Source organism: Grampus griseus, assembly GCF_964374135.1.
Source record: "Grampus griseus genome assembly, chromosome: 4".
NCBI lineage: Eukaryota > Metazoa > Chordata > Mammalia > Artiodactyla > Delphinidae > Grampus > Grampus griseus.
Genome location: NC_138997.1, coordinates 134,940,406 through 135,084,584, shown reverse-complemented (window position 1 = coordinate 135,084,584; position 144,179 = coordinate 134,940,406). Strand labels below are relative to the sequence as shown.

Genomic DNA, 144,179 nt, shown 5'->3' with positions numbered 1-144,179 from the left:
CAAAACATCTCTTTCTAGCCCAGTAGTACTGTAACATGCCCTTGGTTGTTTGCCTAAATGCTATCCATATATTGTATTCATTATTTTATTAAAGTGCTCTCAACTCTACAGTTGCTTGTTCAATTATTATTTTCTGAAGCGCTTAATAATATAATTGATTTTATTATCTTTGCACTGTCTGGTATTTTAGTACATGGAATCACTTATTATCCCTGTGTACGTTGTCCTAAGATGTCATCCATACATGGATAATATGTATCAGACTATTCAGTACATATTTTATACAGTGAATTTTATTTCTTCCCATGTAAATGGCAAAAGAAGTTTGAACTTTTTCATGGCCAAATAAATTTAGTACTGTGCTTATAGTTTCAATCATTTTAGAATTCTGTGCAGATAGAAAATGCTATGTATTTGTAATAACTCACATAACAAATTGCACTTCTATTTTGTCAGTAAAAAAGCTGAAGCCCAAGAAGTTTAGGCAACCCTGAAATCACAGCGCTAAAATGGATATAAATCTATATAATAATTTCCTCCTCATGTATACATTTTCTATTTTCTTTGAAGTCCTTTACAATCTTTGATGTTTTCAGAATCTCCTATAATATTGTTTAATAATCCGAATTTCTTTTCAAAATATTCTTGCAAGTTTGTTTTCATAATTTCTGGAATCATCTGCCATCTACAACTTGAGTGGATGCTTATTTTGCATTGCTGACTAGCCACAACAGAGTGCTTAACTAAGACTTTCCTCTTCATTCCTTTCTCTGTTAAAAGTGTACTTCAGAATTAATGTGATCAAGTCTATGCATACAGTCCTTCATTGAATTGATACTTTCATTTTCCTCTGACTTCCTGTTATTTTATATTCATTTGCTAAAATGATGCTTGTCTTTGATTTCAATATTCAAAGATCTGATCCCATGAAAATGATGCTATCACTTGTTACTGAGGCATCTCTGATATTGACTTTTAAAAACCTTTTAGTACAAACTCAATCAGCTCAAGAAATACTGCTACTCAAGAAATACAAACTTTTTTTTTGATGTTAGAATCTTAAAAGTGTGGTGGAAACAAGTTGTAGAAATGTTTGCTTATTTTAAACCATCAAATTTAGTATATCAGAAATTATAATTATTCAATTTCACACAATTGAAAAAGGAATTCACTTGTAAATTTACTTTCAAAAATGTGTTACATATATAACACAGAGATATATTACGTATATATCTTATTTGTAAAATATATATATATAAAGAGATGAATGGATAAAGAATTTTAAATGAAGTTTCTTCTAATATAATAGACATTCGTGTTTGAAAATATTAGTGTATCATTGATAATAGTACAAAAACTTTTAAATTGGTTATTAAAATCACAAAAATAATAACAAAATAACATTGATTTATTTTAATTTTTAAAAATATTTACCTTTTAGTCCAAGGAGAGGCAGCAGGTTTTGCTCTGCATGGGTTTTGAAGGGGAAAGTCAGTGCAGCCCACATACTCCATGTTAGCAGTATTTTGGGACATTTCTGAGACGAGAACATGTGTAGACAATAAAGGGGAAACTCACAATTTGGTCTCCATGTAGGAAAGGACAGGATTAGTTGGCCTTTTCAGCATTTCAAGGTCCTTCGGCTTGTGGATGTGTTGGGAGCAGGTGAAGGAGCTGTGCCGATGCCTTTGAAGGCATATTCTCAAGATTTAAAAAAAAAAAAAAAAAAAGTACCTTTTGTCTACTATTTACTTTAACACAATTTAATGGTCAGTCAGTTACATTTTCTAAGTCAGCTTATCTTCATCAAAGAAAGTTTTACCTGTGTTCAGTAGTTAACTCCTTATGGCTAGTGTATTAGTACTTCTGATATAACTCTGATCATTGTAATTTGTTGAACAGATTCAGAATGGATGAGACTAAAGAAAGACTAAAGAAAGAAATTTCAGAGATTTTTTGTTTCTGTCTTCAACAAAGTACACATTTGAGATGAATCATCTTATTTCTGACATAAAACATGTCTTAACCTCATAAATGAGTATATTTTATATATTTTGAGATAAAATTATTTGATTGTAGTTTCTACTTTTATTTCTAATGTAAGAATAAAACAAAATTGAAAAGAACTGAAAAATAGTTTCAGATTGTGCTGTTTTAGTTTTTAACCATATTTAATAATGATTTGACTTCCATTATGAAGAAAAGTAAGGCTTTTTATTATTGTTTTAGGTGTTCTCAGTGTGGGTCTGTGTGTGGAATGGGTGATACCACCGTGAGATATGAATACTTAATTTATTAACTTAAATCAGTTAATAATGTCTATACTACCCCCAAATTCTAATAGGGACATGCTTAGATTAATATATTTATACTAACCAAAAAGCTCCACCTTCTTTCATCTCTCTCTGGACACTCTCATTTGCACTGAAATCCTAATTCTGAAGTTTTAGTATAACAAAAAATACTGAAACACTCAAATTCTCATGAGTTTTCACATAGGAAAAATGATTATTTTTTCTAAAGACTTCCTTGTTAAGATTTCTGTTGAGACCTGGGCTCCAGTGGAACTTACTGTCTGGACTGAAAATAAAATGCATTAGATATTCAGAATATTAGTATAATTTCTCTATAATCTCTGTTTTATCTTTCATTTCTTTAGGCAAAAATCTCCACCCACAGAAGCCACTTTTTGCTTACACAAGTGTTATTTTGAGCATCATTTATATCTCATACTGTGCTAGATGCCAGGCTTTCTAAGGAGAAATCATGCCTGGTGATGATAAATTGGATGATCCTTTTCAAAGAACTTAAAAGTGGCTCATCATCGTTAGAAGGCACATCTCAAGAGGATGTGATGGGAGAAGATGCAGAAAAGAAAGGTAGAGGCCAGAAAAATCCCAGGGTCTTGCATGCCAAGCTAAGTAGTGTGTTCTTTTTTTTTTTTTTTTTTTTTTTTTTTTTTTTGCAGTACGCGGGCCTCTCACTGTTGTGGCCTCTCCCATTGCGGAGCACAGGCTCCGGACGCGCAGGCTCAGCGGCCATGGCTCACGGGCCCAGCCGCTCCGCGGCATGTGGGATCTTCCCGGACCGGGGCACGAACCCGTGTCCCCTGCATCGGCAGGTGGACTCTCAACCACTGCGCCACCAGGGAAGCCCCAAAGTAGTATGTTCTTTATCCTGCAGGGAAAGAGGGCTCCTTGAAGGATTTGAAACACAGAAGTAGCATCATCAGGTTACTGTTTTGGAAAGACTATTCAGAAGGCAGCATAAGGAATAAAATTGGTGGAAAGTCATTGTAGATATAGACAACTTAGAAGGTATAACAAAAATTGAGGCTGGCGACGATGAGAGAGAAATGAAGTAGAGTAGAGAACAGACATAAACATTGACCATTTGGACTCAGGATTAAAAATAGTTCAAGATGCTGGCCTGATTTCTTTTCTTGGCAACTGGGTGCATAAAGGTGCTATTCAAGAAGAGAATGAGTATACAGAGGATCTTATTTGGGATCCTGAGAAATGAATCTAATTTTGTGCATATTGAAGTGCCTGTAAGTTGAATGCCAAGTAAATATTACGAGCAGGTTTTCTCAAGGATAATCTACTTTTTAGAGTGAGGCAAAGGATTAGACCATGAAAACTCAAATTTATTACGCCTGACATAAGGAGGTAATTAAATAGTTATTAAAAATCTGTAAAGTAGTCGAGGTTATTCCCAGGGACCACATAGGAGAATAATGCTTAGTGAGAGGCTCTTCTTCACTTGACTTTAACCTCGTTACTTCTGCTAGATAAATTTTTCTAATGCAACCTCTGCTCGTGTTGCACCTTGGCTAAAAGAAACGCTTAATTTTTTTATGCCATATGAAATACAAAGTTTTTGACACTCCAGGCTACATCATGGCTTTCAAACCGTATCTCCCTCTAGTTTTTTCCACATACCATATGCTACAGCACAAATGAAAAACAAGCTATTTCCTGAGTAGCCAGTTAGTCCCTCCCTGATCTTTTGCCTTTGATTTAGAATTTAGTCTCTATAAATCAACCAGTAAAATACTCCTTGAATATGATTTCCTTCTTGGAAATTCCTTAGTTTTTCCCAGTTGCACTTGTTTACTCCATGCTTTAATACTGCTTGGGTGTTGTTCCTCCCTCATTATTTATATGTAATAAGATGTAGGCTATGGTTATTTTTGTGCACTTACTTTATATCTTTACCACTAGATCAAAATCTCTTTTAGAGAAGAATATGTATTTTTATTCATTTGGCTTTCCCTTCTATACTTCGATCATAGTATATACTCAGTAAATATTTGAAGTAGTGAATTAAATATAACATAATTTATATTGAATTGAAAAATTAAATAAATAAACTTTAAATATATTTAATATTATATATTTAAATAGTATCATATCTTGAGCTGGAAATGTTCATTTTATAAAATGTGAGAACTATTATTTACACAATTATTTTGCCAGCCGCTACATCATATCTGTTTAAATAAGGTTTTTTACTCATAAGGGTTATTGGCATACAAAAACTTAGAATAAAATTGTTTTCATAGTGATAAATGAAAACATATATTCTACATTACACATCACATTATGTATATACATAGAATATATGTTTTATGAAGTAGTGAAGTTAAACTGGAATCTATTTATTTTGGAGAATAGATTACAAAGACTTGACGCAATGGAAAAAGTACATACATCATAATCAGACAGAACAGCTTTAAAGTCCTTGAGTTAGGAGAATGAGTGTAAGTTTTTTTACTTTGAGTGACAGCATCCTCATGAATAAAGGCATACATGTCTTGCAAGACTACTATGAGGGCAAAAACACTATACTGTGACAATAAATACGATCATTATTATTACAGGTGTGTTATTATTCCACTGTTATTCCATTATTATTACTAATTCCATTTTTATTAATCACTACCACTGTTGTATTAGTAATACATATATTAACATGTGTGCATATATATTCTAATGTAAGGTAACATGAAAAATGCTTATCTTTGAAAATAAGATTATGCAAAGTGACTGGCATACTGATGGATATATGCCCAATATGTATTTAGAGCATAATCATAGCCTGTTTGTTTTTCGTATTTCAACGTATTTCCTTAACTATATTAATGTATAATATCAGAAATTAGTAAAATTATTGCATAAGAGCACTTGGCTTTTTAAAATTATATATAATATTTTAGGAAAATGAGCTGTTTTTAAAATGAAAAAGATAATATAGCATCACAAATTGAAAGGAAATTAAATAACTGGTAAAAAATGCAATGAAATCATCCTTATAAAGTTTAAATATTATTCATTATAAGACAGTTCCTATTAGCTAGGATGGTCTTTGGTTTGAGATTTATAAGTAGAAAGCCTAAGATAACATACCCTTAGTAGGAAATCCAAATGTACCATCTATGCCTCTGTATATAATACAGTGTCTATCCAACGCCAGGGAAATACTATTCTATCTCAAAAATTCTTCCCATAAGGAATTTTTGAAGCCGTAAAGCAAAGTTACTCTGAGAGATAGTGTCAGTTTAAGTCCAAACATTTTAAGATGATTCTTAAAGAATTAACTTATTTATAGCGCTTTAGTTTTATTCTGGTCTTTAAGAATTTTAGAAAAGATCAAATTGCTCTACTTAAAACATTACCAAGTTTTTCTTTGTCTTGCCATTTTACCATTTTTTTGCTCTTTCTAATCCTTGGAGTAAAACCTGTTCACTGTTGTTAATTCAAGAATATAGGAAAGCACCCCCTCAAAAACCCTCTTATCTTCACCACTAATTATTTTATGTAACTTTGAGAAAGCTCATGGGTGTTATTGTTCTAACTGAAGAAATTATATAGGCAAACATTTTTAAAACACTTTAATAGTATTGAAGTATTAAATATAGAAATATGTTCAGGCAATTTTAGGTATAAAACGATTTGGAGCACTGTCTATGAAGTCCAAAATCCAGGTCACCATAGTATTATTTCTTGGTTATTCTTCAAAATTAAATCAAGAGTGAATATATACTATAAGCAATTATCACCATATGTCCTTATATAAAGTCCAGATAAAACCAAAATTTTAAGGGAAAATTAAATTTTAAAACGTCAGTGGTGTCTCTATGTAGCTTACATTTTCTTCTGAATTTTGTTTTAGTAAAATAAAGAGAATACTTTTTTTATATTGAGTTTGTTTTGATTGAGTTATAATAAAACATATAAGGTATTGTATGCTCAACTACTGTAATACCGAGTTTACATCATAAAGCATGCAAATGTATGATTATGTTTTGTAGGTGCTTATTATTTTAAGATTTGTAACTTGTAAAGATTTGTAACTTGAGGAAAATGCACATTCTCTATGCATTTGTAACATCACATACGAATTTAAAAATTCATAAAAATTTTATTGAGATATAATTGTCATTGTTTAAATTTAAGGTGTAAAATGTGTTGATGTGGTACATTTATATATTGCAATATGAGTGCTACTTTAGCCTTAGCTAAAACCTCTATCATGTCATATAATTACCATTTCTTTTTTGTGGTAAGAACAATTAAGAGCTAGTCTCTTAGCAACTTGAAGTTTATAATAGAGTATTGTTGAGTATAACCTCTATGCTGTGCACTAGTTCTCCAGGACTTACTTATCTGTTAGTCTCAAGCTTGTACCCTTAAATAACATTTCTGCAAATTTTTAATGTAGTGTCAGCAATGTGAATAGGATCTATGGTACCTGTTTTTGAGGGTTGTATCATAGCAATTCAAGTAGGAAAAAGAAACAGTGGTGTAAAAATACCCCTAGGATTACCATTTATTTGTAGCATTCATTTGTCATTTACTATATGTCACTCACTGTGTTAAACTGTTTGCACAAATCTCATCCAATAATCACAACACCCCAAACAGGAGATCTTAATATTAATCTCCTTTTAATGATGAGTAAATTGATCCGAGATGGAGAGGTTCAAGGACAGGCTCCATTTCATAAAGATGTCGGAAATAAAGTCAAAATTTGGACCCATGACTGTCTGACTCCAAGTACAATGTTCCTGTCCCTGTGCATATTGTGTCACCAGTGTTGGACTATTTGAAAGAAGCCTCAGAGAAGAGCCAATCTGTAGCTTGCATTTTGTTGTTTCTAAAACTATATCGTGTATATTTCCACAATCCTCTTTATCCATTGAGGTGTCTTTCTTTTGTCCCTTAAGTGGGGCCTAACTTTCCAAATCCTTATTGAATAACCTTTCACAGATTTTTCAGAGGAGGAATAACACTACTCAGCCACTCAGTCTAGATATAAGGTCCACATGCCTCACCCTCCTCTTAATCTCTCTCTCCATTGGGTCTTCCTTGTCACCTCAATGCCTAAAATGGGTCTTTGTAGCTCATTTGTAAAGTAAACGCAAAGAGTCACAGGTTATTTGTCAGTGATCAAGACTGACACTTTATGATGCAAATTTATCAGACACTTTTTCTATGCTGGATGAAACTGTGCTTGGAAGTAGCTTATAATATTTTGTATTTCTTCTTTAATTTATAATTTGTTCCCATTGGGAAAAAAGGAAGATTACAAAAATCAGTTGGATCTCTTTATTTATAAAATAATGGAGAGTATACATTAATATGGAAACAATGTTTACTTCTTGTTAGTAGGATTACCAGTGATATTACCTTCTGCTGTGTTAATTTTTTGTGTTTTCTAATTTTCTAAACTAATCATATATTATTATGAATTGTATATTATGTTTATCACCAGAAAAAAATAAATTTAATATGGCTACAACTTTCAGTAAAGTTCCCTTCAAAATTGAACTTTTCTTTGTTATCTTTTTCTTCTTCCTTCCCCTCTTCCTTTTCCTTTTTCCTTTTCTTCTGTGTTTTTCCATGGAAAACTTCATTTTGATCTTGGCTAATGAATAGTTGGAGGGAGACATAATAAAATACATGATAGACTCATGTAACCATAAAAATATGAAAAAAAGCACAACCCTAAAGTCAAAGTCATAATTCCCCCTCGCTACAATATTGGTATAGTGTCAATTAAGCCTTTTCTAATATTTGCCATTCTGAAATGATAGCAAGGCACATAAATTACCAAATGAAGTAAATCTTTTTCTAAAAGAATCACCACAGTAGAACTATAACATATGTTTGGCTTATTTAAAATGTCTCCAAGCTCCTAAGTAGACATTTTATTTGGAAATTCTAGGGAGCTAGAATGCATGAAGTAGAATCACCAGATGAAATAATTATGTTGTAAAATATCAAAGGGAAGGAGCTGCTTGTGAGGTGGCATAAAACCAATAAAATTCCAAGCAAGCTAATATTACAAGTGACCAAGTGACAACAGTTTTAAAGTCCTAACAGTGGGTGATGAATAGACTTTCTTTGCTGGGACACTTCTATTCAGATGGGCAAGGAAAAAAGGATTTCAAGAAATCCAACCAAACAATAGGAATGACTAAAATATAACATGAGATAAGAACATATTAAGGTAAAGGACAGTAAAATTGAGAATAAATCTATAAAATGAAGTGAATTGTAAGATTTCAGATTTATGCAGTAAATTAGCCCTCCAGAGTCAGGCCATTTTGCAATATATTTCAAAGGTAGTACACATTTTGCTTGAGTGACCAGGTTTGACAAATTACATAGGATAAATTAACTAGATAATTGTGAGTAGTAAATTTTAATACCTCTATGGGATAAAATGATTGTTAAAAGAAGGTTTTAGGTGCATTTTGTTAGCTTGCTTCTCTTTTAATATTTCTAGTTGTCTATGACTGCCAGAGTAAAAGAAGCAAAAAAGAAAAAGATAATATGCATATTCTGTAGGGTTGGTAAATTGAGTGGCAGAAGGAACCTGAAAAAAATAATTTACAAAGTTTTTCCTTTTTAAATAACTCTGAAGTCAATGAAAGACTTTCTTTAATGATAACAATAAGAATTTTCATATCTAATAAATGGTTCAAATTTGAAAATTCCAAAACCGCATTCTTTCACATTGATAAATGGTGCCACTGTGCATCCTGTTCTTAAAAATAGAAGCCTGAAAGTGATTCCTGAGAACTTTCTCTCCCTTACCTCCTCCACTGATTGATTACATTAGATTCTGCACAAGTTCCCCATGTCTAAATCACAAACTCCACCTCCCCATACAAGGTATTAATAATACTTGGATCACTGTGGTGATAGCCTCTTAATGTGTCTCACTTCATGTATTCCTGTCTTATTCATATCTGTTTTTCTCATGAAAAAACTGAAACCATAGGATGTCCTTACTTAAAAAATAAAAACCTTCAATGTGTTTCCTTTGTATTCAGCATAAAATGTGAACACACTGCAGTGGTGTACATGTCCTTGTCTGACCTGCCCGCTACCTAGGTCTGCACCTCATCTGAAAAGCCCAACTCCTTTTCTCTCTCCGTGGCCAACCATACTGTCCTCTTCCAAGTCTTGAAAACTGGCCAGTCTCTTTCTGGCCTCAGGCCTCTGTGCCACACTGTTTCCTCTGTTTCAGAATTTCTCTTTCTTCCAGCTCCCTTCACACCTGCTCCCCACTCGGTATCTATCTGACTCTTCAAATGACCTTCCCTTTGCCCACTTTCAGTGTTTCTTAAAAATAGCAGCGGTGGATAACAGTGTGAATGGAGTATTATTGTCTTGGAAAGAAATTATTTTCTGATACATGCTACCACATGGGTAAACTTTGGAAACATTGTGCTGAGTAAAATAAGCCAGACAGAAAAGGACAAATATCATATGATTCCACTTACACGAGGTACATAGAAACTGAAAGTAGAAAAGTGGTTACCAAGGTCTGGGGAGGGGATAGGGAGTTATTGTTTCATGGATACAGTCCCAGTTTGGATGTTGAAAAAGTTCTTGGTGATTGTTGCGCAACAGTGAATATATTTAATGACACTGACTTGTACTTGCTAAATATATATTATGTATATTTTACCACAATTCAAAAACTCTTAAAAAATCACAGACATTTGTTTTGTAATTTTCTCTCAGCAACCTTTTCCCCTTATTAAATTTATCATTGTTTGTTAATATATTTAAAATTTATAATTGTATATCTTATTTTTTCACTTAATTAGTAAATTTTTCCCAAATTAGCCTGTAAGTTCCATGAGAACAGGACTTTCTGAGTTGTGTCACTTGTTTTTAATTCCCCACTACCTGGTTTGTGCCAAGCTCAAGGACTAGCATCAGTAGCCACTGAATAAATACCTGCTAAATGAATGCATAAAATCTACATCTGTGATACAACACAGTATGATATATTTTTAGATAAACATGTTACTTTGGGATACTTTTAGATTTACAGAAAATTCCCATATATTCCTCACCTAGTTTTCCCTACTATTAACATTTTATATCACCATGGTATATGTATCAAACTAAGAAAAGCAACTTTGGTATATTACTATTAAACTCAGACTTTATTAGGATTTCACTACCTTTTCCACTAATATTTTTTTCTATTCCAGGATCTAACCCAGAAGGATGGCATTTTTGATGGTAGTGATACAGAGTGATGGCTTTCTGAGTTATCATAGTGGTTTTCCTGAATAATGCTGTAATATCATGAGGGAAAAGAAATATAAACATACACCATATCATGACAAGACTATCTCTTCCTTCACTACTCTGTTGTGACTGGGTTTTTGTTACTTACTCATATTATATTCTTCTTTATTTCCTAATTGGTATTTGTTTTTTGTTTATTTATAGAAAGAAAATACCCTTTTGTTTTAAGCAATTTCCAAAAAAAAAAAATTTCCCCTGTGAAATTCTAATTTAGTATATATAACCCTTATTTTTTTCTTTTCTTTATTTCTTTAAATGTATTTCTTTTGTGCTCACACATTTTAACTATCTCTTAAACTCCAGACATATGTAAAGCAAGGATGTACTTTATTTCAAAGTACTTTTATTTTATCTTCCATTATGTACAATTTAAGCATTTGCATCTAGATATCCAGGCACCACATGAATCTGATTCTCTCAGATTGGCAAACACTCGTTAGAGCAAACAGGTGTGGAAGAATCAAGCAGCAGCATCTGTGAGCGAACGTCACACAAAACCAAGAACATTTTCCAACAGCTGGACACCAGTTTGAAGACATCAGAGGAATCAAGTGAGCTGGATATATGTTAGAGACAAATGTCAATGCCAAATTTCTTCTTAGGAAAAACAATTCTCTCAAACATTTTCATCCTTAAACAAAAAAGTCAATACCAATAAGATGTTTTATATTTATTTGGTCAAAAGTTTTAATACAAAAATGATTTTTAAAAGATTTCAGGAATTTTGCGTAAGGACAAAAATCGACACCAGCAATACAGAACTTATGTTCGAGTTCATATTTACTTATATATTTGTTGATACACTAAGATTTTAACTACTTAAAAGAAGCAACATTTTCCAATTTGCCAAGGAGGAATTTTATTGCAATCTTAACAGGAAGAACTTGCTGCTTTATTGGCTTTTAAGGATTTAAAGCAAAGTAACAGTGCTACATCTAAACTTTATTAAACTTTTAATTGCCATCTTCTCTTTAGTATTCTAGATTCTTGGATTGATATATTTAAAATAACACTTTTTTCTTCTTTGAAGAAATCATCATCAATACATTCTAAATGAAATACAGAATAACTAAAAATAACTCATTTTATTTGTCCAAATTTGTATTGTAGGGCATACTTCAAAAATTCTTTTCTGTTTCATGTGAAAAATAAAAACACTACTCCAGAAAAAACTTATAGCAAAAAGCAGGTATTTGTCGATTTAAAGAGTTTACAAACGAGGGGGTGTGGGTGTGTATGGAGTAAGTGTATTTAAATAAAACAATTCTAATGAATGTTTTAAAATACAACTGTTTAAAACATATACTTAAACCTGAAAAAATTTACTGCAACTTATTCTAAGGCATATTACAATATCAAAGTAAGTAATAAAAAAGAAAATGGAAATAAAAGTAAAAGCACTTACATGAAACTTTTTTTGGGGGGACTGTGTTGGGTCTTCATTGCTGCACACGGACTTTCTCTAGTTGCAGCGAGAAGGGGCTACTCTTCATTGCAGTGCACAGGCTTCTCATTGTGGTGGCTTCTCTTGTTGCGGAGGATGGGCTCTAGGCACGCAGGCTTCAGTAGTTGTGGCACGCAGGCTCAGTAGTTGTGGCGCATGGGTTTAGTTGCTCTTCAGCATGTGGGATCTTCCCAAACCAGGACTTGAACCCGTGTCCCCTGCGTTGGCAGGCGGCTTCTTAACCACTGCGCCACCAGGGAAGCCCCCATGGAACTTTTCAGTATTAACATCTAATATATTTCATTTCTTCACCATGTTATTTCAAATTATTACATTGATTTTTAGGTTTGAAAGGACTGTGTAACACCAGCATAGTGTTTGAGAATCTACATGAAGGACAAAGATAATAGATTCAAATATAACTCTGATAGAGAATACCAACGTGAGTTTTGGCAGCTTTCTTAACTTTCCTGATTCTTCTGGAATATGGATATATTAATATACCCCATATAATTTTCTAAGATCTACAATGAGTTTATACATACAAATATCTTGCATAGTCTCTGGCCATTAGTAAACCTTGAGTGTATTTTAGGTATTAGTGATATTTTCCATATTTGATCTTCACACTAACAAAGCTGTCAAACAAATTGGTTGTTCCTCAACTGTGTGCATCCAAGTAAACTTACGTGTGAATTTCTAAAAGGAATGAATGCATCACTAGGAATTTTAAATAATTTTAATATTTAACTTTATGTCCAAAGTAAGATAATATAAAGAGGTACTCTAAAATAAGATGAACTTCTTGTCTATATGCATGACTCAATCAACTATTATTACCAAAGATTCAACTGCAAAAAATGCAGTAAAACTTGCCCCCAAATGCCTTTAGCGTGATGTTCTAAATGCTAAGTGACTATTTCCTTTTCTTAAAGTACATCATTGATATTGTTAACCATATTCAGCTCAGTTCTTCCTTTTATAATAAGCCAAATACATTAATTTACTTTCTGAAGCTTCATAAAGGAAGGAATAATTATTCTTTACCTCTGTGGTGACAAGTGTCAATTTTTTCCAGCCCTCACAGGGTAAGCTAAGTCTTACTACATCCACAGGAAAAGGTTTTTCTACTCATGGTCTCTTCACCTGACCTCAGGAAGAATCTGGGAAATAATGCTCTAGTTTCTTCTGTGTTCTTTTCTTGGTTAAAATGTCTTTATCTTATATTCTATTAAACTACTATAGTTTTATATTGTATATAACTTGGAGGTATATAAAGAAAATGGACTTACTGTAATTTAAAGTAATGAAGAATAACTAAAGAATCTCCTATTTTCAATATTGACTCTAAGTATTTTTACTCTATGTAATTTTCCATTGTCTTAAAATATAAAATGATCCCCAAATTTCTACATCACATATAAATTTGATCTATTTATTTAAAAATTATAAACTGACACTGAGTCAGAAATTAAACATGGTAACATAAAATACTAAGAGATCCCTTAGTAGAGTTCGTTCATAGACGGACCACTGTTATTCTGGAATTCTGCAAGGTAGTTTTTCACATACATCCTGTTAAATCAGAATCACTAATTTCTTTCTTTCATCTATGCTGTAAGTCACTAACCAAAAATATCAGGTAATGTTCCTGTATATATTTCTGTTCATGCTTTAGTAATGCAGTAATTGAAGTTTTATTTCTTGAAATGTTTTTAACTGCTATATATAATAGCAGAAAGTATTCTAACACTATGTTCTTTGAGTTTGCATATTAGGGGAATATTGAAAAGAAAATGACCTTAGTATTGATTAATATCAATTAATTAACTAATACTTGGCAATTAATCAACAATTAAGCTATTTGAGAGGTCAAATCTTCTATTGAACCAAAGTTCGGATGCCAATGTGTTTCTTTATTAAAATCCTTGGTCTGAGCTTGGGCTAACCCTGGGATATTTGGAATCATTTATAATCCATGTACTTTATGATAGAGGAAGCAAGAAAAAAACACACCAACAGTTCCTGTAAGAGAATATCTTACTTTCTTTCATTAGCAAAAATTAACCAAGTGGTACCTGTATCCTAATCCTATGATATTAGGGGCTAAATTTATGTAACCAGCTCTTGTATTTTTCTATTCTCTCTTTGTAATCCATAATATCCTAGGATGGATGCCTTTTTTTCCCCAGACTTTTATTGCATAAGACATAATGACCTATGTATTTAAAAATTTCTTAATTGTTATGTTAGTGACACAATCAACATCCTTCATAACTGTACGAAATATTACTTCTAAAATCATTTTTTTAATTTCCTCCTAAATGTGTCTTAAAGATGCATTTGTTTTATGGGTATGATAGCATTAATCCTTTGGCAATAGTTCCAAAACTTTAGCTGGACAGTTTTTTACAAAAACTAAAATAAGCTGTATTTTATTGCTAACAGTCAACTGATTTATTGTTTAAATATAATTTTCATTAACCAGCGCTCACAATATTCAGTAGGTTATTCCACAACACAGACATTATTTACTCTATGAATGTGGAAATAATATAAGCCAATATGAAGGATATATTAAAAATTCAAATGTGACTGCTTTATCTTGGAATAATTCTAGATAATACTCAGTATGCTTCAGTGTTTGTATGTAAATAATTAAGAGAAATGGTCTTTATAACAACAATGCAAGTCAGTGACAGATATGAAATTATCAAATAAAAATAAAATTGTTTCAGCATACTTTATGTCCTAACAGTGAAAATATATTTTGTACAAACTTTTAAAAGAAAAGTTTAAATTTAAAAAATGCTTTTTAAAATTCTGACTTAAAGAAAATATCCCTTTATATAAACATATCCCTTAATTCCATTACTTATTTTCTATTGCTTTGATCTCAGAAGTGATAGAATATTTGATTATTTTATTCTGTTGATGATATCTTTTTATGTGAGTGAGTCTAATTTTACTTCAAAATTTTATATTTGCATTTATCAACAAAGTGTTATTTAATACCAGACAGAATAATAGATGTGAGCATCTTATCCTTTTGTGGAAAGACTTATACTGGAGTACAGACCACTACTTGCCATAGTGATTGCATTTTATTCTATTTAGAACATGTGAGCAGAAAATGTATACTTCTTGGTATTTAGAAAATAAAAGCTAAAGGTTATAGGATGGAGACTTCTGTTTGATTTCATGTTTTAAAGGTTTTATTGTAAACCAATTTAGGTTTTAGACCTAGGAGAACATTTGTAGATTGAGCTTTCTAGCTTTCCCATGATACAATACATATGATTTTAAGATATAAGTAAAGTAATCCAAGTGATTTTCCATATTTTTTAATTCCCTCTACAAACCAAAGAATCCATGATCCCAATCCCATTATTCTGTTCTTTTGTTATAAAATGTCTATTTATGGCATAGTTTTTAAGAATTTAGGCTTCTGGGTCTTGAAGTTCTGGATTGAGACACTGCTTTACTTAATATTTTCATCATGTCTAACTACACAGGGCAATAGTCAAGTTAGCTCTCATAATAGCCAGAAGAAATGCCTCTAATCCAATTGGTCACAGGGCAGCTATCACCGAAACCAATTTCTTTATAATTAAAAGGTGCTCCCAGGCACTGTAATACCTTGGAAGTTGCCCATGGATTTGGGGGAAGAAGGAGGATTTTTTTTTCATAGACAGCAACCACATTGAAGCAATTTCTGAAACACACTGATAAGCTTTGCTTTTGAATTTACATTAAAGAGCTCAATAGTTGATACCTGTGAGAACAGCTCACACTTCTAAACTGACTCATGTCCTGTAGAGATTAAGGACAGAGGCCTCTAGAAGATTAGCATGTCACTTGGTTTAAGTGACACACAATCCATTTTATTGACGTGGACTCCATCCTGCAAAACAAGCACTTTTTGACTGAAACATAATGAAAATTTGGTGTGCCTTTATAGACCAGCACACAATACATTTTTACACATTAGTGCTAGCTAATGTAGGCAGCGTCTGTAAATGAAGCCAGCAGTCCTCATTATGGGTGGTGTGTAGGCACTTGCCTCAGAATACTAATTCAGTGGAACATACCCAAGGAGTTTTACATTACTTTTTAATTTTACCCAAGTCTTGCTATGGTCCAAAGTTATTAAGCGGTATTCATTGAATTCGGCAGGCTATTACTTTGCATTGTTACGATTCCTATTGCATCTCGGCATTCAATTGTGAAGCCAAACAAGCTTTGATTTGATTTCTAATTGTTTGTTTTCAGTGACTTGAACCTGTGTTTGTCACTTCTGTGGGGAGCAGAAAGAACCTCAGTGGGTAGGTAAAGAGTCCTCTCTTTTTATACTATTAATGCCATTCTAACACAAAGTGTGGTTTGGATTCCACCTCTATAAGATAGAGCTTCATACAGAGATGTGAAACATTACTGAATTTAAAATCTGCAACATTGGAGGGCTGATATTTTATAATGCTTCTGCCAGCTACCTGGACTCCATTATTATGAGGAAATAAGCCTGTGATAACATCTTGGAAAATAATTCTACCATGTTTTCTCTTTTGTTTTTGATCTACAACATAAAAACACTGCATGTTCTGAGGTTGAAACAGAACAGAAAGCTGGCCTTCCATGGCATTATGGGAAGATTTCACTAGAGAAAACATACTATGCAACATGAAAACCATCTTTTCCACAAACTGCATCGACTATTTTTAAAAATTTGGAAATAATATTTATAGAGACAGAGGGTAAGAAAAAAAATAACATGTTGTACCACACTTTCTGTTAATCACTTTAAGTCACTTTAAAACTTAAATTGCAAAAACATATTAAAACTGGGTCAAACATCTGAATTATGATCAAAAGGTTCTTTTTAAAGTATCTATTATTTTTTACAATATAATAATTTTCTTTGGTTATTCCCCATAATGAAATATATGCTTTGTTTGTTTGGTTTTTGTTTGTTGCCTCCTTCACTTCATTTGCTATGTCAAACATGGAAGTTAATTTTTAAGGCTATTGAGCACCTGAACACTCATAAGCAATTGCCATTACTTGTTGCTTCTGGTTTAGTTTCATCTATTGGAACCAAAGCTGGTCAGCAGAGCAACTAAATCTGGACAGGCGAGAACAAACTAGTGCACTTGAAATAAACCCTTTGCATTTGAAAGCCTTTCAATTTAACCCTTCAGCAATAAACTTTGCAGAGCGTGGAAGGCTATCTTTCTTGAATTTCTTGTGGTTTATCCAGATTTAGCTCTATCTTGGACTGTTGTTTAATGCAGCCCATTTTTCTGTGGAATTTATCCCATGAGATTCATGGTCATTTGTGGATGTTCTAGTTCACTGGTACAGTGTAGTCAGAGGGAATATCACCAGACCACAGAGGAATCTGAGTTTTGCCATAAACCCTGTTATAGGACAAATGCCACTTCACACGTTTGAGACTCAATTTTCCTCTCTGTACAATTAAGAGGCTTATATAACATTTGCTGATAATAAAATCCCATCATTTCCCCTCACTTCCTGTCTCAAATAAAATCAGAGGTATATTGAGTAAATTAATAAGGATCAATTACTTAGCTCTCATGACGAGCGCCCTTGAAAGTTATCTGAGCAGATCACTCCAGTAATCTCATCAACCATGAATTATTCAGTTAGAAGAATGTAAGACCACACAGTGCAAAAACCTCAGGCACTTTTAGGTCTAACTTTTCGAAGATGTTGCCTTGTCTTTTGTAAGAAAATGGTACAATGTAGCAAAAAAAGCGCAAGCAGAGACTTAGGGGAGGTAGCTTAAATTTTTTAAGCCCCAGTTTCCTACCTGCAATAAATTGGATACACATATAGCTACACTAACATAGAGTGTTGTAAGGATGGAATAATACAATGTGTTCAAAGTTTAGGGAACAGCAGAACTCTGTTTAAGGAAAGGTGAGACCTTCAGAGAAATGATCAGGAATTGCAATATTTCTCCTCTCATGGTCAGCAGTTAAGATTCATGCATACCATTTGTTGTGTTTCGGAAAAAAATTTTGATCCTGCAGTATAGTCCCGATACCATCATCCCCTGATTGTCTTCTCCGCCCACTTGCCTCCAAAAAAGAAAATTCCTCCAGGCATTCACAGAATTTTGCCAAATAATGAGACAGTAAAATGGAGAGAGCCTGGACGGGGAATAGTCAGGATGATGGCAAACTTGTCATTTTTCATTAAGTGATGTAATATTCCATACCCGTTAAAACATGATACTATAAATGCTGATACAAATGCATGTCTAAGATACATATTTGAAGCAAAACCTTGCAAAATGCTTCATATGCACTGAAAATTTATGCAACACTCCTACATAATACATTGGTAACAGGAATAAACTCTGGATAGTGATAATGTGGTAGAAAGAAAGAAGCTGAGGAGGGAAGCATTTACTTTTGCCCTTATATCCTTATAGATATATGTTAGAACTTAATAGGATTACTTCTATAATTTCAACAAAGTAGAGAAAAATTTATCAACAGGAAATATTTTTTCTTAACCTTTTTGGTTGTTTCTTTGGGTGGAGGGGCGCTCTTGAATTGGATGGAGGTAGAATGTGGATTTCGCAGCTGATAACTTCTCCTCCACCCAAGATCTGGGCATTAGCAATATAGGGAAGTTGCTGAATGAGGTAAGAGGAGTAACCTTGTTCTTCACTCTTACAATAGAGCATACACTCAAGGAAGAGAAATCACAGAATCTGTGGACACCTAGTAAGATAGAAGAAAGGCATTGGGAATTTCAAGTGATAGAATAGCCCACGGATAAATTGTGAAAGTATGTTTGAAATGCTGCAGTACAAACCCTTCTCTGTTATCTCTAAATTTTTGTTTAAATCTAAGTGGCTCATGGTCTGGGGACTGTCTATCATCTATCTCTCTATATCTCTATCTGTGTATCAGCTGACACCAGTGAAAGGAATGAATTTTTTCTCTGGGATGACATGCCACAAAATAAAAATAACATGTGATTAAGAGACCTGAGGGCACAGTGTACCAAAGGAGCATGATTCTCTATAAATTCAAAGAAATCCAGGGAAGTCCATGAAATTCTCCAGAAGAGGCAGTTTTAGGCAAATCTATATAAGTTTCACAGGGTAGAGAGTACACATCTGTTACATGAGTTGCATTAAAAAAAGAAAACTAATGAAATTTAAGTTTCCTTTTTAAAAAATAGAAGAAATCTTGGATATAATTACCATGCAAATGAAAAACAAACTGAACAATGAAAAATACATAAATCTATTAAGCAGGAAATCATCCACTCTGGGTTCAAAAGGTAGACAAACCTTCCTCTTCGGTAAAGAAAAAAAATAGTGGGACCTAGAGAGCATGGTAAAAAGAATGGAATAAGAGTGCAAAATAGTCATTATGGATTTTGGTAAAGGGTGGAAATGTGGAGCTTCTGTTGACCTTTTGGTTCCACAGCTTTAGTAACTTGATTTTATCTTGAGGAACAAATTATGTTTTGTATTTTGCTTGAGAGGCAGCGTTAGTTTTTGAGAATGAGGGCAAGGAGAGGCTGTGGCTCCACCTATATAAATTCCAATCCAAAATCATGGAAGAGAGGAAAAGAGTGCTGCAAGTTTTCTTAAATGTTTCTTAACTCACAAGGTGCTTTCTCTAGGAAAGAAATGAGTAAGCTCAGTTAGTTAATATCTAAGGATAAAATGTTGATCTTAGAGAACCAGATATATAACACCTTCTTTCATTGCTGAATTAAAATACAATTGAGATAGAAAGACTAAGGAGTTGAGTAGATGGAGATCAGAACAGGACCTTATTGCTGACAAAGTTAGGTCTTTAAAATGTGACTTAATTTGAGGGCCAAATGGACTCAATGTGGAATCCTAGTCTTTACCTTGGGATATCTCACAAATGAACATTTTTAGATTTAAAGAATCTGCATAACTACCCAGGGGCACTGTGTTACCCAGTATGGGTTGTGGAGAAGTCTCTGCAGTAGTTAAGGAATTATGATCGGTTGGTTCTACCAAATTGAGACACCTGGATCAGTGATTGTGACCTAAAGATCAGGTAGCTGACTCCGCCTTGGTGGAGGAAAAATGGGGTGCTTAAGAAGCCAGAAAGTTAGCCTAGAATATTGGTATTAGAAAAGAAAATTAATACACCGTGGATAAATGTGAGAATTTTCAAGTGGTTCCTAGGCACAGGATAGTTTTAAGGAAATATATTTGAATTCTTAATTCTCACCTTAACATACTTACTCTATTTTAAAACTGATCCACTTGAGAATGAATCTTTCAAAAACATGCCTTCTTCATATTACAAAAGAAAAGCAGAACATGCTTGCATCAAAAATTTCACTAAAAGACATTGTTTAGGATCTGAAAATGTCCACGTTGCCACACAAGTGACAAAGACACTGAGAAGGAAATATATTGAAGAACACAACACCTGCAGGCGTTATACCCAAAGCAGAAATGACAAGCCATGGAGTCTGTGTGTCTTCTACTTTACAAGACCAATACATTTTCCAAAGTGCTCGTAGCAACCTATCCTTCAACTAGCAGCGTATAAGAGTTTCTGTTGTTCAGCATCCTTGCCAACCAATGCTGTGAGTGAGCAGTGTTAGCTCATTCTGTTTTCAATTTGTATTTTTTCTGATAACTAATATAATCAGGAATTTTTTCCACCTGAGACACTTGAATTTTTATTTTTGATAAAATGCTTTGCCAGGTCTTTTGTCTACTGGTCTATTGGAATATTTGTCTATTTCTTGCTTGTTTTACATGTTCTTTGTATTTTCTAAATCGGAACTCATGATTGCTAACTGTGTTTCAAATATCTTTTTATATTCAGAGACTTTGATATTCCTTTAATTTTTTATGAGTCTTTTGAAGAAAAGGACTTAATTTATCAGTGTTATCCATTAAGCCATCTGAAATTAATTTTGGTAAAAGTAAGGTAAGGTAATTTTTAAAACCTGCGTAAACAATTAATCCATCAGTATTTAGTACATAGTCCATCTAGTCCACTGATTTGCAGTGACATCTCTGTTAAAGCCATCTTCCATAAGTATGTGCGTCTGTTTCTTAGATCTTTATTCTGTTCCCCTGTTTTATTCTCCTTTCTTTGTACCATTTTCACATAGCCTTAAACATCTATAGCTTTTTAATAAGTTGCTATATTTGGAACTGGAATGGCTTGTTCCTTCTTTCTCTCCTTTTAGGAATTCCTTTGTTGTTCTTCCAAATTAATTTTGGAATAAAGTTGTCAAGTAGGAAAAAATATACTGTTGTGATTATGATTAGAATCATATTAAATCTATACCTCAATTTAGAGATAACCATCTTTATAATATGATATTTTACCTATGAATATAACTTCTTTTTCAAACCATGCTAAGTGTCTTTCTTTTGCTTTTAATATATTAACCTTCAGTGTGGCAACTGGGATATTGACACTGATACAATCCACTGATCTTACTCAGCTCTCCCCAGTTTTACAAGTATTGGTTTGTTTGCATGTACGTGTTTTTAGTTCCATGTAATTTTATTATACCCGCAAGATTTGTATCCACTACAATTAAGGTACAGAACAGTTTCATTACCATGATGATCCCCCCTGTTATTTTTTTATAACTACATTCACTTCCCTCAATTCCTTCCCCCAATCCTTAACCTCTGGCAATCACAAATATGTTCTCCATTTCTATAATTTAACATTCTAAGAAAGTTATGTAAATTAAATCATACAGTATGTGACCTTTTAATATTGATTTTTTCAAACAACATAACTCCCTGGAGGTTCTTCAAAGATTTTACATCATGTTTCAGTGGCTTGTTCCTTTTTATGGCTGGGTAGTATTCCATGGTATGGATGGACCACATTGTGTCTGGGTTAATTCCAGTGGCTGACTAAAATAAAGTTATAATAAACATCTGTACACAGGTTTTGTGTGAACAGAAATTTCCATTTCTCTGGGTGAAATCCTCAAGAGTGCAAGTGCTGTGTCATATGGTAATTGCACATTTAGTTTTATTTAAAAAAAAATAGAAACAGCCAAATTGTTTTTCAGAGTGCCTCTACCATTTTGTATTCCCACCAGCAATATATGAATGACCCAGTTTCTGTCTAGGTAACTTGCAATAGTTGCTCTTAAATGTTAGCTCTGGGGAAAGTCAGCTATCGTAAATGACTACCCTGAAACTGCCATGCTGCAAAAAAGCCCAAGCCTATGGAGACGTTTTGGAAGAGAGACATCATATGTAAAGAGAGGGAAGCATCAAAGTGCCAGGGCTGTGAGTGAAGCCTCAGGTGCCATGCTAATTCTGTGTGGGGCAGAGATAAACACAGTCAAGCCCTTCTTGAATTCCTGACTTACAAAATTATGGACAACATAAAATGCCAATATTAAGGCATTAAGTTTCTGGAATAATTTGATGCAAATGGTAGTTCAGAAAAATTATGTAAAATTAATAAATATTAATTATTATTTATAAGGGTAATCTTTAATATTAATATTCTTGGTTTTACTAAAGTACTTTTAAACCTGAAAAGAAAATCATTTAAATGCCAAATATAAAAGTGGAAAAATGATATGAGCACACGATTAAGTCAAGAAACATAAAAGACTAATAAGCATGAGTATAATGAATTATACAGCTTCACTCTTAATAGAAATTGAAACTTAACAAAATATAAGATGCCATTTTTGGCTTATGATATTGGCAGACTTTTAAATGCGCTCACCATTTGTAAGGATAAAAAAATATGATAGACACATATATATATAATATGTATGCATATTCACAGACAGACACATATATATTGAAATTACTGTGTAATATATTTAATTTTTTGCAGTTGACTGATTATTTCTTTGTTATATGCTTTTTATTTTATTTTTCTCCAAAATCTCAAAATAAGTAAAACATGTTCAGAAAAATACATAATATTTTGTGAATTCTAGATTCCACACTTATAATAATTAAATTATATATTTTAACATCTAAATGCAAATTTTGTTTATTATATTTTCTAAATGTTAATTTTAAGCCATCAGCAATTATCATTACCAGAATAATAAATTAATAAATGTTTGAGATTCTTAGGCTGGTATTATGAATGGGTTGAATATTTTAAGGGAAAAAATAAATGCTATGAAAATTTATTAGAATTGTTGAAACATGTAGAATTTCCTCTCATTTTGGCACCATAAGAGTATAAATTTTCTGGAGAAAAATGTTGTAACCCTTTTTCCTGGCAATTAGATCAGGAATTAATTACCTAGAAAATATAGTTTTCCATTTAATTCTGAAGAGTCTGAAAGAGTTCATCCTCCCCCCGTCTCTCCAGTGAGAATCCTGTATGTTAGTCTTAGATTCTTTCATATAGTACTTCCTGTTCCCTCTTTTGTATGTAGGAACAAATAAAATACAGTACACTTAACATTTACAAAAATATTGTTGTAACCTTTACATATTTTCCATTAAGTTAATTTTTTGAACAAAGAAGAAGTTTTTTGTAGATATCTATAATTTAACACTACCTTTATATATGCCTTCTGTGACCAATATAGCAAGCTGCAACTTAAAAGAATTATCACAGAAGAGAGGAAAAATGTTACCTCTTCAAATTTTGTTTTCCTTCCTCCACCATAAACATTTGTTATTAATTTTTTTCTTTTCTTTTCTTTTTTTATTCATTTCTCCTCTCTCTCCTCTTATCCTCATGGTATTCTGTGTTCACAATATCTAATATGTGAAAAGGGTAAAGGATTGTATTTCTTCACATAGCCCTTATGTATTTATTAAGTATTGCTTATTTTCCCATTATAAAACAAAACCCAGAACAATCCCTCCGCCAGAAACAAAACGAAAAAAACCATTTAGTTCCATTTGGTAACATTGGTTGAATAAGACTTTCCTCCTTTTTTCTGTCTTTTATTCTTTCATGTTGGAAATATTTGAGTACCTACCATGGATAAGGCAATAAACTAAATATTGGTTGTATGATGGTGAAGAATAGAAAAGTAATTTCATACCCAATGTGAGCTGACATTCTCCTAGAGAGAATAGACTTTCAATAAATATTTATTTACATTGAGTCAAAAATAAATCTGATCAGTGAAAAACTGATCTCTGTCAGTTAAAGGATTCTTAGTGTCTGTAAAGTAGCAACAAGCAAGATGCTTAAGAGAAATTATCTGTTTTTCAGACTAAACCCTGAGATAGTTCTGTATTTTTTCCTTTTTTTCTTAATGAGCATATAGAATGATATCCTGTAAAATATCCTAAATAAGTTCACTGCTCTCAGACAGGTTAACTTAATCCAGAAATTTCTTTTTTAATCATCTAAAGGAAAGTATGGGTTCCTTAATAACCAACACAATTCTTACATAAACGGCTTCCCACAATACTGGGTGAAGGTGTTTCAAGTTTTACTCATTAATTATAATGGATGGTATTAATATATTATAATAACCAAATAAGGCATATCCTTTAACAGCCAATAGTGTATAGCATATATGTACATAAATAGTACATAAACAGCATATAGGAAAGTAAATAAAACTACCTATGTGTTTCTGTCTTTTATGCTGTTTGGCTTCATTTAAAGGCAGTATTTTTCTGATAAGAAAAATCCCCAGTAGTACCTCATCACAAAAAAAAAAAAAAAAAAATAAACAACCCAGTGGATTCTCAACATATGAGTTGTGAGTTTTTACTAATGTCATGTGACAATTAAAAGAAAACAACAACAAATCGATACTTCAAAATGAATAGTTTCCCCTGTGAAAGTGTAAATTCCTTTGCTGTATTTGATTCTATTGCTATTGTCATCGCTATAACTCTTTAGAGACACTCATTTTAAATCCCCTTAGCTAACACTTATCTACAATTTAAAATGTCTAGGCAGTGTCCTAAATGCTGCAATATAAATTCATTCAATTTATAAGAGAAGCCTATGATTTAGGTGCTACTATTATCCACACTTTATAGAAGAAGAGACCAAGTCACCGAGAGGATACATACCTTGGTCAAGGTCTTCTAGCTGCTAAGTGGCAGAGTTGGGATTTGCTCCGTGATGTCTAGCTCCAGCCTCCGGATATTTAATTATGAAGCTGTTATGTCTTTTTATACAAACCTAGGGCACATTTTAAATATATTATCATTGGTGACAATTTTTTTGAGGATGCTTTTGCTACTTGCAAAGAGCCAAATGTAATTTAAAATTACATCTGGTGAAAAACATGGATATTCATGCTTGGGAATAACAGCCATTTAAAAAACTCAATTTTGAAGAATGAGATGAATTTTTATATAGCCTGTAAACAGCTCTTGACAACAATTCTAAAAGAAGCAAAGTGCAAAATTGTATTTAAGGATGGCCATTATACATAAAATTATTTTATAGTGTCATAAAGAAACTATTGCTAAAGTTAAAACCCCCACTTAGACATATAAGTTCACTCTTTGTACGCTCCTTTCCGGCACAGTGCCTACAACATTTTTAGTTTTGAATGTTTAATTGTTTAATAAATTACTTGTGTGTATCTTGCTAAGAACATTTTCTTGGCAAATTGCATCGTGAGAAAATATATAACTTAAAAATCTTTACATAATTTCAGCATACAAAAAAGTACTATGAATTAATTTTCCATGTTTAAACATTACCATAATAAAAGCATTTTTACATACCTAACCAGGTTATTCTTTGTAAAAATTATCCCTGCATAATAAGAAGTAAGGAATACTGAGATTGTTTCAATTAAGGTTCCTCCTGGAATAAAAAATTTTTTTAAAAAGGCACACTCAAATAGAGTAATTTAGAATATTTTAATAAAGGGGTTATTTACATAGGTTTCAAAAGGTTAAAAGAAAGCAAGAAAGCTTGAGAATTACAGTGGGAAACCCTCAACCCCAGGCCTCTTATTGTAAGAGAAGGTAGGAATTACCTGAACTAATGAGGGATCTGTAGTCATATTTACAGGAGGAGGCCATTTACCAGAGTTGCAGCCTGGAATGCAGTCTCTGCTAACTTAAGGTCTGGATGGAGATGCTGAGCTGGGAAAATAAATAACTCAATGCCTCTCTCTCCTCCCACCCTTATTTCCTGTTGGTGTTTTCCATTGGCTAAACTCAAGTTCTTGAAGTCAGAGAGTAAGGGAGTCCTGTTGATGCAGTGCATAGAGACTCACATACTAGGACACGGGCCAAGTGGGATAAGGGCAGAAACTTGGAACAACACGTCCCTGAAGTTGGGTTAAACGTAAATTTTTTGTATGATATGAATGGATTGCCTTAGAGTTGCATTCAATCCATGTTTGATTGTGGAATGATAAGTATGAGTCCATACTCATTCCTATGAAACAGGATTATTTCCATGTCACCCTTATAGAACAACATGAAAAAGCAGTTTACATTTTTTCCCTCTAATTCATTTCCTCTTGAATCTACCCTAGTCAGAAGTTGCCCCCTCTACTCCATTGAAATTGGGCCTGTCCATGTTCACAGTATCCTCCACATTGCTCAATTCAGTGTCAAGCTTCCAGCTAATCACTCAGGGCACCAGTCCATGCCACACCCTTTTCACCTAAGTTGTAAAAATTATGGACACAGAGTTGTTCATTTTATTTGCTTATCATCCTTTTAATGTCTATAGAATCTGTAGTAATATTATCTCTTTTATTCTTGATACTGATATTTTGTATCCTGTCTCTTCATTTCATGATCAGTCTAACTAGAATTTTATCTTATTTTTAAAAATTGTTTTCAAAGGAGCAACTTTTGGTTTTATGGATTGATTTTATGTTGTTTTGATATTTTAAATTTCATTGATTTCTGCTCTTACCTTCATTATTTCCTACCTTGCTTTTTGCCTGAAAAAGTCTTTAAGGTAGAAACTTACACCAGAGACAAGCAAAGTATGCCCAAATCTGGACTGTTGCCCGTTTTTCGTGAATAAAACAGTATTGGATCTTACGTGCTCATTTATTTATATATTGTCTGTATCTGCTTTTGTAATTTATAGATTGTATAATTCTTTTTTAAAGAATTATTGTAATTATTTTTGTCCTATTAAACAATTAACTTGGTTAGATTCCATCTCTGAACTTTCTCCCTGCTGTAGTTGGCAACAGACTTAATTCTCCACTCAGTTCTTTCAGCTCCCAGTTGATGGTTTTATTCAAGGCCCACTGGGGTCTTCCCGATGTATGTGCAGTGGGCATGCCAGTACTGGGGATAATTTTTAATTCAGACTTTTGGCCTTAATCCCTTTGAGCCTCCCACTCTTAAAGAATTCTCCCTTTATCTTCCCATCTGATCTTCCAGCTCTGAAATCTGTCTTCCAATACATATGCCAATAAGCCTCTGTTTTTGTGCCACCTGAAATGTGTGCAGGGTGAGGGGTGCCTTCTAGCAGACAGCAGCAAACTCAAAATATTATACTTATACTTTCTGTCTGTGAAGAGTAAAACCCTTCTAGTTCTTCTATCTGGTCATCACTCTCCATGCTTTCAAATACTTTTAAATAATTGTTTGCTCACATTTTATAATTATCTGTGGGAGGGTTAGTTCTGCCACGACCAGAAGGGAGAACTACTTCCCCTACAGTTTTTTCTACTTACTTTTGATATTCTCTATGGAGGATAGTATAAATGATGCACATATTATTCCATCTTCAAAGAAATGTGTGGTACTCAGTCTAAAGCAATATTGTCCAACCATAATCTACTATGGAGCGCCACCTCCAGAGATCCTATTTCAGAAGATTTCAAAAATAGTTCTGCTAGACTGATTAACAGACCTAAAATCCAAGTGATTTGTGCAGAAGTCCAAAAGTGTTGAAATAATCTTAATAAAAATGTGCTCTCTTCCCTCTAAATAGGGGGAAACAAGAATAGTTTTCCTGGGAGAAAGATTCCTGATTCCAAACCCACAATGCTTCTACTTGTTTTAGTAATGGGATGAAATCAAAAGTACAAGAGGATTATGAAATTCCAAAATTGAAGAAATAATTAATATATTCAACTTCTGTAAATAAATCCAAGTTGTATCCTCTTTTCAATTAGATACATGTCATTGCTTCCTTAGAGTTCAGATAAATGTTATGGTTTTTATCTTCTTTTCAACTAGATAAGTATCACCACTTCTTTAGAGTTCAGATAAAGGTCCCCTGTTTTTTTAATACAGAGTGAGGTTAAATCATGCCAAGATACCCAAAGGCACAGACCAGGGAGTCCTGGTACTAGTAATGTTTCTAATCCTTTAAAATATTCTGAATGGTAATTTTTTGTTCAAAGATAATTTTCCTGTTGGGTTCTTTTTTTTAATTTTTATTTTATATTGAAGTATAGTTGATTTACAATGTTGTGTTAGTTTCAGGTGTACAGCAAAGTAATTCAGTTATACATATACATACATACTTTTTCTTTCTGGCTTCATTTAGTATGATAATCTCTTAAGTCCATCCATTTTGCTGCAAGTGGCATTATTTCATTCTTTTTTATGGCTGAGTAATATTCCGTTGTATATATATATATATATATATATATATATACATACCACCTCTTCTTTATCCATTCATCATCAATGGACATTTATGGAGGTTCCTTAAAAAACTAAACATAGAGCTACCATAGGATCCAGCAATCCCACTTCTGGGCGTATATCCAGAGAAAATCATAATTCAAAAAGATACATGCACCCCAATGTTCATTGCAGCACTATTTACAATAGCCAAGACATGAATGATAATTCTTTTAACTTCCATTATATAGATGTTAAAACTGTGGATCAGAGAATTTGAGTAATTAATCCAAAATTACACAGATATTCAGGGACAACACTAGTATTAAATTCATCTTTGTACATCCTAAGTCCTTGTTATTTCCAATCTACCATACTAATTTTTACTACCTTCCTACACCTGATTTTGCTCTCCTATTTTTTATATTTTTCATATATGGAGTCATAAACCTAGGAACAATAATTGAACTCTCTTTTCCTCCCCCCTCTCTTTTTCCAATCAAATTCCAAATCCTACATTATTTCCCCCCAAAACTTGCCCTGAATCCTATTCATCCCTAGACTCACTATCATCTTTCATGTGGAGTATCAAAACAGCCTGTGCTACCTATCTTTGCATCTTACAGTCTTCTTAGCATAATCTCCTTCTTAAAAAAAACAGAAACAACAGAATCATTTTTTCTCTCCTAATTAAATGTTTTGACTAATTCCCTATTTATACCTGATAATGTCCAAAGTCATTGAAATGGCATTAAATTTCCTTCAAAATCTGCTTCCTCTCTTCCTCTATTACATTATCTTCGGTTTCTTCTCCTCATAACCCCTTCTTCCCACTAACCGCTTTAAAATTCTGATGATTCTGAAATAGGTCCTCTCACTGCTGAGTGCATTGGTTCAAATTGTTCTTTAACACTGTAATGTTTTTTCTCTTTTCAAAGCCACTAATCTGATCCTATTTCAGCACTCACCTAAACTCCATTTATTTCTGTGATTCTATGATTTTTTTCCACTGATTGCTTTCAGACATTAATAATGGGAATAATTATACCTTTAGAATTTCTACTCATGTTGCCTCTAATTTCCATGTTAAGTGACCATCCTATGCTTTACATTTCTAGCCTTTCTCTTTTCACTCATTCACTTCTACCAAAAGGAGATGAGTAACTTTACTAAACAGTTAATTTAGTAGGAATAAACTAGGCATACTTGGAGAACATTTCTCCTTTCTTTGTGAGCTACCTGTCTATAAGAAGCAAGCATACTGCTCTGTTCCTTCTGTTACCAAACCTGGATTTGGGTCTGCTCACGTGATGCACAGTAAAGCCAATCTACTGACACTGGGTTGTGGTGAAAGAATGCAGGGGTCCAAGCTCATGATCAAAAGACCTGAACTTCCAATGACTTTCAGGGAAGGGTTTTAAAGGCAGTATGAGGGAGAGGAGCTGCACGGTGCATGGTCAGCTTGTGCTCAATTCTCAGATTGATTGGTATCAAGGTGAAATTTCAAGCATCATCAGTATTCCGGTTCAACCCCTCTGGGGTCTATGTGCTTGTGATTGGCAGTTTCATCTGGTGGGGTCTGCTTCCTATAAAAACAACTTAAGAATGTGTGTCAGACCTTTATCTGTATCTTTCAGGGAACTGAGAGTTTGGTGACTCTGGTATGTGGCTGATTTATAGTCTAAGTTGTTAACCAGTTTCCCAGCCCAACAGTTATTCTTTTCTTTCTCCATCTTCATGTTTCCTAACCATTAACTCTTGAGCCAGTCTTTTGAGACTCAGGGAACGGCTAGGAGATTTTTACTTCGAAGGACAGCGACACAGGTGCTAGCATATGGTTTCACTTCCTGCTGTAAATTTTGTAAGAAAACTCCCCAGGTATGAAGAGCTGCACATATACAGCCCTGCCTATGATATGTGCAAATTAATGAACAGAAACCTCAATTCAATAGAGATGGGAGACCAGAAAGGGAAGCTGTCATGCCCTGCAAGTATTGCAGAACCCAACAGGAAGAAGAAAGACTCCTCTTCTTTCCTCAAAAGGACTCGGCCAGTGAAAAAGTCCATAGGGCTCTATAGCCCTCCCAACTTCCTTTTCCCCTCTATAAAGTGTTCTCCTTGCCTTGCCATGCAGGGACTTGCATGTGGCTAGCCATGGTTGCACACCTCAATTTGCAATTCTCTGTTCATCCAAAATAAACCATCTTTGCTGAGGAAATATACGGCAGTCTGCTTGTTTTAGGTCAGTATGTGGATGTTAAGAGTGTTTCATTCTGGAAATCAGTATTAGGGACCCACTGGCACACAAGAGATGCCATATTCTCCAGCAGCAGCTTTACCACTAACAGGGTTGTCACTTTCTTCTTCATCTCTTCCTTTTGCCTCTTTTAATTGGAGAAGGGGTGTTAAGTCTTGGATTTTTTTCAACCTCTAAAATAGTCCAGTGTCCACTAGTACCTCCAATACTTTGGCTTTGTACATTATTTTATTTAATCTCCAAAACAGTTCCAGATGGTAGGTATTATTATTAATATTCTCATTCTATGGGTCATGGAACTGAGGCTTAGAAATGCTAAGTTGCTCAAAATCTCTCATCAAGTAAGTGGTAGATGGAGGACTGAACTCAGGTCTGTCTCTGAGTACTCTTCACTTCTACCCTATTCTGTTCCTAATTTATTTCTTCCTTTGTGCTTCTAGGAAAAAAAAAAAACTATTCATATTTGCATACTAGTATATATTGTGCTTATTTTAAGGATTGTCTGTTAATAATTTTATTCTCAGTCACAGTATAGTGAGTTTGAGGGAATATATCAAATCCTAAGAAGTATAGAATAGTGTTTCAGTGAATTTAACTCTGGAATCAAACTGCATAGCTTTAAATCTTTATACCACTTTTAGTTGTGTGACCTTGGACAAGTCACTTAACTAAGTCTTAGTTTCCATGTGCAAAAAGGAACAGGCTCCCAAAACAGTGTTTGACATAAAGAAAAAAAGCAATAGATAAAAGTTAATCAGTACTGGTCCAGGTTCTGTTGTGTGTAGGCATGTAATATATGGCTGTTGAATGTATAAATGAATTAATGGGACAACCATAAAAAGTCCACAGTGGTTTGTTCACACTGGGTTTTACTGTATATTCTACTGAAAACCTTAATTCAGTGCAGAGACTTACCAAAAAAATGCATTTATTCCAAAGAACTTATACAAAAATTAAATTAGGATCTCCTCTTTTGCTTTTAGTCTCGACTGATAAGCTAAACAAGAAATTGTCTTGATATTTATATATTTTCACAGTGTTTCATTATCTCAAATTATATTATCTGCTTTTATTCTCTGTCATTATCATTCATACTGTAGACACTGAATTTAGCATTTAACACATTGGTACTATTTACAAAATTCAAACAACACTCAACTGTAACAGATAGCCAAATGCTGAAGCCCGGAAAACATTCCTAAAGTGGTTCCTAAAGTGCTGTGAACACTGACAGTGTTACCATGGACAAGGGAAAAGCTTCCCAGGTCACATACTAAGGTAGAAAATATTTAAGTAGTGTTCAATTCTTAAAAGTTTCTTAAGAAGGCAATAAAAATTTATTTACTTTATGCCTATAGATGAAGAGTTTCACAGAAATCTAAATTCAATCTGAAAACACAAATGGATTTTTATAAAAGCTAATGAGACTTAACTTTACACAGTTTCTGTTCTTTTTAGACAAACTATCCTCTCCTTTTGTTGCTTTACCTTTTGAATTTCATAAAACAAAGGTAATTAATCTCAAATTAATACTAAGTTTCACTTGTGTCTTACTTCTGTCCCACCAGTGCTACAATCTAGTGTACAATAGATACAGGATCTAAGAATGACAAATCTCCTTTTAATCAAATTCCCTCTACATTTACCTTTATTAAATATGAATTTTCAATAACCTTTTCTTGAAATAAGAAAATGAACATTTTTACATTTAAAAAGTACTATGTTTTCCAAACTTTATCCATTAAGCACACACTTCAAAAAAAGAAACAAATGTGAAAGTACATTTAGCATATCATCTTCAATTACCTGAAAGAAACCTAGAGGAATTGATTTTGGAATATCAGCCCTTGTCACCGATTTGTACCTTTCCTGGCACTCTCTTTCAGATCCTCCACAGGTCATTGTAATACACCAACAATAGTGTCTTTACATTCCTGCCCTGTAACCTGTGGCATATCAGCTAGAAGGCTTGCAGTAGATTAGACGGACTGAGAGTAAAAGTTCTATCCAGGGCAACCATTACTGTTTAAATCACAAACTTAGGTCTCCATCTAGTAAATGTGAAGAGCAAGTGTTTCCTCGTGTTCTCCCTTTAATCACTACCATACTCTTAAGTCCTCACTATGTGCCAAGTATTGTGCTAAATGCTAAATTTTTTTATTATTAAATCATTTTGCTTATGGAGAAGAATTAGTGCATATAGTAAGATATAATGAAGAGCTAATTTTCCTGTTCTCATACTCAGTGCATAGTCCAAATCTTAGAGTAAGCATTATTTATTTTAATAATTTTTTATTTTGTTTATTTTCAAACAAATGCAGGAATAGTACAAAAAGCCAGATGCCCTTCATCCAGATTCACTAATTCTCACACTTTACAACATTAATTTTGTTTTTGTCTCTATGAATCTATTTGTTCATACACATATTGTTTTTTTCTGAACTATTTGGGATTAAGTTGGGGGTATTGTACTCCTTTACTTCTCAATATTTCACAATGTATTTTCTTAGAACAAGCATATTCTCATATATAAGATACAGTGCAACTATCAAAATCCCCAAATTTAAAGTTGTTACACTGTTACTATCTAATCTGCAGTGCAGAGTCTCAAAGTATCCCCATACCCACACACATTACTAATTAATTACAGTGGGAAAAGAGTAATTTGACAGTGGAGACACCTGACATGTATCACACTAAGTGATGAAAATTAACATCATTAATATTGCCACAATTTGTGCACAAATCTGACATTCTGTGCTTTCTGAAATGATGACATAATACAAGTCTTGGAAATCCTGCCAAAAATGCAACCTGAATCCAAATATGAGAATATATCAAACAAATTCAAATTGAGGATTCTGCTAAATAATCTGCTGTATCTGTCAAACATGTCAACGTTTAGAAGACAAAGAATAGGTGACAAATTGTTCCAAATTCAACACTTCCTTTTAATGAAGTGGTAATTCTTAGAAGTGCAGATGTGATACTGCAGTTGTTCCCTTTATCAGTGTACTATTGACTGCCTACCTCCTCCTCTTACTTTTTATTCTGGCACACTTTGTTATTCTTGTTTTTTAAATGGTTATCTTTAATTTGTTTAAATACCATTCTTTCAAATCCATGTCCTGACTTATATAAATGTTAGAGTTATAGATCCTCAAATGTAAAGGAGAACATTTGGATAATTAATAGTCCTTCTTTCTCTATGTGTGTCAGTTGTATTATTTTCTTTTTACCTTTTAAATTTAGGTCATAACATTTATATTCTGTTCTCTAGCTATAATTAAGTTTATCAGGGTTTTTCTATATGTTACTTCTAAAAATTAAACATTGATAAATAGCATTTATAGTATTATAATTATATAAGCATTATTCATTATAAAAACTAATTAATGTAATTGGATCAACTACCATCTGCCTTCTTCTGGGAGTTTCTCCAAAATTTTTTGTATTTTCTTATTTTTCTATGCTTCATAGTTTTATTTATTTACTTATTTCTTCTTTATGTATTTTCTGTGACTTCAGTATAACTTTTAAGAGTGTAGTAGTTATATGTAATGAGTCTTCTGGTTTGAAGGAGAATCTCTCATTTTATATATATTATGCTATTCAATTTTCTCAAAAACTCAGTGATTCAACTGTAAGGGAGTAGAAACTTAGGTATTATTTACTTATTGTTTCTTGTTTTTCCTTTATAATTCTAGTATGTTCATCAATTATACCCTGCCTGATAATCAAGAAATAAAATGATAATATAATTAGAAATTTATTCACTTAATATGTTTTTAACCAAAAGAAAAAAAAATATATATATATATATATGTATGTCAGATACCTACAAGATGGCTAAAATGTTAAGGAATTTGTGTCATCGCGTCATGTTAGAAGCATGAAGCTATTATTGGATGGAGGTATAAATATACTCACAAGGCTGGGTATGGACACTGAATAGAGGGGGTGGCCTAGGGCAGTTATTTAGCATTGTCTTTATTTGCTGGGTTATGGTGACTACTGACTTTCTGTTAGATTTCACCAGTATAAGCCTCTCAGAGTGGAAGCATGAAGAGGAAAGAAGAGCCTTTCTTCTTCCCACTGCCTCTCAGTGTGGTCCCTGCAGTAGCAATCAGGATGCAGCCTTGAACTTATTTTTTTACTCCCACAATCAGCCCCATCATGCCCTCTCAGTTTTGAACGGATGTCAAAGAATTACATTTAAGCTAATAAAGATATCCATAAAAAGAAACAAGAATAACAAAGTGTGCCAAAATTTAAAAGTGGGAAGAGGATGCGGTCAATAGTACACTGATAAATAAAGGGAAAACTGAACTATCATATAGGCATTTATAAGAATTACCACTTAACCAATGGTTGGATAGCACCATATCCTCAGAGGTCTGAGCCTCAACTCTATAGAGACTGTTCTCCAAAGAATTGTTACTGCATCTCTGTAAAATTATTCAAAGGGCATATTTAGTGAAGATGTTTTTTTCAAAATTTTCATATTATGGAGATTTTTTTCAAACATTGGTGACACAGTAACAATATTTCCTTGGAAATTCTAAAATTTTTAGAGTAGTTTGACTCCAAATAAGGTATTTAACTTAGTTCAAAGACTTTAATCCAGTTAGTCAAAGGTGGCAGGTTGCATGGAGACAAATACTCCAGTCATGAAAACAAAGGTCAAATATCAAATTGAATTGGTATTAAATTTGTAGAAAGAGTAGTTTAAATGTTGATCTTCTTCATTCTGGGGTATCTTGAAAATTCACATATTATTGAAGTATTTCTATGGAAGATAAATGAAAAAATAAGTTCAGAGAGTTATGTTTCTGAAACTCAGATTTAACATCTTCCAATAAAGGGAATTTTATAACAGACTTCTTATAAAACAAAATTCTCTGGCTTCTTTTATCTACTATAATTCTCTATCAACTATGTTACAACCAGGATTTTTATCTAATGCAAATAAATTATTTTACAAAGAAGCTAGCATGGTTTGGTGATATTCAAATTAATCTATTTTATTCTTTTCCTCTTTATGGGAAAATACTGCTAAATAAAATCTTAAGTGAAAATATCACTGAAAACACTTTAAAAGTTGAAAATAAGTATACTATTACTTGGGTAACTGGCACTATTTGCATACTAAAATAAATATTTTCTATACCGCTCCAAAATTCCATCCATACTGCTGAATATATCAAATGTAGGGACCTATAAAATTATCAATTCTAGAGAAAAATGTTTCAACAATAAGTACTTAAGCAGTTTTGCAAAGTAAAGTTTGTTGAATTTTGAAGTACTAGTTTGATTATTTAAAGGATAAAAAGCTCATCTAAAAGTAAGCTAAACTCTTTAAAACTGGAAACATATTTTATCATTCTCCAAAAGATGTGATGTGGTTTACAAAAATGCATAAAATATTTTCAAAAAGTTACATTAAAATATAAAGGAATTTAAAGGAAGGAAATGTAAAAAGAAAGCCAATAAGCCTAAGGATAAGATGAGCACATAGGAATTCATGGTATTTAGTCCTATATGGTTTGCTAGAGATAGGCCAGTCATTTGATTAAACTTTAGTATTCCTTGAGCTTTTCCCTCTTTTTAGTATAGTCTGAGGATATTACCTCCAGACTCCAATTAACCTGGAAAGCTTGTTACCTGAAACAGCTATACCAGTCCCATACAACTTGATTGCCAACTTCAGCTCTTACAGTCTGACCATTACGTTAGCATAAAAGGAATAAAACCAATAACTTTTTGGTGTTTTAAAAGCATTTCTACATTTTAAGCTAGCCTAGAATAATATTAGACTATGTAAATATTTGAAGTTCAAATTGTAAGGATATCCTATTTTCTGGCTTGCTTTTTTTTCCCTTTGGATACAAAATAAAGCAAAGAAAAAGTAGGTACAGTTCTGAAAATGAAGAGTCCTGCTTCACTGTTACCCAGAATATATTGAATAGTACCTGCCTTTTACCCCCTCCTTCCATCCAACAAATCGAAATGCCATCTTCAGAATACATTTTTAAACTTTTAATAATTAAAAATTACTCTCTCAATGTTATTATATTCCTCATTCAATTAATGAATATAGGTTCTAAAGCTTGTTTTCTAAATATTCAGGATGGAGGAAAATAAATGAAGAGTGAAGATTCAGATATGTACAGTCAGTATTATATGACTATTCCAGCTGGGTGTAGAATTGGTTCCCCTTCTCACCTTAGGCTTCTCACAAACTAAAAATGTATACTAGGCTGGACTGTTGAACAAAACACCCATCCACCAAATCCAATGGAGTCTAAATTATAGAATTCTCTTGCTACAAAAATGGGATCTGAGTTGCAGACATTTACCTGAACAGCCGTACGGAGGATTGCAGCAGCTAATAAATGTAGCAGAGCAGAAAGCAGAGGAGAGGAAAAGAGGCCTGGCTGGGCCTGTCAGAATCATAGCAGGCTTCATAGAGTGAGATGCAGAGAATTTCTGGTAGACCTGGAGGGTAAGAAACAGTTCACTGTTTGTTTCTGCTGTTTAGATAAATTACAAATTCATTTGCAACAAGTGGATGGACCTAGAGAGGATTATGCTTAGTGCAATAAGTCAGAGAAAGACAAATACTCTGTATTATAATGTATATGTGGAACCTAAAAAAACAAACGTATGAATCAGAATAGAAGCAGACTCATAGATATAGAGAACAGTGGTTACCTGTGGGAAGAGGAAAGCAGGGCAGGGGCAGGGGGCGTGGGACAAGATAGGAGTATGGGATTCAGAGACACAAACTATTACAGATAAAATAGATAAGCAGCAAGGTTGTACTGTACAGCACAGGGAAATATAGCCATTATTTTGTAATAACTTTGGATGGAATATAATCTATAAAAATATTAAATCACTATATTGTACACCTGAAACTAATACAACATCGTAAATCAACTATTGTTCAATTAAAAATAAATCACATGGGGAGTGGGAAAGGTAAGCTGGGACGAAGTGAGAGAGTGGCATGGACATATATACACTACCAAATGTAAAATGGATAGCTAGTGGGAAGCAGCCGCATAGCACAGGGAGATCAGCTCCATGCTTTGTGACCACCTAGAGGGGTGGGATAGGGAGGGTGGGAGGGAGACTCAAGAGGGAGGAGATATGGGGATACATGTTTATGTATAGCTGATTCACTCTGTTTTACAGCAGAAACTAATACACCTTTGTAGAGCAATTATACTTCAATAAAGATGTTAAAAAATTAAAACTTTAAAAATTATAAAAAATAAAAATCTTTCCTACCTTTAAAAAAATAAATAAATCACTCTCCATAGGTATACACACTACATGGGGTATGTGTAAGTGCATGTCAGTTTTCACCAATTTCACAATCAAATCAATAATATTTCTTTCCATAAAAAGGAACAAGGGATTGTGGGGAAGAGGAATAGAGAATATCCCGGCTGATACAGACCCTCCTGAGGAATGTAGTTTAAGCCCTCTGCTCTCTAAAATAATGAAACATGAAGGAGGGGATGACAGTTCCCCACCCCTACCCTCACACACAACAGCATGATGTTCTAATCAACTAAGTATATTTTGCATATTGGAATGGAGAAAATTATATTTTAAAATCCCTTAAATGTGTGAATATGTCATATTCCAGGGCATTTGGGGGAAAATACTTTAAAAACACTTTTAACCTTTACTTATTTAAAATCAAACCTAAGAACTTTTAAAATGTCATTCAACTTAAAAATAAAATTTTACTTGGTTACTAAGTAGACGTTCTAAAATATCATATTGCAACATTATTTCTTTTAGTAGGTCTGTTCCAAATCAGAATGTTCATTGTTTTTTAAGTGATGTTGACCAAGCCTTCTACCTTGAACTGTATTTTGTCGTTAACCATGAAATTAGGTAACATACAGGTGGGACTTGACATGCCACAAGAAAACCATGGTATCACGGGTCCTGGGCTCTTGTCCTAGTTCTGCAAAAAACTGCCTCAACTATGTATTGTTAGGCATATAAATACGGCTTCCAGTTTTATTGTTATTATCATTTTGTTTTGTTTTAAATTAAAAAAAATAATTAATTGAAGAGAATCTCTAAGGTCATTTCCAGTTTCAACACTTGGGTAGACATATGTGTCTTGATCATATTTATTATTACAAAATTGTACTTGATAATAGTTACTTGTTCATGTTTCTAATTTTTTCCAAGAATATAAAAAGGTTTAAAATAAGTTTTTTTAAAAATCTGTTTTCTTTCTAGACCTCCATTCTCAGAATTACATTCTTAGATTTATACTAACTCTCCCTCCTACCTAGTATCACAAAGGAGATATGGATCTGCAATGCACTTTTTTTCACTTAACAATAATGTGTATTTTTTCCTTATCTACTGCACGGGTATATCATGATGCATTCAAACATCCTTTTAGTTATTTCCAATTACTTTATATTATAAATTAAGCAGAAATGAACATTCATAATACAGTTTTTTGCTAGATTTTGATAAGTAACTCTTCAGTTAAACTTATAATCCAACCATTAATGTACAGAACTCCTTGATAGCCATACTCTTACCACCACTGGGCAAGATCATATTTTCAAAGCTCTGCAAATATTATGAGAAGAAATGAAATCTCACGGTAGTTTGTTCTCTACATTTTATTGGGAAAAAGTTTATATATAAAAGTAATAAAATAGTACATTGAATATCCCTATACCTACCACTTAAATTAGAGTTATTTTGCCTTATTTTTAAATTTTGAACCATCTGAAAGCTAGTTACAAACATGTAACTTCAGTCATAAATACGTCAATATGTGCCTCTTAATAATCAGAACATTGACTTATCACAAATTATAAAAGCAAATGAACAATAATCCCATATATCATTGATACCAATCTATATTCAAAATCTCAGTTGTCTCCAAAATAATATTTTATAGCTGTTTAATTCTAATGAGGATCAAACCAAGATGCACATAATGTAAGCAGATGCATGTTTCCTTTGTCTCTGTTAATGTAGAAAAATCCCTGTACCTTTCTTTTTTTTTTTTTTTTTTGAAGTGACATTAACTCTTTGAAAATACCAGGCCAGTTTTCTTATAAAAATACCCATCACTGGATTTATCTAAGTGTTTCCTTGTAGTGTCCTCTAAACCTTTATTCTCGTAAACTAAAAGTTAAATCTCAAAACTTAATTGGATCGGGTTAAACATGTTGTGCGTGAATATTTCATGGGTGATGATCTTTGTTCATTTTGTATCACAACAGGAGAATACTATTGGTTGTCCCACTCTTAGTGTTACGATTAATCACACTAGGATCCAGACCTCTCCAATGTAAAGTTTCGGTGTTTCACTTGGAATTTAGTGAGTGATGTGTGAGGTCTTACTTTGATACCGAGCATATATTATTTTTCAAAACTTCACCTAATCACTTTCGTGTTTATTGCTAATCCTTCCCTGAATCTGAATCTGTTCCTTACCTGAATCTGTTATTCAAAGGCATGTATTCTTCTATATTTATTAGCAGGTATTTTTCTATAAAGTTTTCCCATCAAAGAAGATAATTTACGGGTTATCCTAAAAGGCAGAAATGTTCTTGATATTTTAATGACCAAGTTTCAGAAAAAAATTGTTATAATAATCTCTACTGGTTGCAAGTGAATTACATTGGTTTTGTTTGTTTGTTTTTTCACTTATATATTGTGGGAGATTTTATTACTGTTCACTAAAGTTACTGTGTCTCCCTGGTAGACGATTATATATTTCTACCCTGGAACTCATATGGGGCTATATTACCTGCTTTGGCCAATGAAGTATGAGCAGTGGTCCATTTTCCCTCTGTTGAAGTAATTGACAATGTTGTGTCAGCTTGGCCTGAGAATAAAGACAATGTGAGACAGATGATTTGTAATGGATATTTTGGATAATTTATTACTGGAGAATAATCTCACCTGTTCTGGCTGATATAAATACGTATTCATGGATTTTAATTTTTTTAGTTTCACTTTTAATTTCATTTAATATATATTTTTTGCTCATCTGGTCATATTTCTTAAATTACGAACAAACGAGTTGACACCTATTTTCTATTAGAAGTCAGACAAGAAGAAGCCAGCAAAGAGACTGGGTTAGGAGGAATTATAAATAGTATATGAAATGCTACTGAGAGACTGAGGAAAAGTAAAATTGAAAAGTGATCACAGGATTTGTATAATGGAAGTATGAAGCCCTTGAATAAAGCTTTTTTGTAGTGAAAAGTTTTGAGGAGAGAATTGACAGAGTGGAAGTGAAGACAGCTGGTACATATGACTGGTTTTGAACATTTTTTTCTGTGAAGTTGAGGAGAGAAAGGGTAGCTAGAGGAAGACTCATGGATGGAAAAGGTTTTTAGTTTGCAAAGTAAAACAATGTTTCTGACACTATTAGTGAATCCACTTGCCAGATACCTAAAATTTGTCTTCAGGTTTTGATTTGGATTTTTTTTGCCTTGATAGATGAATAAAAGACAGCATGTGTCAAGTTTATTTATGAAGTGCAATTACCATGGTAGAAAAACAAAACTAAAAACCTTGTACAAAGGAACTAACTATAAGAAAATTTAAATTAATTAATAATTTCTTATATTTTATAAAATAGAAACCTTTTGAGTTAATATTAATTAAAAACCCCTGTTTGTGATGGAAAACCGTAAAGAAAGAAACTGATGTGGAACAGACCCCTCTTCTCACATCAGGAGAAAGGACCATTGAGTTAATTGAACCGTAGTGACATAGTGTAGCCATAGTGGATGGCATAATGCATCTTGCTTTTCAAAGATACTTGGAAATTTAACTCCATTTTTTTCTGGCATTAGATTAGGTTCTGGAGATTTAGAGGTGATCAAGCATAGCCAGATTATTCTGGGCATGAATGTTGCGATAGCAACTTTTCCCAGGCAAATCCACCCTGAGGGAGAATGCCTAAACCTTGAGAATACTTTTTCCTGGAAGCAAGAGAAGGGAATGGACTTCATGTTACAATTTGATCTTCTTTCTTTCCCCAAAGTAAGAGGCCTATTTTCTATCTTAATATCCAGGTTTGAGTGACAGATATATTAATGTATTTGTGTTTCTTTGTGTTCGTATTTGGTGGGTTTACTCATAATATTAATTTCTCTATTTAAAACAAGGGCCCTTGATGTAGCTCAAGATAAGAGTTGTTCTCTTTTTACTGGCTGTACCATTCTAATATACAATATTATGCTCTGCAACTTAAGTTTTCCAAGAATCTTCTGGCCACATAGGAGCCTTTTTCAGTGATTATTAGAATAATCAATGCTAGATGAACACAGACGAAACCAGTGTCTGTATTTTCTTACCATTTTCATTAAACATGAGGGAAGAAGAAAGACATTATTTATTCTTTGAGATGGGTATTTGAACTGAAAATCTTTTAAGACTAAAAGGATGAATAATGGTACTCTATTCTTTCCCAACCAAATCAATATTTCTCACTCAGTTTTCCCATCTCCTTGGTCTCTTGACTATGTCCCAATAGTTGTAGCTTCTATGAAATCTCCATAGGTCACCCTGGTCCCTCAAGTTCATCTCAACTTCAAAGTACCATTGTTTTCTTCACTCACTTTTCTCCCTCTCCTTTTCCAATGAAATCCAAGTCCTCACTCACTAATTAGAAGAGTAGCCAAACAGACTTATATTGATGAAATTAGCTCAGTGTTAAATTCAGTTAGCTCAATGTTAATTCAGTGAAAAAATCCCTAGTTTCTCTGTTATTCTTGCATGGCTGTGTTATCCTTCAGGAACCTGTTCTTACCCACAGATTTGCAATATATTAACCAATCAAAACTATATCCTTATTTATTTTTATTTGTTAATACTGTTTCTCAGACATGCTGAATACCAAGATATTGTGTTTATAACTTAGTTGTTCATTTAATCAACAATATTTCTTAGACATTTACTTTATGAAGATCACTCAGTCAAGCACTGGATGTGATTACAATAGGTGAAAACAAATGGAAGTATCTACTACCATTTGGGAATGAGTGATAAGTACTAATAATGAAGAAATACATGTTAATGTTTTACTGTAACTCATTTATTTAGATATTTATATGTCTGTTTCCCTCCTTCCACTAAGCTGTATGCACCTGTAAGTAAGAACTGTATCTAGCATCATTTCTCCCCCAGAATTTAATACAATGCTTGGCAAATACCAAACAAATGTTTGTTGAAAGCATTTCTGAATTGATTACTACCACTTAACATATGTATTAAAAATCACCTGAAATAGCACATCCTCAAATAAAAGAGGATTTGACATTCAGATACACTTGTGCAATTCCTTTTTTTTTCACTCTCTTCAATATAAAAAGTGTAAACACAAAGATATAGCTAAATATAACACATAAACACCCATGCATAAGAATATATGCATTTGTAAAGCGTTTTATTATTCTAAACCCAGAGTCTATACATGAGAGAATTATACTAATTGCCCTTGTAAAAATCAAGAAGAATATTTACTCAAGTAATCTGAAGATATTTAAGTACAAGTTCTGAGAATTATAAATACTGGCATTCCTCTCTGGTATATCTGAAAGTGAAGAAAACAGTGGAAATAAATTTTTGCTGCCATGTTTAAGTTTAATGATAGTTATTAATGCTATTGCTTTTATCAGTCTTTGAAAGAAAATATTCCTGTGAATATGCATCTATATAGTTCATCTTTACTGAAAAGACTATAAACATAGAAAAAAACATATCATGGAATCAACAACAAACAACATGTACTGTTTACCTAACAGTCTTTTAAAAGTACTTTCTACTGTAACTATTAAAAACATCCGGTAGTAATGAAACATTCCTGTAGAGAGTTTAGTTAAATTTTTACATACCTTGAGCATTGATTCTAATTTTTTCATGTTATGCCTCCATAAAATTATAGAATATACCATAAATAATAAAGTAGGAGTAAGTCTAAAATGACGTATTCCAGCCTTCCATAAAGGAATTCCCTTTGTCATACTTCTGCTGTGTGTTTATACAGGTTCTGCTTGAGTACTTAAACTTGTTACCACAAAAAACAACCAATTTTCACTTTTAAGTTCCTCTAATTTTTAGTAATTTTTCAAATTATGCTAAAATGATCCTCATGTAACTGTTACCGGTCCCTCCTGCTAACACAAAGAGATTAAGTTGAAACTCAGTTTCTCAAAATGATTGTAAGATTCTCCATGAATCTCCTATTTTCCAAGCTAAGATTTCTTGTTCCTCCAAATATGTCTTATGATGAGCACTATTTTTAGTCTGTTCTAGTCTCACTGATAAATAAGTCATGAAAATTATTTAATATTTCTAAGAGGAAAAATAAAAAAGCAATTACATCACTATTTAGTGCTAAAGAAAGGGAAAATACCAACTACAATAATTAGACTATTATTTCCAAAACAGTGCTTTTTTGTAGCACTTGTGAGTCTTGTAAGAGCCACATGAATTGTCACTACAGAAAACACTTGATATCACTTAGATAAGACATAAAATATGGTTCACAGACAGAGGAAGGAAAGGTAATGTTGATATTGTTAGCAAAGAGAAATATGCTAAGAACTACTAGAGAATTTCTCTTTGGGAATTAAATTACTGAAAGAGTTTTACATCTTCATCAAAAATGGGACTGCAGCATACAGGATGAGGTAAGTCTATGGTCAAGAAATGCCTTTTTGTGTGTGTATGAAGTGAATGGAAATAAGCACCATTCAAAATAAACACTTTAATGGCCTTAAAAATATTAAAGTATCAATAAAACAAAACGTACCTACTAATAATTCACAAAGGGAGAGAAAATAAATTTTGGTTTACTAGAGAAAAAGTAAGAGGTTGAAATGATTTTAAAGACAAATTATATCAGTGAAAGAATAGAGGGAGAGTTGCTGAAAATATTTTAAAATGCACATGACATAAAAAATTCAATAAAAACTCCAGTTCAATAAAAAGTTGTCACAGGTTAGAATGTCTGTCAACAGAAATTGTGTATCTAAGTCTTCCTGCACTGTACGAGGGGCTGAATATCTGCCCGGCCTAATTTGAATTTTATACGTGGAATGGGGATGAGGATAATGTTGGTAAGATTGAAACTAAGAGAATAGTGAGCAAAGTACGGTGGGTTAGAAGAGAGTGAGGTAGACAGAAGGTGGAGGGTGTAGAGAGGACTACCAGTGTCTTCAGGGCATGGGACAGCCTCACACTCACCAGTGTGTGGAGGAACACCCAAGTCAGGTAAAGGAGGGCAGAGGATTAAAGAGTTATTGAGAGGAGAGGAGGTGGGTAAATTAAGTGGGTGTCTGCATCAAAGCCTGTTGACGAATACTGGCTAAAATGTAAAGGAGAGCTGCCAGACGGAGTGGACACCGTCACCCCACAACCTGTCCAGAAACAGCCTTCAGAAGGGCCTTTTGGCAGCATCTAAAGTGAAAGGTTGACTCACCAGTAAAGCCAAGAATAGAACTGACCATAGAGTCAGGCTGTCAAGATTTGTATCCCTATGACCCTAGGCAAGTAATTAAAACTCTCTGTGCCTCGCCATCTTCATCTTTTGTGTGTGTGTGTGTGCGGTACGCGGGCCTCTCACTGTTGTGGCCTCTCCCATTGCAGAGCACAGGCTCCGGACGCGCAGGCTCAGTGGCCATGGCTCACGGGCCCAGCCGCTTCGCGGCATGTGGGATCTTCCCGGACCGGGGCACGAACCCATGTCCCCTGCATCAGCAGGCGGACTCTCAACCACTGTGCCACAAGGGAAGCCCTACCATCTTCATCTTTAAATGGAGCTAACAATAGCATCTACCACATACTGTTTTATAAAAATTAAATGGGCTAATTCATGTAATATGCTATGGTAGAATATGGCTGATAGTAAGCACTCAGTAATTGTTGGTTTTCATTATTATATCGATAACTTTGCTTTCATACATGTGTAACATTCCCTTTCACAAATGGAAAAAATCAGTCCCAGAAAAATTCATGAAGATTACTAGTATTAGCCTTACATTACCAGAGAAACAACCTATTTTCTCAGGCTGACCTAATAGAATTCCTGGTATGTTTATTTTATTTCTGGAATATAGCCATTTTTTTGTTCAAAATCATTCTTTCCTCTCATCCTTTTTCCTTTTGAATCATCTCTGAAACTTATTCTGAGTAGTGGACTGCTTGTGGTTCCTCTAAAATTAGCCTGTCTCCAAAAATTTCTCATGGCAAGAAAAAAAAAGAATTTGTAACCATGTATGGTAATGGATGGTAACTAGATTTATTTTGGTGCTCACTCCTCAGTGTATACATACAAATGTCTAATCATTATGTTGTACACTTGAAACTAATATGTTATATGTCAATTATATCTCAATAAAAATGAATAGATATAAATAAATAAAACCAGCTTGGACTCCAGGTAAAAATAAAATAAAATAAGCTTATATCTCTTCTGGGAACAGAAGAGTTGAAGAGGATTTCAGCTGTGTCGGTATGAAAATTCCACAGGGTCAAGGAGATCCCTGAGAGCTTTATTAGCTCAGAGTTCCTGTCCATCAAAATGGCACATCTCCCCAGAATCCCCCAACCCCTCACCCGTGGCCTGTTGATGCATTTGTTTCCAATGTCTCCTTGACACATTGTCTATTAGGAACTCACACAATATAGTCTTGCAAATTGTTTAATTAGTTAGCTGAGCAGAAAATGTGGTAGCAAGATATAAGGAGAAGGCAAATTAAGAATACGAGGAATAAAGGAACAGAGAATGAAGACAGGGTGTTCTAAATGGCTACTGGATTGAGTCAACAAGTGGGAATACAAATCAGAGTGATGATGGAAACTGCACATTTCTTGAAGCTTTGTTTTTATTTGCTTTTGAAATCAAAATGCCTCCTAGGGTAGATTAGTTATTGTTAAAAAAATGTAAGAGATGCACAGTGTAGAGATTACACTCAACAACACTGTTTTATAAATTTCAAAGTTGCTGAGAGAATAGATCTTAATTGTTCTCACCACAAAAAGAAAGGATAATCATGTAACGTGATAGAGGTGGTAGCTACACTATGGTGGTGATCATAATACAATATATAAATGTATCAAATCAACATGTTGTAATCATAAATTCACACAATGTTATATGTCAGTTAGATCTTGTTGCCGAACCCAGGTTTGGCTACTTGCTGCACGACAGGCCAATAAGTTGAGTGACAAGGTGTTGAGGCAAGAAAAGCAACTTTATTCAAGAAAGCCACATCAGCTAAGTGAGAAGGTGGTGGACGAGTGTCTTTAAGAATCATCTTAACATCTGGTTGCAGGCAAAGGACTTTTAAAGGCAGTGTGAGGGAGGGGGCTGAAGGGTGTGTGATCAGCTTGTGACAGTTCTCAGATTGGTTAGCATCAAGGTGAAGTCTCCAGAATCAACAGTCTTCTGGTTTCAACTGATCTGGTGTTTACGTGCTTGAGATCAGCAGTTTTCACCTGGAGTGGGTCTTCTTCCTATAAAAACAACTTAGGAATGTGTATCAGACCTTTATCTGTATCTTTCAGGGAACTGGGAGCTTAGTAACTGCTGTGTTACTGGTTTAGAGTCAAAATTGTTACCAACAGCTACTCTGTGTTTCTACATCTTCACGTTTCTAATTATTAACTCTTGCGTCAGCCTTTTAAGACTCAGGGGAGGCCTGGGAGACTAACGCTAAAGCCTTTTACATTAAAAGACCGGGACACAGGCTTGTATAAGGTTTCAATCTCAATTAAAAAAAAAATTAGACACAAGCATGTTTACAGAGACATCAAAAATTATATTTAAAGTTAATGCAGTTTATACAATGGAAAGAACATGAATTTGGAAATTAGAGAGACATAGATTAAAATCCTCACTTTCTTATATTTCAGTTACTTGGACAACTTAAAATTTCTGTATCTGATATCCAGATCTAAAACACTGGGACATTTAGCTCCCCTTTAGGACTGTTGTCAGAAATGAATAGGCAATAATATGTAAAACTGATAATAGTAAAACGATAGTTTCTTAAAAATAGAAACTGTTGGTTGAGCTCTTACTCTGTGCTCATTCCTTTATGTAAATATGTACAGTGTCTAGAATATAGATGACATACAACAGATAGTTGCTTCTATTAGTTAAATACTAAAAATTTTTAAGAGTAATTTTAGGAAAAAGTATCATTCAGATTACATATCAGTTTCACCTCTTGCATATATCAACTCTAAACTATTTAGAATCTTAATTCAGGCCCTCATCAGTAATCACTCAGATGACTAAGTGGCTGGCTCGGGTGTCTGTCCCTTTAGGCCCTTGTTCTTCCCATCCTTCACCTCTGGTAGAGCAGGGTCTTTAAGAATGAAAGCACATTATGTTACTTCAAAAATACTATGACATAAAGAGGCAATCAACATCAGCATGGAAAAATTGTGTGTTGTTTTGTGTGTCCTCTTCTTGGAAGAATATCAGGACCTAGGGTCTATAGGTTTTGCTGGCCTTGACCACAAGAAATGATACAGTATAAACCAGGGATCCTGAGGAAATAGAAAGAATGAGATATGGAATAAGGAAGACATATCAGTGAAAAAAGGACTTATGATTTGTCATCTGAGACTGACTGTGTGTCTGAAGGTGATTATGATTGGCTGTAGACAAGACTGAGTCCTTCCTGGTTAATGTCCTGGACTTGCACACAGTAGTAGACTATGTAAAATACAATGGCCAGCTTGCATTTGTGGGGTCTCTCCCTCGGGATTGTTGAACTCTGGTGTGGTAACTAACTACCTGAATCAAATTACAGTTGTTAGAAACCGTTAGAAGAATGGTGCATAGTATTAGTTGTAAATATAGTCTGAGAAGATATAATCCTATGACCCTCTTTGGAAGAGAGAAATCTGAAGGAGACAGATATCTTAGCACTAAGGCAGCTGTAGGATCATTTAGACAGTGATCTTAGCACTAGGACAGCTGCAGAAGTATAGGTTTTCTATCTAGAAAGCCAGCCAACACTATGCCTTTTTATATAAGTTTATTAGGATGATGATGCATATAGAGCATTTTCTGCATGAAATATTAGGAAAGGAAGCCTATGGTGAATAATGCCAAGACTCCACTAACGATATTTCGGTGTCTCATTCCTGTACAAAGAAAGAAACAGCATGTAGGCCATGGTAGAGTTAATAGAAAGAAGGATTGTGCCCCACCCACCAAGGAACGAGGCTTTCAGTCTTAGAAAGGAAATAGAATAAGCAACCCGGACTCTCCACAGTGTCCTCAGATTGTAGAAATCCAGGACACATGTAGCAGGTGCTTGGCTTCAGAGACCAACATGACATGTTCCAGAGACTGAAAAGAAGATTATGGAGACTTTGGAGGCTTTCTCTCAGATTGTGGTAGACAGGTTAAAGTGCTCTAAAGTAAGTTTTTGATGGAGTAGAAAATGCCCAAAATGTGTTCTCAACCCAAGTTGTTTTCAATATTGTGTCTAAAGCTAATTTTGATAAAGGCATTGGGAACAAAGGGGGATAAGGAAACCCACTGAAACTTGCAAAATAGAGAACCGACAAAAGAAAGAGGGACTAACGGCTGCACACCAGACAGCTTCCCATCTTACTGATTGCATTTAAGGGCATCATCACTTTGCCAGTGGCGATGGAGAGATGGTACTGAGTGCGGTATGAGGATGCAGAGATATACCAGTGATCTTCCTCCAAAGTCATGAGAATTCTGCTTCTGCTCCATACATGACAGAAACTATCCATAACTCATTCAAGTACCTTCTCGGTGTCAAGATTTGTGAAGACTTTGATATTCTACCCTACTTTAACTACTAAGTTAGTATCCCACGGTTTCATGGATGCTGATAGAAGACGTGAAACTCCTGAGTCAGACACAAAGAACTTAATCACTCAGAGCAACAGCAGCAGCCAGAGTATAATCATTTCTCCCGCTGGTCCCTAAGCACAATTCCCAGTGTGTCCTATGAATAGAGTAAGGTGATCCCTAAATATTAAGTAGGTTGCATTAAATGTTGGGCTTAGGCAAAGGAAATCTTCTATAAGCTATACCAAGAATGCTTGGTTTTTCCTTTGGATAGACACCATAGCTAGCTTCCAAGGCTGTTCACTGTATAAACATCCTAGAAACGACAGTCTGGAGATAATGGCAGTCAGTGCTTCTCCTCGCAATTTATGCAGAAACACAAAAGATGCATGGAGAGTTTTTCCCTATCAATATCTACCTCTTAGTTCTATACCATTTTGTATTCTGGCACTTTCTGGTGAATATCCCACTGTTTTGGTCACTCTAACCATCAGAGGCTGGGAGCGAATCCACTCAATTTGCCTCATAAGTATTGTTGGTATTAAGGCTACTATCAACAGGACTCCAAGCAGTAGGATGACGTAAACCTGTAGAATCACTCTTAGCCATGTACACCAGGGCTCTAGACGCAACCAAATGAACAACTCTTATAAACCATCAGGCTCTATCTTAGATGGAGAATGACTTTCTTCTTATTTTTCTTTATTGACCTTCCCACCTTGTCTAAAGTTCTAATCCAGATACAGTAGATGGTTTTGTGATTACACAGAAATTGCCTTGACTTGCAAGGACAAAGTCTGGGTAATTCTGTTTTCAGTATCAAACTTGGACAATCAGTTGAATCTGACCCGAATGTCTTCCAGGGCCAAGATACTGTTATCAGTCACTTCAGATAAATCAGGAACACGTTTTGTACCACCATTTCTAATTGGATGACTCACATTATGGGGATAATTATCCACAGGTTGCTCATAAATAACAAATTAGTTACGTATCTGGGAGGATCATGGTTTGCCTCATTTTGGAGAAGTCTCCACAGTCGTTTGACAGCTACATGATTTACTGGTGTTATTTCCTCCAACACTTGAAAGTCTCTTATGGCCATTCCTAAGGTGCAAACTACCATGTTTTCAGGGCAGAGGCACATTAATGCTTGGCTTCTAAACAGAAGTACAATTCCTTAGATCCACCTGGTTCCCTGGAAAGAATGTTTTCTGAGGGACTGTTTGACAGCAGTCAATCCAACCTATTCTTTTTGTCTGTGCCAACAGCGGGGTGGTATTCATCTATTGCATGAAACGACTGAATAAGAGCTATGGAAAGGGGGGAAGCGACATCTGAGGTGTCGCCAACAACTGCTATTGTTTTGTATGGGAAGTACAGGAGCCAAGGCCATGCATCCCCTGTTGTTTTCAGTAGACTTTACAGTGAGTTTAAGCAGAATGGCATTCGAATCATGGTCGGAGCCATGCAATAGGAGATGGAAGTCAGTTAAATTTAGAGCACTCTCCACTGCTTGTAAGCAGAACCCCAGGGTGGTTTTCTTCATGAGCAAGGATGTAATGATTCTGAAGACAAAGATCATTAATGTTCCTCCCCTCACAGTATCTCCCAGAGTCTGAGATATTCTCTGGGGGCTTAGGTGCTACTCTTCCTTCTTTGCCATAAAATTGCTGTGTCCCATTTCAGGAGCTATAACTTCACCCTTTTCTTAATTATCACCTACTTGTACCCAAACCTTTCATCCATAGGGGTCAGGTTCATAAGAGGCAAGGACATTTTTATTAAACTTACAACATCCATATGTATCCTATTCTGGTCAGCATGGACCACAACAGAGGGACTTGGTGAGTACTGACTACTGAATAGTAATAGTAGTAGTAGTGTCCTACTGACAAATGGCCATTGTCCTTCTGACCTAGGAATATAACAATCTAGGAAGAGTATGCCCGTGGTGAATTAGAATAGAGTTTGAGTCCCTTGAGCCTCATTTGACCAGGCTACTTCTTACAGGGTATATTAACCAGTCTGGCTTGGTGATGACATTTGGGGAAAGAAAAAGCACTATGGTCAAGAATGGACAGGGTAGAATGGAGCTATTCATAATAAGTCTATGTAACCCACCTTCTTGATCCTGATCAGTACCCAGGAAGTGGCCAAATGAGATGATCCCTTGCTGGAGACAGCCACATGCGTTCAGTGATTAAACTCGCTAACTAAAATGTGTGGACCTAGAGTTGTAGAGGAAGAGACAGTCAGAATCATTTTGAGTTGAATTTTGAGGACATTCTAATCCCTTACAATACCTGATGTCTGTGGATAGTGCAGAGTATGGAAAATCAATTGAATACCTTGATTATCAGCCTGTTGTTGAGTGGCTTTCATGATAAAGGTATTCCACTATTGGACTGTAAGTATTCTTGGTTCAAAAAGCCAAAAATACAACAGTTTAACTTCAAAGCACACAGTGGTACAGACCGAACTTGAACAGCAGCACTGTAACCTGAACGTGTGTCAGAGGTGGTGAGGCTGTACTGATTACTCCAATCGGGTGTCCCCAGCAGAGGATTTGCTGGGAGTGGGCAGGACTCAATGTAATGTGGCCTTTCTGCACCTCAGAAACATAGTCATGAAGTGTAGGACATGATGATGGATTCAGGCCACAATGGTGACACTCTGAGTGCTAAACATTCAATTAGCAGCTTCATTACTGTCAACCTTATGAGTGAATGACTCTTAACATGGGCATTTACATGAGGGACCTAGATGTTTTGATAAGGAACAGCTATTTATGTCCATAATACAGTACCCCAAAGAGGGTTGTTTTTAATCTGACAATTTGTAGGAATGTACAAGCACCTAACACATAAATTCCTAGTATAAATTCAGTTGTGAAATCAACCAAAACACCACGTTGCATTATGCCAAAGGACTCACCCACAAGGCCCATTTAGCTTCTCTTCCCTACTGTGAACTATGCCCAAACCCCGTTAGCTGGATTTGGGCACTCCCTCCTTCCAAGAGCCTAGGTAGGATTGTGACTTGAGCATCAGTAGCCAGCAATGCCAGTGAAATTTGACTCTTTCCACTCCCTGAAATACCCCAGCATGCTTGAATCTGGTTTCCCTTTGGGGACAGGGAAACTTTGGCCCAATCACTAATTCTCTTTCTCATTAAGATGCCTGAGTTGGAGGTAGAGGTGGAGAAAAGGATCAGGGGATGTACACAAGGAAAACTACTCCTTACCTTTAAAATTAGGCTCACCTTTATCATCAGGTTTAAGTGGTATGATGGTAGCTTGGGATTCAAATAAATGAATTGCCAATATTTTCAGCCTGCTCAAAGGTCTTTATTAAGTATTGTATTCCTAATGTCTGACACAATCTCATTCAGCCTTGGAGGACATATTCAGTGACCACAGCCAAAGCACTGCTGTTGGGTATGCTTGGTTTGTGTGCTTAGGCAAGCTAGCTTGACTCATAGGGCAGCAAGTTTTAAAGCAGTTCATCTTAATCAGAGGCATTTTCTGCTCCATTGTCATAATCATATCCTTACAGTTGCATCTTGTTTTAATATAGGGGTTAGGGAATTTTTCCAGAGTAGTGGGGGGGTACTTCGAGGATTCCAAAAATTTCTTTGGGTCGGTGATTTATTTTCCAGTGGGTCATGTTCCTCAAATCCAATCAGGACAGTAAAAGCATGAATACTAGTCGATTACTCATCTGTAGATTCCCACAATAGTGCTTCTATCTCGGGAAAGTCTCCCTAAGTGGGCCAAAGCTGTTTTCTAGTAGTCAGTACCCACTGAAAAACAGACAGACTACTGGAGACCCTTTACTCTTGTCTTCCAATGATTCTAAGGCTGGCATGATAGACCACAAGAGCAGCTGAGCCAGGAGATGGCACAGCTGCTGCTGCTTTTTCTTCACAAGCCTTACATACTCTACCCCAGCATCATTTACCATGAGAACTCGCCAAAGTATTATTGATTTGGCTTGTTAATGCCTATAGGGGTCATAAATGCCCTGCTTTTCACATTCAGTGAATGTACAAGTGTCTATAACTGTGGTCAGAAAGTGTTAGAACAGTCTGCCTATCCTGGGTTAGTCTTACTTGTTTCAGTGGGATGGACCAGAGGCTGCCTGTCAGAATGGAGAGAAAATTGCCTTTCCCAGAGGAGAGTCAGCAACAACCAGGGTGCCATTTGGGCAGGTGACCTCATATCTATTCCCCTATCCTTAGCCTGAGACCACCTCCCCACTTCCTCCAAATTTAACAGGGAATAAACTGAAGAGCCATCTTTTTGCCCCATAAATGGTATTATTTGGTCTACATTTTTGCTATGGATAAATCTCATTTATCTGCCTGTGTGGCCATTAGCTTCCTTTCCAGAGAGCTACGTCTATGTTAGGATCCCATTCTCATCACCAAAACTGTCAAGATCTATGAAGGTCTCAGATTTTACCCTACTTGTAATCTAAGAAGTTAGCTTACCACAGTTTTATGGTTGCTTGTGGGTTAGAGACAAAGATTTTATTCCTCACAGTGACAGCAGTAGCCAGCATATTAGCATTTCCTTGTGACAGTTCCCCAAGCCCAAATTCCCACAGTGTGGTGCGTAGACATCCAGGCGACACTTGCACCCAGAGTGGGTTGCATAAGGGGAGAGTAACCCAGGACTCAGAAAATCTGAATCTTTAATAATGGGCAGAAAGCATGCCTGCTTTGTGTTCCATAGAAAGTATCTCTACCTTGTAAGGCTGTGAATAAACCTGCACTTTGCTTCAGAGAGAAACACAATATCTTCCAAGGATGTTTGCTATATAAACATCATTTAAACCATAGTCCAGAACAAAGACACTCAGTGCCTCTACTTAGAAGACATGTAGAAATGTGAGTGACCTATAAAGAATTGTCTGCCAACATTCAAAACTTAAGTGCTGAGAACCCATTGCATTCGAGCTCTTATTAAACGCATTGAGAATATGGTGGTGACTCATTTAGACACAATTTTTGCCTTCATGGAATTTTTACTTTAAAGATAATGGTGGTGGTGGTGGCGGTGTTGTGGCTTGTGTGTGTGTGTTGTGGGGAGTGACATAGTAAAAGAGAACAAGTGAATCCATATTTATATACATGGCAATGCAGATTGATAAGGAGGTTTTCACATAGCAAGTAAACAGAACTGTTACTAAGCCCCTAACTGACTAGTGCTTCCTGCAGTTTGGCATGACGGCAAGCACCAGAAAATGCAGCTACACACTGAGGTAAGATCTCAGGAATTGCTACCTGAAGAAAAGATTTTACTTTAAAGACAGAAGTTAGCAAACTATAGGGAAAAGACTTTATATCTAGAAGACTGTTTCAGGTATCTGGAATTTGCCATTTGTAGCCAGAACCTGGAACCAAGCAGAAAAGTAATGGCTTCATGAAACTTTTCTACCTAATTACAGACACGGGCCTGGCAAGAGAACGGGGGCGGTAATAAGCCACCCTAAACTGGTTTCAGCCTGCTCACATTATTTAATAAAGCTCCCCTTCAGAGAAATGCATGAGGGGGTAAAGGAGCGTGAGAAGGAGAAATCATTAACACCTAAAGGATCAATTCCCAGTGACCCAGTCTTGAACCACTTTCTCTTCTGCATTGACTCCCATGGATCATAATGCAGAAACTTTTGAGGTTAAGACTGTGGAACCTGGGACACTGTTTTCTATGGATAGGAATTTGGCTGACTAATGCTAATGGCTGCAGTGTAGACAAGCAGAGACTAAAATGATGAGCAGGAAAATATTTCTGTCCAAAGTAGACAACAGCTTCCCACTTGGGTGTCAGAAAATCATCCCTGTGTGAATGACCAGTAATGAAATGAGATGAACATCTCCATGAAAGATGCTAGATCTTCCCTGGTTACAAGAGAAAGATGGTAACCCTCAATCCCTCCCTCTTCATCAAGGTTAGAGCCAATAACATTCTCTTTTACAATGGCACATGGGTTCCATCAAGAAAAAGATAGCTGGCCAAGAAGGGGATTCTCAAGCTCCTTCACTCCCTCTGTTCTTCCTTAACTACCCCTGGTAGGGTTGAGGAGATTTCGGCATAATAATACAATGGATTTGTGTTATGAGAGGTGATAATTCCTGGTGATGGAGGAGTCTGATTGCTTGGTAAAAACTAACTGAAGAAACTAAGAATACAGGGTTAGCAGTTTTCCTGGTTTTGGCAACATGGGTGAAACAGTGAGATGAAGTCAGAGCTCTGGAGCAAGGAGAGAGGGTACAAGGGAAGTAGGGAGGGCAAAATGACACAATGAAGGACCTCTGGGCAGCCATCTAAGGGCAGTCAGATTGGAACTTTAAACAAATGTTTTCCACCACGAATCATGTCTTAACCACCATAACTTCAATGCCTAGAACTATTTTACTAATAGTTGACTACAACAGAACAACCATTCCAGCAGACTTAGGAAACACTTTGGTCTCATTGGTATGAGAGACTTATTTTATTTTAGGCTGCACAGCCTGTGGGATCTTAGTTGCCACACCAGGGATTGAACCTGGGCTACATCAGTGAAAGCTCCGAGTCCTAGCCACTGGACCACCAGGGAATTCCCAAGAGATTTTTATTTTAAAATGCTTTTTCATACTCAGGGTGGTTCATGATTATACATCTTTACATTATCCCTGCTTCATGTTTCCAGGATTCCATGTCTTTCACATTATCTTCACTTTACAGTTCTGAAATGTAATATAAATGTAATAAAATATAAATGTATTATTCCAATAGCTTTCCTTTAGAACAAAGTCCATAACATAGCCTAGCATGTAAGGCACTCTGGCCTATTGCCCTTGTCTTGTTCTCATCTCAGTTCCTGCCACTTTCTTCTTCACACTTTGTATTCCAGCAATATTAAATGGATACTGGTTGATACCAATATTACTTATCCCTAAACTTCCCCAGAGTTCACAAAAAGAGGGCTTGGCCTTCTTTAGTACCACCTTCTCTGCAAAAGCTTTTTTGGTCCTCACAGGTAGAACTATTCATATATCTTCTTTGCTAAATTTCTGTCTTATTTATTCTTAGATTATTGATTTTACATTGTTTTAACATTGTTGTTTCAGTTTTTTTCTAATAAGAGCCTTGAGACTTTTGAGGAAAGATGCTGTGTCTTATTCAGTTTTATTTCTATGATGTCTGTATTTTTACTGGTGAATGATATTTTGGATTGATTTTAACTTTTGATCAAGATCTACTAGTAATCAAACATTACTTTTTGCGACATTTCTATGTACTCTGAATGGAGAAGTGTAACTCTGATATGTAAATCATATACCTCATTCTAATGAAATTAACACTATATTTTGGTTAAAAAAAAAATCAGGAGACAATTACAACTGAAAAGAGACCATAATTGTCAAATAAAATTGAAACAACCTAAAAGATGCAATATTACACTTTACAGTAAATAATTGAACATAGCACTTTCAAAATATAATAAAAGCAAGTTTCATTCATGTTATTACTCTCTATTAAGATAATAAAGCCCATTTTGAACAAAAATAAGGAAAATTTTATTAATAGTTGACTACATCAGAGCAATGATTCAAGTAGACATCAGAAACTGCTTTGCTCTAATTAGTACAAGAGATTTCTATTTTAAAATGCATCGTCATACTCAAAATAGCTATTTACTCATTTCTTCATAATATATACTAAGGTAAGCCCTGACCTCCATTAACATCAAAATCAGTGAATAGAAACACTGACAAACATTTTTCCTGCCATTTAAGCAAAACGGCATCTTATTTCCTCTTAATTCTGTGAGACACCCACACAACAAACTTGTACTTTGAATGCTGATTGAGCTAAATAACATAAGATGGGCTAAGTTACAACTTATTTCAAAATGAGGCAAAATATTGGCACTTAATTGAAATGTTTTCAGAATATTTGTGGAATTAAGAAGACACTCAAGTCAGCAATAGGCAAAGCTGCAACAATTGGCTAAGGAAAGCAGAAGACAGTTAATGTAGGCGGTATCAGTTTTAAGTCGAAGTCCATCAAAGCCAATGAACTCATGCCAAAATTAAGTACAAATACACAGTGCATACATTAAATAAATTGTTTCTGAAAAGGAAAAATAATCGGTGTCAGCTGGACTATTGAGAGAAAAAAATACTGGTGAAAACAGGGCTCAAGGATGATAGAATTTGGATAATAATAGGGAAAGGATATTTTTAAAAGAATTAACTGCATGTACATATAAAACAAATGATGAATTAGCTTGACAGAAGATATATGTAGCTAGGATAGAATTGATATTGCAAAGTTATGGTAGTCATTTGTAATTTTTTTACTGAAATCTTATGAAAGAATTGTTAGTAAGATTATTCTAGCAGCAAAATGCACAATGGACTGCCATAAAAAAAGACTGGCATATAGACAAAAGAAGATAAATGAGTAAAACTCATGCAATAATACACAAGGAAATGAGGCAAAAGCAGTGGTAATGGGAACAGAAAGAAAGGGCAAATGTAAAAGACATCCCAAATTAAGAAATTATTGAATCAACACAACTGACAAAACGATGAGATTTAGAGAATTAAAGAGAGGAAAGAATCATAGATGCCTAAAAATACTTACTTTATTAAAACATAGAAATGAAAGCAGTATAATGAGTAGTACAAATAGGAAGAAGTACGACTCTTGGTCATTTAACAAATAGAGGTTTGTACCTGTTGCCTGCAAACTGATTAGAGACAAGAATATAGGACTAAATTCTGAATCTGGAAACTCTTCTTCACTTCTCACAAAATGTTTAGTGATGATCACACTAAAGTAAAATGGAAAGTCCATGAGTTTTTGAAATATTTTGGTATCTCGCTATAGCTGTATTATTGTTGTACAAAGAACTAATGTGATCTTCAGCATTTTTCCTAGAAATAAAAGGTCTCAACAAAATTCTTAGTAAATGCACACTTAGGAACTTTCTTTTATAAAAATCTGGTGGGGCTTCCCTGGTGGCGCAGTGGTTGAGAGTCCGCCTGCCAATGCAGGGGACACGGGTTCGTGCCCCGGTCCAGGAGGATCCCGCGTGCCGCGGAGCGGCTGGGCCCGTGAGCCATGGCCGCTGAGCCTGCAGGCCCGGAGCCTGTGCTCCGCAGCGGGAGAGGCCACAACAGTGAGAGGCCTGCGTACCACAAACAAAAAAAAAAAAAAAAAAAAAAAAAAAAAAAAAAAATCTGGTAATACTGAATATGATGATCACTTTTATTTATATTAAACAATGCCATATAGTGTCTGAATAAAGTATGTGCTGAAATCCACTGACGGTATTCACCAACTACGTCAGCAGCCTTTTTTTCTTTTTTAATTGCAGCCTAGAGGATGTGGTTGAAGAAAGATTATTTATTTGAACAATTGATCCTACAGGAGCAACACATAGCAGAATAAATTTCACAAACAAAAATCATTAATCAGGCTGAAGTTAAGAGTAATCATAAAACCATTATTCAACATCTGATAGGTTAAAAGCAATTTGGATTATTATAGTGAAAATCACCCTCTAGCTTAGTTGTGTGTATGTGTGTGTTTTTAATGTATCACTGAGAATGAATTTTGTTAGATATCATCTTCTGAAAGAGAAATATATTTTTTCTAGTCCTTACATTAGAAAAGATGCCACTCTGGGGACTCACTCGTTCAGCCGAAAAGTCTTGTTACTCGGAGTGTAGTTCAGAGACCAACAGAATCTGCGTCACTCAGGAGCTTTTTGGGAAGTGTAGAGTTTCCAGTTCATTCTGATTCCAAATGACTGAATCAGAATCTGCTTTCAAGCAAGATCCCTTCTGGATTTCTATGTCCATTAAAGTTTGAAAAACACTAAATTAGCCTTATATAAACTGATACATGCAATTCAGTTTTGCAGGTTACATTCCGTAAGATGAATGATGATTCAAATTTAAGGTTTTATAGGAATGATGTTACGGAATTTATTTAATGCTAGAGGAAATGAAACCAATGTTAATCAAAACCTATTCTGTGCCAGATATTAGGTTAGACATTTCCAAATTTACTAATTCATTTAATCTTTACAATACTCTTTGAGGTAAGGGACACTATTTCCATTTCTCTGGGCATGAAAACCAACCTCAGGTTAAATATCTCATCTCCTCCACGCAGTGGATTCTTTCAGTAAATACTGAGCATCTCGTTTCTGCAAGTCCCTGAGTTAAGTCAGCGGGGAAATAAAATGGGCATGGTCCCTACTGTCATGGAATGTAATACAATATATTTTAATTAGACAAATGCTACGAAAATACGAGGCCTCTAAGAGCGAAACCTAAACTTTTTCAGAAGTTGTATAGGGAAAACCTGTATTTGGAAAGAGCATCAAAAGTGATTGCTGAGGAACACAGTTTTGTCAAGTTGGCCCTGAACAAAAGGCGAGCGTGTCATGGAGTTTAGGAAGGGGATTCAAGGGGCAGTTGACGCTGGAACATGGCAGGAATCCGGCAGAACTTTGAAGAACAAGGTGCGGAGGTTGGAGCCTACCCAAGAGTCGAAGAAAGCCACTGGAGGGCTTGAAGCTAGAAAGTGACAAGCCCTGATCCACACTTGGCAAAGCTCCTGCAGTCAGACTTACGCCAGGGCCTGCGGGCGGGTGGGTTTCTTAGGGCCACTCCCCTAGGCTGCCTTTCTCCACCCCGGTCACCGCCTCCCGCTCCTCAGCTGAGCTGTCCGAAGTGGGTGGGAAGTGAGCGAGAGGGGCGGGGGGAAGAAAAACATTCTCCAAAAACATTAAAAAGAAAACATCCCCCTGGGCAGCGAGTGCGCGGGAAGTTGAGCGCGGGAGTTCCGGGCTTTCCGCCCGCCCCCCCGCCGGCCGCAGCCCGGGTGAGCCCCCAGCCCCTGCCCGGCCGCCGCCCACCGGGCCGCGGCCGTCCGTCCGTCGGTCTGTCCTCTTCCCCACCCCCAACCTGCCCAGGGCGCAGCGCGGGGTCTGCAGGGAGGAGAGCGGCCGGGGTTGGTCAGGGCACGCGCAGCCCGCGGAGCCCCCGGCGGCGCCCGGCCAGCGGCGCCTGCACGACCCGGTCCCGGGCGGTTCGGGGCTCCGGGGCCCCGCGCCCGCCGCCCGCGCGCCGCGTCCCGGGCCGCCGCCTCAGACGCCACTTGTGGAATTCTTTCCCCCGGCGGCTGTAACTTTAAACCGGCCTGAGCGAGGCCTATCTTTATTCAGAAACCAGCGACCGGAGAATGGCTGTGGAGAACGCTGAGATGGAGGGCCAGCCCGCCACTTGAAGATTCCTCACCAAGTGGCTGGGAAGGACGGCTTGACCTAGGAATCTTTCTTTGACATTTCAAGGTTCTGTCGCCCCCTCCCAGGGTTGGCCGGACTGGTTGGGGCTTTTGACTGAGGTTGCTGCCCGAGCCTGGGGAGCTGTACGTGAATGAACCGCATCGCCTGGCCTCAGAGCGCTGACTCTGAGGCCACCACGCATGAGCCCGGGCCACCCTTCTGCAGAAGTCACTCCAGGAGCTCCTTAGGGACCGGCTTGTGGCGGTGAGGAGCCAGGAGATGCATGTAGCAGCCAAGTACCGCCAGGCCTCCCTGTACGTGGGTGACCTCCACGCGGACGTCACCGAGGACCTGCTGTTCAAGAAGTTCAGCGCTGTGGGGCCCGTGCTGTCCATCCGCATCTGCAGGGACCTGGTCACCCGCCGCTCTCTGGGCTATGCCTACGTGAACTTTCTGCAGCTGGCGGATGCCCAGAAGGCCCTGGACACCATGAACTTTGACCCGATAAAGGGCAAATCCATCCGTCTCATGTGGTCTCAGCGTGACGCCTACTTGAGGAAATCTGGAATTGGGAACGTGTTCATCAAGAATCTGGACAAATCCATTGATAACAAAACCCTTTATGAACACTTTTCGTCTTTTGGGAAGATCCTGTCCTCCAAGGTGATGAGTGATGATCACGGCTCCAGGGGCTATGCGTTCGTGCACTTTCAGAACCAGATTGCCGCCGACAGGGCCATCCAAGAGATGAATGGGGCACTGCTTAAGGACTGCAGGCTGTTTGTTGGCAGATTCAAGAGCCGCAAAGATCGGGAAGCCGAGCTCCAAAACAAAGCCAGTGAGTTCACCAATGTTTACATCAAAAACTTCGGAGATGACATGGATGATGAGAGACTGAGGGAAGTTTTCAGCAAATATGGAAAAACCCTGAGTGTTAAGGTGATGACAGATTCCAGTGGGAAATCCAAAGGCTTTGGCTTTGTGAGTTTTGATAGCCACGGGGCTGCCAAAAAGGCTGTTGAAGAAATGAATGGAAAGGACATAAATGGACAACTGCTTTTTGTAGGCCGGGCACAAAAGAAAGCAGAGCGACAGGCTGAGTTAAAGCAAATGTTTGAGCAGCTGAAACAGGAAAGATTTCGGCGGTGCCGGGGAGCAAAGCTCTATATTAAGAACCTGGATGAGACCATTGATGATGATAAGCTACGGAGGGAATTTTCTTCATTTGGATCAATTAGCAGAGTTAAGGTAATGCAGGAAGAAGGGCGAAGCAAAGGGTTTGGCTTGATCTGCTTCTCCTCTCCTGAGGAGGCCACTAAAGCAATGACTGAGATGAATGGCCACATCTTGGGCTCCAAGCCGCTCAACATCGCCCTGGCCCAGAGGCCCTAGGAGAGGAAAACTTAATGCACCAGCCAGTGTTTGTAGCAGCTTGGGGGATGTTAGTGATCTCTGCCTGAATCGTCCTCAGTAAATTTCAAATCCCAGCTGATGGCTGCTTAGTTTAGTAAACATTATGATAGAAGGTTTTGTATACAAAGCTATTTATTTTTCTTTGGAGGAAAAATAAGTGAATCTTAGAACCTTGGTTCTTTTTATAGAGGCACACCATCTTATTATAATATGGTATATTTTTCTGATTTTGTTGTAGTGCTCATAGCAGTAAGTATAATTAGATACATTTTTACTGCATTTTGAATGAACTGAAGTGTGGTAATTATTTGCATTTATTGCATACTTTTTCTTATTTTAATAATATTGCTAGCTTTAATTTCTTCCGTGAAAATATGCCCAAAGTAGTTCTTATACCCGAGGATTGCAAAGTAATTTATTTTTACAAACAGAAATTTTCTAATTTCTCATCAATTTTTTTTTAAAGAAACCAAAGTTTAAGAATTGCTACTACAAACTCAATATCTAATTTCATTTTGAATTAATGTTTAAAATACTAGGAAATAGTTGAATTTCCTTTCAATTTATATCCTGAAATGGTGTTTTTCTGATGGCTGAAATTAATGATGGAGTTTTTTAATGTTGCCTACAAATGTGCTTTATAGGAAATTTTACCGTTCTTTCCATTGGTTGACATAATCCAGGTGCTTGCTGGTTATCAAAATTGTGACTTGAATAGTAAAACCTTAACTTCCACATTCCTTAAGTTATAAGCCTGTATCATTTCAGGTCAAAAAGTTGGCCTAGTCTTAATTCTCTTCATACGTATACGGCATAAAATTATGCCTTAAGTTTTGAACCAGGTACCAACATTATAAAAGTCATATATAGAAAACATAGACATTCTGTTTAACAACTGTGTTTTCTAATCTCTGTTATATGTTGTAACATGTAGTGATATTGTCTCAGGGTTCAGAAGAGTGAGTTTATGTTTATGAACTCCACGTCTCCTTTTATTAGACCTTAAGAGCTATGTAACCCATGAAGACTCACTTTTAGCCTTGATTGATCAGAAGTTCACTAATTGATTTTCTGATAAACTGAAGTTACATCACTTAGCCTGCTTTCCAGCATGATTTTTATTTCAGTCCCATTCCCAGATCTTTTCTTCTCTCCTGCTTTTCCTCTATATTACTCAGCTCCTCTATACTTTTTAAAAAGGGTTTTATTATACTGACTTTTACTGTGTGCTGTTTGAAATCCACTTTGGAAATAGATGCAAGAGTTATTTATTTACATTTAAGTAATTACTTTTAATATTCTGATTCTCTCATACCAAAGGTGTCTAGAAAATAGTTTTGTTGTTGTTGTTTTATTTTTTTTTACTCTGCTTCGTTGTTTCCTGTAACCATATATTCAAGTCTTCTGTTTCATATATTACCAGTACAAAAGAAATATTACAATATTTCCGTGGCAATACTTTAGCTATGAAAGAATGAGAAAATCTGTTTCTGTTTATTTTTGTATGAACTATATGTATATTCATTGCACATTTTCTAAATTTAAAATCTCTTTAGACAATGAAAAATTATGGACAATGAAAAAATTACGGCAACACATAATCCTATTATGCAAACAGATCTTCTGTTACAGTTTCTTGCATCTCCTCCCAAATTTTTCTCTATACTTATACACATGATTTAACAAAAATGGAATCATGCTCTAAACCTTGTTTGAAACTGCTTTCTTAATTTGACAGTACGCCATAGTCAACGTCCATGACCACAAATAATTATTTGCACTATAATTTTAATGACTTTTATCTTTCCTTTAATGTTTGTACCATAATATAACAGTTTCCTCTTGATAAACATATAGGTTGCTAGATTGTTTCCTCCCTTTTTTTTTCTCTATCATAAACAACTTGTAGATACACCCTTTACAAACTCTTATATGCTGATGTATATAATTATTTTCTTCAGAAAATGTATGATTCATTGGAATTAATGTTTAATATTTAAATTGCCCAAATGCTGTTCAGAGATTTGTGCCACTTAACATTTCTGAGTATGGAGGATGGCTCATTTCCATATACTCTAAGAACAAAGGATTTTGTTTAAGTTGTTATCTGATTCAACATGACATGTAAAAACAAAATATTTCATGGTTATTTATTTTACTTTTTTATTACCTCAAAAGTTAAACAGCATTTCTTGTATTTACTGGACATTTGTATTTTCATATTTTTGAAAATGATCTTAGTCTATTTTCATGACTTTAGTCTGTTTTCCTGTTGGGGTGGTTTTTATTTATATGGATTTGTTAGTTTTGGTTTTTTTTTTTCCTGATATTCCCATCTTGTTTATAGTTTTGAGGGTCATTCCAAAGTTAAATTTCTAAATTCAAAATTTGCAATCTTATACTTTGGTGGCTTTAATAGTATGTTTCAAAACACTTTGAACACCTCAAATATACAACCCCCCCATACACACACACAATTCATCTGTATTGTCTTCTATTATTTTCAGAGTTTCATATTCTCAATACTTTCTAAACAAAACTTTTGTGTATACAGTATCTTATACACAGCCTATACTAAATATTTTTAAAGTGTCTTGCTTTTCAATTCTATTAACATGCCTTGGTAAATACTGATTTACTGTAAGAGTCTATTTGAAATCCATATGTCAACTATAACTCATTGGCTCTCTGATTTACTATGTTGAGAAGTATTTACCTCCAAATCAGAGAGCTTTTAAGAAAGGGTGCCAGGAAACAGGACTGGGAAGTGTAGTAGGTGTGTCAAGCCTTGACATCTCTTTCTGGATAATCCACTCTATCAAAATGTTCAAATATTTGAACAATATTTCACAATGCTTGTAAATGGATTATCAAGATAATATCAGGGAACTGAGTTCAACATTCTCTTCGCACATGCACGGGGATTTAATAGGACATAATACCAGATGTTTAGATAAATTGTAGCTATAGCTTCATAATGACACAATAATATGCCATTTTAGTAAAAATTACTTATTTTTAATATTTACCTTAAGAAATGACTGTCAGTTTACAAAAAGATATGATCCTGTAGATTTTCTTGATTATTTAAATTTTACTTATTCTAGATTTTGTATGTGTGTGATTCTATCAAGTCATCCTAGTTGGCAGTAGAGGTTCAGGCACTCACGAAACTTTACTCTTTTTATGTTCAAGTGCCTTGATAAATAAAAAGAATCTTCACTTTCTGATAAGCATTCCGGTAAAAGCTAATTTACATAGAGATGCCTTGAGTCACTGCTTCTGCTCTGCCTTCTCTCTCCCCACACACATTGCCTGCTTGCATGTGCAGCCAATTGAATAGAAACGTGCCTTTTAAATTTTTATTTTTAAATTTTTAAATGGAAATTTATACTTGGTAAAAATAAGCTTTTTAAAGTGGTTTTAGTATTGGTATTTTCATGTTCTTAATATTTGTATAAATCCACTGAGAAACGATCAAATAAAGTCGAAATCTTTCAATGGTGTCCAGAATTTTCATGTCCAAAAATGATTTTTATTTATTTACTTTTTAAGTTTTTCTAATTTTCTAGCAGTCGGTTTCTCGTAGGAGTAAATTGAAAACAACTTGTGTTTTTAAATGAAGATCCTTATATTTCATGTTTTAAAAGACCAAGTCCTATATGAACTAGTATTTCTTTTTTAAGTTACTCATAATTATGGGACCATGATTGAAAAGAACCTCTAATACAGACCAAGTTTTCATGAGAAATAATTCACTACATTAAAGATACTTTTGAATTTAATTTTTAAAGAAAAATTTAGCCACTATTTTGAGGTTTTAGAATTAGCTTACTTGTATTATATTTGGAAAATGTGCCTCATAATGTAATTATTTTAAGTAAATAATAAAACAGTAGATAGAAAAGAGAAGTTTTAAATATACATTTTAGAAAGTAGAACAAATTAAATATCCTCAGAATAGCTTTGGCTTCAAGGAATAGAAAATCCACCTTACCTAGAAAAGGAAGCTGTATTTAACAAAATATTCAGAATTAAGGTATCTTCAGGCAAGGTATATCAGAACTTCTACATCAGTTCTGCTGGAGTCTCGTGGCTCTTCACCCTCTGTGTCTTAGCTTCATCATCAGGTTTTCAAGATGGTTACAGGAATTCCTGTCATCGCACTGAGACACAGCAGCATTCAGAAGGTAATACCTTTTAACAACTTTCCCCCTCAGTTCTCATTGTTCATTACTGATATGTATATTCAACAAGATCTGCCACTAGAATTGAGAAAGGAGTCAACTTTTTGTGCAGAATGGGCTTATGGTTGGAAGGAACTTGAGTAGGAATGGGTGTAGGAGTATGCATCCACTAAACCCTGGATATTTTTCATCATTTGTATCTAATTTTTAATTTCAGTACTTAATGGATATTTTCTTTCTTCTTTTAATGTTAGCTTACAAATAGCTCTTAAAATTCCTCCCTACAAATCATTTTCAACACTTGAGTCAAACTGGTGATTTTCCTCTCCCTCAGGTTGTACAAGCATAGGGAATAAATTGTGCAATATATTCTGTATAAAATTGAATTCATTTTTGTTTAGTAATGGGACTTGTGATTTTACATGTCATGCTTTATTAGATATAAATTAGGCATCTCCTGAAAATTCTGCTGAAATGGGCAGATTCAATTTAGTCACCCCAATGGGCTTCCACCAAAAATAATTATCAACAGATTACAAATGATCAAGTATGTTTCAAAATAAATCTACATTTAATAAGGTATTAGTTCCTTGAGTTCTATTTTAAAGTAATCTAAACCAAGTATGTTTTCACGCATGTTAGATAATATTTTAGAATCATACCACTAGAGGGAAGGAATTTACTATGTATATCACCAACTAGTGTGATATTCTGTATAAAGAATTTTTTAAAAATAATTCCTACTGACATTGTAACAGATAAATTATAAGAAAACATCTAAAAATTTAGGTGCCTACAAAATGGCCCCATTATATAAAACTAATGTAACCACAAACATAAATTAATGGGTATTCATTTCCTTTACTAAAGGATTTATATTAGGTCCTTTAGTGCATTAAAATTGTAAGAATTAATAAAATTGGACTTATCTAAACTTTTTTTTCAATTTATTTTTTTCTGTATTACACAAATGTGGTATAACCATCATATATTTTAACCATCCAACATAAACAAAGGAACAAAAAACAGATGTACTAAATTCCGAGTTACAAATATGCTCATATTTGAATCTGTTAGGGTCTGATTATTTTGCAAGTTTGTTCAGAGGAAATATTTATAGCTACTGTTGTTTTTGTCTCATGGTCATGTCTTGTCTTAGAGTTCACAGAATGCTTTGAACTATATTGAGGTTCCCCTGAATGACACAGTTGAACCCATCAAGCTAGAGAAGAAAAATGATCTTCTTCGTAGCATTCTTTGCCATAGTAGAGAAGACACTTAACTTCTGAAAGATATTGGCAGTTTATACAATATCACATCAGAATTTGTTAACCCATCTATATTTACATCACCTTAGATATTAAAAATATCCCCAGTTTGAAGTTCTGCCAAATACTAACAGCACATTTGAGTTCCAAAGGCAATGTCACTGAAATGGTGGATGTTATTATTAAATTTTATTTTTTGCATAGAGTGAATATTGGTTATGATTCATTCTGCTGTGTGTGTGAGTTTTTTTAATCAGTATTTCCAATGGTATTTTCTTATCTTAGGAAACCATATCTGACAGTCTGTAGTGAATCACAATTTTGATTTACATTCCATTTCATCTTTGTACATGTGCCACTGGCATACCAATGCACCACAATTTTGACATATTGCCAATTCTAGTTCCTTGAAGTTAAAGTAAGCCTTTATAATAGTAATGCCAGCAAATCTTTGTTAATCAAAAAAGTGCCTCAATTTGAATGCAAACCAAATCTTAGAATTATTTTGACACATCATTATTTTATTGAATTACCAAGGGAGGTGTTAGAAATGAAAATCTAGTATTATCCACTACTCTATTCACTTATACTTCCTACGTAGTACTTATAATAAGTGACTTTTTTTTTTTTTTTTTTTTTTTTTTTTTGCGGTACGCGGGCCTCTCACTGTTGTGGCCTCTCCCGTTGCGGAGCACAGGCTCCAGATGCTCAGGCTCAGCGGCCATGGCTCACGGGCCCAGCTGCTCCGCGGCATGTGGGATCTTCCCGGACCGGGGCACGAACCCGTGTCCCCTGCATCGGCAGGCGGATTCTCAACCACTGCGCCACTAGGAAAGCCCAATAAGTGACATTTATATTTTATAGATTATAATTGGTAAAGAGCGATTGGCACTGAGATTGTATAGTAAGCTCATTTTTATTTTAATATTTATTTTTATTTTAACCAAAATATATTGCAAATGCAAATTTTATTATGTTATTCTGCTTCAGAACCTCCCATAGCCATCCATTACTTTTAAAGTCAGGTGTAAATCTTTACCGTGGCCTAAGAGATCTGCATTTTTATGATCCTTGTGCATCTTTTAGTCCAATTCTTATGCTACAGTTTCCCTTGGTCAGTGTGCTGGAAATAAACTGTTCTTATTTCAACTCCTTTACCTAATCCCTGCCTCACTGAAAACTTTAACTTTTTATCAGGTTGTATGCTTATTGCAAGGGTTAAAAGAATGTTCCCACTGGTTTATGAAAAAAAAATGATGGGGGGATTTATTGCCAGATAAAAATAAGTAAGAGATCTTTTCAAAATAGAGGTATTGTTTTCTTTTCTTTTTTATTTTTTTTTCTTACAAGTGTTAAGGAAGGCTTTCCAAAGGCTGTTACACTACAGAGGCAGCAGTACCTTTTTGAAATTAGACTACATGGCATAGCGCTGTAGGCAGATAAAAAGCAAGCATTTACAAAAGGTCGAGGAGGCTCATCTTCAAACATTTAGAATGTTATTTTTAAATATTATTATCATCATCATCATCATCATTACTATTTTAAGTAACAACTCATTCTCCTCCCTACCTACGCCTTTTCATGTTTTAAGGCATAGATTGGATATATTTCTTAGTGGGCAATCTGATATTATTCTAGCAGGAGCACATGATGGAAACTGTCCTGCCTTAGTAAGAGAACAAGTAAAGCAAGTAGTAAGTCCTTAAAAAGATAAAGTATTGGGTAGAGAAACAACATTCAGTAGCAAATCATTGCATCTAAATGAAATCTGTTATTAGGGATCAGTTCGGGAAGTGCTCATATAGAAGCAGCATAGAACTAAGAAAGCATGGGCAAAAACGATTAGGGAAAATCTACATATTGATGGATTTTTATTTAGTTAATCATTTTTTTAGTTAAAATTTATATTAAATATACAAATGTAGAAGTTTTGAGCATATAATGTGAAGAATAATACGAAAATAATTATATTTATGTAACTACCACTCAAGTCAAGAAACAGAACATTACCTACACCACTCTTCCTCCCTCCCGATCACTTTTTTGTCACACTTACTCAAATGTAACCTCTATCTTGACTTTAAACTCTACAGATTAATGTTAGGTACCTTGAACTGTTTTCAGATAGATTCATAAAGCATGCATCTTCTTGTGTCACTTTCACTCAAGATATTTTAGTGAGATTCACACATTACTATTCAATGCAGTAGTAATGTGTTCATTGTTATCATATACTATTCTATGGTGTGACTATATTACAAATTATTTATCCTTTTACCATTAATGGACATTTAGGTTGCTTCCATATTGGGGCTATAATGGACAATGCAGCTTAGAAAATCGTCATAGATGCCCTTTTAGATTGAGTTATAAATCACATACCATAAAAGTAAGCATTTTCAAGTGTGCAATTCAATAGTTTGTAGTATATTCAAAAGGTTGTATGACATCACCATTATCCGATTCAGAATATTTTTGTCTCTTCAAAAAGGAAATCCGTACACCCATGAGCAGTTACTCCTGTTTTCTCCTCCTCCCAGTGCCTGGCAACCATACTCAAATTTATGTCCTTAAGGATTTGCCTGTTTTGGACATTTTTTATAAATGCTGTCATACAATATGTTACCTTTTGTGTTTAGGTTCCTTTGCCTAGCTTAATGTTTTAAAGTTTTGTCCATGTTGCAGCATGTATCAGTACTTATTTCCTTTTCATACCTGAATAATATCTATTTGTGGGGATATGCCACATTCTTTTTATCCATTCATCATTTGTTGTACACTTGTGTTGTTTCCACTTCCTGACTTTATGAATAATATTGCTGTGACTTTGGTTTACAAGTTTTTGTGAGAATATATATTTTCAGTACTCTTATGTACTCATAGATAATGGTATATTCTCTTTTTCTTTAGAAATGTTACCTCTTATAAGAGTCAAATTTTGGTTTCATTAATTTTCCCTATTATTTTTCAATTCCTTTCTTTTTACTGTGTTTTGCTTATTTCTGCTTTAATCTTTATTATTTCCTCCTTTTTGCTTGATTTGGGTTTATTGTGCTCTTCTATTTCTAATTTCTTAAGGTGGAAATATAAGTTATTCATTTGAAATCTTTCTTCTTTTTTTAACATAGGCATCTATGGTTAGACATTTTCCCTAGGCATTGTTTTAGGTACAATAAATAGGTTTTGTTATGTTGTGTTTTCATTTTTCATTGATCTCAAATTATTTTCGAATTTCACTTGTGATTTCTTCCTTGATCCATTGATTATTTAGGAGCTGTATTTTTTTTTTAACTTCCATATATTTGTGAACTTCCCAAATACTGTTCTGATACTGATTTCTAGTATCATTTCTTTGTGCTCAGCAAACATACTTTGTGTTATTTCAACACTTTTAAATTTATTGAGATTTGCTTTATGGCTGACATGTGATCTATCCTAGGGAATGTTCCATGTGTACTGTAAAAGAATATGTACCCTGCATTGTTGGGTATAGTACTCTATAGATGTCTTTTAGGTCTAGTTGGTATATAGTGTTATTGAAGTCATCTATTTTCTTGTTGCTCTTCTGTCTAGTAGAAACATATGGAATAAGCAAGGAAAATATCAGTAAGAATATTGTATCCATAACACAAATGGACCTAATTGTCATATGTAGAAACAATAGAAAACAACTTCAGAACTCATTTTAGTTTCAAGTTCAAGTAGAATATTTTCAGGAGTTGATCACATAAGGAACTATAAACCTACTTACAAATGTTTTCAAAGGACTAAAATCACATTGAATATACCTGTTGACCATTGTGCAATTAAAATGCAGATCAACAACGAAATATAATTAGAACATTATTAGAGATCCAGAAATCGTGAAATATGATCTAAAATTACAGTAGAAATTAGAAAAAATTCTGAATTGAATAATAATCAGTATGCAGTATATCAAACCTTGTGAGAACACAAGTATGCTTTGTGATTAATTTATAGTCTTAAAAATGTATATATTAGAAAAGAAAAAAAGCTGAAAAGAATAAGCTAAGTACCCTTCTCTAGAAATTGAAAAATGAACAGAAATTAGAATGACGTAGAAGAAAATATAGAACAGAAATTAAAGAAATAGGGACAAATACATAAAAGGGATCTCAAAAAATTTTAAACTAATGAATTTAATAAACTACCTAATAAAACTGATTTTTTAAAGTGATAAGCACAAATAACTAATATTGGCAATGAAAAAGAAGATTTCACCACATAGTTTGTAGACATTACAACCTTCATAAGTGGATATTATAAACAAATTTATGGCAATAAATTTGAAATTTAGATAAAATTTTAAAACTTTGATTAAAGTAACTCACTGAAACTGATAATAAGAATTTGGAAATATTAATAATCTCACCAATATTAAGATAAATGAATCAATATGATTAGATCTTTCTTAAGGAGAACATCCAAGTGCTAGATGGCTGGTGAATGTTAAAAAATATTTAAAAAACAATTCCAATTTAAAAAAGTCTTTTCAAAAGGACAAAAATGGGTACATCTCATAACTCATTTTATGAAAACAACATAACCTTGACACCCAAACATGACCTGGATAAAAACTACTGGGCACATTAACTCATCAGCATAAGGACAAAAACATTAAATAAAATTTTAGTTAACTTAATCCAGCAATAATTTTAAGAATATATATAAAATATCAAGTTGGTGTTTCTTCCAGAAAGGAAATCTTGTTTAATTAACGTTTAAAATCAGTTTTACTCTTGGAGAGGGTGTGGGGAAAGGGAAGTCTCCTACACTGTTGCAGCCACTATGGAAAATAGTATGGAAGTTCCTTAAAAATCTGAAAATAGAACTAACATATGACCCAGCAATCCCAGTCCTGGGCATTTATCTGAAAAAGACAAAAACTCTAATTCAAAAAGATACATGCACCCCAATGTTCATAGCAGCACTATTTATAATAGCCAAGACATGGAAGCAACCTAAGTGTCCACCAACAGATGAATGGATAAAGAAGATGTGGTACATATATACATTGGTTTATTAGCCTTAAAAAAAAAAATGAAATATTGCCATCTGCAGCAACATGGATGAACCTAGAGAATATCATACTAAGTGAAGTAAGACAAAGAAAGACAAATATTATATGATATCAGTTATGTGTGAAAACCAAAAAATAATACAAATAAATTTATTAACAAAACAGAAACAGACTCACAGACATATAAAGCAAACTTATGGTTACCAAAGAGGAAAGGGGGGGATGAATTAGGAGTATGAGAGTGACAGATACACACTACTATATATAAAATGGATAAACAACAAGGATTTACTATATAGAACAGGAAACTATTTCAATATCTTGTAATAACCTACAATGGAAAAGAATCTGAAATATATATATATATATATACACGCACACACACATCAATAAAATAATCACTTTTACTACATTACAGAAAAAGAAACTTTAATGATTATTTCAATAGATGCAGAAAAAGCAGCTGCAATAATTTAACATTCATTCACATATAAAAGCTTCATAAAAAACTAAGAATAGATGGAGATATTCCAAAATCTGATAAAGCATTTTATTTTTTTAGAATTTCTTAGATGCCTAGGGCAAGGATTCAGGAGTGAGGGATTCACTGGGAAAGTATTCCAAGGAGATATTGTTAGGAGAATGAAGAAGCAGTATGGAGAAGGAAAATTTTAAGGAAAGTTATGTGCAGTCCCAGACTAAGTCTGGGAGTTCTGGACTAAAATTACACAGTCTGGACTTTTGTATTTCTCTGGCCCAAGTCATTGGCTACATGTTTGCTTCATCGCCTAATAGTAATTCTCAACCATGCCCAGGTACCAGAAATTAGCTGCAAAGCACACCGTAAATGAGCAGTGGGTACAAAACTCTATTAAAAACGTCTGAGAGGTTCCAGTTTGGCATATAAATGTATCAGAAGTTTCCAGTCCATTAGAACAACAAGTAAAAAGTTGAGCATACAGAAAAATCAACAACTTTTCTTATATCCATCAGAGGAATAAGGTTACAAAGCAAACCGCTTCCGCTAAAATTGGAGAGACAGAGATACAGAGAAACACAGATACTGAAGCAGAAACCCACAAGCAGAAACTTGTGCAGAAAACCTGAACTGCAGGAAAACCTGAAAGGTAATTGAAAAATTGCTGGAGGCTCAGTTTGGACATGCCTGAGAGATAAAAACCTCAGGGGGACCCAGTCCCTGTGTGGAGGCGGAGGGTACATTTTTGTGTGTTTTACCTTCAGGAGTTTTATCAGATTTTCACAGTGAAAATCAGAGGAAAATCCCATCATGCTTCCATCCCGGGGAGGGGAAAAAATGTAACTTTGAAATAAAGCATTCTGCTCTATATTTAACAAGGCCTGACCTAAAAAGAAACTGTTTTGTAAGAGTCTAACATTTTGAGGTATTAGTAGAGCCTAACTGACATGGGGGAAGGAAAATAGCCAACTCCAGCCCCATCTAGGCATCCTGTACCACCTATGCAAGTGAAAAATTAAAAACAGCCCAGGGGCACAAGCTTACTAAAAGACTGAGGTCTAATCATAGGACTATGGAACACTTCACTTCCCACACTTTCCCACTGCAGTTCTTTTTACAGAGTACATCATGTCCACCTTTCAGCAAATGTTATAAGACATACTAAAAGGTAAATTACACAGTTTGAAAAAGCAAAACAAGCATAAGAACCAGACCCAGATGTGGCAGGAATGTTGGAATTATCAAACTATGATTTTAAAACAACAGTGATTAATCTCATAAGAGTGTTAATGGAAAAAGTAGACAATGTGCAAGAACAGATGAGTAATGCAAGATTAAATAGGTAAGGTAAGCAGAGAGACAGAAATGATAGGAATCAAAAAGAAGTGCAAGAAATCAAAAATACTGTAACAGAAATGATTAATGCCTTTGGGCTCAGTAGTAGAGTAGACATGGTTGAGAAAAAAAAACTCTGACCTTGAGGACATGTCAATAAAAATTTCCAAAAGTCTAAAGTGAAAAATATAACCTGAAAAAAATAGAATATCCAAGAAGTGTAGGACAAGACAAAAGGTGTAATATATGAGTACTGGGAATACCAGAAGGAGAAGAAAGAGAGAAAATAACAGGAAGGAATAATGACTAAGAAATTCATAAAATTCATATCAGATATACTAAAAAGCTTTTTCACAGCAAAGGTAACCATCCACAAGCTGAAAAGGCAACCTACAAAATGGGACAGATTTTGCAAATCATATATCTTATAAAGGGTTAATATCCAAAATATATAAAGAAGTCATACAACTCAGCAGCAAAAAACCAAACAATCTGATTTAAAAATAGGCAGAAGATCTGAATAGATATTTTTTTAAAGAGGACATACAGATGGTCAACAGGTACAGGAAAAGATGCTCAACATCACTTATCATCAGGGAAATGCAAATCAAAACCAATGTGCAATATCACCTCACATCTGTTAGAATGGATATTGTGAAAAAGATAAGACATAGCAAGGGTTGGTGACAATGTGGAGAAAAGGAAACCCTTGTGCCCTACTCGGGGGAAGGCAAATTGGTGTGGCCATTATTGAAAACAGTATGGAATTTCCCCCCAAAATTAAAAATAATACTATCATAGGGACAAGAAAAGGGAAAAAATGTATACAGATTGGGATGGAAGAAATAAAATTATCTTTGTTCATAGATTATATGATCATCTATGTAGAAAACCTGAAGGAACTGACAACAAAATTCTTGGAACTAGTAAACAGTTATAGCAAGATTGTAGGATACAAAGTTAATATAGAAAAGTCAATCAATTTCTTACATGCCAGCAATGAAAAAGAGGAATTTTAAATTAAAACACAATATTATTTACATTGATAACCCCCAAAATGATACACTTAAGTATAAATCTAACAAAATATGTACAAGATCTATATGAGGAAAATTATAAACTCTGATGAAAGAAATCAAAGGTGAACTAAATCAATGGAGAGATATTCCATGTTCATGAATAGAAAGACTCAATATCGTCAAGATGTCAGTTTTTCACAACTTTATCTGTAGATTCAGTGCAATCCCAATCAAAATCCTGGCAGGTTATTTTGTGGATATTGACAAACTGATTCTAAAGTTTACATGGTGAGGCAAAAACCCAGAATTGTCAGCATAACATTGAAGAACAAAGTTGGAGGACAGATGCTGTTCAACTTCAAGACTTACTATTAAGCTGTAGTAATCAAGACTGTGGTATTGCTGAAAGTATAGACAAATAGATCAATAGAATGGGATGGAGATCCCAGAAATAGATCCATATAAATACAGCCAACTGACTTTTTGATAAAGGAGCAAAGGCAATAAAACAGAGAAAAGATAGTCTATTCAAGAAAGGGTGCTGGACCTCCCTGGTGGCGCAGTGGTTAGGAATCCACCTGCCAATGACATGCAGCAGAGCAGCTAAGCCCATGCGCCACAACTACTGAAGCCTGCGCTCCTAGAGCCCGTGCTTCACAACAGGAGAAGCCACCGCAATGAGAAGCCCGTGCACCGCAACAAACAGTGGCCCCCACTTGCCGCAACTGGAGAAAGCCTGTGTACAGCAACGAAGACCCAACGCAGCTAAAAATAAATAAATAATTTTTAAAAAAAGAAAAATAAAGGGTGCTGAAACAACCAAACATCCACATGCACAAAAGTGAACCTAGACACAGATCTTATACCTTTCACAAAAATTAACTCAAAATAGATCATAGACCCAAATGTAAAATGCAAAACTCTAAAGCTCCTAGAAGATGACATAGGAGTAAGTCTATAGATGATCTGATGATCTTGGGTATGGTGATGACTTTTTAAATATAACTCTAACGTCATGATCCATGAAAGAAATAGCTGACACACTGGACTTTATAAAAACTAAATATCTCTGTTCTGTCAAAGACAATTTCAACAGAATGAGAAGACAGTCCACACACTTGGAGAAAATATTTGTGAAAGATACATCTGATACCCAAAATAAAATTCAACAACAACAACAAAAACAATCTGACTAAAAAATGGGCACAATACCTTAATGGACACCTCACCAAAGGAGATTTTCAGAGGGCAAGTAAGCATATGAAAAGATGTACAACCTCATACGTCACGAGAGAATTGCATACTAAAAAAAGGAGATACCAATGCATACCTATTAGAATGGTCAATATCCAAAACACTAACAATACCAAACACTCATGATGATATGGAGTAACAAGAACTTCCATTCATTGCTGGTAGGACTGCAAAATGGGACAGCCAGTTCGGAAGACTGCTTGGCAGTTTCTTACAAAACTAAACATACTTTTTATCATATTTGGCAATTGCACTTTGTTTGGTGTTTACACAAATAAATTGAAAACCTGTGTCCACACAAAAACCTGCACATGGACATTTATTGCATCTTTATTCATAATTGCCAAAACTTGAAAGCAACCAAGATGTCCCTCAGCAGGTGAATGGATAAATAAACTATGGTACATCTAGACAATGGAACATTATTCAGTGTGAAAAAGAAATGAGCTTTCAAACCATAAAAAACATCGCGGCATCTTAAATGCCTATAACTAAGTAAAATAGACCAATATGAAAAAGCTGCACATGGTGTGATTCCAACTCTAAGACCTTGTGGGGAAAAACAAAACTATAGAGACAGTAAACACATCATGGGTTAGACGGGTGAGAGCCCAGATTATGGCTTGTCTTTCTGTTGATATCTAAAAACTTCATCTTTTACATTATATCTACAATCTACCTGGATTTTTCATTATGATATGAATTCGGAAGTGATCTTTTTTTTTCCATGTAGACATCCAGCAGATTCAATACTACTATTTATTGAAAAGTATAGACATTTCCCTGCATTACTCTGAAGTGCTATATTGTCATAAATCAGATGCCCACATTTGTTTTACCAGGTCAGTCTCTGGATTTCTATTCCGTTAGTCTAGTTGTCTATCGTTTACCAGTGTCATATAGCCTTTATTACTTTATAATCTTTATATCAGATAGAACAAATCTTTTCATCTTATTACTAAAGATTATCTTGCTTATTCTTAGCTATCTGACTATTCATACAAATGAAAAAAAGCAACTTTTACAATTTCATGCATATATTTTTGCACATGTGTACACACACATATATACACACAAAATCTTTTGGGGAAATTATTGTGATCATATTGATTCTGAGCTGAAATCCTTACAGTATAGTCTTCTAACCCATGAAAATGGATATCCCTTTATTTATTTGTGCTCCTTAATTTTTAAAATAATATTACGTAGCTTTTGTGTAGAAGTCTTGCATATCTTTCTTAGTCTTATTCCTAGCTGTATGATATTTTTGTTGTTATAAGATGTTTTGTTGTTATTTCTTATTTTTACTATGTTTTAGTAAAATATTTTTGTTATTCTAAAAAAATACATAGAAATATATTTACTTTTAACATAATGACTTGCTATCCAACATCATTGCCATACATAAATGATTATCTATTTATATGAACCATAATATAGATTATAACCATTTACCTATGGTATACTGATTTTTCTCTCTACTCAATTATGTCAACTGAAAAAAATACAAGTTAATGCATTTGTAGTTTCTAATGTGCCAATATTTAACAAGTAACATATTTAAGTATATAAATTTTAAAGTTAGTATTAAAAACATAGTTTAAACAAGCTGCTATTCTTTTTCTAATTTGCCTCTTCAAGTTGTGGCCATGAGATTACCTGAGGATTCTAGGTCGCTATTCATCACATGTTTCTCTCCAAAATACACCAGTAGCAGAAATTTCCCCTTAGCTTAAACAACTTTGCATAGAGCTTTGTATTCTTCAGGAATCTGGACTAATTTGGAAAAAGATTGCAGTTAAGACCATTTTACATTTGCAGTTTTCTATTTGATTCTTTTTCTCTTATTTGATATATGTTCTTAAGGTATTTTCTTTGCATATTACTCTGCAGCCTAGGATTACCATCATCTTCTTCCAAATTGCTCAAGGGAGTCCCATTTTATTAATTCTTAGAAAACTGTACTGTCATTTTGGTGACATCACAACCAAACAAAGGAAAACAATAACAACTTGAGTCTACCAAAGCTGGCATTGCACATATTTACTTAACCTTTTAATTATTGAACCTTGTTTCTTTAGGAATCCCACAAACCCATAAGTACTTGTATTTTATCCTAGAAAGGGCATGGGTATGAAAGGAGCTATGTAAACTATCACTATAACTTTTAGTATGTTCTGAGGATCAGAGAACATCAACATTGTTTAAAATAAGTACTTTTTGCTCCCTCACCTCTCTTCTGAACAAAGCAATAGGCAGTTTCCTGTATGTGGCCAAGTGTTAAACTCATGGACATATTATGTTGGCCACAGCTACTAAACAATGATGGCAAACAGATCCAGAAACAGCGCTCTATAGGCTGACTATTGAAAATCAGCAGTAGGCAAACAGAAGAGATCTATCCAAATATATATCTTTTATTCGGGTGGTGACTGGCTGAACCAATCATATCTCAGTGCATTGAAGTGTGCATACAGAAGGTACAGACGGTAATGAGATGCAAATCCTGAGAGGCACGAAAAAATACATATAGAAGTCAAGGTAGAGAATTTACAAAACAAATTAAACCAAAAGTAAACATATTGGTATTTTCACTGAATAAGAAGTTCACATCACTGAAATACAATGGAGTAATAATCTGATCTTGGGATTCACTGATTCTAATATATGTTCCATAATCAATTATGCTTTAGTCTTGTAGTACCTGCTAGGGGTGCACAATCATGCTAAGGTACAAGAGGGAATAAAAACAAAAAAGGGCAATGTGTAGGGAAGTGGATCAATTATGTTGCTAATGCACTAAATTGAATGAATAGGAAGTTAGAATTATATAGAAGATAGAAATTAGGGAAGAAAATATATTTTCAAGGTACTGATAAGTATAGCCCCTTCCGTGATAATCTTACAAATGTGTGAGAGGGATCCACTATTGTATTTTTATTCTTCACTGGGTTTGGGAACATTAATTAAAATAACCAAACAGGCACACTTCAGTCTGACAGCAAGATGACTGTTGCAGCATAGTTTTTCAGTCTCCTTTAATATCCAACAAAAATGTAGTAATTATTATTCTTTAGCAACTAGGCACCTCTGTTATCAGCATCTATGTAGAAAAATTTAAAAGACAATAAAGAACATTCTGATAGCCTTGAAGTAGGGCAAGTGAAAATATTTATGTCTGTACTTCACATGACATTTTTTCAAACCCAAAAGAAAGGCAACTGAGTCTTTTGGGTAGAGGGGTGTGGGTGGTAACACAGGTTTTGATTGACAGCTGAGTGGAGAGGACTACTGAAAAGCAGCAGTTCTGAGGCAGTCTAGACCCTATGACTCTTGAAAGTCAACAGTAAAATCTTCCTTTCTGACCAAAGTCATGCACTGAGGAGAAACTTTTGTGAGTAGAATCTAAATGGAGTAAGATAGGGACACTAGGGCAAAAGAAAGAAAAGCATAAAAATCACGGAGGACTGCAGTGGAGGAAGATGTCAGAAAACATAAGAAAATTAAAAATATTTTTCTCCATGGCAATACAACAAGGAGCTTTATAACCGTGGAAATAGGAAGGCTATTCTGACCAATTCTCCCATTAAAATAGAATAGGAAAACCCATCTTCTGTGACAAATAAATGAAGGTAAAATTTAGTCCCATACAATGACTTTCCTGGAAAAAATAAAGGGAACAATTGTATTATTTGGCTATGGCTGCCATAACAAAGGTAGCTTAAATAGAAATTTATTTCCTCATAGTTCTGGGGGCTAGAAGTTTGAGATCAAGTTGCTAGCAGGGCTGATTTCTTCTGAGACCTCTGTCCTTGGCTTGTACATGGCCGTCTTCTTTCTGAGCTTTTACTCGTCTTCCTTCTGTATCTGCATCCTAATCTCTTCTTTTTATAAGAATAAGAGTCATACTGGATTAGGGCCCACCCTAGTGACCTCAATTAACCTTAAAGACCCTACAGTAGCATTCTGATGTACTGAAGGTTAGGACTTGAACATATAAATGGGTGGGTGGGGCGGGGAATTCAGCCCTTAATACTGAGTAAACAGCATAACATTCTTACAATGAAAGCATGCCCAAGAAACATACACAAAAAACAGATAAAAAGTTTACCTTACTCTTGCAAAATCAGTTAAAGGTTTAGAGAAAATGTTAGGAACTATGAAAAACAGCATCAATCAACTTTAGAAAAATCTAGAAATTATATTGGACAAGATAATATAAAAAAGTATCTGATCATGTTAGAAATTAGTGAACTCTAAAGAAAAAAAATATGGAAATGAAATTTAAGCTGGAAGGGAAACAATAATGAATAAGTATGTAGATAATGTCAAAAGGGGAAAATACATTCAACACTATTAATATACACACACATATATACCTGGTACCTGGTAAAATCAACCTAGAGTGGTTGAAACCTAACACCTTGAAATATTCAAGCAAAATTATTGTACTTCAGAGCAAAAGGAAAAATATTCTTTGAGCTTTCAGACAAAAAGTTCAAATCACTTATAAAGAAATCAAATTGACATCAGACTTTTCAACAGTAATGTTTTGTTCCAGAAAACTATGTAAGATTCTAAGGAAAGAAAGTATGATTAAAAGGTATTATATCTATCCAAATTGACCTTCTGGTGTAAAGGCCATGGACAGATTTTAAGAACATGACAGAACACAGGGAATATTGTTTCCAAAGTTTTTCCTGAGAAAATCTACTAGAAAATTATCTTTAGAAAATGAAAACAACTGAGAATATCAACTTGAAACTGGAAGATGATAAAGTATGTGAAAGTTAAATGCTCTGACATTTTAGATAAAGCAAAAGTGGTTTAGAAAATTGAGAGTATATGAAAGTAGAATCAGCTCACTAAGTGCCTATAAGTATTAACTGGGAGTAAAAGACATTACTTCAATTTGGATCTGGAGGGAAAGGGAGAGGAGAAGGAAGAAAAAGTTGCTAGTTAAATTTAATATTGTTCATAGAGGGAAACAATGGACTGAATTAAAAAGTGCAAAGACTAAGAATATTCTAAAAACTTTAGTACAAAGGTAACCATTAATCTAGAATTGCAAGGTTTTCTAAATATTAAAATATATGATGAGAGAATAAATGACCACATATTGATATACCTATATGTGAATAAGACTTTAAAATATGAGATTAGAGGCTATATATATTAATTATAGCAATAAGTAAATGAGCTTAAATCACCAATAGAAAGAAAATATTTTTATTAGCTAAAAATTATGCTCTATACAAGAGACAAACCTAAAAACAAAAAACCTTCAAAAGTGATAAAAATAAAAGGATACGCCAAAATGCATTTTTCAAACACAATTAAAACAAAGTAGAGGTTAAAATCTTGATATCTGAAAAGGTAAAACTTAGACCAAAAAGGTAGTATAAAATAATAAAATTATAGTTTTTTAAAGTTAAAAACAATATTGCTTAGTGAAACGTGTAGCAGTCATTAATTTTATGCAAACAATAAAATTATTCTTATTAAACAACAATTACAGCAGTGGCAAGAAGAAATAAGCAAAAACAATCAACAAAAATATAATTGAACACAGCTCTCTTGATCCAAGGCAGATCACATGAGCAAACTTTGTAAAGACATAGAAGTACTGAACATTTATCATCAATAACGTAGACCTTATATATTGAAATCTTAATCTAGATAGAGATACTATGCTTCTTTAAGTGCAAAGAAAATGTTCATGAAAATTGACCATTTTTCTGCCACAGAAGAAATCTTAATACATTCCCAAAAATAGAAATAAAACTCTCTGAACTCTTTTCAATAAAACTAGAAATACATAATAAAATTGAAAAACATAAAATTCTTCTCCCTAGAAACACAAAATGTTAACTCTTGGATGAAACTGGAAATAGACATCAAACTGCAACATGCCTCAGAATTTTAGCAGGACATAATCAGAATCTGGGATGCAACTAAAGTAGTTATCAGAGGAAAGTGAATAGCATTAAATTATATCAATAACAATTAGAAAAATAATATAAAATAAATACTAAATTTTTAAAAAGTTATTTAAAAGCCAACAATAAATTAAAACAAAAGAAAACAGAAAGAACTTGAGGGAATTGTCACCTAAATTAAAATGTGCCTTCGGTTATTGGTACTAAATCTGTGAAGAAACAGAATTCCTACCCTCATAGAGCTTTCAGACAACTTGGATGAAAAAGGTCAGTTTAGGAAGACAGGTTGTTTTCTTTTCCTCCCAAAGTTACAGTGTTCAGGTAACAATTACTAACACAATATGGTTGCAATTTGACCATACATACAAATCTTTAATATTGAAGTATTTGAGATTTATCAATAGAGATAGTGCTTATCAATAGCCACAAAATAAATCCCCCATTCCAACAGTTTCCTCATATTAATAATTTGCAATATATTTACAGTATATTTCAGGAGAGTGTTTTTCTTTCCAGAATCTATTAAAATACTTTTTCCCATGCATCCATATTTGTAAGAACAATTTGATGGATATGATGGTTTCTGTTTGATCAATATTAATTTAAAGCTGCTGGATATCCTTGGAGAGCTAATCAAGAAGGTAAAAATTTTTCCACATTAATGTTTTCAAGTGACAGTAGATTTAAGAGGTAATGAACATTATTTACTTAAAAAGAAAATGTTTTCCCTTATGCAATTACTGTTAGAGGAATCATTAGCTACAACAAAAGCTCTATGAGTCAGTTCAGCATATGTCTCATTCTATAATTTATACTTCTTAACAGTCTGTGATCCCTTGGGTCAAGATTACTTTAGAAATACAAAGAGAACCCCTAAAACTAAATAATTTCTATTATATAATGAACATGTAAATTATCTGCTAAATTACTTGTATTTAATTAGTAATTTTGCATAATGACATACATTCTCTTTGGGTCTCTTCAGACTCTGACAGATAACACTTTACAAATGTTACTTAAGTTCCAATTACAGCACAAACCTTTTAGAAATGTACTATTAATCTAAATATGCAAATGTGAGCAATTCTGGTATTCCTTAGGCAAACTATGATTCAACATTCCTGCGAAAGTGTACCTTGGCTCATTCTGAATGCAGTGTTTTTGTTTCTTGTTTCTTACATGAGAGACTAAAAATGTCAATTTTTTAAAGTTCGTAAGTGGATAACGTGTACAATTTTTAGAATCAGCTCATTTCACTTGTAGTTTAGAAATTAAAATTTAAAAACTATCTTCTGATGTAAAAGTTCTTTTGGTAGTTAACATTAAAATAACCATGTAAAACATGGCTGCTGCTAATCACATCACAGCAGTGTTCCACTTGAGTTGTTCTAATCTTGTCATAGTTACTTTGCGTCTTAAGCTATGACATGGAACTCACTTAGGAGAGCAATACATTTAACTCAAATAAAAGGGATCAAAATATAAAATATGGGGCTTCCCTGGTGGCGCAGTGGTTGAGAATCCGCCTGCCAACGCAGAGGACACGGGTTCGTGCCCCAGTCCGGGAAGATCCGGGAAGGCTAGGCCTGTGAGCCGTGGCCGCTGAGCCTGCACATCCAGAGCCTGTGCTCCGCAACGGTGAGAGGCCCATGTACAGCAAAAAAAATTAAAAAATAAATATATATATATATAATATGTGTTTACTTAATAGATATTAATTGAGTGCCTACAATGTGTCAGTCTAAATCTTGGGGATGGAGCAATGAGGAAGGCAGACAAGGTTTCCCCTCTTTAAGAAAGTGCAAATTCAGATTATGTGTGTGTATAAGGCAGCATGTTATGTGTGTGAAGCTGTTATGTATGTGTGTGGAGGGGGGAGGAAAATAAATAATGGATGACTAGGGGGACAAAATAAAAATATATGATCAGAGTTTATAAAGTGATGTAGAAAAAATAAACAGGGTTATTTGATAGAGAGTGACTGGGATAAGGTGTCTACTTTAAATAGGGCCTAGAATCCCCTTCCATTGTACACATAAATACAAAATAGATTTTACACAGCTCTCATGTACATCAAAGGTAAATACTGGGTAAATTTTGGGGAGACTGAACTTTGCTTTGTTTGGAAGTTAACCAGGAGTTGTTTAACATTTTGAAAAATCATCTCATCCTTAGTAATACAATTTGTGATATATGAGTCATCAATACGGTCCCTGCACTGGTACACTTGTATCAGTCTGTGATTGCACTGGTACAATAATGGTGATTTTAGATCTTATTTTAAAATGATAAATATAAAGAAAAATTGTCTACATGATTCAGTTGAATTTTTTTTTTTTTTTTTTTTTTTTTTTGTCGGTACACGGGCCTCCCAATGCCGTGGCCTCTCCCGTTGCAGAGCACAGGCTCCGGACGCACAGGCTCAGCGGCCATGGCTCACGGGCCCAGCCGCTCCGCAGCACGTGGTATCTTCCCGGACCGGGGCACGACCCCGTGTCCCCTGCATTGGCAGACGGACTCTCAACCACTGCGCCACCAGGGAAGCCCTCAGTTGAATTTTTGTTGGGTTTTATCACTTCATTCCAAAATGAAGCTCTTGGGTACATTTAATCTACTGACATTTTTTTTCTAATTAAACAACAAAAATATCAAGAATAAATGCAAATTTTAAAAAGAAACACATTAACCACACAATTCTGAAATTTAAAGACATTTTTGGAAAGTATTGTGCTGTCATTAGGATATTTAAACAGTTTTAAATCCAGAATGATCAAAGTTTCTTTTTTCCTTATATAAAGTACAAATAATACAAAATATGATGAACTATGCAATATTAGAGAAAAATTTATCTTACCAGCTATATGTGAAGTTATTTGTATTGTGATGATAGTTCAAATCTAATAATTTACATCTTTTCATTGAACAAAAATACTGTTTTCATATAAATCAATGAGAAAGCAAAAATAACTGAAGTATATAATAAACTGAAGTTACCATATGCACAATTCCAAAGGAATGAAAAAATAATAGAGGAGATGTCATTTAGAATACCAGACTGTAATACACAGTTTGTTAACATTTGAAACCTTTAAAATCAGTTCACAGGAAAAAATATTCCCTTTTCAAATGACACCGCTTGTACAACAGATGGAATACTAACTTGGGTTAGTGGGTAACACAGGTTTACAGCCAACTTAAAAAAGAAACACCAGGTGTTTTAGCAATTTATTGCATTATTCATCAACAGCACTTAGTTGCCAAGAACTTTGAAAAAGACTTACAAATTCAATGAAGTTACTGAGCTATTAATGAATAATGTATAATAATGTATAATAGTCAGTATAAAATGTATAGTAATTTCTGGAATGACAGATTATTTGGTAACCTTTTACTTCTACATTGAGCTACAGTGACCCTTCAAAGAAACTTTTAAAAAATATTTTTTACCATTTTATTGTAGATTTTTTTTATTCAGTGAAAAATTAAAAATTGACATTAAAATACAGCAAATGGTATGATAATTTTTTCAGATATATATGCAAAGTTAAAAGAAGTCTGTCTTAGGCTACATGGAAATGAGGTATATCTCACTAAAGTGTAAGGAGTGATCAAGGAATTACTAAAAACTGTACATAGTATAAAAGTAGCCTTACTCATGAGAATTTTTAAGGTTTCCCATACTGGTTGAAATTTGATGCGGATGTATATAAACAAAATGATTTGGAAACATATTGCTATTATTTGGTTGCTGTCAAAAATTAATTATGATTCTAAGTCAGCATGAACTTGCAATATTGAATTTATCTGAAGTGAATGTGAAATGTGCTAACCAAGAATTTGGAGGAAGAATTAATTGATTTAGAAGATGACTTTATGGCATAGAATGATATAATGAGTTGAGCTATAAAAACTTTTGGGTCCAGTTAAGACTTTCATGCTTATTTCTTTAGAAAGAATTACATATACATATAAATTACATATACAGGGGGCTTTCCTGGTGGCGCAGTGGTTGAGAGTCCGCCTGCCGATGCAGGGGACACGGATTCGTGCCCCCGGTCCGGGAAGATCCCACATGCCACGGAGCAGCTGGGCCTGTGACCCATGGCCACTGAGCCTGCGCGTCCGGAGCTTGTGCTCCGCAACGGGAAAGGCCACAACAGTGAGAGGCCCGCGTACCGCAAAAAACAAACAAAAAAACAAACAAACAAAAAAATTACATATACATTTGCAGCTACATATTTATTTGAAAATAATTTTATGTTGATAGTGTACTTACTGTAACAAAAGCAACTGCAAATATGTAACAGGAGATTTCAGAAGATTGGCAACAGAATTATTTTTTAAGAAAATTTAAGAATGTTAAATTAACAGCAACTCATGAAAAGTTGTGATTATATTGAAATTCATTAATAGAATTTGTTTTAAAATATTTAATACAATTTTCCTACTACATATTTTTTGTTTTTATCCAAGAATGATAAATCCATGTTATGTAAATTACATATTGAAATTATTTATTATTTTTCACTTTCCTTGCTTTCCAAATATAATCTGATACTGACACAGATGCATGCCTCAAACTTTCCTACAGCTTTTTGTTTTATTATTTTTTATTTATTTTATTTTATTGTTTTGCTCACTTCTCCCTCCCTTCTCTTCTCCCTCCCTCCCTCCTTCCCTCCCTTCCTTCCTTCCTTCCTTCCTTTTTCCTTCCTTCTTCCCTTTTCCTTTCTACCTTCCTTTCTGTACCTCTTATATGGACAACTCTACTAGCCTTAAATTATTATATGTATATGTAAGCATTGAACCACTGCATTTTTTCTTGCTCAAATTTTACATTTTGAAATGCATTTTAAATAAATAAATCACCTTTCTTGCTATTATCCTTGCATTATAATTTGATTTATAAAATATATTTTAAAATTAAGTGTTCATAAGTTAATTATCTGTGAATTTAGTTTCAGAATATTAAGTGGAAATTATAAAATTTTATTATAAACATGTTTAAGCTTAACAAAGTTAAGAATTATTGATTTATATAATCTCTACATGTGTTAAAATACAGGTCCGTTTTTCATAAGTCTCCAATATAACAGGGGATGAAAAATAACAAAATTTTAGTTCCTTTCATGTAGAATTTTTGGCCAATATAGCAACTTGACTGGGTGTGGCATCTGAACTCCTTTTATATTGTTCTGCTGCCCTTTTCAACATGGCTTCCAATGCATTGTTATTCTAGTTCTTGTCATCCCATCTCCTTACTAACTAGGAAGGAGGAGGGAAAGGAAAGAGGACAAAAGGGGAATATGCTTATCTCTTTTTAAAGCACCAGCAAATTTCTTTATATGGGCACACATGTTCTAAATTAAAATTATTTTTATTAATAAAAAAAGAGGAATATAATTCTTACTGGACAATGTAGTTATCGGGAAACACTTAGCTGACACTGTAGCACCCAAATAAGTTAATGAGCAACTTGCAGGTAGGTTTGTGTCTTGTTCTTTCAAAAGTATTACTTAGCACAATACTTACGCATACGTAAGAAGTAAACACTTGTGTAAAAAATGAGTGGTGTGAAAAAATAAATTATACAAAGAAAAGGTCACTCAGAACTTAATGAGAGTTCAACAAGATAAAGACTTGATGATAAAAACTTTATTTTCTTAATATGGAGTAATTCCATTCTTTTTATTTATCAACATTGTTTGGTTTTAAATACCACAAATGTGCTCAATTAGAGGACCATCTGTGGGGTTATTAAACTTCCATGTTTCTAACAATAGTATTCAAATGAAGACATCTGTATTTTTATGAACCATCATTTTCTTTTCCTTTGACTTTTTAGTTATCATCTGCTTTTTTAACCAGTAAGTGAACTGGTTAAAAATAAGTTACAGAAGAAATTTTCTAGTGTTTTTTTACTTATCCCTGCCTTTTCCAAAAGTCTCCATTTGAAGTGGTTAAAAGAAAGAAAAAGAAATCTCGTATTTAAATAAAAAGTGCAGAGTATTTGCCAAAGCAATATAAAGTAAATATTGATTGTGCAACTGTGTTTTTCCAGAATATCCAAGTTTGGCTGTTAAAAAAATTATAGTCACTATTGACATTAACAAAAAGAATTTGGTACACTTCATCTTAACCCACACAATTGGATTAACTCTTACCTCTGACAAATTCAATGCCCTGATGCAGGAATCTCTCAGTATATGTTTATAAATTTGATCTTTTTAAGACTGTCACATGGAACCTGAGTATTCAAGTATTAAATCTTTTATCACAATTAAGAGGGAACTGTTGCCTTGTTTATTGCTCTGGCTACAGCAATATTGCCTCCTATTCTGCTTAACAAGTGGTAAGCCTGGATTCTGTTCCCTATTCTTAAAACAAGATGACACAGCTTGACTATCCATCCTGCTATCACTGAGTCTTATCTTTCCAGATATTCACCCCATGAGTCTTGGTTTCTCAAATGGCTGCCCTACAGAAATGGACAAATTTTTATTTATCTCATTCAAGCAGTTCTTTATGTGGGTGTCAGAAGAGTGATTGAGGCACTGTGGTTGCCAATATTTTACAGATAATTCAGTGAAAAGTTTATATATTTTTTTTTTCTTTTCATGTTTATCATATCCTTTTCCTAGATTTCTTACACAAGATCTTTTGGGAGAATGAAGGGCAGGCAAAAACTTGATAATACAAAATACACATTTTAAAAATTATATTTCTCACCTAGTGCTATTTTTCTTAAGCAATACTTATTTGCCTTGATGCTCATCTTTCTTAGAAAGAGCACTCTCAAGGGAGAGTATAAGCTTACCCTTGTAAGCTTATACAAGCTTGTATAAGCTTGTATAAGCTTACCCTTGGTAATCAATTCCAGTGGCTCACCAAACATACCAAGATACATCTGAATCATAGCTGAATCCCTCTTAGTTTATCCAGCTGAGACACTGGCCTTATGAATAATCAGCATGTCATCAGTATATGCTCATGCCTAACTGAAAGTCTAATTTAACAACCAAGAAAAGATTAAATACCCTAGATACAGTAGCATGATTATTATGGAGAAGTATATTCTTAATTTTTTGTGTGTTTGTGCTAAGAATTCACCCTAGATTAGACCTTTTTGATGAGACCAATATGGTTTCTTAATTCAAAAAGACCTCTTATACATACTGGATTCTCAGCAATCTCGTTATGGTTTTGTGTTTGAATTTAGGAGGATTGTATTTGCTATCATGGATATTGGAATCTAGATTTTCTGTCTGGGTTTACTATATGAAAGCTTTGTTAAGTTTTAAGGGTGTCTATTTTTTCTTTATAATGTGATACTAATTGTGCCTAGATCTGAGAGTTGATGTGAGAATTAAACAAGGGAAGGTAAAGAAAAAAATACTTTGCATAGATAAGTATTCAGGAAATTGTAGTTACAGTTATTGTTATTAATTTGAGGAGATGTCAGTATTAGTTTGTTGATTAATATATATTATTTTCATTAGAAAAATCTTCTCCAGAACACTGTATTATTATTATTTTGGCCTTTAAAATAAAACAGCTAGGGCTTCCCTGGTGGCGCATGGCCCGTGAGCCATGGCCTCTGAGCCTATGCGTCCGGAGCCTGTGCTCCGCAATGGGAGAGGCCACAACAAGTGAGAGGCCCGCGTACCGCAAATAATAATAATAATAATAAAATAAAATAAAATAAAACAGCCAGTTATTTTACCAGCAAAATGGATTTTTTCGGGAGGAAATTGCAATTCAGAACAAGCAAGCTATAGCAAGAGCCAATGACAAGTCTAACAAGCAAAGAAGAGGAATGCTACTTTATAAAGAAAAATGAGGAAATCGGGAGGGGTTGTGTTGAAACAAAGTTCATTTATTAAAAGTAAGAGTTCAGGATGGTGTAGCACTTCCCGCTGGCTGGACTTGATGCTGGGCAAGGAGAATTCTTCCTGTTAGGTTCTATAATTAACGTCTTCCTGTTGGGGTCTGTCACTGATGTGAAATGGTATTGCCTGAGGGACTGCCCTTCTGACCTCCTGACTCCATTTTATTTTTTTTAAATAAATTTAATTTATTTTATTTATTTTTGGCTGCGTTGGGTCTTCGTTGCTGCACACGGGCTTTCTGTAGTTGTGGTGAGCAGGGGCTACTCTTCATCACGGTGCGCGGGCTTCTCATTGCAGTGGCTTCTCTTGCTGCAGAGCACGGGCTTTAGGCACGCGGACTTAAGTAGTTGTGGCTCGCGGGCTTCAGTAGTTGTGCCTCGTGGGCTCTAGAGCACAGGTTCAGTAGTTGTGGTGCACAGGCATAGTTGCTCCACGGCATGTGGGATCTTCCCGGACTAGGGCTTGAACCCATGTGCCCTGCATTGGCAGGCGGATTCTTAACCACTGCACCACCAGGGAAGCCCATGACTCCATTTTAAATGAGCTTTCCTTTATTCTGTTTCACACATACATATAATAAAATATAGTGAACATAAAATTCTGAGGAAAATATTTTTTCAGATAATTACCTAAGTGAAATCGTAAATATTTCGGAAGTTAATTTATAATCACACCTATTAGAATTACACTAAAAATGGTAATTATGCAACAGAATGAAATTGATGTGTTGTTTATTGTGGTGATCATTTGCCCTATATAAATGAATCAAATCATCTCATTGTACACCTTACACTTACATATGCTATATGTCAATAATCTCAATAATGCTGGGAAAAAAGATATGAGGGAACAAATTCTATGTACTGTTCATCTCTATAATAAATTCCAGAAATGTTTTTAAAAACGTTTAAAATTTTTAAAAAGGAAAACGATGGCGGCAGAGATTTGAGTGATGTGTTTATAAGAGTGCCTGGGGCCACCAGAAAAAAGAAGGATCCTCCTCTGGATCCTCTAGGAGAAGCACAACCCTACTGATAGCTTGATTTTGGACTTCTGGCCTCTAACAATGAAAATAAATTTCTATGTTTTAAGAAAAAAAGAGGGCTTCCCTGGTGGCGCAGTGGTTGAGAGTCCGCCTGCCGATGCAGGGGACACGGGTTCGTGCCCCGGTCCGGGAAGATCCCACATGCCGCGGAGCGGGGGCCCGTGAGCCATGGCCGCTGAGCCTGCGCGTCCAGAGCCTGTGCTCCACAACGGAAGAGGCCACAGCAGTGAGAGGCCTGCGTACCGAAAAGAAAGAAAAAAAGGATTACAGTAACCTATCTAAATGGTTAGCATTCTACATTTCTGAGACTCACTTGTTTCCAGAATGCAAGCATATGACTGACATTTTTACTGATTAGATAGCTTCCTTATTAAACTTGGATGAGGAAATGAGCAAAACCGGGTGGCAGCTATACACTTGTTTTAGCGAGCATACAGGGGTTATTCTAGGGCAGCTGTGTGGCATTCATGGGGCAGCTGGTCCTGAGAGTCATATATGCAGAGGGACGGGTGACACAGGCATTATTGTCTGAGCTGGAGAAATCCTGCCCTGTGGCTAGTTGTTTCCTAGATTCCATGCATCTGGCTGCTTTGTTCCAAGCTGTGAAGTACCCAGGACTGACTCTATCAAGCACTCCTGAAAATGCTCTGAGATGTCTAAAATTCTCTAAGAAATCCTTTCCTACTTAAATAAGTCGTAATGCAATATGTAAGAATATTTGCAGATACATAGATTTATACCTCCATTTCTTGATTTACCTAATTAAGCAGCGACCATTGACACCCTGCTCTGAAAGATGGAATGCTTAGCACACTTATACAATCTTCCAACTGATTTCCTCTTTCCTCTTACAAATATTTCAGAAAGGTGTGGTTATTTTTTGGTTCGCCTTATAATTTTAAATTACATGATACAGGGTATAGAGTTATTAAGTTTCTTTCCATGTAACCTTTTTATACATAAATATCCCAACCTCTAACACCGTATCATTATTTTTTTTACTTATCAGGATTTATAACCTTTACCATAAACATGCACTGGATAATTATACATTAAATTCACAGGCGTAATTATTTTTCATAGCCAAGCTAGGAGATACCACAGGAACAAAACATATATATATGTGTGTGTATATATATATATAAATATATATATACACATATACATACATATATATATTTAATGTGATAGCACATTTATATTAACTTAAGTGCTGTACTTCATATGCCACTAACTTGATGTAGAGATTTCTCTCCTAAAAATCGTCAATAAATTAGGAACAAAGGAAATGAGGCCCACAATTGTTGAAATATGAGTTACATAAAGGCAGTTTTATACTGACAACTACCTTTTGATATTCCTTTATTCATTCATTCACCTTCTCATTTATTTTACTAAACTAATGTTCCTTTTCTGTGTGCGGTGGTAAAATGAGTTGAAAGGGATTGAGGGAGTGATATTTCTTTGAGTGAGGGATATTCTGTATAAAAGTTTAGAATATCCATGGGCCTATATAAAAGTTTTTTTTAAAGTGATTTTAATGTGAGTGATACTCTGAAGGTTGTGACTGATTATCTGAAGATACTGGGAAACATTCCTCCAATGGGATCCTTATAAACATTTTATAACATTGATGTTATATTGACTTGTTAGACATCTTGTCTAATTTATAGCCAGTCCACCCTATTTTAGGCCTTGAATAGCTATTAACATTTAGAATTTACAGATGAACAGATAATAGATAAAATAATCTAATCTGATTATCCTTTACCCTTGTACAATGATCACCTTATATAGAAATGCTTTTCTTCTTCAGCATAATTATCTGTTGAAAGAGTCATTTTCTTAATCACTGTCCTATAAGAGTTTCAGGTAATTATTGGGGGAAACCTGTTTTCTTTTATCAAAGTTGTTTCTCAGTGAGCAATGATCACCAGCCAATTAGAGACTTTTTTCATTTAGGTGAATGGGTGTCGGTTAAGCAACACAAGCCAATGTTTAGGTTCATAATTCCCCATCAGAAACTATAAAAAATTCAAAGTACACTTCAATAACTCAATTATACAAAGTGTACAATATAATTAAGTTACTGTATGCTCTACCACAGAAAGATTTTTTTTAATTGAAGTATAGTTGATTTATGATATTGTGTTAGTTTCAGGTGTACATCAAAGAGATTCAGTTATTTTTCCAGATTATATTCCATTATAAGTTATTACAAGATATTGAATATAGTTTCCTGTGCTATACAATAAATTCTTGTTGCTTAGCTGTATATAGTAGTTTGTATCTGTTAATTGCATACTCCTAATCTGTCCCTCCCTCCCTCCTTCCCTCTCCCCTTTAGTAAAAATAAGTTTGTTTTCTGTCTGTGAGTCTGTTTCTATTTTGTATATAGAGTCGTGTTATTTCTTATATTCCACATATAAGTGATATCATATAGTATTTGTCTTTGACTTATCTCACTAATCATTATATTCTCTAGGTCCACCCATGTTGCTGCAAATGACAATATTTCATTCTTTTTTATGGCTGAGTAATATTTCATTTCACATCGTTTTAAGCCAATCATCTGTTGATGGCCACTTTGTTGTTTCCATGTCTTGGCTATTATAAATAGTGCTGCAATGAACATTGGGGTACATATATCTTTTCAAATTAGGGATTTTATTTTTTTCTGGGTATATAACCAGGAATGGGATTGATGGATCATATGGTAACTCTATTTTTAGTTTTTTAAGGAACTTCTACACTCTTCTCCATAGAGACTGCACCAATTTACGTTCCCACCAACAGTGTAGGAGGGTTCCTTTTCTACACACTCTCTTCAGCATTTATTATTTGTAGACTTTTTATGATGGCCATTCTAACCAGTGTGAGGTGATACCTCGTAGTTTTGATTTGCATTTCTCTCATAATTAGCAATGTTGAACATCTTTTCATATGCTGCTTAGCGATCTATATATGTTTTTTGGAAAAATATCTATTTAGGTCTTCTGCCCATTTATTGATTGGTTTGGTTTTTTTTTTTTGGTATTGAGCTGAATGAGCTGTTTGTATATTTTGGAGATTAACCCCTTGTCAGCTGCATCATTTGCAAATAATTTCTCCTGTTCTATAGGCTGTCAAAAAATTACAGATTTTTTGCATTCTATGTGTAGCTTGGTCTTCTTAATCTCTAACCTTGCCAGTTCAGCTGTTGGTACTGATTATCTCAACTATATTATAACAAGGACTATATGAGGAAACTTTGTAAATTGTAATACTTGCATCAACTTGATAATGTTTAGAAACTTATTTTTTCCTCATGTTCAATGGCTAAAGAAGAAGTGATCTCAATATGATCAAGTTGATGCCAAACATCTAAACATGGAACCTGTTTTTGACAAAATAAATAAAGCTCTCAAAAATAGTATACACTTTCCTGTGAAGTTTATCTGATAATATATCTGATATTTTAAAAAAATGTATGTGATATTTATGTTGTTCTGTTTGGTTCATGTGGTAGTTCATGTATAAGGTGGGAGAATATGATTGATAATGTAATTGAGAACTTTGGGTATTAAATGAGTGGGGCTTCCTGAATGGAGTCAGCAGTCAGGAGCTCCATCTCTTTATATTACCATATTTTGTCTAGGGCACTCTTTTTATTTTATAGTAAAATAAGAAGCCAAGCATGAACAATAGAGACATTAAATATGTTGGATATAAATAAAGGCAAGATAAATTTTAGAAGACAATAAATATGGACATGGGTAATGTTGAAATAGAGTTCACCATAAAATGTATGTCATAATATGTTATTCAAACTTATCAGTTTCTTATAGAGTCAGTAATTCATATGCAAACAATTTTTACTTTCACACAGATAATTAAAATGGATTCTGTTTGTTGTGTGAATTTCCTTTCTCCTTGATTCCAAATTAGTTCCCTTAGAGGGCTGGTTCATTTTTCTGAGACAAAACAGGATTCACCATCTTCCTTTTTCCTCTTTGGAATAGGCTGAAATTTTAAAATTCCCTTTTAGTTCAGTCACTAGTAATTTCACCTATGAAAGATTTAAAATATTAGGAAAATTGGAAAGGCTCATTAAGGATAAAGAAGTTGGTATTTAAATAAACTAGAATATTGATTCTGGAAAAATTATCTAAACATATATAATCTTTAACTAAGGTGATTTTTATTCACATTAAATAGATCACATGAACAATAAAGTTGAGTTTGTACATAAAACCTTTGACCATTTGTTGAACTCAAAATTGTGACTTGTTTTTTTACACGTTAGACTAAATACTAATTTGTTCTATAAACTTTATGAAAATTCATGTAGGTAATACTCTTGGTCTATACTACTGAAGAAATTATCTGTGGGGTGTATTTCAAAAGAATGTGAATGTTCTGAAAACCAACATCTGAACATAATCTCCAAGTATACAAAGTGATGATTTAGCATATTTAAAGTACTAAGGAGGTGGAAAGGTAGAAAAGTGACAATTTTTTTTTTTTTTTTTTTGCTGTTGGTGTTTTATTTGTACTTGATTTTGAAAATAGAGTAATCAAAAATGAGGGGCAAACTATAATCAAAATGAGTTAGAAGGAATTTTGTTATGTTAGAATGAGTAAGGATAGTTGTTTCTCTTGTATTCATTTGTAGAACATGTAACAAGGCTATTCTTCAGATCAAGAATTTCAGTGAATTGATGGGCTACAGAATTCAAACAGTACATTTAATGTATGTGCACATGTAACTTTATAGCTTATTATAGAATTCTTTCAGTCTAATTTCAATTTTCTAACCCTATTCGTTCCTATCTCATTTTTTCTATTTTTTGTATAATAAAGCTTGGATGGCACTTATCTGGTCCAAAGGTTAGCATTTCAACCCTTTCCAGCCAATGAATTAAAGACTTCAACAAACAAAACCTCAGTTGCATATCATTGCATCTTTATTTCATGCATTAATTTACCTAATATCCTATAATTATGTGAATCAACTTTAACTTGAATTGGAGAAGAACTTGAATTAACTTGAATATGGAACAACATAATGTTCTGTTTTGTTTCATTTTTTTCTTTCTTGGGAACTCTGTGAATTAATTATGTAAATACACAGCAAATTTGAAACTAAAAGTCACAAACCACGTCTTTTTTTTTTTTTTTTTTTTTTTTTTTTTTGCGGTACGCGGGCCTCTCACTGTTGCGGTCTCTCCCGTTGTGGAGCACAGGCTCCGGACGCACAGGCTCAGCAGCCATGGCTCACGGGCCTAGCCGCTCCGCGGCATGTGGGATCTTCCCAGACCGGGGCTCGAACCCGGGTCCCCTGCATCGGCAGGCGGACTCTCAACCACTGCGCCACCAGCGAAGCCCCACAAACCCCGTCTTAAAATCTAGACATAATTTTTCCTGCCGTGATAGGATAGAAGCACACTTTATTTTGAAATTAAGATCGGTAATTTACCAATACGATAAATTTTTCTGCAGTGATATGAGGGGATCTGGATAGCCAGATGAAAATTACAACTTCTGATTTTAATAAAATTATTGCTAAATTCCTTTGTGGAAGCATTACTCTCTAAAACCTTAAGCTTGGTGACTTAAAACCTCAGGCATTTATTTTTTTCACAGTCCTGGAAGCTAGAAATCCATTATCAAGGTGTCAGTAGGACCATGTTTCGTCTGACAGCTTTAGGAATAACTCCTTCCTTTCCTCCTCCTAGCTTCTGGTGGACCCTGCGACCCTTGGCATTCCTTAGCTTGTAACTGCATCACCCTGATCTCTGCCTTTGTCCTCACATAGGCTTCTTCCCTCTGTATGTCTCTTTTGATGTGTCCTCTCTTCTTTTAAGGACATCAGTCACTGGATTTAGATCCCAGCCTAATCCAGTATGACTCCATCTTAATTAATTACATCTGCAAAAGCCCTATTTCCAAATGAGGTTACATTTTGGGGTTCTGGTTAGACATGAATCTTGAGAGGACACTATTCAATCCACTACAATTACCAGTTAAAAATTTTAGGTAAATGTATTATATTTGTAGATCAGAGGAATTATGTAAACTGAGCATTTGGAACAAGTAGAAGACTGACAAATGGATGATAGAGATGAATGAAATGGAAAATAAATCTAAATATAGTACTAACTTCATTTTGGGAGGGACCCTGGCTGTCTGTAAGGCTAGGTTTTTTATAAAGGGTGCCCCTGTACCTCCAAATTTCTGACTTGACTGACAGCTCTGAAGTCATCTTGTCCATTCCAGCCTTCAGTGTGATCGACAATGGTTCTCATGCTGGCAACAAGCTGGCCATGCAAGAGTCTCTGATCCTCCCTGTTGGTGAGGCAAACTTCAGGGAAGCCATGCACATTGGAGCAGAGGTTTACCACAACCTGAAGAATGTCATCAAGAAGAAATATGGGAAAGATGCCATCAATGTGGGGGATGAAGGCTGGTTTGCTCGTGAAGAAGAAAGAAGCTCTGGAGTTGCTGAAGAATGAGATCAGGATAGCTGGCTACACCGATGAGCTTGTCATTGCCATGGACTTGGCTGCCTCTGAGTTCCTCAGGTCAGGGAAGTGTGACCTGGACTTCAAGTCTCCCAATGATCTCAGCAGGTACACCACACCTGACCAGTTGTTCGACCTGTACAATTCTTTCATCAAGGACTACCCATTGGTGTCTATTCAAGATCTTTTTGACCAAGATGACTGGGAAGCTTGGCAGAAGTTCACTGCTAGTACAGGAATCCAGGTGGTGGGGGACAATCTCTCAGTGCCCAGCCTGAAGCAGATTTCCAAGGCCGTGGGTGAGAAATCATGCAACTGCCTCCTGCTCAAAGTGTAGCAGATCGGCTCCCTGGCCAATTCTCTTCAGGTGTGCAAACTGGCTCAGTCCGGTGGGTGGGGCATCATGGTGTCTCATAACTCATAACCGAAGTTATCTTCATTGCTTGCCTGGTGGTGGAGCCCTGCACTGGGCAGATCAAGACTGGTGCACCTTGTCTAACCCAGTACTTGGCCAACTACAACCAGATCCTCATAATTGAAGAAGAACTGGGCAGCAAGGCTAAATCTGCTAGCAAGTAGTTCAGAAACCAGGTAGCCAAGTAAGTTCTGGGCAGGTGAGCACCTGAGCCTTTCAGTCACTAGTTGGCTGGCTAGAACCCTGCTTCTGATGTTTACGCAGATAGTTCAAGGTCTCAGTTGATACATGTAGGGGCTTCTGGTAGTTAATGCCCTTCTATTATCCCTGTGATGTTCTCTCACTGCTTCCTTAGAACTGCTTCAGAAGCCAAGTTGACCACCTGAAACTCTGTTGGAAACCTTAGCTCTGTAATCATGTCATTGACCCAAATCATAGTTTTTCTCATCTTTCTTTCCACCAACTGTCTGGAGCCATGAGAATCTACAGTGCAATCTCTGAGGTGTCCACAGGCAAGATCCTTAGTGGTTCTGTGTGCAAAAAAAAAGACCTCAGTGACCAGTAAAAAGAAATTAAAGTATCAAAAAGAACATTTAATTAATAAAAGTTAATATATAAGGAAAACTTTTTCATACCCCTTCATTTTATCCTATAACAATATAATATGTTCTTTTTGGTGAACAAAGAAAAATTCACGTAAAACAATTTTCTTTGTTGTTTTTACAAAGTAAAATTTTTACAAAGTACTGAGAAAAGCTTAATTATATTTTGGGATATAATGATTTTCATGCACAACTGTGAGATCTTAATTTTTTTGTTCTTTTTATTTTTTATTGTGAGTCGTAACATACAGACAGTAAAGTATATAGGACACAGTCATACAGCTTCAGGATTTTTTTCACAAATGCCTCTGTAATCACAAGCAGTTCAAGAACAGGACTTTTCCAGCATTCTAAAAGTCCCTTTCATGTCCCCCTCCAATTACAACCCCCTCTTTCTTTCTCTAAAATAAACACTATCCTGAATTCTAACACAATATAGTAGTTTTGGCTGCTTTGTACTTTATCTTCATAGAATCATGTAGCATGTACTTATATGAGTCTGACTTCAGTTACTTGACATAATGTTTGTGTGACCCATCCCCATCTTTGAGTGGTTTTACTTTAGTTCATATATTTTCATGGCTATTTATTAATATCCCCAAATTTACATATCCCTTCAACTGCTCATGGACATTTGGGTTATTCTGAGTTTAGGCTACTATGAAGAAAGTTGCAAAACATTAAAAAAAAATCCTTGACCATGAAGTCATCACGCATGTGCATGTATTTCTATTGTGTTATTATTTAATTAATTAATTAAACTCTGTTGCTAACTCTGATACAAATCCTAGGATTCCAGGAATGCCAAGAGTGGGCAGGTTCTGTATATTGAGTTGGGACTTGGAAAAATCTATTCCCCAGGTATCAAAGTGAACAGAATAAAAACATAGCCCTTAAAGCAACTGTCATCAGTTTTGAAACACCTCCATCCCTAAAATTAGCTTAATAAAATTAATTGATCACAATTGTCTACAAAATTATTAGTATAAGCATAATTTACCAAACAACTCAGGTAAAAGTTAGTCCTATAGATAGGCCTGCATAAAATACCAAATAAGCCAAATAACAACAGCAAAATAGAAAACAACAAAAATGTTCTGTCCTTAGTCATTCTAGTGCTTGGTTGTGATGAAAGGAATAGCCATAATAGCAGGCTTGCTAATATGCCAGGGCCCAACAATAAGAACTCCCTCTCACTGAACCTATAATAGGTGACTGCTGAGTGCTCAACCAATTAGCAATAGAGACTAAAGTTAAGCCCTTGGAAAGACACCATCGTTTGAGCAGCTTAGCTAGCCACCATAGGATAGACTGATTACATTGGATCCTTTTCATCCTGGAAGGGTAAATAATTATCCCCGTGCTGGATTGATACATATTCTGGGTAACCAAGATGACTTTAAACTTCCCCTCAGTTTAACGAAGCTTTGGACAAGTTTCTTCAAACTATAGACCACTGACCTGGCTTTTCTTAGAGCATTTACTTCAGAAACTTTCAACTGTAAATTCTTGTTCTGTTCCTTTGAAATGTATGTAAGTCTGCTTCTAACCTCTTGCCAGTTTTATAGCTCAGGAAATGTCTTTCTCAAGGACCTGGAAACCATCTCTTTGAAATGTAAACATCAAAAGGAGATAACACCCCTATTTCCTAGTCTCTGAGAGAGGGTAGGAGCCTAACTTCGTGAGGCAACACTTAGCAAACACAAATAGCCTAATTAAAGAGAGGAAGATTTGCAAACTCAGGAAAAGCTCAATGTGTTGGATGCATACCATTGATCAACCCTACCCCCAAAGTCCTCCAATACTTTTCCACTAGCTCATCCCAGTGCTTAAAGTCTTTCCCATCTTTTGTTTCAGTGGAGTTGAATTCGGTCTCCTTCCCTGTTGTAATAGTCTTGAATAAGCTCTTTTTGTCCTGCTTAACTTTGCTTGATGCAATTTTTGCTTTGACCTGGGTGTGGCTAAGTGTTTTCCTTGTCTGTCTGCAGTGGCTTGGCCAATAAGTCTACTCATGGACTAACAAATTGATTTATTGTAATAAGATTATGAACAGCGCCTTAGAAAAGCAATCAGCAATATGGTGAAGATGATGCAACAATAAGTACAGTTCCAAGAAATTCTGTGAACCTAATACTCTTAATACTCCTGATAGATAGAATACCTTTGTCTGAGTGCCCTTTCACCATTGCTCTCAAGGACACAATTGATTAATTTTTGCCTCATTGAGCAACTTTTGGCCTCTGCACTAGAGGTCCTGGTTCTGAGGGGAGGGACATGTTTACACGAGAACATATTAAGGATTCCACTAAACTTGAAATTATTGATCCAACTAAGTTATGTTGAGTCCCTCATGCCAGTAAAACAAGGAACAGAAATGGAGTTACTATACTGGCAGGGATAACTGACCACATTTATCATGAGGCAGTGGGGTGGCTGCTGTGTAATGGGACAGGGAGAAGTATGTCTGGAGTTAAGGAGATTCCTTAGGGTTCCCCTTAGTGCCCTTATTGAGTCAAAACCTTACATGGCAATTGCAGGAAACACAATCTGGCAAAGATATGGTAACCAAAGTATCAGAATTCTCAGGCATGAAAGTATGATTTATCACCCTGGACAGGCACTCCTGGCTAGCTGAAGTGCTGACTCAAGTTGTGAGAAATCTAGTATGAGACGTAGAAGAGGGATATAAAGAATACCGGCTGTGGTCAGCCTCAGGACCAATTACAGCAGCAAGGCTTCCTACCATCATCTTGCAATTTGTTGGTTTTTGTTGTTGTGTTTTTTTTTTTAAAAAAAAAATTGTGACCAACCTTTAAGAAGCAGTGACATTAATAGAACTGTGCATTTAATGTAGGGCCTGAGGAAGACCTGAACAATGTAAAGTGGAGACATTTATTGCCATGCCCTTCCCAATACTGCAAGTAGTTCCCTATATTATGACTAGTCTCCAAATGTCAATCTCCACATCCTGGTACCTCAGGACACTTTCTGGAAGCACAGAAGGCTGTTCTCTGTGCACTCTTAGTTCTGGGAATGATCAGGGGATTCACATCATTCTGGGAGTTGAGGAATAAATACACAACTGCCTTGCCTCTTAAGTGACAGAGTTTTAAAGTGTGATTTTATACCACTTTTTAGAGTTTCCCCAGTGGATTAAATTCCATTAGCCCACCATGACAGAAATGCACCTTTTATGACTGGCTTTTTTTCCTATGGTTTTCTCACATCTCCACCAGTGACATTTGTACTCCAAAATAATTATTTGCACTCAAGTTTTTTAATCTTAGTATCTGCTTCTAGGAAGAAAACAAAATCACACATATAAAATATGACTTCTGACAATTGACTATGTAAGAAGGAAGTAATTTCTAAATCTCTATGTTATACAAAATAATAGTCATCTGTATAATTTTTTAAAGATCCTGATAGAATATTTCTAGATCAAATTGAATTTTCTTGTCTATTTTAATTTATGAATATATATATATATATGAATGTGGGTTTAAATTGTACAAATATTATTTCTTATATAATAAAAAACTTTTGTGATAAGATAAAGGTTATCTTGATTACTTCCTTTACTTTAGTTGCCCAGAAGTTTTTCAAATTTCACTCCTTAAGGACAAGCATTCACAGAGTAGTTAAGTCTTTGGTCAATTGTGTCAGATCAGAAGTGTGTCTTGGGATTAAGTTAAAGAAGTTAAAAAATATAGAATTATGACTTGTTGCTTACTGACTGACAAAAGCTAGAATTTGTAGTTCAAATATGAAGGAAGAAAATAAACAGCACAATTGGTTACGTGAGAAACACTGATTTATGGAACAAAAATGTATTGCTTTTTAATGATAATGTTTTTGTTGTGTTCTTTAGCAAGGCGAAAATAAAGCTGAGTTGATAATTCCAGGTTTTCACGTATTTTTTTCATAATAAATGTCTTATATGTAATATGGCCATTAGACATGAGAATGTTTAAACCTGAATTAAAATGAATGTTCAAACTTGAATAGATTATATTATCTATGCAGTTGATCCACTTTAATGATTAAGGAAGTTCAAATGAATGCATCAGCTATTTTTTATCTAGTGTTTGTCTTTTATGAATGTAAACTGTGGAGCAATTACTATAATTGTTATTAAGTTAAGAAATGATACACAAAGCCAAGGTATACCCAAAATTAAAACTATCAGAATTTTGACTGACGTAAACTGAATAAAATATGTGTGTATCTCTACATGTATATTTCACTACATTTGTTATCCAAATACAAAAGCATTTCCAAATACAAAATAAATCCACAGCTATATTATGTCTTAGGAAGGTTTAGATATTCACTAGCCCATAATTCAATGTGTATTTAACACAGTGAAATGGTTGTTATTTTAGAACCAACTTTTCAACAATATCTTCACGCTTGCATTAAAAATTCACCAAATTAAATGTTTCTAAATGTCTAATAGCAGGGATATGCCTGTTTGATATAATGGATATAATAAATATTTATTATAGGTCTAAAGAATTATACTGTCTATGAAATGCTATCATAGAAAAACATGTTATTCACTTCACGTAAACAGACATTTTAAAAAGTATTAGGAATCCGATTTTTAAAAATATTAGTATAATTTCTAACAAATCCCAGAGACCAAATGGATAACTCCATCTTGGCCCTTATGTACTTTTCTCCCCAGACCTTTGGAGACCTCTTTGATTATCAGCATAACATTTTCTCACCTCTTAGGCTCTGTATATGCTTCAATAGTCTCCTTTACATTTGGCTTACTCACTCAGCAATACTGCAGAACTTGTTTCATAGAAGGAAATAAGCTATATATGGACAGGAAAATTAAGCAATAGCTCGAGATTTACATTTTTTTTTAATCTCTACTTTCATTTCTATCAACATCCTTCTGGGACTTAGCTCTATTCCTTTATTTATTGTTTATGTTAGCCTACATTTCTCCTCTTATCTTTACTCCTTTTCCTTTTTCTTTTCTAACTAGTAGTAAAGATGGCAATCTCTTTTACCTTGTTTACTTTCTTTTAAAGTCCTTTGTTCCATCATAACAATATTTACCCATCCTAACGATATTTACCTACAGAGGGCCTATCATCTGGATTATTTTTGCTAACATCTTAGAATGGCAGTATGTCAGATAGGCTCACTAAGACACCGGAGTATAGTATAACTGAATACTAATTATAGTTGGGAAAGATCATGCAATTTGTTTACTTGGGTCTGCAAACACTTGAGGGTGCTGTGGAAAGTTAGAGCATTGATGTTCAAATCATTTCAAATAACGTCAGACTGCCTCCTGGCAGTCATTTTCTGTTTTGTCCTTCACAGAAGTTTTAATTAGGTGGATCAAAGTTAGTGCTCAAATCATAAACAAGGAAAAAATGAAAAAGTCAGCATGGATTTTTATACAAACAAGGGCTGAATGATTCAGATTAGAAGGGGAAAAAAAGAACTAAAAGATGCAGTTTAGACTTAAAATAATTTTAAAGTAATTGAATTAAGATATGCAAATATACTTTGAAAAATGTCTGATGAAAGTACATCTAAAAGCAGATCCTGAATCACAGCAGGGTCATTAGTATAATAGAAAAGTCAATGAGAAAATTAATTATAACTATAAATCCATAGTTTATAGTAGGTCTGAAGAAGTATTTCCTTCATGTATACAAGACTGAACTGCTTTTTAAGCTGGTGGACAATGGCTTAGAGAAAGCTCATTAAGCTGTTTCATATTTTTCTGTGTCCCTGCCTCAGTTGGATGACAATTTAATTATAAATAGGATTTATGAAATCAATAGATACATATTAAAAGTAAATTTGTGTCTTTTCAAGTATAATTTATATAACCAGTTGGATAGATAGTGATAAATACACAGAGAATATTTAATAGCTATGTCTACCTATGGAAAATTCAAGTAAAGATTATATTTTATGTGCTAGAAAATAGGGAAGTATAAGGATAATGATAAGGAGATACCATTATGCCTACTACAATTGTTCAAATGAACCCAATTTTCTATCACTTTCTTTTACAAACTTGTTGCTATGTGAACTGAATTCTAATGATCAAATATTTTTATAAATACTTGCAGGGGAATTTACAGTGATTTGGAATACCACAAAGAAAAAGATAGTGCAACATGTTTTTAAAATAAGTGTTGAATTCTGATACAACACAGCATCAGAATCTTGTATTGTTTTGGTCTTTGACTGAGAGGTTACCTAAGGGATTATGGCATATGATCTTTCCAAACAAAATCAGTTGTCATCAGATCATTTTGCATATTTCTTTTTGAACACTTCAGTTTTCATGAGTAAAATATGCAGGTGCAATGTGTAAATAATAAAACTAGAGACATGAAAACCCTAAGCCTTTCTATTTATCTAGTGGTAGAAAATATAAATTGCTACTGAAAAGAAACTTTAGCCATGTGTGTAAAATTCCATAAAAGCAACTAAAGGCACTTCTGGGGAAAAAATATTTATTTAATTATCATGATCTAAAATTTAAAACACTTGAAGTTCCCCTTATATTTAGCTGATTAATACATCTTTATAATTTACTTACGAACTCTGATTCAAGACTGAGTCATAGTGCTTACTTTTTTTCTTACAGTGTACTTTATTTAGTTTTACCTCACTTGAAATAATAGAGGATAGAGACACAATGAAATTATGCCTGGAGATCTATTTGCTTGCAACAAAAACATAATCAGTACATTTAGGTGTTGTGAACTTAACATATTTTTCTGACTTGAAAATTTAGATTGCTTATTTTTCAAGTGGACCTAGTCATTACTACCTCTTCAGCAATTCCTTAAAAACAAGTGGAGCTCTGGCAGGAGAATGCATCACTAAAAAAATTATTTGGCCATATTTTTAAGAATATTTTGAAAAATACAGCCTAGAAAAATATACTTGAAAATAGCATATATATGTTATTTTTTTCCTTTTAAAAGAAGAAATGCAATAAATAAAGATTATAGCCTTGATTACATCTTAAAAGTAATAAAAGGGAAATTGAGGAGTTAAGAAAGAAGGATAAGAACATATGGAATATTTTCCAGGATAAATCATATTAGGCCACAAAATAAGTCTTAATAAATTTAAAAAGATTGAAATCATATAAAATATCTTTTTTGATCACAATGGAATGGAATCAGGAATTAACAGCAGAAAACTGGGGAATTCACATATATGTGGAAATTAAACAACACATTCTTAAACAACCAACGGGTCAAAGAAGGAAGCATGAGGGAAACTAGAAAATATATTGAGATAAATGAAAAGGAAAATACAATATACAAAATTTATGGGACTCAGTGAAAACAATATTAGGAGGGGAATTTATACCTATAAACATTTACATTAGGAAAGAAGAAAGATAAATGAGCAACTTAAGTTTACCCCTTAAGGAAGTACAGAAAGAACAAACTAAGCCAAATCTACCAGAGGAAGGAAATAATAAAGATCAGTTCAGAGGTAAATAAAGTAGAGAACAGAAAAACAATAAAGAGAATCAATAAAACCAATCCTTAAAAAACTAAAAATGGAACTGCCATATGACTCAGCAATCCCACTCCTGGGCATATACCCAGAGAAAAGCATAATTCAAAAACACACATGCACCCCAATGTTCATAGCAGCACTATTTACAGTAGCCAGGACATGGAAACAACCTAAATGTCCATCAACAGAGGAATGGATAAAGAAGATGTTGTACATATATGCAATGGAATATTACTTAGCCATAAAAAGGAATGAAATTGGATCATTTGTAGAGACGTGGATGGACCTAGAGACTGTCATACAGAGTGAAGTGAGTCAGAAAGAGAAAATCAAATATATTAACGCATATATGTGGAATCTAGAAAAATGATATAGATGATCTCATTTACAAAGCAGAAATAGAGACACATATGTAGTGAACAAATGTATGGATACCAAGGGGGAAAGGGGTGGGGTGGGAGGAATTGGGAGATTGGGATTGACACGTATTGACTACTGATACTATGTATAAAATAGATAACTAATGAGAACATACTGTAGAGCACAGGGAACTCTACTTAATGCACTGTGGTGACCTAAATGGGAAGGAAATCCAAAAAAGAGGGGATATATGTATATGTATAGCTAATTCATTTTGCTGTACAGTAGAAACTAACACAATATTGTAAAGCAACTATACTCCAATAAAAATTAATTTAAAAAATAAAATAAAATGAACTTTGTATTTTGGAATAATTTTAGACTTACCAAAATGTAGCAAAATGGTATACAAAGTTCATGTGTACACTTCACCCAGTTTCCCTTGATGTTAACAACTTATGTAACCCTGTTACATTTGTCATAACTAGGAAATTAGTGTCAGTAAATTATAATATTTAAAAATAAAAAAAGAAAATCAATAAAACCATGATTTAGTTCTTTTAAAATATCAACAGAATTGGCAAACCTTTAGCAAGATTGGCTAAGAAAAATAGAAGATAAAAATAACTAAATCAGAAATAAAAGTGGGAATATTATTACTGATTTTACAGGAAAAATTTTACAGATTTTACAGAAATATGAAGGTGAGAATTATTTGGGGAGAGGTTAATTATTGTCTTACTGAGCAAAAGTGATTTAAAACTAAGTCACTATTCTAAATTGAATAATAGCAGTGTGCATGGACTGAATAAAGAAAACAATTTCTCTTACCAGGCTGTGAAGGTAGCTATCACATCACATTCTACTTCAAATCATAGAAATGGCAATGTAAAATGCTCAGGGTTATCAACTTTTTGTCTTAGTCAGTTTTTATCTTTTTCATCAATTTTATTTCCATTTTATTTATGACTTTAAAATAAGATTAAACTCAATAGAAAGCTATAGCATGGCCATGTATTGGAAGAAAATTATTAAAAAGATACACAATTATCTTAACTTTGTGTATTAATTAATTTAATATCATTTCTCTGAAACTCCAAATGGATCTTTATTAACCTCAAGTAAATATTCCAAAACCCATTTGCAACAACAAACAAGTGACAATTATAAAACAATTTAAGCAGTAGAATAATGAGAGAACTGGCACAATATGGTTCACCAAATAATTGTAAAGCCCTAATAATTATGACATGCTACAGGTACAAGATCAATGAAAGCAAAGAATAATCTCAGAAAACAATGTTAGCAATTATATGCACCAAAGAAAAGGTGTTTATTATCTATGATTTTTTTTTTTGCGGTACGCGGGCCTCTCACTGTTGTGGCCTCTCCCGTTGTGGAGCACAGGCTCCGGACGCGCAGGCTCAGCGGCCATGGCTCACAGGCCCAACCGCTCCGCAGCATGTGGGATCTTCCCGGACCGGGGCACAAACCCGTGTCCCCTGCATCGGCAGGCGGACTCTCAACCACTGCGCCACCAGGGAAGCCCTATGATATTTTTTAGAAGAAAGTTTTTGAGAGCAAGTAATGATTTACTTCTTCTGGTAGGTCCTGTATGCATCCTTTGACAAATAAAAAAGGAAAGTTGATTGTCCAAAACTCTCTTCAGACATATGAATGATATTCTGTAAAGAGCAGGGAATGATGTGAAAATATCAAAGAGAAATTTAAGCATCTACATTGAACGGAAACATTTAGATAATATAAGAACTATTAAATAACAGGATACCTGATGAGATTACATGAGACAAATCTCCTTGAGGAGATTTAGAGTAAAGCTCTATATTGCTCATTAGCTTTCTGGTTTTAACAGTGGTATCTTGGAAAAGAGATTGTGTTATGAGGAGCCCAAGGTTTATTTATACCATATGTATTTAAAATTTTATTATTAATAAAAAGTGATTTTCAAGCAATTGCAGAAAATTAAGTATTCTTCAGGTGGTTCAAGAAATATGGTAAATTTTGAAGAAAAAAACGAATTCAAATTTCTATGTCACATCATCACAAAAATAAATTCCAGAAGAGTTGAAGAGTTAAATACAGAACATAGAAATATAAAACCAAAAGTAAATACAAGTGAATACTTGAGAATTATAAAAAATTTTTTTTCTAAGTATCAACAAAAGAAATTTTAAGCTGGAGGTGGTGGTAACTGATATACCGGAATAGCTATGAATTTTACATTATGGTATTGAAAAATACATAAATATTAAAGTTAAAGACAAATAACAAACAGAAACATAGTTTAGAGCATGTAACTCTAACAGTAAATAAATAACAGTATACAACATGATGAGCAAAACCAGATTTCTCAATACAAAATTTGGCCAGAGAAAGAACAAGCATTTCATAAAAGAAGAAATATATAGGCACGTAGATCAGTGGAACAGAATTGAGTTTCCAGAAATAAACCCATGCATATATGTTCAATTAATTTTTAACAAATGAGCCAAGAATATACAAAGAGGAAAGGACAGTGTTGGGAAAACTGGACAGCCACATGCAAAGAAACAAAACTAGACTACTATCTTAGATACAAAAATTCATGCACAATGGGTTAAAGACCCATTAAAGACTTTAATATAAAACCTTAAATCATAAAACTCCCAGAAGATAAATATAGGCAGTAAACTTGGTGATGATTTTTTTTAATCTGACACCAAAAGCAAAGGCAGCAAAAGCAAAAGTAGGGATTAGCAGAAGTGAACTGTTATATACAGAAGAGATAAACAACAACATCCTACTGTACAGCACAGGGAACTATATTAAATATCTGTGATAAAACATAATGGAAAAGAATATGAAGAAGAATATATATATATAACTGAATCACTTTGCTGTGCAGCATAAATTAACACAACATTGCAAATCAACTATACTTCAATAAAATAAATTTTTTTAAAAAAGTAAAAATAAACAAGTGGGACTACATCAAACTAAAAAGCTTTATCACAGCAAAGGAAATCATCAATAAAATGAAAAGGCAACCTACTGGCTGAATGGGACAAAATATTTACAAATCATATAGCTGATAAAAGTTTAATATCAAAAAATATAAAGAACACTTACAATCCAATTGCAAAAAAACCCGAACAATCCAATTAAAAAAAAATATAGGCAGAGAATCTGAATAGACATTTTTCCAAAGAAGATATACAGACAGCCAGCAGATATATGAAAAGATGGTCAAAATCAGGGAAATGCAAATTAAAATCCCTGTAGGATATCACCTCACACCTTTTAGAATTTCTATTATTAAAAAGATGAAAAATAACAAGTGTTGGAGAAGGTGTGGAGAACAAGGGACACTTGTGCACTCTTGAGGGTAATGTAAATTGGTGCAGCCACTATGGAAAACAGTATAGCAATTCCTCAGAAAGTTAAAAATAGAACTACCATATGATCTATCAATTCTGGGTATTTATCCAAAGAAAATGAAAATACTAATTTGAAAATATACATGCATACCCCCATGTTCATTGCAACGTTATTTAAAATAGCGAAGATGTGGAAGCAAGCTAAGTGTCCATCAATGGATGAATGGATAAAGAAGATGTGGTATATATACATACATACACAATGGAATACTATTTAGTCATAAAAGAGAATGAAATCTTGCCATTTGTAACAACATGGATGAAAGTTGTGGGCGTTATGCGAAGTGAAATACATCAGACAAAGTCAAATACTGTATAACCTCACTTACATGTGGATTCTAACAAACAAACAGAAACCCCCCAAACCCACCAAAACAAAAACCAAGCTTATAAACACAGAGAACAGATTGGTGGTTGTGGGACTGGAGGGGGTGGTATGAAACGGATGAAGGTGGTCAAAAAGTACAAACTCCAGGGCTTCCCTGGTGGCACAGTGATTGAGAGTCCGCCTGCCGATGCAGGGAACACGGGTTCGTGCCCCAGTCCGGGAAGATCCCACATGCCGCAGAGCGGCTGGGCCCATGAGCCACACACAACTACTGAGCCTGCGCGTCCGGAGCCTGTGCTCTGCAACGGGAGAGGTCACAACAGTGAGAGGCCCGCGTACCGCAAAAAAAAAAAAAAAAAAAAAAAAAAAGTACAAACTCCAGTTATAAAATACATAAGCCATGGGGATGTAATGTACCACATGGTGACTATGGTTAATAATACTGTATTGTATATTTGAAAGCTGCTAGGAGAGTAGGTCTTCAAAGTCCTCATCACAAGAAAAGAAAATTTGTAACTGCATAAGAGAATGGATGTTAACGAGACTTATTCTCGTGGTCATTTTACAATATATACAAATATCTAATCATTATACTGTAGATCTGAAATTAATACAGTGTTATATATAAATTATGCTTCAATAAAAAAGGAAGAAATACAAATATCCATTATATGTATAAAAAGAGAAAAACCTTTTAGTAACCAAGGACATTCCAATTATAAGAATGAAATAGGGGCTTCCCTGGTGGGGCAGTGGTTAAGAATCCACCTGCCAATGCAAGGGACAGGGGTTCGAGCCCTAGTTCAGGAAGATTCCACATGCCGTGGAGCAACTAAGCCCATGCACCACAACTACTGAGCCTGTGCTCTAGAGCCTGTGTGCCACAACTACTGAAGCCTGTGTGCCTAGAGCCCGTGCTCCACAACGGGAGAAGCCACGGTGGTGAGAGGCCCTCTCACGGCAACAAGAAGTAACCCCTACCTTCCGCAAGAAGGTGGGGAGAAAAGCCTGCGCGAGGCAGTGAAGACCCAATGAAGCCAAAAATAAAGAAAGAAAGAAAGTAAATTTATAAAGAAAAAAAATGAAATAAAAGTGATAAAAAATTGGAAAAATGAAAAGTTTATAACTTTGAGTATTATATGTTAACATTTATAAATGTTGAAGTGGAATGTTATCAGACTGTTAAATTCTTGGCTGGTTAAGAAGAGTATCATGGCCTGATGTGAAAAATTGGTACTATGTTTTGGACATACTGATCATATTGTACTTAAAATGACAGTACCAATTTACATTCTATCCAGGAGCACAAGAAAGTGTTATGCCAATACACATTCTTTCATTAAGTGAGTAAACTATAAATGTGTCCTAAGGAAATAGATATATGAATACAAATTTATATATACACAGCATCTCCATCTGTGGTGCCGTCAGTGTTATAGTAAAATTTTGTAAAATTTTATTATAGTAAAAATATTTAGACAATGTAAATATTCTAGAAAAGATAAATTGTGATTTGGTACATGACTAAAACTGCACAGTGTTCATGCCTAGGAGACCTGCACTAGAGACTATGTCAACATCTGTCCATTACCCCTCTAACCAAAGCAGGGAAATCCAACTTAAGGAGCCACATTTGGAGTACTAATTATGTCATTGCTTCTACCAGCACCTTTTACCTCTAATTATAGCCCATGTTTTTTTTCAAATACAATTCAGTTTACCTATATGCCTCACTTTCAAAACAACATTTTGCCAACTCCTTGAGACTTCTGTGTCTCTAAACCTTGCAATTCCGGTAAATGGTAGCTGCTGAAGTTTGTCTAAGTAAACATCCATTATGGTAGTTTTATCTCAAAGAAATTGCCTGCATTCAACAATAAATTAAATTTTGTACTCTATAAAACATGAAAATGATGGAAACTTTAGTATTGCCATATTCTGCCATTTCTACTGTGCTTGATGGTATTTTGGAGCACTGGGAACTATTTTTTTTACCCATAACCCCAGCTGTAACCTTGTGTATCCTACTCTCAAATAATCTTGCAGATTGTTCCTGGGATCATTATATAGGTACACCCTTAAGGGTATCTCCTCAGTTAACATCTCCCTGACTGAAAACCTCTTTATTTCTAATCATCATCACCATTCTTAGATCTGACTGGGGTGCAGCCAGCCACACCCAATAGTCTGAGAGTGAGAGGTGACCACACCAGAAAGACCAACCATATCATTTAGGGTGAGGGCTTTGGGCCAAGTGATATCAGCCCCACCTCCAGGAGAGGGAATGCTGGAGACTGAGTTCATCACATGGGCAATCAATCAATCAATTCTGCTTTTGTAATGAGACCTCAATAAAATCTCTGGACATCTTGCTTCAAGTGAGCTTCCCAGATTGGCGGTGTTCCATGGATGTTGTCATCCATGCCAGGAGAGTAATGCATCTTGAAGACAATGAAAACTTCCATTTGGAACCCTCCTGGATTCTTCCCTATGTATCTTTCCACAGCTAACTTTAATGTATCCTTTCCCTGTAATAAATGTAAATGTGAGTATAATAGTTTCAGTGAGTTGAATTTTGTAAGACTTATTAGCAAATTAGTAAAACTGAGGGTGGTTTGGAGAAACAGCAAAACTTGAAGTTGGTGTCAGAAATTAGAGTGATCTAATATGGACTCTTTAACTTTGTAGTTGAACCCTTCTTACAGCTGGGGTCAGTAGTCTTGGGAAGACTTTGTGGTCTGGAGGACTGTGCCCTTAACTTCACAGTTTGGTTAGCTCCAGGGTAAGGGCCTTATTGTAATTTAGTCTTGGGTCTCACAAATATTAGCCTGGAGTTTAAAACTGAAGCAGATAAAGGGGTCAGGAAGAAGAATTTCAGTTGGGTTGAAATATTACTTAAAATGTTCAAAAAACTGAATGATGACCACTGGACTGGATGGTGGTGAATATGAAGGAGGATGGTGTGAGAGGTATTGTCAGATCTGACTTACCTGATTTCTATGTGAATAGTCACTCTGTTATATGAAGTGGTATTGTAATATGAGAAAAGATGTGGCTGATACCAGCAAATATAGTGAAAATTATATAAATGATAGATAGATGATAGATAGATAGATAGATAGATAGATAGATAGATAGATAGATAGATAGATATACAGGACTTGCTGAGGAGGAGGTGGGGAAAAGGTAATAATTGAAGATAAACCCTAAGTTTTTGCCTTAAGCCACTGGATCTATTTAAATTGAAAATAAATTTTTGTCTCAATTTCAAGCATAGTAACTAAGTGTATCCTCCCTTCCATATACTAGTTTTCCACCAGGGGAGCTGAAGGGCATCTTTTAGCTATACCGATAAATGCCCTCACTTTGGAAAGTGAGAAGAATTCCACAGTTTAGAAAAACTGGAGTTGCTGGGTACTTGCCCCCAGAGCAGCTGCTATAATCATAGACCTAGTTTTGTTTCAGTGAACACAGGTGATCGCCTCATTCATATAAACAATAATGATGAATGCATCTTGTCAGAGTTGTCTGTAAGCTCTGTCTCTACAGCTTCTCCTTCAGAAAGCTGTTCTTAGGTGAGACCATGTCTCCATACATGGAGCATATAAAAGGCTTTCCTCAAGGAGGAAAGTCTCATCTGGGTGGATGAACTCAGACAATTTTTGCCATGGGCAACTAAATTTTATCGTTTCAAATAAGGAAGGGCATCTTAAAGTATTTATAGTTTTCCATTCACTGAGTTTTAAACAACCCACACTGCAATGTATTGGGAATATCAGAGATCTAAAGAGATAGCCATGCTCAGGGAAAGCTTTTGCCTAGAAAACATTATTGCCATTGAATCACAACTTCAACAAACAAGGACAAGCTTTCCATGTAACAGAGGGACTGTGTAGCATGGCTGTGCAGTCACCTGATAGGACTTCTAGATGGTCTTTAATTCATTCATTCTATAAATTTATTCATTGAGTCAGGTGCTGTTCTAAACTCTGGAGGTAAGACAGAGGGGAAGAAACACATTAAAAAATCCTTTCTCTTGGGAATTTACAATCTAGTGGGGAAGACAGATGAAAGAGAGGGAGAAAGAGAGAGACAAAGAATGGGCAAAAGAGAGACAGGGAAAAGGAAGAGAAGAGGAGAGAAGAGGAAGATGCCAGAGGGAGGGAATGTGCAGTAGAGATTAAGGAGAGAAAAGAAAGAAAGAAAGGAAGGGAAGTAGAAGTGTTGTGGTAGGGATAAAAGTTTACATAGGGTGGGCCAGGAGTTTTTGTTCTCACTCTACTTCACTCCTGGTCTTTTATCTGGATAGGTCATTCCAGGACAGCTAGCCTGGCTGACTTTGTCTCAGAAGACCCTTCTTAAGGGAATGGCATAAAGTGGAATCTGTCAACAGTTTTGATGCTCATTGAAATGCAGATTAATGTTGGGAAGGAGGACAATACTGAGTAGAAGTTTATAGTTGTGGATTGGTATTCACATTATGAGATGGAGCTGAAATCAATGGCAAATGAAGGTAAAACAGGGCCAAACCTCTGAAAATATGAGAATACAAGGAAGCTCTACTTATTTGTAATACAAATAAGATCTCAAAAGAGTCTTTCACGTCTGTGTTTAGTGCTAATTGTACTTGTTGAGCCTCAGACTGAAGGGTAATGAGAGCTGGGAAGACCTTGGTGCCGTGGAGGACCATGTTGGTTCCTGCCCAGACTTGGGGATGATCGCAAAACCTACGCTATTTGGGGAGATGGGCAGAGTGTGCCAATTAAGGTGGAAGTCAGAAAGAAAAGGCACTTAGCACATAAGAACATACATCCTTATACCCTAAGGACCGGAACAGAGGAAGGCTGGATTTGGTAACTCGGCAAGTGAGGTTTGAGGCAAAACACAAACACATTCACACACACACACACAAACCTGCTGTGCTGCTGTGAGAACCAGCTGGACTTTGGAATTTCTTTTGACAGATAAGAATCTATAATTTATCCATCTGGCCATCAAAACAGATAATTCCCTAGACAAGGGAGCCCCTTAACATGCAAGTGAAAAAATAGTCAAGGAATGGCTGACAATGTGCTCCTTTGCTGCATCCTAGCTATTCTCCTATAGCTGTTTAATAAGTTGAGTTTCTTTTGCAGCTTGTTTAAAGAAAACTGGTGGAAAACCTGTGAGCCCCAGAGTACCAAATTGTTTTCACCTCAAGGCATTTGTTTGAAATTGTTTCCACTCACTCTCTCAGTACCTTTCAATGTCACATCAAACATGATCTTCCCTGACTACTGCATAAAGGACACCCTGCTGTCTCTCCCTGTCCCTTTACCTTATGGCTCCATCTCCCTCTACCTCACCTAGCAGTATGATATATATTTACCTGTTTATTTTATGCCTTTCCTTCTAGAAAGTACTGAGAGCAATACCCAACACCTAGCAGGAAAAAATTTGTTCTGTAAATCAATAAGCAAAATACTGTACTCAGCAAATTTTGCACATCAGTCAAATAAGGACTTTGGAACATGCTTGTATGTAGTCTTATCTAAGGAGCAATATAAACATAACAAATATTCAGCATTTCTCTTGGTACATCATAGATCTTAGGAAAATATTTCCAGATTAGTCCTCATGTTGTAGGCAAACTACCCATAATTCTTTAAATCTTGGAGAAGACACAGTTTTTTCCAGGTGGTAGGATCCCTTGGGTTTTGCAATCCATATGACAGATAACAAACAAAATCATAACATATAAAAAGCCAACTCTAAGGAAATACTGATTGTCTTTCCTTTGTTGTAGATTCAATGCTTAGTCCTTTGAGGTGTTTCAGGAAGAGTATCATATAGTATTGCATAAAGGGATAGACAATGAGTGAAAATATTTTAGAAATACTGTACAGGGTCCCCTTGTATAAACTTAAGAATGTGTAAAGATCGTCTTAACATTTTATTTTATTTTCATTTAAATTTATTTTTATTTGATAAACAATTATTTTCAAAGACTATATGAGATAAAGTAATCAGTTTTTATTGCCATTATTTAGGAAGCTTTAAAAGTTATTTTTTTAACTTTATTTTTTGGAGCAGTTTTACTTTTACAACAAAATTAAGAGGCAAATACACAGATTTCTTATGCACCCCTAACCCATACCCCACAGGCATAGCCTTGCCCATTATCAACATCATTCACCAGAAAGGTACATTTTTTACTAAGGATTAACCTACATTGACACATCATAATCCAAGTTCATAGTTTACCTTAGGGGTCGCTCGTGGTGTTGTGCATTCTATGGGTTTGGAAAATGTATAATGACATGTATCCATCATTGTAATATCCTTTAGAGCATTTTCACTGCCCTAAGAATCCTCTGTGCTCTGCCTATTCATCCCCCTTCCCCCCATCCCGATCTTTTTACTGTCTCCACAGTTTTGCCTTTTACAGATGTCATATAGTTGGAATCATACAATATGTAGCCTATTCTGATGGGTTTCCTCCATTTAGTAATATGCATTTAAGATTCCTCCATGTCTTTTCATGGCCTGATAGCTTATTTCTTTTTAGTGCTGAATAATACTCCATCGTCTGGATCTACCACAGTTTATTCTTTCACCTACTAAAGGATATCCTGGTTGCTTCCAAATTTTGGTAATTATGAATAAAGCTGCTATAAACATCCATGTGCAGGTTTCTGTGTGGACATACAGGTTCAACTCCTTTGGGTAAATATCAAGGAGTGTGATTGTTGGATTGTATGGTAAGAGTACATTTATTTTGTAAGAAACTATCAAACTGTCTTCCACTGTGGCTGTACCATTGTGCATTCCTACCAGCAGTGTATAATGTATGATGTTGATTCACATCCTCACCAGCATTTGGTATTGTTGGTGTTCTGGAATTGGCCATCCTAATAGGTGTGTAGTGGTATCTCATTGTTATTTTGATTTGCATTTCCCTGATGACATATAATGTAGAGCATCTTTTCATATACTTATTTGTCATCTGTATATCTTCTTTAATGAGTCATCCATTAAAGTTTTGACTCATTTTAAAATCAGGTTGTTTGTTTTCTTAATGTTGAGTTTTTATTTTGTTTTGTTTTGTTTTGTTTTGCGGCACGCGGGCCTCTCACTGTTGTGGCCTCTCCCGTTGCGGAGCACAGGCTCCGGACGCGCAGGCTCAGAGGCCATGGCTCACACGCCTAGCTGCTCCGTGGCATGTGGGATCTTCCCGGACCGGGGCACGAACCCATGTCCCGTGCATTGGCAGGCGGACTCTCAACCACTGTGCCACCAGGGAAGCCCAATGTTGAGTTTTAAGAGTTCTTTGTACATATTGGATAACAGTCCTTTATCAGATGTATCTTTTCCAAATATTTTCTCCCAGGCTGTTGCTTGTCTTATTTCCTTAACATTGTCTTTCATAGAGCAGAAGTTTCTAATTTTAGGGAAGTCCAGCTTACCAATTATTTCTTTCATGGATTGTGTCTTTGATGTTGTATCTAAAAAGTCATCACCATACCTAAGGCCATCGAAGTTTTCTCCTATGTTATCTTCTAGGGGTTTTATAGATTTGCATTTTACATTTAAGTCTATGATCCATTTTCAATTAATTTTTGTTAAGCGTGTTAGGTCTATATCAAGAGTCATTTTTTTTCTCTTGCATTTGGGTGTCTATTTATTCCACTATAATTTGTTGAAGAGACTGTCTTTGCTCCATTGTATTGCCTTTGCTCTTTTGTCAAATGTCAGTTGATTATATTTATGTGGGTCTATTTCTGAACTCCGTATTCTGTTCTATTGTTCTATTTGTCTATTCCTTTGCCTATACTACACTGCCTTAATTGCTTTATCTTTACAGTAAGTCTTGAAGTTGGGTAGTGTCTGTCCTCCAACTTCATTCTTCTCCTTCAATATTGTATTAAATATTCTGGATCTTATGCCTTTCTATATAAACTTTAGAATCAGTATGTCAATATCCATAAAATAAAGGTTTTTATTTCTTAAATATGAAGGGGTCAAGTATTAGTATTTTCCAGTGTCATGTCCCTGTGGTAGGTCATTCAATATTTTTTTTTAACATCTTTAATGGAGTATAATTGCTTTACAATGGTGTGTTAATTTCTGCTTTATAACAAAGTGAATCAGTTATACATATACATATGTCCCCATATCTCTTCCCTCTTGTGTCTCCCTCCCTCCCACCCTCCCTATCCCACCCCTCTAGGTGGTCACAGAGCACCGAGCTGATCTCCCTGTGCTATGCGGCTGCTTCCCATTAGCTATCTATTTTACATTTGGTAGTGTATATATGTCCGTGCCACTCTCTCACTTTGTCCCAGCTTACCCTTCCCCCTCCCCGTATCCTCAAGTCCATTCTCTAGTAGGTCTGTGTCTTTATTCCCATCTTGCCCCTAGGTTCTTCATGACTTTTTTTTTTTTTTTTTTTTAGATTCCATAGACTCTAGGTCCATCCACCTCACTACAAATAACTCAATTTCATTTCTTTTTATGGCTGAGTAATATTCCATTGTATATATGTTCCACATCTTCTTTATCCATTCATCTGTTGATGGACACTTAGGTTGCTTCCATGTCCTGGCTATTGTAAATAGAGCTGCAGTGAACATTTTGGTACATGACTCTTGTTGAATTATGGTTTTCTCAGGGTATATGCCCAGTAGGGGGATTGCTGGGTCGTATTTTTAAAGTAATTTGATATTTATTTGTTGCTTCTATAGATTTCTATGAGATGTTTTGTAGTTATTTTCAGTTCCTAGACAACTGTAGTCTCAATGCCATATATGCTTTAGTATAATATTATTTATCATACAAATCTAAATTTTTATAGTTTGCCTTTTGGGGGAAGTAAACTTCATGAATCTCATTCATTTATGTGTAGTATTTTTTTTTTGCAGTACGCGGGCCTCTCACTGTTGTGGCCTCTCCCGTTGCGGAGCACAGGCTCTGGATGCTCAGGCCCAGCGGCCATGGCTCACGGGCCCAGCCACTCTGCGGCATGTGGGATCTTCCCGTGTCCCTTGCATCAGCAGGTGGACTCTCAACCACTGCGCCACCAGGGAAGCCCCATTTATGTGTAGTTTTTGAAGTACCAGGACATCTGTGGTCTTTTATGGTTAGCCTGACTCCTACTCAGAGTAAGGAAGTCCTTGAGCTACTCCAATAAAAATTGTCTAGACTTGTAATAGAGAGCCATTGACTAGAGAAAACAAAGCCCCTTACCCAAGGCTCCACAAGGTTGGGATAAGAGAAGGTGAACCAGCTATAAATAAATATGGTAAGAGAAGAGCTATTGCAAAAGCTTTGTGATAACTTGCCACTTCTTTCATATTACTGTCTCTACACTGGTAAGTTTTCCAGGTCTGCATCAAAACTGCCTGCTGAAGGAATTCTTTATGATGCAGTAAGAGGTATGATTGAGTGTCCATATTAGGGAGACTAACTCACTTCCTTTTTTAAGTAGCCTGGCAGTTTATGTATTTGTTTTTTTTTTGTTTTTTTTTTTTGTTTTTTTACGGTACGCGGGCCTCTCACTGTTGTGGCCTCTCCCGTTGCGGAGCACAGGCTCTGGATGCGCAGGCTCAGCGGCCATGGCTCACGGGCCCAGCCACTCTGTGGCATGTGGGATCTTCCCGGACCGGGGCATGAACCCGTGTCCCCTGCATCGGCAGGCGGACTCTCAACCACTGCGCCACCAGGGAAGTCCCTATGTATTTGTTAATCATACCAGTGATCACTTGCCATCAATGATCTCTCTATATATCAATAATCAGTGATGTCTCTCAGTATATACATCTATATCTCTCTATATGTATATCTCTCCATCTCTGTCTCTCAATATATATATCGCATGCATGTGTATTATAAGGAGTTGGCTCATGCAGTTATGGACTTGGCAGATTTGAGACCCAAGAGCTGATGCTACAGTTTAAAACAAAAAGCAGGAAAAAAAACCAATGTCTTAGCTCAAGGCAGTCAGGTAGGAGGAGTTTTCTATCACTCATAGGAAGGTCAGCCAGTTATTCTATTCAGGCCTTCAACTGATTGGATAAGGCCCACACACCTTAGGGAGAGCAATATGCTTCACTTAGTTTACCTATTCAAAGATTAATCTCATCTAAAACACCCACACAGAATAATGTTTCACCAAATATCAAGGCACCCTGTAAAATTAAGTATCACACAAAGTAATAGATATTTTTTTGAATGATATTCACACTGTTCACATGGATTATGATGCTCAGACATCTCTTCCCTGGATAAAATGTGCCCCTTATTTCTCTCACTTGCACCCATGCAAATGACTAACCAAAGGAGATATTTTTGAAAGATTAGTAAATCTGGGTTTTGTGGCTGTCATTTTTTTTAAAACTGTATAGTGTTTCCAAAATAAACGATCTGTTTTTGCTTCTGGATAAGAACTACACATCTTTGGAAAACTTCAGACTACTTAGTTCACTTCGTATTTGTGAGAGCTTCATGCTGCATATAGGCATTTTTTACTCATTTGCATCATTTTATTCATTTTTATAAATTCACTTTTTTCTTTTGCATAAACATGAAATGTGCCTTTCAATTCATATTTTGTATCTTCTACTGTTATGAGGGTAATTGTGAGGGTGAGGAAAGACAGATAAGCTAGACAGCTATTTTTCAAAGAAAGAAGTGACAGTCTTTTGTTCTGGAATGCCATTTTCATTTATAAGATATTTTCTGATGTGTCTATCAGAGCAGGTTAGCAGTACAGTGTTCAGTGTTTCAGAATGTGTCTGTATTTCTCATTTCTGATGACCTTTTGACATGGCCTTTACGTGATTTAAAGTAAAGGCTCTCAACTTCTCCATCACCCTAGTTGCTGGTATTTACAAAAATAGGGAAACATGGGAAAAATAAAAGTGAAAATTGAGCATGTGTGCAGTGAATTTAGAAAGAGGAAGATGAATAAGGCTTAACTGTTTTTAGTCAGGGTCTAAACATTGATTAGAAAACTTGTAAAAATTTAACAATAACTTATCAATAACTGATTACCCACCACCAAATTCACCAGATATTTAAGATTTAACTGTCTATAGGGTATATTAATTGAGCAAGATTTAGTGTCATTACCTTTTACTTGATTAATGAAATGATTGTTTTTCAAATATTTTTTCTTATGGAAGTGTCAAGTTGGAAAAATGTACATATATTTTTCTTTTTTTTTCTCATCTTTTTATCTTGGAAAATTATTGCCAATCAAGATAGAAGAAAATAAAAGCACAGGAATTTTTTGTTGTTGTCTTTTTTACTTTTACTCCCAGTTTAGCCTTTCAATTTTTGGTAACTTTATTACTGAGAATACATTTTGCTTACCATCTCTGTTTTCAAGCAGCAGCAGTTGAAAAAAGCCATAAGGAACAGTCTGTACCCTCTGCCCATTATTTAGGGGTACTGATTCTTTTGGAGCTGCATGTCTTGGACCATCCACAGTTTGAGTAGTTTCATTAGCTCCCATTTTCAGGAAAATTTTATAACTCAAAACATTACTGTGCACTCATGGTACAATGTGGTTTTCCAGTGGCACATTTCCTGCATCCATGATGGATGAAGTTAATGGCTTCATTCTAATTCTCTTCTTAAAGAATAAAATCCACATGTCCTAATTTCAAATCTGTGGTTGTTTGTTTTACTACATAAAAATTTTTCAAATATTTATGAAGGAACAAATTATCATACAGTGAAGCATAATGGGCAGAATGTCATGAATCAGATATAGAAAATCTGGGTTGTATCTTGGCTTAACCTAATTCTTTCTGAAGACTTATTTTATTTTTAAATGATCAATGGTCACAGATCATCTACTAATGCCATTCAGATAACTTGCAAGTGCATTCCATTGTCTAAAATGATGCTCAACACAGTCAAACTACTCCAAACATGTGCATATTGAATCGGCACATAATTATCTTTGCAAATAAGTAAAAGCACATAGATACTGATAGTGTCTTGACCTTCTAAATTATATATCAACAGTACATATCAGGGTTTGAAAATATTCAATTTTATTAAAAATTCCTGCATATACCTGCTCTTATATAAAGCAACTAGTTGACATGTTGTTAAGATTAATTCTCCCCTTCATTATTATATAACCCAATCATAAAAACAGTAAAGTCAAGGTGGCTAAAAGTCATAATGTGCTTCACACCATCCTGTCTTACCTGTGTGTAATGGTAAAAGAGGAACAACACATAAAACTGATTCCTTCATATATGAATATTTTAATTTCACATGAACTTGTCTCCAAAAGATATTTTAAATTACAGAAAAAACACTAAAATAACCTGTAATTACTTTTGCTACTGAAATTATCTTTACCTCTCTTAACTTTCTTATAAACTAAAGAATAAAACTGACACAGCATAAAAATATGTCACAGACTTCCTTTTCAAATGCATCACCATACACAGTTCACAATTTTCCTATTACTGTGACTGAAAATGCACAGTTCCTTATAAAAAGCATCCTGCATTCTTGAGAGATCCAATTTTTCATGCTGCACAAATGCTATACAAAATTGTTTGAACCTTTTCACACCATAGTACTTGTTTTTAGTATTGTTTTAAAAGAATGAAGGGTAAGCCCACAGAATGTTACTTGTAAACACAGCTTTGCACACTAATTATGTATAACTCTACATATATCCGTATTTTTTACTTGGACAATAAAAAGAGACATTACTTGGAAGGGACATTACAGAGTATAATTATGAAGTCTGCCCTTTGAGTAATGAAAAGACCCAGTGTTTTAAGATCTTGTCACTATTTGTGCCTCTGCCCCTTCACTTATAAGCTGGTTGACACGTTTCCTCAATTATAGCTACCTTGTTTTTAATTGCTGCTTGTCATACTGATTGATTGTTGTCAATTGCTAGCAGTCAGCAGCAAGGCTTCATTGCTTCATGTCATGGATCAGTATACATTTATTTGACTTCTTCTGCCCACCATAAAGCAGCTGCTTGGAAATCCTGTTATCACGAACCACTCAACTTATTCAGTATATCTGAGATGCAGTAAATATTATTTCAAAGTTAGGGGACTGGCACTGTTCTAAAGTAAGGAACAATTATTCATACTTTCAAAGCTAAATTTGGCAATTAGCAAACTTTTGTTGAATGGATACAACATTCTGAGAAGAGTGTTTTTGTGTCTTTGTGTTGTGTTGTGCTTTCCCTGTGTGTTTTTGCTAAACTCTAGAGTTCAGTAAAGTTCTTGCACATCTGTAGGAGATGACTGTCTAGTGGGGAGATTAAGGCTTGTTTATACCACATTAATGTGGGAATGAGTAGTGGAGATAACATGTACTTTGGATTCCTTTAGGGCTAAGTTACAATGCTCGTTTCATCATGTAGTAGTTGCATTAGTTTCTAATATTCTCAGAGAGTTTCTACAGCCAGCCACAGCTTTAAAGTTGGAATACCGTATAACTCTACAGGATTTTTTAAATTTTTTAGAATTAAATGAGATTGTACATGTAAAATTGAGGATATATTTTTTGCCGTATATTGGGTACTGAGTAAAACTTATTTTCTTATTTTCCTTCCTCAGCTATCTAATAATGGTCAGTTTGTATTTCAGTGATAGAAATTTGATATTGCAAGTCAGTATCTACAGCAAAGTTAGTTTATTACCACAAAGCTGATTTAGAAGTTTATCATAATACTTGCCTTCCAAGAGAGTTATAGCTCTTCAAAGGGCAAGAAGTCACTGCTACTCATTTTAAAAAACAAAAAATGTATTTAGTATACCTAGTGAGTCATGGAACACTTTGCTAACACATATATGACATCCAACTCTGGCTGACATGTAGATTTATAATTTTAAAGAAAGAAAATTTAAAATTAGGATGTACAATGAAATGAAACTCCATTTGATTAAAAAGCTACAGTAATCAAAACAGAGTGGTATTGGCACAAAACCAGACACATAGATCAATGAAACAGAAGACAGAGCCCAGAAATAAACCCAGGCACTTACGGCCAATTAATCTAAGACAAAGGAGGCAAAAATATACAATGGAGAAAAGAGTCTCTTCAACAAGTGGTGTTGGGAAAGCTGGACAGCCACATGCAAATCAATGAAATTAGAACATTCCCTCACACCATATGCAAAAATAAACTCAAAATGATTTAAAGACCTAAACGTAAGACACAACACCATGAAACTTTTAGAAGAGCACATAGGCGAAATAGTCTTTAACATAAATCAAAAATATTTCCTTAGATCAGTTTCCCAAGACAAAAGAAAGAAAAGCAAAAATAAACAAACGGGACCTAATCAAACATACAAGCTTTTGCACAGTAAAGGAAACCATCTACAAAATGAAAAGACAACCTGCTGAATGGGAGAAAATATTTGCAAATGATTTGCAACCAACAAGGGGTTAATATCCAAAATATAAAAACAGCTCATACAACTCAATATCAAAAAAACAAACCAATCAAAAATGGGCAGAAGACCTAAATAGACATTTTTCCAAAGAAGACATATAGATAGAAACAGGCACATGAAAAGGTGCTCAACATCACTATTATTAGAGAAATGCAAATCAAAACCACAATGAGCTATCACTCCACACCAGTCAGAATGGCTATTATCAAAAAGTCTACAAATAATAAATGTTGGAGAGGGTGTGGAGAAAAGGGAACCCTAGTACACTGCTGGTGGGAATGTAAATTTGTGCAGCCACTATGGAAAAGAGTATCGAGGTTCTTTAAAAAAGCTAAAAATATAACTATTATATGATCCAGCAACTCCATTCCTGGGTATATCTGGAAAAAAAGAAAACTTAAATTTGAAAACATACATGCACCCCAGTGTTCATAACAGCACTATTTATAATAGTCAAGACATGGAAGCAATCCAAGTGCCCATCAAGAGACAATTGGCTTAAGAAGATGTGGTATGTATATATACAATGGAATATTAAAAAGAATGAAATATTGTCATTTGCAGCAACATGGACGGACCTAGAGAGTATAATGGTTAGTGAAATGTCAGACAGAGAAAGACAAGTACTATATGATACCACTTATACGTGGAATCTAAAAAATAATACAAATGAATCTATATACAAAACAGAAACAGACTCACAGACATAGAAAACAAACTTCCCGTAGCAAGGATTTACTGTATAGCACAGGAAATCATATCCAATATCTTGTAATAATGTATAATGGAATATAATCTGCAAAAAAGAGCCCATGAATCACTATGCTGTACACCTGAAACTAACACAGTTCTGTAGGTCAACCATACGTCAATAAAAAAAAATTAGAATGTACAATAAATTCAAACTCCACTGGGCCACTAGAAAACACATGCAACTCTAAAGCATGGAATTTTAGATCCTTTACTCATAAGAAAACATTTATACGAAATTAAAATAATATTAGATGAAAATCCTGAAATGCCTCGACCATACTTAAGAAAATTAAAATGAAAATCGCCTATTTTATTGGTTCATAGAATTATTAGTCACTGGAAGGAGTGGGAGAAACAGGTCAGAGGAAGTGTTCCGTGGGCTATGACACTTAGATGACCCATTAATTTGATTTTCAATGGGAGTATTTAGTTGTAGGAAAAGGGGTAATTTCCCTTTCCTTTATTTTATTTTTATTCCTGAATAATTAGGTCTTCTCAATATTAATAATTTTTTAATAAACAAATGTAGCTATTCCTTATTTATGTTCTAATGCAATTTGTTATCAGTAGCTTTTGGTAATAAAGTCAGGAAGCAAATATAGCAAGATTATTATTTTTTATTGAGATTTCATCTAATAGGGAAGGCTGTTTTTTTTAAAAAAATTGTCCATAATGCCCTTTTAGATTTATAATATATATTTTAAATAAATTTATTTATTTATTTTTGGCTGCGTTGGGTCTTCGTTGCTGTGCATGGGCTTTCTCTAGTTGCAGCAAGCAGGGGCTGCTCTTTGTTGCAGTGCGTGAGCTTCTCATTGCAGTGGCTTCTCTTGTGGAGGGCAGGCTCTAGGCGCATGGGTTTCAGTAGTTGTGGCACACGGGCTTAGTTGCTTCACAGCATGTGGGATCTTCCCCGACCAGGGCTCGAACCTGTGTCCCCTGCATTGGCAGGCAGATTCTTAACCACTTTGGCACCAGGGAAGTCCCTAGATTTACATTTTTATAATGAATTTGTTATCATCTTAACTGTCTGAAAGTGGAAAGCATACACTACATATATTAGCTTGGAAGTTAGATGAAGAAAATAGAAAAATATCTAGAGTAGTAGAATGGGCACAGGAATGGATTCTGTTAGACATGGGTTCCAATCCTGCTTCTGTCCCTGGTTAGCTAGCTGTGTCATTTGGGAGATGTTTATAATAAAATGAAAACGCCAAAATATTTGAGGGTAAGAGAGATAAGTAAAATGTATTTTGCGTAGTTGGTATCAGTAAAAGCTTGTTTCTGTTATTTTGAAATGTTATGGGGATTAGTGGCTAAAATTCCAATTAAGTGGTTTGCCTAATAGTCTATTATAGAAGGAATGTGGGATTGAACTAAGAACATGTAATTTCGAGGCAAAAAAGAAAAGTGTCATTGACATATTTTCAGGCATAGAGTTGATGTACCTTGATTGCTGATTTTATGTTGCAGAAGAATGAGGAAAGGAATCAAAAAGAACTACAGAGTTTTTAACTTTTGTGACTGGAAAGACCATGGTACCCTTAGATTAGCTATAAAAACACAAATGAAAAAGTTTTGGAATAAATAGTGATAATTAAAGTTTGGGAATTCAAACTGTTTGGGAAGCTTGTTTGAAACTGTGTCTTAGAATTTGACTTTCCTAAAACCCAACGAAAATAAGCTAAACATAGGAAGAATCAAAACTAAATAAAACATTTCAAGTGGTTACCAAGAAAAGGATAAAGTATGCTCTCATATCTTCTACTTTTAAACACTGAATCTCAAAGTAGTAGAAGATTCTTAGAGGACAAGCACAGTACTCCACCCCTTGGTACCACAGAGTTGAGTTCACAATACCCTAAGAATCCTTATAAATACTTTCAAATCTGGGGAGAAGCAAACTGAACAGCAAATCATTTGTTTTGCTTTTTTTGTTTGAGAATTAGTGGAAACAGCTGCTGGGAATAAGTAGGTAGGCTGGGGAAAAACACATGACAGAGATGACTTTCTGAACAAAGTAAACCTTCCAGGGCTATTCTTAAACCGAGTAAATCATTGCGATCACATAAAAATTGTTTTCCCTTCTTCGTCCCTGACACTTATGGGGAGTGAAGTTCGGTACAGATATTTTTAAAACTCTCAGAAAAAGGAGCATAGCCCATTTATTTTTAAATAGACTCCAGCTTTATCTGCTCAGCTGCAATTTCTCCACCCTCTCAGCATCCTCTCTAGGCCGTACTCAGCCCTGACACTAGAGCTCACAGGGGAAAACAAAACAATCTGTCCTCACATACAATGGGAAGAATGACAAGAATTCTCATGCAGTCATGAAAGCAAATGAGTGTTGGGTAGAACTGGACTAAAAAAGTAAGCCTACAAAAATAATAGCATACAATAAAGGAAATATATGCCAATAAATGAAAAAGAAAACTGTTAGACAAAATAATAGAAAGAAACATAGAATCCCAAAGTCTAAGAAGTCAGTTCAAGGAAGAAAAAATTTCTCACAGTTGTTTCTTGTATATAAGTCAGCATAATAATAATATAATTTAGTAAAATAAGGGCCCAAACACTAAACAATTAAACAACAGAATGAGATAAAAAGTGTATTTCAGACCTAGGATAACCAGAATCGACATAACTCCAATTTGAACTTTACAGTTAGTAAGAACAAGAAAGAGACAAGATACTACTAAAAATCAAATCACTGTCATAGTGGAAAGGCTTAAGATGATGGCAATTGTTGCAAAAACATTAAAAAAAATGTCAAACAAATAAAGGGATACATTTTCAGAGTGCAGAGACACAAAATGGAAAATAAAATGCATTTTAAGAAAATGAAGAAGGAACTGAGTATCAAAAATTGTCCCATGTTCTAAGGAATTTAATAAAACTTAGACATATTCCAATACAGCAAAATTATTTTTCAAAAATTGAAGAAAGAAAAAAATAATTTGGTAATACAGGTAGAAAAGCAAATTATTACATAAGTGAAATGCATCAGACTGGTCTCAGTTCTCTTTTTTAAAAAAAAAAAAGCAAAGAGCATAATGAATGTCAAAAGACATTGGAGGAATGTCTACAAAATCTGAGAGCAAGAATGCCTTGAGAAGTTTATCACCAGAATACAGGCCATTCAGGAATAGAATGAACAAACTCAGTAAACATAGCACCCTTGAGTTCTTCCCTGGGTTGAAGTGGGAGATTACCTACTTGACCACCACATTTACACAAATAAAAGATGAATTTAAATATTGAGGCAGGTAAAGGAGTAGCCATGTTAAAAACTATGGTAAATTTTGAATCAATAGAAGTTTTCTGCAATGATACTTTCTGTTTCTAATTCGGGTCATGGGATTTGGTCTGATATTTCACTTTTGTCTTTCTGCATTTTTGGTAGTGTTTGAAGTTTTTACAATAAGTATATACCATTTTTACAAAAACAATTGAGTAGTTTTGCTTTACAATAGAAAAAACTAAAGCTAGTAGCAATTATACCACATTGTTAGTAGAGATTAAATCAGGTGGTGGAAAGATGGATATTATTCTTCTCTTTCTTATATCTTTATTTTTATTTTTAAGAACATCTAAAAACTTTCAAAAATTAAAAAACTTAGTGGACGATGTATTAAGTTTGAGGTGTCTTTAAGATACCCTGTGGGAGATGCTTATCAGGCATTGGGGAACAAGAACTAAAGGTCAAGTTTTGAAATACAAATTTGATAAGGGTTTGACTGGAAGTGATAAATGAAGCCTAGAAAGTGGAGATTATTTTAGAAAATTACCACCAGAGTATCTGTGGACAGAGACCTATGGATATGACTGCATTTTAAGAAGCAGATAGTAGAAAAAAATCAGAAAATACCAGAAACCTTGCCCACTCACACCTTTAATTGGTGAATAGGCTGAAAATCATGAACGAAAAAGTGATAAAAGACAATAGAACAAAGTTTCTTTTCTGACATTGGTGTATTTCCCAGGTTAAAAAATTATATTTCTACTTTTCTAATTCACAGTGTTTTGCCAATGATTAGCCTAATCTATTGAGGTTCTACAGATCTACTTTCTTTTTTGCAAATATTTTATCATTCATTCACTGTATTCTCTAATTGTTAGAGTATTAAATTTAAGACACAGTTCCTTTTTCTATTGATTTTTTGATCCCCACATCTGGTATACCAGGTTCTGCCTGTGAATTTAAACCCACCCTGCTATATTGGGTCCTCAGCAAATCTTTTCAACTCCCTCTCAATCCATTTCCTAGCCAGGGAATTGACAGAGCAGGAGGAAAAAGCACTTTGTCAGTTTGTTTTCCCAAAGGGAAATACAATTGCTATTTTGGTTGACCAGATTGTTACACATAAATTTAGTTTTTATGCTACAGCTCATTTATACTTTAGTTAGTCAAAATGCCTCTGTTGCAGTTATCTAAACATCACAATATGCCAGGATTTCATTTATGATTTTATAAAGAAAATTCAATACTTTTCAATATCACTTTAGTTTGTTCAAGTGAAAAAGTCTCATTAGATTTGAACACATCTGCAATTATATATCATGTATGATATACTAGCTTTGAAATAATCTACTTTATTATTCAGGTTCTTATGTAACAGATTGTTTGCAACTGATCTTTATATTAGGATTAATTTGTTTTAATGTTTTGAAAATCAGACTAATTTATTTTAAATAGCTTTTATCAGAAAAATAACAATAAACTACAGGCTTCAACTGTTAAGAATGAGATTTAAACTCACACTGTCACCTAGGTAGTTAGTATTAAAATCAGATGACTACAAGAAAGGAAAATTAAATCTCTCTCTTTTAATATGTGAAAACTCTTAATTATAATTTGAGGTCTATATTTAAATTTTCATTAATTTTTATATTGTTAAAATTATTTATCAATGAAATATGTGTAATGGCTCAAATAGGCAAAGTAGTTTTTTTCTTTCAGTGTAGAATTTGCATTAAAAATTGAGAATAGCATCTCATTTTCATTAGTAAGCATGTACTATTTTTTAAAAATTCACTTTGACAATCTTAATAAAACATACAATTTATAATTACACTGAGATCTCTGAACTGTCAGTGACTATTCCCAACCAAAAGAAAGTCTAAAAATCTTAAGCGAAAAACATACAGCAAATTGGAATTTTCGTATAAAACTAAAGTATCATTTGTATGACCAGAAATTCAGAAAAAGCATCTAAATGCATCTGCCTCAAGATCTGTTTAATTTGACATAGAAAACATTACTAAACTAAACTTTGAGGAGGACAGCAATTCTTAGTGTCAGAGAGAGATACAGACCCTTAATCTGGTAGTAAGAATCATGGCATATTCAAAAGGACTGTGATAGGTGAGAAAGTCAACTCTACCAGCTGAGGGTAAGATCTAAAAATCCATTCTTTGCAGAACCTGACATTGGGACTTGACCTGTGAGACCCATGGGTCACAGACAGGAAATAGATGTAGAAGCTCAAGTTGGAGTCTCACGTGAGCCCTGGGACGGGAGGTGGGGCACACCTGAATTCAACCCCAAAATGCACCAACTTGGTTGTAGAAGGAATATTTTAGTATTGCTCTAAATAACCTAAGAGGTTGTCCATGAGAAAACGTGTTGTCTGCAGGTAGATAGATGACATGGGGCTGAAAATTTGCAAATGTCACATTATGCTTTTTTGCTCTCTATACCTTCTCTGTGTGTGTGTGTGTAAATTACTGTTATAATTAAATATTTTTTAGATGAATGACATCATCTTAGCTGTTAAATTTAAATCCTACGATTTTCTGATTTGGGGGAGCAGTATCCCAGATTTATTTATTTTATTGAAGTACATTTTAAAAACATATTTTGGACATGACTAGTAGGATTTAACAATGATATTAGAAATATATTTGCTAATTTTCAAATGGCATCTATATTTGAATTTTTAAAATATATCTTTATTGGAGTATAATTGCTTTGTTATACTGTGTTAGTTCTGTTGTACACCAAAGTGAATCAGCCATATTCATACATATGTCCCCATATCCCCTCCCTCTTGAGCCTCCCTCCCATCCTCCCTATCCCACCCTTCTAGGTCATCGCAAAGCACTGAGCTGAACTCCCTGTGCTATGCTGCTGCTTCCCACTAGCTAAGTATTTTACATTCTGTAGTGTATGTCGATGCTACTCTCACTTTGCCCCAGGTTCCCCCTCCACCTCATGTCCTCAAGTCCATTCTCTATGTCTATATCTTTATTCCTTCCCTGCAACTAGGTTCATCAGTACCATGTTTTTTTTTTTTACATTCCATATCATATGTGTTAGCATATGGTATTTGTTCTTCTCTTTCTGACTTCCTTCACTCTGTACGACAGACTCTAGGTCCATTCACCTCACTACAAATAACTCAATTTCGTTTATTTTTATGCCTGAGTAATATTCTCACCAACAGTGCAAGAGGGTTCCCTTTTCTCCACACCCTTTCCAGCACTTATTGTTTGTAGATTTTTTGATAATGGCCATTCTGATTTGTGTGAGGTGATATCTCATTGTAGTTTTGATTTGCATTTCTCTAATGATTAGTGATGTTGAGCATCTTTTCATGTGCCTCTTGGCCATACGTATGTCTTCCTTGGTGAAATGTCTATTTAGGTCTTCTGCCCATTTTTTAATTAGATTGTTTGTTTTTTTGATATTGAGCTCCATGAGCTATTTGAATATTTTGGAGATTAATCCTTTGTCTGTTTTTTCATTTGTAAATATTTTCTCCCATTTTGAGGGTTGTCTTTTTGTCTTGTTTATGGTTTCTTTTGCTGTGCAAAAGCTTTTAAGTTTAATTAAGTCCCATTTGTTTATTTTTTTTTTATTATTTCTGTTACTCTAGGAGGTGGGTCAAAAAAGATCTTGCTGTCGTTTATGTCAAAGAGTGTTTTTCCTATGTATTTCTCTAAGAGTTTTATAGTGTCTGGTCTTACATTTAGGTCTTTAATCCATTTGGAGTTTATTTTTGTGTATGGTGTTAAGTAGTGTTCTAATTTCATTCTTTTACATGTAGCTGTCTAGTTCCCAGCACCACTTATTGAAGAGGCTGTCTTTTCTCCATTGTATATTCTTGCCTCCTTTGTCATAAATTAGGTGCCTATATGTGTGTGGGTTTATCTCTGGGCTTTCTATTCTGTACCATTGATCTATAATTCTGTTTTTGTGCCAGTACCATACTGTCTTGATTATTGTAGCTTTGGGATATAGTTTGAATTTGGGGAGACTGATTCCTCCAGCTCCATTTTTCTTTCTCAAGATTGCTTTGGCTATTCGGGGCCTTTTGTGTTTCCATATGAATTGTAAAATTTTTTGTTCTAATTCTATAAAGAATGCCATTGACAGTTTGATAGGGATTGCATTGAATCTGTAGATTATTTTGGGTAGTATAGTCATTTTCACAATATTGATTCTTCCAATCCAAGAACATGGTATATTTCTCCATCTGTTTATGTCATCTTTGATTTCTTTCATCAGTGTTTTATAGTTTTCTGAGTACAAGTCTTTTGCCTCCTTAAGAAGGTTTATTCCTAGGTGTTTTATTCTTTTTGTTGCAATGGTGTTTTTCTTTAATTTCTGGAAATGGGAGTGTTTCCTTAATATCTCTTTCTGATTTTTCATTGTTGGTGTATAGGAATGCCAGAGATTTCTGTGCATTAATTTTGTATCCTGCAACCTTACCAAATTCATTGATTAGTTCTAGTAGTGTTCTGGTAGCATCTTTAGGATTTTCTATATATAGTATTATGTCATCTGCAAACAGTGACAGTTTTATTTCTTATTTTCCAGTTTGTATTCCTTTTATTTCTTTTTCTTCTCTGATTGCCGCGCTAGGACTTCCAAAACTATGTTGAATAACAGTGGTGAGAGTGGACATCCTTGTCTTGTTCCTGATCTTAGTGGAAATTCTTTCCATTTTTCACCATTGGATATGATGCTTGCTGTGGGTTTGTCATATATGGCCTTTATTATGTTGAGGTAGGTTCCCTCTATGCCCATTTTCTGGAGAGTTTTTATCATAAATGGGTGTTGAATTTTGTCAGAAGCTTTTTCTGCATCTATTGAGATGATTGAATGATTTTTATTCCTTAATGTGGTGTATCACATTTATTGATTTGCAAGTATTGAAGAATCCTTGCATCCCTGGGATAAATCCCACTTGATCATGTTGTATGATCCTTTTAACATGTTGTTGTATTCTGTTTGCTAGTATTTTGTTGAGGATTTTTGCATATATGTTCATCAGTGATATTGGTCTATAATTTTCTTTTTTGTGATATCTTTTCCTGGTTTTGGTGTCGGGGGGTTGTGGCTTCGTAGAATGAATTTGGGAGTGCTTCTCCCTCTGCAATTTCTTGGAAGAGTTTGAGCAGGATCAGTGTTAGCTCTTCTCTAAATGTTTGATATAATTCACCTGTGAAGCAACCTGGTCCTGGACTTTCCTTTGTTGGAAGATTTTTAATTACAATTTCAATTTCATTACTTGTGATAGGTCTGTTTATATTTTCTAATTCTTCCTGGTTCAGTCTTGGAAAATTGTACCTTTCCAAGAATTTGTCCATTTCTTTGTGGTTGTCCATTTTATTGGCATATAGTTGTTTGTAGTAGTCTCTTACAATCCTTTGTATTTCTGCGGTGTCAGTTGTGAATTCTCCTTTTTCATTTCTAATTTTATTGATTTGCATCCTCTCCCTTTTTTTCTCGATGAGTCTGGCTAAGGGTTTATCAATTTTGTTTATCTTCTCAAAGAACCAGCTTATAGTTTTATTAATCTTTGCTATTGTTTTCTCTGTTTCTATTTCATTTATTTCTGCTCAAATCTTTATGATTTCTTTCCCTCTACTGACTTTGGGTTTTCTTTGTTCTTCTTTCTCTAGTTGTTTTAAGTGTAGGGTTAGATTGTTTATTTGAGATTTTTCTTGATTGTTTATTTGAGATTTTTCTTGTTTCTTAGAACTGCTTTTACTGTGTCCCATAGGTTTTGGTTTGTTGTTTTTTTGTTTGTCATTTGTTTCTATGTATTTTTTTATTTCCTCTTTGATTTCTTCAGTGATCTCTTGGTTATTTAGTAGCACACTGTTTAGTGTGTTTTTTACAGTTTTTTTCCTGTAATTGATTTCCAATCTCATAGTGCTGTGGTCAGAAAAGATGCTTGATTTGATTTCAATTGTCTTAAATTTTCCAAGGCTTGATTTGTCACCCAAGATGTGATCTATCCGGAGAATGTTCTGTGTGCATTTCAGAAGAAAGTGTATTCTGCCACTCTTGGTTGGAATGTTCTATAAATATCAATTAAATCTATCTGGTCGATTGTGTCATTTAAAGCTTGTGTTTCCTTATTTATTTTCTGTTTGGATGATCTGTCTGTTGGTGTAAGTGGAGTGTTAAAGTCCCCTACTATTATTGTGTTACTGTTGATTTCCCCTTTTATGGCTGTTAGCATTTGCCTTATGTAGTGAGGTGCTCCTATGTTGGGTGCATAAACATTTATAATTGTTATATCTTCTCTTGGATTGATCCTTTGATCATCATGTAGTGTCCCTCCTTATCTCTTGTAAGAGTCTTTATTTTTAAGTCTATTTTACCTGATACGACTATTGCTACTCCAGTTTTCTTTTGATTTCCATTTTCATGGAATATCTTTTTCCATCCCTTCTCTATCAGTCTGTATGTGTCCCTAGGTCTAAATGGGTCTCTTGTAGACAGCATATATATGGGTCTTGTTTTTGTATCCATTCAGCCAGTCTTTGTGTTTTGGTTGGGGCATTTAATCCATTTACATTCAAGGTTATTATTGATATGTATGTTCCTATTACCATTTTCTTAACTGTTTTGGGGTTGTTTTTGTGGGTCTTTTTCTTCTTTTGTGTTTCCCACCTAGAGAAGTTTCTTTAGCATTTGTTGGAAAGTTGGTTTGGTGGTGCTGAATTCTCTTAGCTTTTGCTTGTCTGAAAAGCTTTTGATTTCTCTGTCAAATCTGAAGGAGAACCTTGATGGATAGAGTGTAATTGGTTAGCGGTTTTTCCCTTTCATCACTTTAAATATATCATGCCACTGTTTCTGGACTGAAGAGTTTCTGTGAGAAATCAGTTGATAACCTTATTTTTTGTTTTTCCCTTGCTGTTTTTAATATTTTTTCTTTGAATTTAATTTTTGTTAGTTTGATTAATATGTGTCTTTGTGTGTTTTTCCTAGGGTTTATCCTGTATGGGACTCTCTGTGCTTCCTGGACTTCGGTGACTATTTCCTTTCCCATGTTAGGGAAGTTTTCCACTATAATCTCTTCAAATATTTTCTCAGACCGTTTCTTTTTCTCTTCTTCTTCTGGGACCCCTATAATTCGTATGTTGGTGCATTTAGTGTTGTCCTAGAGGTCTCTGAGATTGTCTTCAGTTATTTTCATTCTTTTTTCTTTATTCTGCTCCTCAGCAGTTATTTCCACCATTTTGTCTTCCAGCTCACTTATTCGTTCTTCTGCCTCAGTTATTCTATTATTGATTCCTTCTAGTGTATTGTTCATTACAGTTATTGTGTTGTTCATCTATGTTTGTTTGTTCTTTAGTTCTTCTAGATCTTTATTAAACATTTCTTGTATTTTCTCAATCCATTCCTCCATTTTATTTCCGAGATTCTGGATCACCTTTACTATTATTACTTTGAATTGTTTTTCAGGTAGATTGCCTATTTCCTCTTCATTTATTTGGTTTTGTAGGTTTTTACCTTGCTCCTTCATCTTGGACATATTTTTTTGCCATCTCATTTTTTTTTTTTTTTTTTTTTTTTATGAGTGAGACTGTGTTCCTGTCTTACTGGTAGTTTGGCCTGAGGCTTCCAACACTGGAGTGTTGGCTGTTGAGTAGAGCTGGGTCTTGGTGCTGAGATGAGGACCTCTGTGAGACCTCACTCTGATGAATATTCCCTGGGGTCTGAGGTTCTCTGTTAGTCCAGTAGTTCGTAATTACAGCTCCCACCTAAGGAGCTTTGGCCTGACCCCCAGCTTGTGAACCAAGGTCCTGCAAGCCGCATAGGGTGGCAAAAAAAAAAAAAAAAAAAAGAACAATAACAAAGTAAAAAATAAAATTAGACTAGGAAACTAACATATGTTAGAAAGAATATAAAAATATAGATGAATCAACAACCAGAAGGTACAACAGTACCACAGCAGTAAAAAAGAGGAGGGAAAAGGAAAAAAAAGAAAAAGGGAGGAAAAGGCCTTGGCTGTGGAGGGCAGAGCCTAAGCAATGGTGAGGTTTGGGTGGTGGGCGGGGCCAATGCTCAGGACCCACAGGGTTGGAAACGATCCTGGGAGCTGTGTGGGGTGGGGCTTAGGCTCAACAGAACAGAAGGGGCCCAGGCGTGCCCCCCACCCCTGGTCTCAGAGGGAAGGGGACCTCACCTGGGAGCCCAGCAGGGCAGCCTATGGGGCAGGGCAAATGCCCTCCTCTCCTCTCCCACTCCTCCCGGAGGGCCCCTCCCACATGGCTCTCCTGATCTCTCTGGCCTCAGGGGTGCCGATCCTGTCTGGCCTCCACTTCTCCTCCCCACTCAGTGCCCCCATGTCCTACCAGTTCACTTGGGGGTTTCTCCCTTCTCCTTGGGTGTCAGAGTTCCCCATCAGCGGCCAGCAGGCGCCCTAGCTGTGGAGAGACGCTAACTTGGTGTCTTCCCACACCACCATCTTCTATATTTGAATTTTAATAGAAACATTTTGGCTGCTGATATATCAATATCACTCCTTGATTTTTTTTCTTCATATAATAATGACCTCTTTTTTTGTTTGTTTGTTTTTTTTTTTTTTTGGCTGCATGGCATGTGAGATCTTAGTTTCCCAACCAGGGATCGAACCCATACTTCCTGTAGTGGAATTGTGGAGTCTTAAGTACTGGACTTCCAGGGAAGTCCCTAATAATGGCCTTTTAAATTGTTCAACTGTAACCCCAAACTATAATATCCATGTATAGTAACTTCTTAAGCCAGGCCACCAGTTTATAGCAAAATACACATCCAATAATTTTGACTATAAACTTCTATAAAAGATGGAATTCACATTACCCTTTATGAGGAGGATATTGTTGATATTTGAAGGGAAAATATGCAGCAGACAAGCAACCACATGAAACTGGAGGGAGTAACCAGGTTCATATGTAAAATTGGATTTTTCTATCAAGGTTTTATTTTTATTAAGTATTCTCCAGTTTTTGCAAAGAAAACATGCAAAACTGACTCTATCTGTGGTTATTTTATAATTGTGCAATATTTCTTTAAAAATCCTTGTTTCTCTGCTCAGCAATATACTTTAATACATTAGGGTTAATGCAGGTTGTGTTCTTTATACTACCATTTTCCATATGCACAGAAAAGAAATAAGATGTGTGATTTTCAACCATATATATTACATTAAAGCAGAGATGATGCAATATGGGTTATTAGGAATGCTTTTAATACTCTGAACCCTTGAGAAAAAGAAAAGCCACCCCTTCACCTTCAGCAGCTACTCTAGCATTCTCGGTTAGGTGTTGGTGTCGCAAGCGACAATTGGGTCTCACAGCTAGATGCTGGTACTCACTTTGAATGTGTGAATTTTGCAAAATAACAGGATCAAGCAAGGCCACTCTGATCAAGACAGAAGTAAGATTACTCCGTAATTATGTTTGAACTTAGATAAGAAAAAGAACATTGTCTAAACCTCAAATATAACCAAATATGTCTTCTTCTTGGATGAGTGACTGCTGCCTCTGCATTTATTACAGCCTCAGCCTCACTACATTCTTTACATTAGATAAAATTTATTAAGATAGGCTACCATAGCATTCCCTCTGCTTCCTGACTGCATGAAATCCAGAGCAAAGCATCACCTTTGAAGTATCTCCCAAAATCACCTAACATAAGGGCAGATCATAAAATTCCTTTTAAACACCTTCTTACAGAGACATTACATGATTCTCATTAGTGTACTTTCTTCTGCTTTGCAGTAAGTCAATAAGCCCAATATTTTTCAACTGCAGGTGTGCTTCTGGTAGTTCTTGCCTGGAGGGCACTGACACTTCTTCTGGCACTATTTTTTTTTTAAAGAACTATCAAATATCAAGTATGTTCACATCTGGAATTTCTTCTATGTCTTCCTCTTAAGCATTTTCAAAATTGAAACTTTAAATTTCAACTAAATTAAAGATTTTAAATAGTGCTGGTCAGGCCTTCTTCACAAGTCAAAAGATATCAATATGAATTTTTTTTTCTCTCTCTCAGCAATATGTGGCTTTTTAACATTTAAATATATAATAGGAATTTATGTACAGCCTATCTCCATTATTCATGAATTCCATATTTGTGAATTTGTCTACTCACTAAAATTTATTTGCAATCCTCAAATCCATACTTGTGGCACTTTTATGGACATATGTGGACAGGTGCAGAGTAGTAAACATTTGAGTTACCTCACAGGCATGTTCCCACCTGAGAACAAACAAGGTGATGCCATGCTTTATTGTTTCAACTCTCATACTGTAAACAAATATCTTTTTGTGGTCTGTTTTGCACCAGATTTTTCTCATTTTTGTGTGTTTTTTGTTAGTGATTTACTATTTAAAATGCTCTCCAAGCTTAGTGCTGAGGTGCTGGAGAGTGTTCTTAAGTCAGAGATGACTATGATATGTCTTATGGAGAAGATACGTATGTTGGATAATCTTTGTTCAGGCATGAGTTAGAGTGCTGTGGACCATGCAGTTTAATGTTAATAAATCAACAACATATATTAAATAAAATGTCTTTTAAAACAAACATAAATGAACTGCGAAAAATAAATACACAAAAAGGAGTATAGGGCCTACCCTGGAAAATAGGTCCTGGAAGCAACCCAAGTATTTAATTGAAACCCGTGAGAAACTATGTCCTAGGAAAATCATAACTGCAAATAGACCAATATTTATACAGTTTTAAATTTATCTTTGAACCATCTCAGTCTCTGTTTGGATCAATATGATCTGCTCCTACTCTAACTAGAGGTAAGAAAAGTAAATGAATTTCTTCTGAAGAAAGGTAACATCATTCAGAGTCTCTATAATTTATCATTAAAATGTTTAGCATTCAATAAAAAATTACAAATTATGACAAAAGACATGAAATTGGGAAAAAAGAAAACAATAAAAATCAGATAATATAAACAGACTCACAGGTGATCCAGATATTAGTTATCAGACAGATTTACAAATTAATAATACAAAGTACATATTAATTACTCAGTATTTTCAGGGAACTGATGACACATTTGGGAATTTAATTAGAGAATTGAGGTTTATAAAGAATTGTCATACAGAATGCTAGAAATTGTTGAGAAAAAATGGTTGGAAGTAGGGCTATAGAAAATATAGAGAATAAAATACAGAGAGAAAAAATGAATTGGAATAAAGCACAAAAAATAATATGAAACATCAGAAATGATTTTTTTAAATTTCAAAATAAATGTAAGTGGGGTCTCTGAAGGAGAGAGGAAAGAAATATTTTGAAAAAATTTTCTGAAAAAATGATGAAATGCATCAAGCCCCAGATTCATGAAGCCCAACAGATTACAAAAAGGATAAATACAAAAAAACCCACATCTAATCATGTTATTGTAAAACAGTTGAAAACAATGATAGAAACATTCAGAGCTCCTAAAGGAAATAAAGGCACATGACTTTCAAAGACACAAAAATCAGACTGATAGCTGACTTTACTATAGAAATGGTAGAAGAAAGAAAACAATATAGTGACATGTTTAAAATGCTGAAAGAAAATAATTACCAATATAGAAGTCTATTGCTGATAAAAGCATCCTTCAAAAATGAAATTATAGAAAGATGCTTTCAGAGAAACAAACAAACAAAATTTCTCACCAGTAGCCCTGCATTAAATGATTTACTTTTTAAGGCATAAATAAGATGATCTCTGATGGACACACCACAAAAGGAAATAATAAAGACCACTACAAAACATAAATGAATTATTAAAGCCAAATGAATATTGTTTATAATAATTTAAAATACATATATTAAAATAAATTATGAAAAATCACCGATATTGGAGACAAATTCAAATAAAAACCACACAGTGAAATACCACTACAACTCATTAGAATGGCTGAAATGAAAGAAAAAAAAAGAAAGAAAGAAAGAGAAAGAGGAAGGAAGGTAGGAAGGAAGGAAGGAAGAAGGAAGGAAAGCAATAGCAAGTGTTGGCAAGGATATGGAGATAGTGGATCTGTCACATAATGTTGCTGTGAATATAAACTGGTAATTGGTGATAATACTTTGGGAAAATGTTTGTCAGTGCTAATTGATGCTGAGCTTATGTATACCCAATGTTGTAGAAATCCCACTCCAAGATACAATAACAACAGAAATGCATATGCAACAATGAACACTTACATAATACTTCTGCAAAACTGGATTGATGTATCTCCCAAATATAATGAATATTAAGAGAAAGAGTTGAAACACAAAGATTATACTCCATGACATCCTTTCAATATTTTAAAGTATATAAAAAACAAAACTAATCTCTGGTGATAGAAACCAGAATAGTGAATATACTTGGGGGCACATAATGGGAGGGAGAGGACACATGGGTAGTTTCTGGCTACATAGTAATGTCTGATATTTTGATTGGGGTGATGCTTCCTGGGTATGTTTACAAGGTACAGTTCATTAATATGTAAATGCAAGATTTGTTTTGCAATGACTTTTCTTTATTATACTTAGACATAAAAAGTTTAGATATGGGGCTTCCCTGGTGGCGCAGTGGTTGAGAGTCCGCCTGCCGATGCAGGGGAAACGGGTTCGTGCCCCGGTCCGGGAAGATCCCACATGCCGCGGAGCGGCTAGGCCCGTGAGCCATGGCCGCTGAGCCTGCGCGTCCAGAGCCTGTGCTCCGCAACGGGAAAGGCCACAACAGTGAGAGGCCTGCGTACCGCAAAAAAAAAAAAAAAAAAAAAAAAGTTTACATATAATTAAACTAAGTGTAATATTTTGAGTAAATCAGTCCTATATACCTCAGCTAAATCTTCTGTAACAAATAAACATTATTCTCTTTTCCTTCTTGTAACTTTCCTTCCCACACCCCAAAAGCCATTGTTCTTTTTCTGGGGGGAAAAATAATTGGGAATAATTATACAAAGCCACTGTAAAAACAATGTGCAAAAGAAAGAACAACATATCTATTTCTACTAAAAAAATAATTATATTAGTTTTTATTCAGGAAATTCATGCTTTAAATGTAGCTCTTCCTTAAACAGCAAGGATTTACTGTATAGCACAGGGAACTATATTCAATATCTTGTAATAAACTATAAAGGAAAATAATAAAAAAAGAAAATAGATATATACATATATATGTATAACGAATCACTTTGCTGTACACGAGAAACTAACACAATATTGTAAATCAACTATACTTCAATAAAAAAATAAAATAAAATGTAGCTCTTCTTTAACTTGCTCTATGATATTGGGAAAAGAATCAGTGTCACTTATGTTTAATTTGTAAAATACAGTATGATATTGTAAAATCACCCAGTCCTTCTGTTTTGGAATACAACAATATCTTGCATGTGATTATGTGACAATATTTGCTTATGAAAAACATGTCAAATGTCCTAACTATATATTTGAAAATCCAAGCATATACTTCGAAGAAAAAAATTAGTGCCACCACATAGATTAATAATGTTAAGACTCATCATTGATAACAATAATTGCATTTATATGTAGTACCTTAATTGGGAGGAATTTAAACCATTTTAGAAAAAAGATGCTGTAAAACAAGAAACTATCTTCATATTGTTCTTGAGACACAAGCAATTAACTTGATAGAATCATCCTTAACCATTTTACCCCATTCTACATTTAAGTTGATGAATCATAGTATGACACACAAGAGACAATCACATTGCAAGGCAGAAATAGAGACACAGATGTAGAGAACAAACGTATGGATACCAAGGGGGGAAAACTGGGGCCGGGGCGGGGAATGGTGGTGGTGGGATGAACTGGGAGATTGGGATTGACATATATACACTAATATGTATAAAATAGATAGCTAATAAGAGCCTGCTGTATAAAAAAATAAATTAAATTAAATTCAAAAAAAAAAAGAGACAGTCACTTTTTTTAAAGCAGATGGTAATTGTCAATTCCTAATTGAAAACTTGTCAGTCCATTGATGAAAACTAGGGAATACACTTTTCAAATGGAAGGTAGAAATTAAGAAAATAAAGAACAAAGAGAAGCCCCTCTGTGAATTTTAACACCAACACACAAAATCCAACTGCAAATAAACCAAATTTTAAAATATCAGCAGTAAGGGAAAATTGACTTTTCACCTCCTTGTTTGAAACTTTTGGTCAAGATAAAAATCAATATTTTATCTAGCAATCTAAGTTTTGTCCGAGGCTGTCACTAATTCCAATCATGATCTTCCACTATCATTAAAAATATCATTTAGACAATTATATTTTAAAGCAGTTGTTTTAATTTCTTAATGGTCAAATAGACAGCCTCTATGACTATGAAAATGGAGTGTGCTATCCTACATAGGCCCGAGAAGTTATAAAAAGTTCAACTGTAATTACTTCTGAAATGTTCTTTAACCTGCTTACAAACTAATGAGCCAGACTGTCACTGTTTCATGGGTACAGGCAGAAGACAGGACACTATGACTTAGAGGACAGGACACTACTGATTTAGAGACAAAGAACTTTGTCATGCAAGGCAGAATAAGCAGCTAGCACAACATGTTGGTGCTGTAAACACAACCCTGTAAAATGTGTTTCTGGCATACCCCATAGGAATGTTCAGGGATTCTCAGAGCCTACTGCCTTTCCCAACAGTCTTCTGGGTTTCCCCAAACATAATGTATTTAACTCTGTTG

The 144,179-nt window shown here is 34.8% G+C and overlaps 1 protein-coding gene and 1 pseudogene across 2 annotated transcripts; both read left to right on the top strand.

Annotated features, from left to right (window-relative positions):
• Positions 1-61,301: 61,301 nt before the first annotated feature.
• On the top strand, positions 61,302-62,725 carry PABPC4L (poly(A) binding protein cytoplasmic 4 like; the record flags this gene model as incomplete). The annotated part of the gene is made up of 1 exon (XM_082653117.1): positions 61,302-62,725. One exon carries the CDS (start codon positions 61,302-61,304, stop codon positions 62,412-62,414), a length of 1,113 nt encoding a protein of 370 aa, XP_082509243.1. The 3' UTR covers positions 62,415-62,725.
• A 3,849-nt stretch (positions 62,726-66,574) lies between these two features.
• LOC309822320 (alpha-enolase-like) lies at positions 66,575-98,972 on the top strand (annotated as a pseudogene). The gene is made up of 2 exons: positions 66,575-66,625; positions 97,970-98,972. The product of its transcript is annotated as an alpha-enolase-like (transcript).
• Positions 98,973-144,179: the final 45,207 nt, after the last annotated feature.